The 144,179-nt window shown below is 38.3% G+C and overlaps 1 protein-coding gene across 2 annotated transcripts; it reads right to left on the minus strand.

Moving 5' to 3' along the window:
• Positions 1-4,927: 4,927 nt before the first annotated feature.
• On the minus strand, positions 4,928-103,981 carry ankrd55 (ankyrin repeat domain 55). Of its 2 annotated transcripts, XM_051929580.1 has the most exons (11): positions 103,531-103,980; positions 95,202-95,324; positions 90,276-90,406; positions 79,722-79,831; positions 72,044-72,104; positions 63,835-63,963; positions 54,443-54,627; positions 45,044-45,211; positions 28,892-29,547; positions 14,962-15,063; positions 4,928-5,664 (listed from the first exon to the last, which is right to left on the minus strand). In XM_051929580.1, exons 1-11 carry the CDS (start codon positions 103,568-103,570, stop codon positions 5,375-5,377), a joined length of 1,995 nt encoding a protein of 664 aa, XP_051785540.1. In that variant the 5' UTR covers positions 103,571-103,980; the 3' UTR covers positions 4,928-5,374. The 2 variants fall into 2 exon arrangements, with proteins under 2 accessions (XP_051785540.1, XP_051785541.1); XM_051929581.1 differs by lacking the exon at positions 45,044-45,211 and having other exon boundaries at positions 103,531-103,981.
• Between the last annotated feature and the right edge of the window lie 40,198 nt (positions 103,982-144,179).

The following is a 144,179-nucleotide window of genomic DNA, read 5'->3' on the forward strand; positions in this document are numbered from 1 at the left end:
ATTACTATTTAGACTACAATGTAGGTGCATACAGAAACTGTGATGATGTGTTCACATGTAATAGGAAAGTAAAAAATTACAGTTGTGACTTTCCCACTTCATTCACTTCATTTCATTTTGGTGTTTTGGGAGAGCCAATTGATTACTCTTGACTTTTTTACTCAGCTCACACAAAAAGCAACTAAAAATAAACTGTTATGTATTAATTTTTTTATCAATATTAATTCAGTTGTAATATTTTGACAATACACACTTATCAATACATGAACTGCCTTCACTTAAATACCAGTTTGTGCAGAAGCTGCAGTGTTATTGACGTTCACACATACCCTTACGTTTTCTTTTTGTTTTAAATAACATTAGGAAATGAGAACTAGTAAGTTATAACATACCGTGTCAAATTTAAGAATACATCTTCATTAAATTAAGAATAAACAACAAATAATACATTTAAAATTAATTACAAAAATTACAATTTACTAAATATAGCTGACATGACTGTCCCTTGACATTACCAAGTTCACAGTGTCAGTAACAACAGTTGTTTCTCTAATACTTCCCCTTCTAATTCAGGTATTGATACTAAAAAGGAAGAAGGAAAAAGGGAAAAGAAGAAAAAAAAATTGAAGGTTTAATCTTTCTGGAAGTTTTGCAGTCCTCCCAGATCTCCTGAGAGACACCTTATCTGAACTCTGACCAGATTTGATTTTAGTTTCATCCTTCTGCTGTTTTCTGCTGTGTTAGGTGAGTGTGCTGTTCCTCTGGTGAGTCCTCTTGGTTGCCCTGTAGAACCTCTTCAGAAGTTCTGAGTAACTGTGTGTGATTCCTCCTCACAGCGGCACCTCCCTCTCTTAATACTGTTTAAGATTTTGGAGCCATGTCCTGAAGCACAGTGCACCTATGGTTCCATTCTTCCTGCTCTGTGCTGAACGCTCTGACTTTGTCCATTTGTTTCAGTGGAGGTAAAGATTTTGTTGAGCAGTTATAGTAAATTTTTGATGCTACATTTTGGATATAACAGATGACTGGATTGTGTTACATATTTTTGGATCTAGTGTCTGTTACTGTTGACCCATGAGAAAGGTACTGTTCTATATGCTAATAGTGTCAAACAAGGATCCTTAATATTTTTTACAGCTATTTACTAGGTGTTTCACAGCATTTTTCTGCCTTCTCATTAGCCAGTGGAAAATGTCGACTTACAGTAATATTCTCAAATTTTGTAAAAATCTGTACTGGAATATTGTGAACTATAATCACAAACCACCACACTGGCTATGCTGTGCCAGGCAAAAATTGATTTCATGAGAAATTGTCCCATTGTAGTGGGACTAGTAAGGACTACAGTTTCTGATAACTAAAGAAATAGTCAATCAGTAACAGGTAGTATTTGCCCTCAAATTGAAATAAATCTCTTCTTACCTTCTCCCAGGGCTGTTGTGATGCTTAGTTGTCTTGAAATCTAAATTTCCATGGTGCAGCTTCTGAAGACCTTCTTTTCTCAGTGAGGTTGGAATTATAGTTTGATTAGCTTTCAGCAGCAGTCCTTCTATACCTGCCAATGTTTTCCTAAGGAATAATACTGTGGACAGGCTTGTTTTGGCCAGACACTCTGCATTAGCCCTATGACCTTTTGCAAATAACTGTCTGCAGTGTTTTCTGTTCTTATTCTTTTTCTCTGTGTTTTCCTAACAGGAATGGCCTTCATAACTTTATGAACTTGACTGGTAATTTCTTCCAGCTCTCATGACCCTACTGCTTGTGACCTTCTATTCATTGTTCTCTAGATAGAACAACCAAATACTTCCCAGGTTTATAAGATACTCTGTAACTATAGCATTGTAATCTCGTCATTATTCGCTGTATACATGGTGTAATGTTGTTCAAGTGCTTTTGACTTATAGTGATCTGTGGCTTATGAACAGTTTCTATTTTAATAAAATGTAATCCAAAAACATAGGATTGAAACCTCTCACATCCAAACATAACACTCAAGCAGGGGAAAACAGAACCAGACTGTCTTTGGTATCTCATGTTCTCTGCTTGGGGCAAAGAAAACCATTACCAGCTCAGTAACAAGTCTTTTCATTTTTTCCATTCTTCATCATGTAGCTTTTACCATTACCACACATTTTTTGACTGAAGTTGTTCTGTGAGGGCAGTGGTCTTAGAAGATCGTTTTGCCACAAATATTCCCAGATAATTAACCTTACTTAAAGCTCTCTGTGTGGCTTTCTGAACCTTTGGTACTGGCATGTCTTTGGTTTAGTTATATCTGGCTGTACCACTGCAGGTGTAAGACTGTCGCAAAGGAATGTGATATCCTACTAGCAAGCTAATATTTTTCTCTGTTTATTTTATGACCATGTCGTTGTACTCTTTGAAGAGATTTGCAAACTCTTTTATTCAGCTTTTCTTGGGTCTTTGTGCAGATGATCACATCATAAATATACACCCTCTCTCCTTTCAGATGTTCAGAAATCATTTCCATGGCGCATTGAAAACTCTTAAGTGCCAAACAAATCCCAAATGGGAGGCACTGATATCAGTAAGTCGAATGGGTATATTAAAGTTACAGAGTGCTGCACGTTTGTTTTCAAACTGCAACTGCCAAAGCCACAAGATGCATCTAATTTAGTGAACCACTACACTCCTGTCATCTCACTGAGGATGTTATCCCTATTTGATATTTAATAATGCTCTCTAAGTATAGTTTGATTTTGGTCTTTTGGATCCATACAGACTCTTAGGGCTCCATTTGGTTTTTTAACACTGACCATGGAGTTTAACCATTCAGCCACTCTTTTTATTGATGCATGACTTTCCATTCTATCTAATTCTGTATCTGTATGCTGCAATTCCTGATTAAGATATATGGGTATCTGTTTTACAGCATGAACCACAGGCTTTACTGTATCTTTTCATTTAATAATTTATATGAAAGCTGTAACTCCACTTCTATCAAATATGCCAGGATCTTCCAGTACTGAGGTGTACAATATGTTCCTCATTACCTTCTGGTGTGGACTGCAAGTATTTGTGCTTGCTTTTAGTCTGATCTGAAATAGCTAATACATGTTTCACTAGCCACAGATCCTCACAAGTAATGTTTCTTTTCCTTTTGGTTCTACAACAAATGTCCAAGGTTTTTTTTTATTATTTTTGTATTGTACCTGCAATTTATGTACACATTAGGTGTTAATCATCAGTTAATTTTATGCTACGTTCTTGTTTTCTATCCTTGGCTTATGCAAAAGTGCATGGTAATCCTTTAAAGTTATCACGTTTGTCTTTACACCTGTATTCAGTTTCATATTCAATACAGCACCATTCAGTACAATAGATACCACCCTGTCTCTTGATGGGGTTTCTCTTTCTTTACTATTTTATTGGCAACCTTTACAATAAAAAAATGAATCACTTATGTTTTCATCGTCCACTTCTAACTCCACTATCATGTTAATATTTATTTGTATTTTATCACATAAAGAAAAAGAAACTATAGCAACATGGTTTCTGCTCCTACATTTTGCACAAGTTTTTCCATATGCTGATAATTTCTGGACATTACACCATTACAAACAACAAGTGCAGTCTATAACGTATATGTTCTGATGAGTTTTTTCATCAACGATGAATGTACAAAAATGTCAGGACTGATCTTTCTGCACCCTATCAATGGCTGATATTTCCAACACTGGTGCTTGTGCTGCATTGATGCCCTGCTCAAATATGCACACTTGTATTTATGGTTGTGCCACAGCTCGGCATATTCAGACTGAATCATTCAATGTCAATTTCCCTTCCTTAGTAAACATTCACACACTTTTCCACCATACACTTGAAAAACTCGTCTCTTATAATGGATGGCTGCATCTCTCCATAGTTGCAAGTTTGCCATATCAATCTTAAATCTGTGACAAAAACATCTATTGATTCTCCAAGCTGTTCAACTCTGCAGAGAAAACATGTCTTTCAGACACCTAATTTTTTTGTAGTAAACAGTAAACATCAGACAGCTTAATTACTTTGTCAAAATCATTTCCATCGGTGTCATCCTGAAATTTCAATAGCTTGAGATTCAGCTATGGTCAATAACAAGGCAACTTTCTCCTCACAACTTTTGCTGTTAGTGTCAGCCACTTTCAGATACAATAGAAATGTCTGTTTAAAAATTTCCTATGCACTGTCCACATCACCCTTCAATCTAAATTTCCTTGGTGGTTTAATTAAATCCACCTTGTTTAGTGGTTAGGTGCATGTTTTATGACTTGACCCCACTTCTGGTACCATGTAATAATTTGACAATGCACATGCTTATCAATACAAGAACTGTCTTCATTCATTTCCTGTCTTCACCTACAGTATATATCCCTTTATATGAAAGCCTAGAGTGTCTTTAATGTTCACACATGTCATTACAACATTGTGACCACAAATGTCCATTTCTGGTTGACCTGGCTTCCATATTTTATTTTATATAAACAAATCAGCTGAAAACATTTTGTCACATCTTTTCGAATTTTGTTAAGAAAGTTATCTCTAAATTGTTCCACTGATAGCTACTAGTAGAAAGGGAGCTCACATTAAATTTCCCATTAGAGGGTATGTCCCATATTTCACAGAGAATATGAGCAAAACATAATTTTATCCAGGGTAAGATCATTGTTTCTGATGCTGTCTTTATAGACTTCAACTCATTTGTGACCTTGTTGGATATACTGTAAAACTGCCTTAATATTAGGAAAGCTAGAAGCATAAATTTCAAATTTTACTGTGCCTGCAAATTATAATGAGGCCAGGATTAAAGTGAAAACCTTGTCTTGACTGATTCTACTCTCCACATGATCAAGCTTAAAAGAAGGAACAAGTAATTCACAGGTCTTTCCATTAATACTGAAAAAATAAAAAAAACATTCAGAATAGATAAGCAGATATTTGAAACATTTTATTGATGCAAAAATGCATTCCATGAAGTGCCCAAAATCAGCAATGTTAATGCTAAATAAAGAAATAAAGATGAAATGAATTTTTCCGCTTCAATTAGAAATAGAGGTTCCTGTAACTGGAATCCTCAATGTACAAATATGAAAAAATATTTTGCTCATAACTTTACAAATAAACAAATCAGCAAAATCAGTCTGTTTAAAAATTGTCCTTATGCTCTGGCAGATTATAGAAGTTTAAAAAACATTTATATACTGTACAATGAAAATAGATGATAAATTTAAACTGTGTATTATACACCACTAGTGATTTCTTTATTGAGATATGAATGTCTGAGTGTGCTGCACTGGAATGTATGCTATACGTAAGCTACACAGTGAATTTAGGATTCAAATTGACCTTCCGGATATCTGGCAGAGATCGAGGATTAGGAACTGTGGTCTGAGTCTTTCACAGATGTTAATAGTTCTTCTGTCATCTGTACTGGGATGGGGTTCTTTCGGGATGGAATTGCTGGGAGAACACGGACAGTTCTGATAGAGTCACCGGAAATGCTAGGAAGAAAACTGCACAGTGAGTGGCTATGAGGCATCCCATCTCTATGAGACTGTGAGGTAATAGCAGGAGACAAACTGGCAATATTATTTTGTATAGGATTTAAAGGCAAAGATTTTGATTTCTTCACACCCTGAGAGACGTTATCTAAAGGCAATGAAACTGCAAAAGAAAAGAAAGGGACAACATGATCACTTTTAATATACATATAAGACAGAAATGAATCATTTTTGAAAGTATTTTTTTTAAAAAAAGATGGTAGACAGGAATGCAACATGAACTAAACCAGAAGGTTCTATAAATGTCCTGTTTAAACATCAAATCAATTATGATAGGTGGGAGCTAATCATGTACAGGGCACCCATGTTAAAAAAGTAGCTTATTAATTTAGGCAGCTGTTTAACTGACAAATGGGAATGGCTACCCATCACTGCTCACTATTCTGAAGGAAGCTTAAGTACTAAAGAAATGATTGGTAGCAGAATAGAACTATATGACCTGAATACAATTATTATTTTGATTTGGTGCCAAGCCAGATAACAGTCTCCATATTGTTGTGTTTACAGAGCCACCTAATTGCAAAAATTAGTTATGAATCCATCCATTTTCCAACCTGCTGAATCCGAACACAGGGTCACGGGGGTCTGCTGGAGCCAATCCCAGCCAACACAGGAATCAATCCCAGGCCGGGTGCCAACCCACCGCAGGACACATACAAACACACCTACACACCAAGCACACACTAGGGCCAATTCAGAATCGCCAATCCACTTAACCTGCATGTCTTTGGACTGTGGGAGGAAACCCACGCAGACACGGGGAGAACATGCAAACTCCACGCAGGGAGGACCCGGGAAGCGAACCCAGGTCCCCAGGTCTCCCAACTGCAAGGCAGCAGCGCTACCCACTGCGCCACCATGCCACCCTAGTTATGAATCACGTTTAATTTAATTATAGCTTCTTCTTATTTCAGTAAAAGAACTGTTAATATTTCTTGTTGAAAATCACCATTTTAATTGTGATCAGTAGAGGTCAAACTGAGCATTTTTCATTATTTACTAGAAGAACAAACTAGACAGAGATGCAGAAAGTCAGCTGCCTCCCACCTGCATTCCTGAGGAACACTTATTTTGAGTGGTTGAGTTCTGTAGCTCAACATTTGCTCAGCTTGCTTACTGAATTTCATAGATGAACTGACATCTCTGTTTTGTTTATCAAGACTAACAAGACACTAAAAGGACACTCATCTTAACCTTGTAACTGCAACCTGAACTCTTGTTTATGCTGATGAACACACTTAGGCCTCAATAAGCAGGAATTGACCTTCACCTGGAAGTTGACTTCAGATTCAATCAGAAGAAGCTACACCATTCCTTAAAAATTAGTTGCATTTGTCTCTTTGTTTGCTTTGGAGACAAGAACCCTATGTTTGGGGGACCTAGAAGATCACCTTTTCTTTGGATATGTAGAGGTCTTGGAGCTACAGTAAACTCTTTGGAATCCTTCTGAAATCTTGGGGTATAACTAAGATGCCCTCCTCCAACTAGAGTGCCCTCAAAGTCAAACTAGGAGAATGGCATTTCTTAAAACAAAGGGATATCAGGCATCTAAATACTTGTCATAGTGGGGTCCCTAGAAATATTCATGTTTTCTCTGCAAAGAGCAGAGAAAGACTATGTCACACTACAGTACACACATAGACAAAGGACCAACTTGGCAGAAACAGTGAGTGCACTCCACTAAAACAATGACCACACAACTTCTTAGAGGACTGGTATTGTAAAACAGCATTTGCGGTGTAAAGATAAATTAGAATTGTAAAGAAAAAGTAACCAGCCAGCCAAAAAGCTGCTTTCTTAGGTTTAACTGTTACTGAGTAGCAACCCCATGAGTAATGCTGCCCGGTAAACTTCTGGCTTTTACAAGACTTTGACGAAATTGGCAACAAGACAGCTTTTAGCTGGAGTGTAACTGTTTAGCTCTCTCTCAACCATGGCTGTGCATTAGAGCGAAGGCAAGCTGACAATGAGGTCACAGTAAAATTCCAAAAGAGAAATACAAGAAGTGAAAGCTTACAAAATCAAGAAATTCCAATAGACCTCCAAATGAACTAAGAACAGCTTCTTCTCTGTTATATATTTGTCTTTTAGATTTAGCACTAGAATTACCAGAGCCTACAAAAAAACTTGTAGATCCGGCCCACCTTAAATTGCTTCTTAAAACCATTCTCACCTCTCCGCCAGTGTCTTTTGTCCTTCTAAATGTGCTGATAAAGACAAGCTTCTAGCAGCCGGCTATTCCATCCCCCCACCGACTTAGAACGTGCACGAACTTCTCCCAGCTCATGCCTTGATTGATTATCTGGGAGTGAAGTGGAGTTTTAGAGTGGAAATAATAGATCGTTATTTGGAACACACGCATTTCATGTGTGTTCCGTTTCTACAGTAATCTGTGTACAGTAATCCCTCCTCCATCGCGGGGGTTGCGTTCCAGAGCCACCCGCGAAATAAGAAAATCTGCGAAGTAGAAACCATATGTTTATATGGTTATTTTTATATTGTCATGCTTGGGTCACAGATTTGCGCAGAAACACAGGAGGTTGTAGAGAGACAGGAACGTTATTCAAACACTGCAAACAAACATTTGTCTCTTTTTCAAAAGTTTAAACTGTGCTCCATGACGAGACAGAGATGACAGTTCCGCCTCACAATTAAAAGAATGCAAACATATCTTCCTTTTCAAAGGAGTGCGTGTCAGGAGCACAGAATGTCACATAGATAGAGAAAACAATCTCTGGCAAACAAATCAATAGGGCTGTTTGGCTTAAGTATGCGAAGCACCGCGGCACAAAGCTGTTGAAGGCGGCAGCTCACACCCCCTCTGTCAGGAGCAGACAAAGAGAGATAGAGAGAGACAGAGTTTGTTTTTCAAGCAAAAATCAATACGTGCCCTTCGAGCTTTTAAGTATGCGAAGCACCGTGCAGCTGCACAAAAGATAGCAACGTGAAGATAATCTTTCAGCATTTTTAAACGAGCGTCCATATCGTCTAGGTGTGCGAACAGCCCCCCTGCTCAATCCCCCTATGTCAGGATCACAGAAAGTCAGCGCAAGAGAAAGAGAAAAGTAAGCTGGGTAGCTTCTCAGCCATCTGCCAATAGCGTCCCTTGTATGAAATCAACTGGGCAAACCAACTGAGGAAGCATGTACCAGAAATTAAAAGACCCATTGTCCGCAGAAACCCGCGAAGCAGCGAAAAATCCGCGATATATATTTAAATATGCTTACATATAAAATCCGCGATGGAGTGAAGCCGCGAAAGGCGAAGCGCGATATAGCGAGGGATTACTGTAAACACATTGTTAAAACAGAAACTTTTTCATATTTTAGTAATAAATGTTACAAAATGTAGGCATAAACTATAGAATGTGTAAAGCCTGAGTTCCAAAGATCAAATAAACACTTTCACAAAAGGCTCAAGGATTTATAACAGTTTCCGTGGCGTAGTGCACTAAGATTTGCTTCTCAGAATGCAGCAGCTTTGCCGTGCCTCACAGACCTGAGTTTGATTCCCCGCTGGGGATAAAGTGTTACTTTTTTTTTTCTTTTTTTCCTCAAACGGACATAAAATTTATAAATTGGTATGCACTGTCAGTTAATGAGATCGTTATATTTTCATGTGGGATGCTCCTTTTAAAATATTTTTTTAACAATTGAGACTGCAATTAACATGAACAACTGTCCTTAAAACTGTTATTTTTAAGATCCATAACACACAGACAGACAGAGCACTGCGTAATAGAGAGACAGACAGGCAAAAAAGTCAATAGATATATAAATAAACAGGGAAGGCACATGTACTGAAAGAAAAAAAAGATCAACCTGTGCACATGTTCCAAATAACAATCTATTATTTCCACTCTAAAACTCCACTTCACTCCCAGATAATCAATCAAGACATGAGCTGGGAGAAGTTCGTGCACATTCTAAGTCAGTGGGGGGATGGAATAGCCAGCTGCTGGAAGCTTGTCTTTATCAGCACATTTAGAGGACAAAAGACGCTGGCGGAGAGGTGTGAACGGATTGAAGAAGCGATTTAAGGTGGTCCGGATCTACGAGTTTTTTCGTAGGCTCTAGTAATTCTAGTGTTAATCTGGTCTCCCATTATACAGTACATGCTCGGCTCTATACCAGACACATCTCCACTGGTGCCTGCTCAGTCAGCTGCAGTGTCATCAGCTGGGAACTGCCATTCCTTGGTGTTTTACCTATTATCCCAGAACATCTCCTGGTGTTGGAGCAGTGAATAGGCACATCTTCTTGACACCACCCAGTGGCTAACCATTCCTGAGGTAGATTTACTTGCTCTCCAAGCTCTGTCTTTCTCCTCAGTCACAACCTAAAGCTTCCCTTCTCTGTTTCTTTCAACAATTCCCTGGTTGCCTTCTGTAATATACCTCCCTATAAACCCAGTTTCTTGACCTGGCGTGTTGTATATGGGCACTCAAACCCTCTGGCTCCCACCTCAACTGGGCAGGGCCTCACACACCATCCAGCTTCCCTGGACTCTGTGGTCTGTTCTGAGCTCTTCCTGTCATGCACTGCCTCTGTCCTTTCTTCCCATAGTACTGTCAGCACAACCAGCAGTACAGATTTTATAGCTGCAACCCACAGCATTATGTCTGGCTGCAATGAAGAGCTACAGATCTCCTCTGTGAAGTGGAGTTTTCTGCCCAAGGTCCACCTTCTGGAGTCAGAAGTTAAGGTGCTGGTCTTCTGCTGGAGCTCTCTGTGAACTCACCCTGTTTGAGAAAAGAAATCTGCTAGTTTGCTGCTTGCCTCTCGTGGGTGACTTCAAGCCATCCTTTTGCCACCATTTCTGCCAGCTTCCTGAGCACCTGGTCATGCTGCTATCTGCACCTACCTTGTGCCAGAGAGATTTTATATTCTGACAGCATGTGTTAGAGGGTGGCATTGGTGATCACACATAGGTCACAGGCTGGCTCTATGCCAAACCACTGCTGGAGATTCTGAGGGCTTTGTATTGTGTTGTAGGTAGCTCTGATTAGGAAACTGAGCTAAGTTTGTGGCAGCTCCCATCTTTTATATATAATCAACTATTCTATTTCTGTTATCCTTTGCTTTAGTAATAAACTACAGTTAGGTCCATAAATATTTGGACAGAGACAACTTTTTTCTAATTTTGGTTCTGTACATTACCACAATGAATTTTAAATGAAACAACTCAGATGCAGTTGAAGTGCAGACTTTCAGCTTTAATTCAGTGGGGTGAACAAAACGATTGCATAAAAATGTGAGGCAACTAAAGAATTTTTTTAACACATTCCCTTCATTTCAGGGGCTCAAAAGTAATTGGACAATTGACTCAAAGACTATTTCATAGGCAGGTGTGGGCAAGTCTGTCGTTATGTCATTATCAATTAAGCAGATAAAAGGCCTGGAGTTGATTTGAGGTGTAGTGCTTGCATGTGGAAGATTCTGCTGTGAACAGACAACATGCGGTCAAAGGAGCTCTCCATGCAGGTGAAAGAAGCCATCCTTAAGCTGTGAAAACAGAAAAAACCCATCCGAGAAATTGCTACAATATTACGAGTAGCAAAATCTACCGTTTGGTACATCCTGAGAAAGAAAGCAAGCACTGGTGAACTCAGCAATGCAAAAAGACCTGGACGTCCACGGTAGACAACAGTGGTGGATGATCGCAGAACCATTTCCATGGTGAAGAGAAACCCCTTCACAACAGCCAACCAAGTGAACAACACTCTCCAGGGGATAGGCGTATCGATATCCAGGTCTACCATAAAGAGAAGACTGCATGAAAGTAAATACAGAGGGTGCACTGCAAGGTGCAAGCCACTCATAAGCCTCAAGAATAGAAAGGCTAGATTGGACTTTGCTAAAGAACATCTAAAAAAGCCAGCACAGTTCTGGAAAAACATTCTTTGGACAGATGAACCCAAGATCAACCTCTACCAGAATGATGGCAAGAAAAAAGTATGGAGAAGGCGTGGAACAGCTCATTATCCAAAGCATACCACATCATCTGTAAAACACGGTGGAGGTAGTGTGATGGCTTGGGCATGCATGGCTGCCAGTGGCACTGGGACACTAGTGTTTATTGATGATGTGACACAGGACAGAAGCAGCCGAATGAATTCTGAGGTGTTCAGAGACATACTGTCTGCTCAAATCCAGCTAAATGCAGTCAAATTGATTGGGCGGCGTTTCATGATACAGATGGACAATGACCCAAAACATACAGCCAAAGCAACCCAGGAGTTTATTAAAGCAAAGAAGTGGAAAATTCTTGAATGGCCAAGTCAGTCACCTGATCTTAACCCAATTGAGCATGCATTTCACTTGTTGAAGACTAAACTTCAGACAGAAAGGCCCACAAACAAACAGCAACTGAAAGCCGCTGCAGTAAAGGCCTGGCAGAGCATTAAAAAGGAGGAAACCCAGCATCTGGTGATGTCCATGACTTCAAGACTTCAGGCTGTCATTGCCAGCAAAGGGTTTTCAACCAAGTATTAGAAATGAACATTTTATTTCCAGTTATTTAATTTGTCCAATTACTTTTGAGCCCCTGAAATGAAGGGATTGTGTTAAAAAAATGCTTTAGTTGCCTCACATTTGCATGCAATCGTTTTGTTCACCCCACTGAATTAAAGCTGAAAGTCTGCGCTTCAACTGCATCTGAGTTGTTTCATTTAAAATTCATTGTGGTAATGTACAGAACCAAAATTAGAAAAAAGTTGTCTCTGTCCAAATATTTATGGACCTAACTATATATTATACAATTTCTTTAAACAAGTGTGCATAAGTTAGCTTGATAACCAGTAACTGTACAATTTAGAGAAAAAGGTAAGGAAAATAAATTGGGAGCCTTACTGAAATTTAAAAGCAAAGAAGCTAATTAATTAATTGACTGATTAACATAAATTGATTCATTCTTTTTCCTGACATCGATAAAGAGCTGACTTAATTTTTTTCTAGAATTCCCTCCTTTAAAATGTCAGAATTAATGATCTAGAGCTGAGTGGTAGCCTCAGTCATTTTATAGGTAAAAATTCATAAATAGATAAATAGTCCCTATCATTGTGTGCTTGGCACCTAAGGAAGCTCAAGGGTTACACTAAGAAAATGGAAGCTATCATTGTGCAGCTCTCCACAAATCATTTTGTACTCTTCATGAGCAACTCACTGAGTTGGAACTTACTTCTTCCACCTCTATCCTACAGGACCTCAGCGTATCCTAACTGGCTGACATAGACATGGAAGACAAGGCTTAATTTTACTCTTTGTGAACCCCAGAAAGATTTATTTTCTTCCGGAGTGATGCAAAGTGGAGGTTTTCAACATTGTTATCTAGTCAAATATTTTCTAAGCAAGCTTTCATATATATGTTAAACAAAAATGTTATTCTCTGTATTATTTATTTAACTAAATACAGTATGTATGGTATTCTTGCATATAAAAGTTTTGAATGCTTTACTGTTACAGTATTACATTTATAAATTTTCAACTTAAAGTTGGTGAAGAATGCTATGTAAATTAAGATGAACTGAATTGAATAAAGGGCGGCACGGTGGCACAGAGGTAGCGCTGCTGCCTCGCAGTAAGGAGACCAGGGTTTGCTTTGCATGTTCTCCCCGTGTCTGCGTGGGTTTCCTCCGGGTGCTCCGGTTTCCTCCCACAGTCCAAAGACATGCAGGTTAGGTGCATTGGCGATCCTAAATGGTCCCTAGTGTGTGCTTGATGTGTGTGTGCGCCCTGCCCAGGATTTGTTCCTGCCTTGTGCCCTGTGTTGGCTGGGATTGACTCCAGCAGACTCCCATGACCCTGTGTTAGGATATAGCGGGTTGGAAAATGACTGACTGACTAACTAAATTGAATAAATTCCTAATGGGGTGTATTTGGCTTGAAAAACTCAAATAACAAATAGTCAGGTGTTAAAAGAATGCAATGTCTGTCGTTTGGTGTCTGTCATGGAGAGTGCATAAAGTACTGTGAATGCTTGGAATTTTAGAGTAAACTGGAGCACCCAAACAAAATCCGTATGAACAAAATCAGAAATGGTCAGAGGATAGTAAGTGAATGCAAAACTCTGCCCTGTGATAAACTGGCTTCTTATTTATAGTTGGTGTTCTGATTTGCACCCTATACTACTAGTTAATCGTATAAAGATGAAGACAAAATAGTGCTGTGATAGACTCTGACTCACCGGAACCCAGAATTATAGATAGTAGTGTGATAGATGGATGGATAGATTAAAAGACAACAAATATTAAAATCCTAAATTTAATGTTAATTTTACTCATTTTACGCTCTATCTTGTTTGATCTGCAGATGCTAGCATGCCTGAAGACATGTAATTTTTTGTACTCTACACCACCGCCTTTAAAGTGCCTGTTAGTCTTTGTAACTATAACTAGTTTGAGAAAGCTCAGGTCAGGTTGGGGAGCATGCACTGGTACAGCATGTTACCGCACCCAACACATGACGAAACAGATCAGGATCCTGGTTGGCAACCCCCCAGACAGACACGCAGTCCAGTCCCATCCTCTGGAAATGACCATATATCTGTTGCAGTCAGGTGTTACGTGGGAATCCTCCTGTCACTGGTCCAGCCACTCAGGTCCTCAACAAAGGGGATCCTATGAGCTGGATCACCCTTGGGGAATCGTGCCACATGGCCGTAGTGCCGCAACTGACGCTCCCTCACAATGCAGGTAATGAGCCTCATTTGGGACTCCGTGGGCATCCGCTCATTCGACACAAAGTCAAACCAGCAGTACTCAAGGATTCTCCGAAGAGACACAGTACCGAAGGAGTCCAGTCTTTGTCTCAGGTCACTGGATAGTGTCCATGTCTCGCAACCATATACCAAAACATGAAGCACCAGGACTCTAAAGATTTGGACCTTCGTTCTTTGGCATAGATTTTGGGAGTGCCACACATCCCTTTCCAGTGACCTCATGACCTCCCATGCTCTCCCAATCCATCTACTGACTTCATAGGAAGAGTCACCAGAGATATGAATGTCGCTGCCGAGGTAAGTAAACCTCTCAACAAGGTCAACACTCTCTTCACAAACAGTCACACTGCTGATGTGGTTGTGCCTAAGAGGACCTCTTTAATGACTTCTTAGGCACAGCCATCAGAGTGAGAAAACTATCAAGTACAATTGCTTATGAGTTATTTATATGACACAAAAAATGTTTATTTTCACATGAAAAACAAACAGATATTTTCTAAAGACTGGCAACTGTCTGCTCAAATGATTTCCAGAATAGTTTAAACATCAGCACAAGCATAATAGCTTACAGATGACTGGAGCACATTCAGGTTAAGTGACTCGCTCAGGGTCACGATGAGTTTTGTTAGTGGGATTTGTGTGTGAGTTATTCACTCCCAACACTCTGCATTGTCATACTTACATCTGTGCGTGAAGTGATCAGGTAGGGGCGCTAAGAAGCTTCGGGTAAGTGCCACCTCTTTCACTTTTAGCTTGTCTGTGGACAAATGATGTGAATTCTGTCCTAAAATAACAGATAAAAGACAAAATAGATATGATGGCCTGACTTACTTTTTAAATAAAAAGCAAAACAGAAATTCTGCTACAAGAGGCATTCTGTTTTTTGGAGTTTTACTTAAAATACACCTTTATTAAATTCTTAACATAATAATTTCTTTCTCAGGTGCATTTGCATCAACCTTGGCAATGTGTATTTACAAAATTAAAAAAAACACCAATATTTTCTTATAATGTTGAAAAATGAAACAACCTTCATAAAAACAGTGTATAGTAATATTTTTTAATGAATTGATAGATAGATAGATAGATAGATAGATAGATAGATAGATAGATAGATAGATAGATAGATAGATAGATAGATAGATAGATAGATAGATAGATAGATAGATAGATAGATAGATAGAATTCTTTATTGTCATTATGCATACACATAATGAAACTTTTTGTTGGTAGGACTCGGCTTCAAGACAGAATACTTAAATACACAATACACTATAAATAATAAAATAAATCATAATAAGTGTAAAAGACAGCAGCAATAAAACATCATCAAGTCCAGAATTTTCCTGAGGTAGTACGCCTGCAGAGACCAGTGATCTATGTGTGTGGGTCTGCAGGGGAGGAATACAAGTGTGTGTGTTTGATTATGAGGGAAAATGCGTGTGCATGTCTACGGGGGGCAGGTTAGGGGTAGATGTATGTGTGTGTATCAGCAGGGGCATATGGACTTCACAACTCTGGGGAAAAAGCTGTCTTTCAGTCTGCTGGTACGTGTTTTTATGTTTCTGTACCACTTTCTCAAAGGCAGTGGTACAAACAGTCCATTTCCCAGATGGGTGAGATCCGCAGCTATACATATGGCCCTCTTCTGCACCCTTCCAGCATATACAGAGTCCAGGTCTAGGAGAGAACTTCCCACAATCCCCTGTGCTGTTCTCACTACCCGTGCCAAGTCCTTCCTGTCCTGTGCTGTGCAGCTGCTGTACCACACTTTCATACTGTGACAGAGAATGCTTCACAACCATATTTGTAGCATGAATGGCAGAGCAATTATGCGTAAATAATGTGAAGAGTGCTGGGCTGCCCAGATTATGAAGCTTTTGTACCAGCTTGTCCGGGATTACGGTGTTAAACGCTGAACTAAAATCGACGAATGTCATCCTAACATAAGTGTTAGGGCACTGCAGATAAGTCAGGGCTGTGTGAAGTACTATTGAGACGACATCCTCTGTAGATCTGTTCCACCTGTAGGTGAACTGTTGGTTGTCAAATCCAGCAGGGATGGCATCCTTGATGTACTTTAGGAGGATACTCTCAAAGCACTTCATTATTACTGGGATCAGAGCCACAGGGCAGTAATCATTAAGGTAGGTGACCGCTGATTTTTTAGGAATGTGCTTGTAATTAAAATATGTTATAAACAAGAACAAATGAGACATCCAGTAACATAAACAAATTAAATCATTTTTGTGATTCCAGAGAAAAACATAAAGATTGTAGCAAAATAGTAAGCATTAATTAGGACTGCCGTCTCACAAATCTAGCATGTCTTGCTGCTGAAGTAATTGTGTGGAGTTTCCATATTCTCCCGTGTTTTCATTGGCTGTTCTCCCACATCTCCAAATACATGCCTGTGTTAGGGAAAATAGTGAATCTAAACTAGAGTGGACCTCTGCTGGACTAGTGCTCATCCAACTTATACTGTCATGATAAACTCCAGCCCACTCTGACCATAAATTAGATTCTAAACATATTAAAATATAACTATTTGTTATTGCATAATACTGCAGATTAACTTTTAAAACCAAACAAAAAGCCAAATATGTTATATGTATAGTGCAATGAAAAAGCACCTCTGTCAGATTAACTGCAATTCTGTATAGTTTTCACTGCAAATTTGATAAGAACTTTTTTGTGGCTGGTAGTGACAAGTAGAGAAGTACAGAAGAGTCAGAAAGAGAAAAGTCACTCACACTAAGAGGTTACAGAGGTAATTTAGAATTGAAAAGAAAAAGAAACATCTCAGTAGAGCAGCCTGTTCCCAGAGTTCATATCAGCCAGTCTTCAGTTTAACATCTGATTAGTTTTGGGAACCCCCTTGTCACAACTCTAAATGTCTCAATAGTATATGTTTAAACATAGTGTACTATTGTTGCAATTTATGTGTATTTATTTTTTCATTTGCATTTTATTTATAGCCACCTTTTCTGAATATACATTGATTTACTCATTTCTGTTTCTACAATGAAAATTAACTCTGTCTCAATATATTGATATAGTGATCTGCTATGTTTTTTTTTGACTAGAAAGCAGGCACTCTGAGGCTTTGCTAAACTTGGTAGTTAAGCAGTGTACTGTAATAATAAAAAATATATTATGGTAAGACAGAGCAGCTTATGACAGGAAGCTGTCAATCAATAAAAAGTGATAATATCTTCATTGTTTTCTTTAAATTTGACAGCTGCGTCAAATGTCAAAGTGTTAAAAAAGTAACCTGCTTCACATAGCAAAAACAACCTGGTTACACTACTTTAGAATGATAAATGCATTTAAGCTATAAAAAAAAACACCTACGCACACCACAGTGTTACCAGTATATTTTGCAACTGTCACTTTAGAGTTTGATTTGGAGGTTGTAAGGGGTGACATTGAAGTGCAGCAGGCAGTATTGCAGCCACTAAGTGCCTCAATCATTTATTGTAAATGTAAAATAGTTAATTATATAAAGATGAAGAAGAAATGCAGCACATGCACTTATTTATGCACTCTACAATATTACAGGGGTTGCACAAAAAGTGATGAACATATGTGGCTTACCAAGAAATGTGCCCGGAAAAGCTGATAAATTTGGCATCATAAATGACAATTCTATCAGTTATCTTGCACTGGAATGAAAACTTACATGTAGCAAGCTTACTGAGTGTAATGATATACCCCAGTTATAACATGTCCTGTTTTTATTTTGCTGCTTTTCTATGGTTTCTGCAGAATTCACTTACGTTCTTACTATTTAAATAATAGTTAAGTATGTTGATTTTGTTTTACAGTGGTGTGAAAAACTATTTGCCCCCTTCCTGATTTCTTATTCTTTTGCATGTTTGTCACACAAAATGTTTCTGATCATCAAACACATTTAACCATTAGTCAAATATAACACAAGTAAACACAAAATGCAGTTTGTAAATGATGGTGTTTATTATTTAGGGAGAAAAAAAATCCAAACCTACATGGCCCTGTGTGAAAAAGTAATTGCCCCCTTGTTAAAAAATAACCTAACTGTGGTGTATCACACCTGAGTTCAATTTCCGTAGCCACCCCCAGGCCTGATTACTGCCACACCTGTTTCAATCAAGAAATCACTTAAATAGGAGCTGCCTGACACAGAGAAGTAGACCAAAAGCACCTCAAAAGCTAGACATCATGCCAAGATCCAAAGAAATTCAGGAACAAATGAGAACAGAAGTAATTGAGATCTATCAGTCTCATAAAGGTTATAAAGCCATTTCTAAAGCTTTGGGACTCCAGCGAACCACAGTGAGAGCCATTATCCACAAATGGCAAAAACATGGAACAGTGGTGAACCTTCCCAGGAGTGGCCGGCCGACCAAAATTACCCCAAGAGCGCAGAGACGACTCATCCAGGAGGTCACAAAAGACCCCAGGACAATGTCTAAAGAACTGCAGGCCTCACTTGCCTCAATTAAGGTCAGTGTTCACGACTCCACCATAAGAAAGAGACTGGGCAAAAACGGCCTGCATCGCAGATTTCCAAGACGCAAACCACTGTTAAGCAAAAAGAACATTAGGGCTCGTCTCAATTTTGCTAAGAAACATCTCAATGATTGCCAAGACTTTTGGGAAAATACCTTGTGGACTGATGAGTCAAAAGTTGAACTTTTTGGAAGGCAAATGTCCCGTTACATCTGGCGTAAAAGGAACACAGCATTTCAGAAAAAGAACATCATACCAACAGTAAAATATGGTGGTGGTAGTGTGATGGTCTGGGGTTGTTTTGCTGCTTCAGGACCTGGAAGGCTTGCTGTGATAGATGGAACCATGAATTCTACTGTCTACCAAAAAATCCTGAAGGAGAATGTCCGGCCATCTGTTCGTCAACTCAAGCTGAAACGATCTTGGGTGCTGCAACAGGACAATGACCCAAAACACACCAGCAAATCCACCTCTGAATGGCTGAAGAAAAACAAAATGAAGACTTTGGAGTGGCCTAGTCAAAGTCCTGACCTGAATCCAATTGAGATGCTATGGCATGACCTTAAAAAGGCGGTTCATGCTAGAAAACCCTCAAATAAAGCTGAATTACAACAATTTTGCAAAGATGAGTGGGCCAAAATTCCTCCAGAGTGCTGTAAAAGACTCATTGCAAGTTATCGCAAATGCTTGATTGCAGTTATTGCTGCTAAGGGTGGCCCAACCAGTTATTAGGTTCAGGGGGCAATTACTTTTTCACACAGGGCCATGTAGGTTTGGATTTTTTTTTCTCCCTAAATAATAAAAAACACCATTTACAAACTGCATTTTGTGTTTACTTGTGTTATATTTGATTAATGGTTAAATGTGTTTGATGATCAGAAACATTTTGTGTGACAAACATGCAAAAGAATAAGAAATCAGGAAGGGGGCAAATAGTTTTTCACACCACTGTATGTCTTTTTCCAGGACATTGGGATCATTAGACTCTGTTGCCTGGATGCAACAATAGATAGCTAAGGAGCTTATCTTGGAAGTCGTGTATTATGATATCTTTAGCTTGAAGCTTTAAATACTGGCACAACAGCTCCATACCTATATGAATTTGTGTATAAATCATAACAAATCTCTCAGTTACTATGCATTTTTTTGTTTAGGATTCTCTAATTAAAGTTATTTTCTGCATGTTTTACAATTGATTTTTGGATTCTCTTGTTCAAATTCAGATGAAAGATAGGATGGATTTCCAGGTTTTGGAAATTGACATTGGCCTCAACTGACATTTCTTCTCCTGGTCGCTGTATTACAATTAGTCTGTCAGATGTGGCAGCACAACAATGAGAAAGTGGCTGTCAAAGACATGTAGTTTAGTCCACATGCTCTGATTAAATCTCTGCAGCTAACATTCATGCATAAGTTCAATATCCATATAGACTTTCACTTGCAATGTCAGACGATGGGTAAAGCACTTTAAAGATGGGAACACATGTTTTGCCAATTGGCTACAGAGAGCATGAATTGAAAAAATAACAGTGAACTGACGAATGACAACAAGAGGAAAAGCATTGGAGACTGGAATAGAGCACCATGGTGTTCAATTGATGGAAGATCTTGAAACTGCTAGAAGGGTAACATTACAAAAGAACATAATTAAAGTTTTGACAGAACATCCTATTCAGGCTAACCTAGACTTTCAGCCCCTGTTTACTGCTTCTGAAAACCCTTCAAGACTGCTATTTACTGCATTGCTTGGTAATTTACTCTGTTAATATCTAGTTCTCTGTATGAAGAAACTATTTGACCACCATCCACCTGTATCCCCGTATGTTTGTTGAAATACTTGATATAAATAACAGCTGATATCTACCAAATAATTCATTTTGTTGATTGTGGTGAGGGATTTATGCGGTAGTAAACAAATGTACCTTGATATGACTGCTACAAAACTTTGTATACCTTTATTGAATAATTAAATTATTATGCTCACTCTTTGAAGCAAAAATTGGAATACTAAAATATAAAGAAATGTGCAATTATGCTCTAAAAGGAAGTGGGGACAGAGAGCTTTTTAAAAACTGTAGATTTGATTCCAGCCATACATTTTATAAACCAACATTATCCATTCTTGGACTATTGGCGACCAAAGTTTATTCCAGTAGCACTGCATGTAAGGTAGGATACAATCCTATATTGAATGTCAGGCAGTTAGGTTAGGTGAATTAGATTTTATTATCCCAGAGGGAAATTTGTTTGCAGCAGGAAAGTACAAAAACATAAGGCATTATATTGCACACATCCAATAAAATAAACAAAGCTGCAATGACTGACAACCAATGTTATTGTACTGTATATACACTCACCAACCGCATTTTGTTCAACTGCTTGTTAACACAAATATCTACTCAGCCAATCACATGGCAGTAAGTCAATGCATTTAGGCATGTAGATATTGTCAAGACAACCTGCAAGTTCAAACTGAGCATCAGAATGGGGAAAAAAGGTGATTTAAATGACTTTGAACATGGCATGGTAGTTCGTGCCACACAGAGTGGTCAGAGTATTTCGGAAAGTGCTGATCTACAGGGATATTCACACACAACCATCTGTAGGTCCGAAAAAGGGAAAGTATCCAGTGAGTGGCTATTCTCTGGACAAAAATGCCTTGTTGATGCCAGTGGTCAGAGGAGAATGGCCAGACTGGTTCCAGATGATAGAAAGGCAACAGTAACTTAAGTAGCTCAAATCACCACTTGTTACAACTGAGGTATGCAGAAGAGAATCTCTGAATGCACAACACCTCAAACTTCGAAGCAGATGGGCTACAGCAGCAGGAGACCACATTGGGTGCCACTCCTGTCAGCTCAGAACAGGCAACTGAGGCTACAATTTGCTCAGGCTCACCAAAATTGAACAATAGAAGATTAGAAAAATGTTGCCTGGTCTGATGAATCTCGATTTCTGCTGCGGCATTCAGATGTTAGGTTTAGAATTTGGCATCAACAACATGAAAGCATGGATCCATCCGGCCTTGTATCAACAGTTCAGGCTAGTGATGGTGGTGTAATGTTGTGGGGGATATTCCCTTGGCACACTTTGGGCCTCTTAGTACAATTTGAGCATTGGTTAAATGCCACAGCCTACCTGAGTATTGTTGTTGACTCTGTCCATCCCTCTATGACTGCAGTGCACCCATCTTCTGATGGCTACTTCCAGCAGGATAACATGCCATGTCACAAAGCTCAAATCATTTCAAACTGGTTTCTTGAACATGACAATGGATTTACTCTACTTAAATGGCTTTCACAGTCACCAAATCTCAATCCAATAGAGCACCTTTGGGATATTTGTAATGTGAAAGAAAGTTTCAATAAAAGAAGCTGGTGAACATAAGAAGAACATTAAAACTTCAAATAGTGATGAGATTGATGGAAATGTGTGGCTGCAGTGCTAAGTGCTCAGCTACCGAACCATTCTGGAAATTTTATTGATAAAAGTAAATATTATAAATAAATGATAATGAATACTGTATTGGCACTCTGCCCAGAGTCATCTGGTCAGTGCACATGGAATTGACACTGACATCCTATGACCTTGCTTTGAAATAAGTGAACTCAATAAATTAATTCATTGTACAAAGTTAAATATGGCACAAGTTAAAGCAACTTAATCCTATTGTAAGTGAAGCTTATAGGAGTGCATATGTTGCAAAAGCTAACACAAAAAAAAATTATAATATCTGACTAGAGCAATTATTACCCAATTAAAACATTTTTTTAAATACGTGCAAGATCTTCATTGAATAAAAATATTAACTTCATAAATGAAGCCTTTGACCATTTTCAAATATTGCAAATTAGAAACTTCACAGTTTAATGAATCATTACCCTTAAAGCACTGTGAAGGACTGGCACCCTCTTCACCGTTTGTTCCTTCCTTGCACCCTATGCTAGCTGGGATAGATAGATAGATAGATAGATAGATAGATAGATAGATAGATAGATAGATAGATAGATAGATAGATAGATAGATAGATAGATAGATAGATAGATAGATAGATAGATAGATAGATAGATAGATAGATAGATAGATAGATAGATAGATACTTTATAGTCTCCAGTCTCCCCCATGGCCCTGTTCGGGACAACGTGTTTTAAAAAATGACTAACTACCCTTAAAGCACATCTTCAATAATTGTTCTGTCAACGTTAAGGAATTGAATGAATGGCTGTCTTTATTGTTTTTTTTGCAATCCTTTAAACTTCCTAAACCACATATTTAAATTCATGCATACACTAGATTTATCACAAATTAACCACATGTAACATGATCAGTCTCTGAGAAAAAAACCCTTCCACTACATTATTATTAGAATTTGACATTTTCCAAAATTGCCAGTTTTACTGGTTTCCCCTGTCCTAATTTGTCTTTGAAAAATAAGATTGTTATGCCAATATGTAACGCATTCAGAAAGAATCCAGACCCCTTCACTTTTTACACATTTTGCTATGCATCCTTAGGCTAAAATTGACCCCAAAGTGTCAAAGCAACAACAGGATTTTGCTCGTTTTAAATGTGTTTTACATGTATTAAAAATAAAAAGAGTAAAATATCATTTGACACGAGTATTCAGATGCATTGCTTTGACACTTGGAATTGAACTCAGTTGCATCCCATTCTATTGATCATTACAGAGATGTTTCTACACCTAATTTGGAGTCTACCTGTGGACAACTCAATTTATTAGACATTAGTATTAAATGCTCACATCCAAAGCCAGATGAAGACTTCCACAGGTCCCTGGGTGAATTAATGAACAGAGCTTCTTAGCAGAGAATTTATCATACTTTCAACAATGCAGCATGTGGACACCCAGCCTGCGTAGACTCAAGTGGTGAAGAAGGGCAGTGGTGGGGTTCTCCCATGATGATTTCAGCACATGGATACCCGATTGTTTCATTGACAAAGATGATGTGGTCCACCTTGGTGTTTTCACTGCACAGCGGTAGACTGTGACTGGTGAAAAGGCCCCTTCCATCATGGCATCATGGACGTGCACCCAGAATGGCTGATGGTAGATTCGCCCAAGCATAGACTTGTCCATACGAGGCCCCACATTGGAAGATATGTATCAGAGGAAAAACCAAGCCATTAGGTTGAAGGAATTATCTGCAGAGGTTTGAGACAGGTTGATGTTGAGGCACAGATCTGCGGAAGGCTACAAAAAATTATGCAACTTTAAAGGTTCCCAAGAGCACAGTGGAACCCATTGTTCTTAAATGTGTTATTATGTTTGGAGCAACCATGACTCTTTCTAGAGCTTTCTACCTAGCCAAACTGAGCAATCAGGGGAGAAGGTCCTTGGAAAGACAGGTGGCAATAACCTGACAGTCACTCTGGCTGAGCTCAAGTTAAACTGTGTGCAGATGGGAGAAACTTACAAAAGAACAACCATTACTGCAACATTCCACCGATCTAGGCTTTATGGCAGACTGGGCAGATGGAAACTTCTCCTTAGTAAAAACATATGAAAACCCATTTGGAGTTTGCAACAAGGCACCTAAAGGGCTCTCAGATTGAGAAAAACAGCATTATCTGGTCTAATGACACTAAGGCTGTTTGATCTCAGTTCTAAGTGTCATGTTTTGAAAAAAAAACAGGCATTGTTCATTACCTGCGCATGATATGGGGTTGCTCTTCAGTGGCAGAAACTGGAAGTCTAGTCAGGGTTGATGGAAAGCCAGTAGGAGTAAAGTAAAGAGATAAACTTAATTGAAACCTGCTTCAGTGTACTTTGGATCTCATATGTGGCTGAAGGTTTGTCTTCTAACAGTACAATGACCATAAGCACAAAGCAAAGGCAACACAGAAATGGCTTATGGACAACTCAGTAAATGTCCTTGAGTGGCACAGCCAAAGCCCAAACTCAAATCAAATTGAAAATCTCTGGAGAGACCTAAAAATAACTGCCAACCAATGGTCTCCATCCAACCTAACATAGCTTTAGAGGATCTGCAGAGATGAATGGTAGAAAATCCCCCAATCCAAGAGTGTGAAACCTGTCGCCTCAAACCCAAGAAGACTCCAGGCTGGAATTTCTGCCAAAGGTGCTTCAACTAAGTACCGAGTAACGACTACTTGTATCAGTGTGATATTTCCGTTTTTTATGTTTAATAAATCCCTTGTTTTGCTTTGTTATTCTGGAGCATGGAGTGTTGCTTGATAAGGCATAAAATAAGTTTAAATTATATTAACATTAGGCTGCAATATAAAAAAAATGTAAAAAAGTGAAGGGGCTTGAATACATGCTGAAGGCACTGTAGAGTTAATGCATTGCTTTAAATATTGCATAGTTGTCTGAAATTAGAAATTCCAGATTGTGAGAGGCATTTAAGAAATCATAAATAAAAGGCACATTGCTACCTCACAGCTCCAGGAGACTTGATTACATCCCAAAGATGTACACATTATATTGACTGATGACCGTAACTTGGTCTTTTATCAATACATGAGCATTGACATGTGCAGAGGTGGTCTTTCCCATTGCACCTGAGGACAACAAGATGGACAACTCTGCATTGGATTGTGGGTTCAGGAAATCAGTGAAAGATAATAATTCAAATAAAGTCTTAGTATTGGGACCAGGACAAGTAGTATATGCTTCAGAAAGAGAGTTAGGTTAATAGTGAACACTCCTGCATCTGCAACAAAGGAGTAAGAACATTTTTAAATTAGCTTGATTTCTTTCCTGGATCTATGTGTTGATACTGAAGTCACTTATAATTAAACTTGCCATGGTGGCACCTGTAGGTATCAATCAGGATCCTGAACGAATATAATCCGACTATAAAATTTAGGAAGATATTTTTAAGTCAACACTGCATTCAAATTCCAAGTCAAAAAGCACACTTAAGTACCTGTGCAAACATTAATTCCACCTCCCACTCCTTATTTCAAAATAATGTTAAAGTTGTAGTTCCTTAGTACATACAATGGAGCAACATGTTATGGACTGGTGTCTAAGGAGCCGGACGTTAAGCAGAAGGACTGCTGGATCAATCAATACCTCTGTCTAACTCATCTTGTGACACTGAGCAGGTCACTTAACCTTCCCCACCTCCAGTTATTGCATATAAAAAGAATCAAATATGCTATTACTCTGCAACTTTTTAATTATCTTAGGAAGACACTATATAAAGTTTAAAAGGGGTTTTAGATGTTTGTTATTCTCCTCCTAGAGGACCACCACTCAGGATCCAATATCGATGAAATACACTTTTCTGTGACCTAAGAGGAAGCACAACAGTAGCTACACATCAATACATCTGTTTTCTCTGACCCAGATTCTAAACATTTCCTTAGTCTAAAGCAAATCCCTTGCTCTTTTGGCAAGAATATCACATGCTGAGTGCTCATACTGCCATCTAGGTGGGCAACTATATGAAAGAAAGACATACAGTATACACAAACATTTTCTTTAGAAATGAATACGAGCAGATGCAAGTGTCCAGTTTATTTGCATCTTTATTATTAGTCTGGCTAAAGAAGCTTATTATTCTTGTAACCCTTTCATATTTTTATATTGTGTTTTTTCATTATTTCCTCCTACCTGAGAGACTGCTTCATAAAATGCAGAAATTCTTTGAATTAACAATTTAAAGTGAAATAAATGGTCATTTAAGTCACTTGTATCTAGTTTGAAAGTCAAAGGCGTGCTCTAGCAAATTGCTATGCATAGCCTGGTAAGCTGTATGCTCGCATTTACTTTTTCGGCAGAACCCCCATACTGTGGCATACTGTCTGAAATGTTGCAATTACTGTAAATGTGTGCATTTAGTGTATGTATTACATTCTTAATCAAAGATCATCAGATTGTTATCTGATTTAAAGCTGACTTAGTCTTTTATATCACAACAAGGCACACAGATATGTTTGTAGAATTTGGATAATTCATAGCAGTAATTTTGCTGATATTCTAGTTTAGGCTTTATTTGCTTTGGTGTACAGTGTGTCATGTTTTTTCTGTTTGTTGCAGTATGTAAGTAGTACCATTAGATAAAAGTAAAATTGTTCCACCAAAGGATTGTTGTGAAAAAGTATTTCTAGCTCTATAATGTAGTAATCAGTCTCACAAAAAAATCATGCATCTGTTTGATTGGCAACATGGTGGTAATGTGTTGTATTATATTATATTATATTATATTATATTATATTATATTATATTATATTATATTATATTATATTATATTATATAGTGTTCATCCAATTTTCTGAAAGTGCTTCTTCATTACAACATAACCTTGAGACAAAACCTAGCAGTATAAGTTAAAAGGGGGGAAACCAAACCTAAACATGGTCCAGTCCATCACAGGGCATGATCATGATTCACCAATTTAGAGTTACCCAGAAAATTAACATTCTAAATTTTGAATTGTGGGGGAAATTACAGAACTCAGATTAAACAAACATGAACATTAAAAGAAAGTACAATCATTAAACAAACATGAATAAAAGAAAATATAAACTCCACCCTGTGTTGACTTGAGCCCAGTTCTCTGGATCACTATGCCATCATGAAACCACTATTAGATGAGAGAATAACTGAAAATATTTTTTTGTAATGATGGGCATCCATAAACTTAGGAAAATGGGAAAATATACCATAAATTAATTAAAATAAATAAAAATGAAATATTTCCTGGCTGGGAAGCATGGTGGCACAGTGGGTAGCGCTGCTGCCTCGCAGTTAGTAGACCCGGGTTCTCTTCCCAGGTCCTCCCTGTGTGGAGTTTGCATGTTCTCCCTGTGTCTGTGTGGGTTTCCTCTGGGGTTCCTCCCACAATCCAAAGACATTCAGGTAAGGTGCATTGGCGATTCTAAATTGTCCCTAGTGCATGGTGTATATATGTGTGCATGCACGCCCTGCGGTGGGCTGGTGCCCTGCCCGGGGTTTGTTTCCTGCCTTGAGTCCTGTGTTGGCTGGGATTGGCTCCAGCAGACCCCCATGACCCTGTAGTTAGGATATAACGGGTTGGATGATGGAGGGATGGATGGATATTTACTTGCAATGCTAATTGAGCCATTCTTGACAGCAGTCAGCCTATCTTGTGGTGGTGGCCCACATGGTTAGGTTCTCTTTCTTACCTTTACTCATTAATTTTTCAAGATGCCTTAATCTTTAGCAATAAACATTTGTCCTATGCTTGTTGCCAATTTTTGCTCTTTGTGGCCAAAAACTATAGGCAGTAATTAAGAACATGAATGAATGTAAAAGTAACTGTAACGTTATTCATCCATCTATTATCAAATTCATCTACCCCAACTCAAGATTGAAGGGCCAAGAGTCAGTTCAGGAAGAATATGACATAAGGGAAGGACAAAGCCTGGACAAAGGACCACTCCCAGAAACAGACCCATAGTCATTTACACTGGGCCGATGTAGAGTTGCCAATTCACTTAACATGTATGGCTTTGGTATATCAGAGGAAAACAGGAGTAACTGGAAGAAAACCTCATGTAGACCCAGAGAGAACATACAAAACAAGGCAAAGGTTCAAACTCAGAACTCTGGAGCAATGAGGCAGACATACTAATCACTTTAGCAATCAATTTATCCATTAGATGTTTTACTGTCTAGGGTGTTTCCTTAATCTTAAATTCTATTCAACAATTGAAAAGCTCCAGATAGTGGAATTGAAATCTCAAAGCTGACTATGGAACACAGCACATAAAATAGGGGCACCAATTTGTACCTCATGACCATGTGGCCATGATCAGCCTTTTCGTATATCATATCTGTCAATTTCGATAGCAAGACAAGCTTACCTGGCCTACTGCTGAAACCCACTACAAACTTGCATTATATTTAGAGAAATAAATCTCAGTAGATGTTAAAGGTAAGTCATAAAGAGAAAGTGTAAAATCATGCTAGTCCGCCCACCTTTTTAGAGCAAACCATAACAGACAAAGCTTTAAGAGAGTGTGTTGGCGTTATTTTATGTTTCATTGACTTCCATAATAAACAATTAAGCAGCAGGTCTGGATCTAGTCTGTTTATTTTTTTAGCAAGCACCCTTTACCTAGCTTTAGTTAATTTCCCAACTCACTCAGACCTTTAGGAAACTTACCCTGCCCATTCTTCTGCAAATGTGGAAGATGTGGAGGATATAACAGCTCCAGATGATTGGATCGGTCTTGAAGAAATCCATCCAGGAGCTTCATAGATGGTGAAGCAGTCCAGGCTTTATGCTCTGGTTTCCAAGTACTGTCCAATGTTGCCTGGCCGTTGATTCTGTTATCATATAAATCATGTTCACTCCTGCTTTTCTGAGATCTGTGTGCAAAATGATAGGGGATTTGGTTACATGAGGAGAAGGAAACAGTGCTTTGGGTATTGACCTGTGAGGAATTGCAAAGTGTAATTGGTGGCAGGCTTTGAGTTCGGATAGGAGGAAGTCCTTTGAATTCTTTGGGTGGCTTTTTTTCTGGGAGCAGACACTTTTGGCCTTCAGTGCTACTCTTTCTGGAGTCACTGCTGTTTAATGTCTCTTCAAAAGATTTCTTGGCTGATGTATCCATAACACAATCAAAAGTTGTAATTATATCATCCACTTCTGAGGTTTCTTCCTGTAAATGCTTGTCTCTGGTCTTGTCCTTATGAGCAGTCTTTTGGTCAGCCTTTTTCTTCTTACATGAAAATATTTGATTTAGAACACTAAATCTACCTTCCTTTTTTTGTGACTGGCTGTAGTTCTTAGATGCAATCTGCTTTGTAGTTTCAGGCCTGAAAAATTAAAACAAAAAGAAAGAAAGAAAGAAAAGAATTCAAGAACTAACCACAATCATTTTAGAAGATAATTGGCAACCACAAAAAAGGTTGTGTGGACTGAGTGTTTCTATTCAGTGCAGAGGATATCAGTGAAATGTCACACTGCAATGACACCCCATCCCATCCATATCCAGGATGTGGTCCCAAACACTACCAAGAAGTGAAATTAAAAACCTGCCTGAGTGTATGTGTAATAGGCTGAGAACATAACAGGACAGGGTTCCATAACAAAGGAAAGCTGGAGGACTTGGAGAAAGCAGATCTGAGTCCTCCAGATGAGCAGATAGTAGCAGATCTCAACATCCACAAGTATGCCTGGGATTTGCAGTTTCGACAGGCAACTCTGGCAGAATTGAAAACAGGAGACTCATGAAGGGGACTGACTAGTGGCCTCAGCTTTTTATGAACTTCCACCTGACCTAGAAGTGCTTCTCAGCAATGCAGATATTACACAAGATGTATTACTTACTATTCTAGCTTTTAAAAGGGTGTCCAAAGCCTTTTGCAGATGAGTCTAGAGTTGGGAGATGAATAGTGACATCTTGCAGGGTGAAGAAGGAGGAAGAAGAAGGTCAGAGGTGAGAAAGGAGTGTGTGGAGCTTAGGAGCTAGTTTGGGCTACCTTGTTCTCTATAGTGAGGCCTAATGGTAGACATCATTTCTTTTGCAATACCCCATGCTGCATCTTCTTTTGATATCCTCCTTATATTTAATTTTGGTTAGAATAAAACTCTTATGTTTGGAAATGCTCTCATCTAATATATAGTCTGTGTAAAGAGGCTTTTCATGAGCACCCCCACCTTATCACATTACATACACCTCAAAGACATGCATGTTAGGCTAACTGAAAATTCTAAACTGGTCCCATAAGAGTTAATCATATTAGATTGGATAATCTGTCATGCAAGGAACTGATATCCTGTCTAGGGTTGGTTCTGGAATGCACTTCTGTCCTCCACAACCCTGAACTAGATTAATGTTTGATTCTTTCTAATTATCACATTCAGCCCCCATCAGTACAATGTGATCTGCTTCCCTGAAGATCTAATTTTTACATAGCATTCATCAGCTCAAAATGAACAATATATTTAAGACGAACCTTCACCTACTGATTCAGTTCCTGAATTCACTTATTCCCATTCTAGCCAGTAACATGAACAGGAGGGTCAGTCCTTCATAGGGCAGACTCATACACACAGTCACATTGCATATATTTATATTTCTCAGATATCTGCGTTCTGTATGACATGATGCCATGATGCACAACAAGGTACATGACCACCAATTGGTATTTTACCCATTACTAAAGATGCTAATGTATAGATATCTTCTTAATCTGCTTTTTTGCTCCTTGTTTTTGATTTTTTTTTTCATTCACATCATTACTTTTTTTGTTTTCTCTTTTTGCTTCTTTTTATTCAAAAGTGGACTTCTCCTTTTTAGAGAAATTATTTTTTTGACATTGAGTAAATACAAAAATGTCCCTTTCTAAAAAATCTAAAGTTGCCTTACTTTGAATAATTATAAAGTTTTTTTGCACCATCGAGTCTGCTGGTTCTAAGGGTCTTCATGTGTTTTATATTTTGCCACATGCTTCAACATGAATTTGAGCACTGATGGCCCAGCATGTGAATTTGTTTTTAAGTCAAGATAAAGGTTGTATTAACCAACAGAGAAGAAGAAAATGTTAAGTGTTCTGCCAGGTGGAAATGGCAGGCCAAAAAAATGGCAGCAAGGTGCTGAACCAGAAAAAGAAAAAGTGATCAAAAACTAGTAATCAGAGTAGCAGTAAACACATAGAATAACAAAAGATAAACAATCATCAAAAATGCTATGGTTTGACTAAATAAATTAAGGTCAAAAACTTGTGAAAAAACTCTATCTAAATCTATCAGCAATAAATAACACATTTAGTTTTTTTATTTTAAAGAACAATCTAGAATCTTGGACACTGACAATAGTATGCCACCATCTTAAATAGTGGAGACTTAATGAAGTCATACAATGTAACTCTGAGGTAGCAACAGGGTGCTGTCATTAACAAGACAGCTGCGGCTGTCCAAAAACCTACACATCCTTGCCAACATCAATAAGCAAAATTTCAAAATAAATTTATAAAATAAATTTAAAACAACTAACTGCTGATGGAACTGCTGTAGAACATAAAAACAAAATTTAAAAAAATATATGCATATGTTTTATATTCAAACCACAGTAAAAACAACATACTACATAAACACTAAAGTAATCCTCGAATCTCCCCAAAAAGGACATTCCCATCCCCGTGACAGACATATTGAGCATATAAATTATACTACATCCCCAAAAGCCAGAGTAAAAATTGGAATTTTCCGTGTCAGTAAGGTGGAAATGGTCCTGACATCTAGAGGTGGTACATTCCAAGGTTTTGGGGCAGTCACTGAAAATGCTTGATTTCCACTCCGTATGTGGCAAGAGTGTGGTGCACACAAAAGAGATTAAAAAGAAGATAATAGTTTCTTGGAGGTGGAATACTCAAAAGAAAGATCTTAAATATAGGAGCCAACACAAACACATGCATCTTAAACTCAATCCTATACTTAACCAGAGTCAACAAAGAAAGGCCAAAGGACTGTTAACAATCTTTTCTCTGCATTTTGAACCAGAAACAGACAAGCTAAAGAGGACTGAATGACACCAAAGTACAATGAGTTGCAGTAGTCCAGTCAATCTATACTAATAAAAGGCAAAGCCCTCACTCACTCACTCACTCACTCACTCACTCACTCACTCACTCACTCACTCACTCACTCACTCACTCACTCACTCACTCACTCACTCACTCACTCACTCACTCACTCACTCACTCACTCACTCACTCACTCACTCACTAATTCTCCAACTTCCCGTGTAGGTGGAAGGCTGAAATTTGGCAGGCTCATTCCTTACAGCTTACTTACAAAAGTTAGGCAGGTTTCATTTCGAGATTGTACACGTAATGGTCAAAACTGGAACCTCTTTTTTGTTCATATACTGTAATGGAGTGCGTCATCACGCCTCCTACGTAATCACGTGAACTGAAAACAAGGAACAGCCACAAAGAACGCTGAAGAAAACATTCATTACACAATTGACAAGGCAGCGAAACAATAAGAAGTGAGTGAGTGACGCATATGTAAACCGTAAGTTTAAATTAAGTTTATAGAAACACTCCCCCTGCCGTTTGCAATACCATATTCGCGAGATACAAGTTTAATGAGAAGACACGAGGTATAAACGAGACTTTGGATCACTTTGAAACAGAGTTAAAATTGCTGTAGCGAGAAGCTTTTAAGTTCCGGGTCATTAAATAAAGCCGTGGACATCGCAACATCACACAAGAGAGTGGCTCACGTGAACTGACTGAACACAGCACGAGTGATCACTTCAATGAATCAAACCTGTTCAAAAAACACATTACACAATTGATAAGGTACGAAAAGAATATGAAGCGACTGACGCATACAGGCATAAATTAAGTTCATAGACCTACAAAAGATTGCCATTTTTCTCCTGTACAACTATACGTTGCATTCTCAACATTATGCTTCCACGACTTGGCCATATTCCAACCGGAGTGCTCAACTGACAACGTGGTATACAAAGACAACTATAACAATCGTAATAAACAAACAATGAAACAACGGAGAACCCGTGCATTAAATAAAAAGGCTGCTGCCTTGGCAAAGCAAGGAAAAAGGATGGCCTTATATGGCGTTCGTTTATAAAAACAATCGTAATAGACGAACAATAAACCACTACAGAACCGCGAAGCAAGCAGAAAGGACGGAGAAGCTGTGTAAAGACAGCTTCACAAAAAAACAGATCCTTAACACATTGTTATTGGTATATTTTCCCTCAGTTTAAAAAGGTTTTCTTTTCTTCTTAATAAAAATTTAAAAGCAGTACTTCGCCGCTGCAAAGCGCGGGGATTTAGAAATATATATGTGTATATATATATATATATATATATATATATATATATATATATATATATATATATATACAGTAATCCCTCGCTATATCGCACTTCGCCTTTCACGGCTTCACTCTATCGCGGATTTTATATGTAAGCATATTTAAATATATATCGCGGATTTTTTACTGGTTCGCGGATTTCTGCGGACAATGGGTCTTTTAATTTCTGGTACATGCTTCCTCAGTTGGTTTGCCCAGCTGATTTCATACAAGGGACGCTATTGGCAGATGGCTGAGAAGCTACCCAACTTACTTTTCTTTCTCTCTCTCTTGCGCTGACATTCTCTGATCCTGACGTAGGGGGATTGAGCAGGGGGGCTGTTTGCACACCTAGACGATACGGACACTCGTCTAAAAATGCTGAAAGGTTATCTTCATGTTGCTCCCTTCTGTGCAGCTGCTTCGTGAAGCGACATGCTGCACGGTGCTTCGCATACTTAAAAGCTTGAAGGTCACGTATTGATTTTTGATTGTTTGTTTTTCTCTGTCTCTCTCTCTCTTTCTCTGCTCCTGACGGAGGGGGTGTGAGTTGCTGCCTTCAACAACTTTGTGCCGCGGTGCTTCGCATACTTAAAAGCCAAACAGCCCTATTGATTTGTTTGCTTTTCTCTCCCTTTCTGACATTCTCTGATCCTGACACGCACTCCTTTGAAGAGGAAGATATGTTTGCATTCTTTTAATTGTGAGACAGAACTGTCATCTCTGTCTTGTCATGGAGCACAGTTTAAACTTTTGAAAAAGAGATAAATGTTTGTTTGCAGTGTTTGAATAACGTTCCTGTCTCTCTACAACTTCCTGTGTTTCTGTGCAAATCTGTGACCCAAGCATGACAATATAAAAATAACCATATAAACATATGGTTTCTACTTCGCGGATTTTCACCTTTCGCGGGGGGTTCTGGAACGCAACCCCCGTGATGGAGGAGGGATTACTGTATATATGGAGATATGTGTGTATATATATATATATATATATATATATATGTGAATGTTTATATGTACTGTATATATGTATGTCTATATATATATATATATGTAGATATGTATATATATGTGTATATATATGTAGATATGTATATATATGTGTAGATATGTAAATATATATATGTATATATATGTGTCTGTGTGTGTGTGTATATATATGTATGTGTATGTATGAATGTGTATATGTATATATGTATATGTATGTGTGTGTATGTGTGTATACCTGTATGTATGTGTATATATATATTGATATGTGTATATATATATGTATATATATGTGTATGTGTATCTGTATATATATATATATGTGTATATACGTGTATATGTAGATATGTGTATATGTAGATATGTATATATGTATATGTATATATATGTTTATGTGTGTCTGTGTATGTATATATATATATATATATATATATATATATATATATATATATATATATATATATATATATATATATATATATATATATATATGACAGCAAAACTCATAACAATGACAACACAATTACATTGACAATCATGTTATGTTATTTTTAAAATGTTTCCTTTTCTTTTTCATAACCTCTTTAACACTCTACTTCTCCGCTGCAAAGCGCGGGTATTTTGCTAGTTAAAAATAAAAGTGTGGATAACCATTTCTAGATTTTTAGCTGAAAGGAAATGTTTAATTTTAGCTATATTTCTAAGATGGAAAAAACAACCCTTGCCCATTGTATTCATCTCTCTGTAAAAACAGAAGGTGGAATCAAAAAACACCCCCAAACCCTAATTTTGAATGTGCAATAACTATTAAAATGATGATAATATATGTTACTAGAAAAGAAGAAAAATAAATTATGCATAGTTCCAAAAATATAAATTATAACATTAAGCAATATAAGACCTATTATGTTTTTAAAAGGTTCAGCTGATTTGTTGAGGGTGCACTGCTTGCACGAGACGAGAGCAGTTTTGAGGGAGAATGGATTTAGAAGATGGCACAGAGATGTCAGGATACACACAGGAGTAGTTACAATGAAGACTATGATTAAATTAAGAAAGGATATGCAGCCAGAATTGCAGTCAAAGAACACAGCCAGGAAACGCAATGCATAAATTGTAATCAGAGGGAAGAAAAAAACAGTCGTAACCAGTAAATTTAAAAATTATAAAATGACACAGAGGTTTTATTTTCTTTTGGTAATCCAATCTTGGATGACCAGGAACTTTTAAAATGTTATGCTAGTGAGGTCATGATGTGTGACTTCTGGGGTCAGCATCCCACCAACAGGGTGTTGCATCCAACATCATGGCATCAATAAAGAAAACAAGATGTCACCCATGGGAGAATGTAAATCATATTTAACAATCTTAAAAACACAAGGAAACAAGTAAATGAATATAACCACTAGATTCCTTCAGGTGAGAAACAGAAGGCACTATTCTTAAATAATTTTTAGAAGCCAAGGAACAGTTAGAAAAAAATAAAATCATAAGCCAGATCATGTCAGAGTTCTCTGAGGGAAGTGCTGTTGCAACAGTTCTCATAAGTGGGAACAGTGAGACACAAATGGTAAGACTTGACATAGAAAGGAAGGAAACTCAAAGTTATTGCCTTGTCAGTTTCAGCTCCTGAGGAAGTGAGACAGAAAGAAAAAAGAATCAGAATCATTTGAACACACCTTGAAAAATGGTGGACAACAATAATTCCCACCATAAAAGTGCATGAGTGTGGAATGTCTTTTTACAAGAAATATTGTTAACAATTATTTATTTGCTTCAGTATAAAATTATAACGTATTCTCAGAGTCTTGCAGAACTACCTGTTATGGTCAGGTAGGTACTGCATTGATGTGGTACTATGGCACCATGGTGCTGCCTCAAAGCTTCACTGTCTAGGGGTCAGATCTCAGGCAAGTAATTTTCTGCAATTTTCATGTTATCTCCTTGATACAGATTTTTCACCATGCACTGCAGTTTTTCTCTCAAACCCCCCACTCAAATGTATTAATTAACTGGTCCTTTCACTACCTTAAACTGGTAACATGTAAGTGAGTGTGGATGCGTATATGAGTGTATCATGCAGTGGTCTGGTACCCCATAAAGGACACTGGCAGAATAAGCTTTGATTCCCTGTTACCCTGAAATAGATGAGTTATATTTGATAACTGATGGATGAGTGAAGTCGGTTAACTGGGCTGGGAAACTTTAAGCTAAGTATGATAAAACGTCACTCTCCTAATTAACTTTCAATTAATTTTGTTCCCTAATGTGAAAAATACAGCCATAAACAAACAGTTGAAAATAATGGTCATATTTAATATGACAAACAATTGGTATATATTCTAAAATGCAGACATACACATGCTTACTAGTGCATATTAACTCCCTATGATGAATGCAACATTTTTGATATATATAAAGTAAGCAGTGCAATACGGTTTCATATCTAATCATATCTTATTTCCTGTGATTTTACAAAGTTTTAGCGTTTTCTGTGCTGAATTTATTTCCAGTATTTAAAGTTATTTAAACATGTGTCTCAGTCTAACAGCTCTTCCAGGTTCACTTTGCACATTTTTTCATTTCATTCCACTTTATGTAAAAAGTGGGATTGTAAAATAAATGAATGAACGGACAAATGAATGAATGACTTTTAGGTGCATTTGCATAAAATGCACAAAGCACCTACTGTGATAGCCATTTTCTGTCACATTGTGCTGTACAAAGATTTGAAATTTCAAAATCCCCCTTTGAAAAGCATTCTTCAAGTTTGGCGATTCTGCAAACTTGTCTGTCCTAAAACGGAGAAACATTCTGAACAACAGAGGTTACACCAACTTGTATATTGATTCAATATTTTGTATAGTTTCCTCTTTTACTCCTCCAACAGCCGCTTGGATGCCCAGTGCAAGTGAGTAAGATGCTGGGGAGACAAACAGCGCAAACAGTTCATACAGCAGTAACCTTCCCTTGCCACTATAGGTAAGTTAACCATAAAATTACAACAAAAAAAGTCTCTTCTCTGCAAATGAATGGAAGAGAAAAAACAATTATGTAAGCATATATAAGACTGAATTGACTGAAATATAATCTGACAATTATTATTGTAAAGATGACAATATCAACCAGCAGCTAAAAGGTGTTTCAACTAATTCATTACACTAGAAAGCTGCAAATTTTCCAAGTGATATAAACATAACATAGGTTTAGAAAGGGAGCTGCATCTAATCTCCGGGCAGAAGACTGAAAACACTGGGCATGCAGCAAGGACTGTACTGTGGCTGTTTGTGCTGTAAATATGATTGGTAAGCGGAGCTTGCACCATGCCAAATTAGTTGTTTTATGGTACGATGTACAAAACACAGAGCTGGGCTTATAGTTTTTCTGAGCTGATTTTGTTTCTGTGTATCTACAGAATGGAGTTAAAAGCTTTAAAATTAGTGTCATCCTTGGTATTCCAGATATACAATAAATCAGTTCCTTTCCAACTTCTTAGCTATTTATATAATTTTAATGAACTGATCAGAGATATAATATTAATGGCTAGATCGGGAATGTGTGTTCTTTTGATAATTATTAGGTACTATTGTATTAGTGATAGTTTAAAAAATTTTATGTATAGGAAAACTGAACATCAGATAGCCACAGACCGCCTCAACCAGTAATACACATCAATCAATGCCATTTTACTGTACATTACTTGAATTGGACTCTGCTACAAACCTATTTAGGCTACATCGAGCCACTACAAACATATTTAGGCTACATTTGTAACTACATGACATTGTAAAGTGCTGTTAAAAAGCACATTCAATATAGTCTACTTATCTCTGTTATTTTTAAATGTGACTCCACACCCTTTTACTTCACCATGTTAAGGAAAGTTTCAAAGGCCCATTATGTGAATGTATACACATTTTGATGCATTGTGTGTAGGTTTTGCATCCAGCCATCACTGAACATCCTTACATTGTTAATGCAAAGCAGAGATTACTTTAATCTTCTGTAGTGTCTAAGATTCAGTGTTCTGACTGGTATTTTTGGTATTGTTATTACTGAGAACAGTTAGGATTGAAAAAAACACACAAGCAACTTCTGTGTTTTGCTTGACACTCGTTTCTCTTCTTTTTCTCCTTGCTATGTCACTTAGTTTTGCGGACACTTTGCCTCAATAAACACATGATCACACTCTGTGCTCCTATGACAGTACAAAATTTTATATAGTGTGTGAGAGGCAGCCGGCAGCTTATCCTGGCCAACACATCTAGACCGCTAGATGGAGTCCTCCCTGCAGCATGGAGGTGCCCCAGATTCCCGCAGGGCATCATGGGAGATGGAGTTCGACTTCACAGACCTGCTGGGTGCCGTGGTTGCCATCAGGAGACGCAGGGATTTTTATTTTCCCTATAGCCCGGAAGTACTCCCAAGTCAAAGGGATGGAAGAACAGAAGTACTTCCGGGCTGAAGAGATATATAAGGCTTCATCTGACCCGGAAGTGCTATTGTATCACATGGACTGAAGGACAGGAGCACTTCTGGGTCAATGACTGTTTAAAGGACTGGTAGAGACCCAGCAAGCTGAGCCGGAGTTGGGAGGGAGTGTGTCGGAGCTACTGGGAGTGGAGGATTGGTTTATTGTAGTGTATTGGTATAGTGATTATTGATTTATGGTGGTGGAGATGCTTTGGGGCACTTTGAAGAAGAAAATGAAAATACTTCTGTGTGCTTTTAAACCAGTGTCTGCAACGGTCTGTTGGGTTTCACGGCAATAGTTCCCTCAAGCATCCACATACTTACAAGCGATAATCTAATCAACCCATTTCTAAGATTTACACAAGATGTTTATCATTTAGTCTTAATGTAATATGGATAGGTATATTTTCAAGTCACAGACATGGAAGTGTAAAACGGTGTGTCATCCAGGTGACCCATGGCCACAGATTTTTATATTATGCATATAAACCTGTATAATTCTATATGCATGTCATAAAGTATACTGAAGGCATTTTAACAGATGTTTTACAATATACAGTAATATGGTAACAATGTCACATTGATACCACTTGTATATTTTTTTGTTATTTTTTTATTTCATAGTTTATTTAAAAAAATATTTTCATTTTTTGTTTAGGTTTTACGTCTTCAAGGTAACTTTTTATTAATGTTGCTCACTTCCTAGGGTGGTTGGCACATAAGAAGCTGCTAGTGCTGAATTCAAATGCACTTGTGTTATCAGAGCAATCATTATATTTGAAATATTTGTTACATAATCTGATCTTTGAAATATGTAGAAAGATAAGACTACTTTTTATAGAAATAAAATAAATTAGATGAAATGAATTAAATGAAATTGCAGGTGTTTAACTAGGAAAAACATTTAACCACAAGTGTTGGCTTCAAATATTATATTGGTTTCTGACTTTTCCTGAAAAATTACAATTAGGCTTAGCATGTTAAGCTCTTGTAGTGAAGTGATTTAAAAAAAAAAAACTAGGGTAGGATGAGGGGTCCAAAGAGTAGTTACAAAATGGAAAAAGTTCAAAAAAATAGAGAACATTAAAAAATGAAGTGCCAAAGCCCAAACTGTTGAAACCAAAGCAAGATCTAATAACCCTTTTCACAAACTTAGTGGATAGAGTTTTTTGTAGTGAATCCAAAATATTTTATACCATGAAGAACAATACGTAAACATAACAGTAAAATGTTACATTACAACTAATAAATGACCAAAACTGTGCAAAAAAAGGAATACAAATCAGTTGTGAAACACATTGACCTAAAATAAACTAGTTTCTTCTTTCAGTTCCTCCACAAGTCATAATGTATTTTATTACATGTAGTGGCTCATATATATTCAAGTTAAACATAAAAATAATTGTTTTATTGAAAAAATAAAAATACATGAAAAATACAAAAAGGAAATAATACATGGTTATTTAGTGATTATTTATTTCAATGTTATTTTGTTTTGCATATTGGCACCACCATGTTATCATTCCTGCTACTGGTACGTTGCTTCTGTTTGCGAAGCAATGTGGTTTCAGAAGGTGCTGTGTCTTATATTATCAGCGTGACCCCTTAAATTCCGACATGATGATTAATTTGAATCAGTGATTTGGATAAAGAACTCTGATGAACATTGTGTGAATCTCTCTCTCTTTCTCTGTCTCGAATTTCTGATTTCTAAACGTTTGGTTTTCCCTTTGTCTTTAAGTTTCTGATTAGCAAATAGCCTTTGATGCAATGGTTTTGACTACATTTCATCTCCTCATCCTCTTCCAGTGTTTGGGCAGAAAAGACACATAAGTAGCTTCGGTGTTTTGCTTGACACTCAGAAGATGTCGTTGTTCTTCTTTTTCTCCCTGCTATGTCACATAGTTTTGCGATCACTTTGCCTCAATAAACACATGACCACAGGTCACTTTACTGAGGTTGCTATTATGTAACATGTTTAGAATTTCCAGAATGTAAAGCTTTTGATTAAGACCAAGATCAAGGTTCAAGTCCAAGTAGGTCATGAGTAACTGTGCAACAGAAGGAAAGATCAAAAACAGAGTTTACAATATCTGTTTATTGGAACTGATGGATTACACATTAAAATAATATTAAAAACATGGAAATCCTGCTATGTTGGCTTGGAACTCTATTGAACTCTGCATTCATATTTTTACTTTTAATCATTTTTTAAACATCTTTTAATGTCCTAAGCTTTGTAAAGTCATATACTTTATGGTGAAAGTTACTATATATAATAGGCATTGACAGGATCTCCAGGGACTTAAAATAATAAAAATAACCAGAGGAGCATCATAAAACTCAGATTATTGACCAGTTATCTTGTGAAGCTATTACTTAGTTTTGAATTTTGTTTTAATCATCTTTCTTCTCCGTCCTTTTATGCAAATAGGCTTCCTGCTAAATCAATACACAGCACTGTAAAAGAAAATATAAGACTAAAAAGAGCTGAATGACTGGGTTGTGAGTCTTAAATGACTGGATTGTGGTCCCTTTTAGCAGATTACATAAATTTGTAGTGAATAGGTTAGTGCTTTTATCCCAAAAACTTTATAAAAAACCACCTCTGACAGTCCTCTCATTTAGTTATTGTAATCATGGACGTTTCAGTTAAAAAATTTGACATACAAAGGCAGATGAAAGCTATTCATAACATGCAGCCCCAATCCTCATTGATTAATTCTCATCTGGCATGTGGTGAAGAAATGTTCTGCATATAAGAGACTGTTGTGCTAAATATCAACCCTATTTTCAGTGCAGTTTACCAGTCACGATGACATCCATCCATCTGTCCATTACACCTATACCTTTATTCCATTATAGGGTCATAGGAAGCCAACAATAATTAAACAACATCAGTTACAGGGCCAAAAGCTGTTCATGGGTGGAAGTTAAGGTCATGACCCAGTTATGGGCAGAATGAGTGAACCAAATCTAACATGTAGGAGGGTGCCAATGTGGGAGAATATAGGAGAAAATCCATACAGACACAGAGAGGACGAGCAAATCATATGCTGACAATGACTGGGATTTGAACTCACGTCACTGGAGATATATACCCTTCTCAGCCTGCATAATAAATTACTCTACTTTCAACTAAAAAGATAACAGTGGTATGTCTTTCATTTCCTAGGAACATCTGAGTACTGGGGTGTTTTCCAAACAAAGATTTTTAGTGAAGCAGTATTTAGTTGGATGAAATTAAATCAAATGTGAAAAACTGACTGTGCAAAAATTTGGGTCCCCTTGTAATTTTGCTGATTTGAATGCATTTAACTGTTCAATACTGATTACTTGCAACAACAAATTGGTTGGATTAGCTCGTTAAGCCTTGAACTTCATAGGCAGGTGTGTCCCATCATGACAAAAGGTATTTAAGGTGGTCAATTGCAAATTGTGCTTCCCTTTGACTCTCCTCTGAAGAGTGACAGCATGGGATCCTCAAAGCAACTCTCAGAAGATCTGAAAACAAAGATTGTTCAGTATCATGGTTTAGGGGAAGGCTACAAAAAGCTATCTCAGCTGTCAGTTTCAACTGTAAGGAATGTAATCAGGAAATGGAAGGCCACAGGCACAGTTGCTGTTAAACCCAGGTCTAGCAGGCCAAGAAAAATACAGGAGCGACATACACGTAGGATTGTGCGAATGGTTACAGACAACCCACGGATCACCTCCAAAGACCTGCAAGAACATCTTGCTGCAGATGGTGTATGTGTACATCGTTCTACAATTCAGCGCAATTTGCACAAAGAACATCTGTAAGGCAGGGTGATGAGAAAGACGCCCTTTCTGCACTCACGCCACAAACAGAGTATGCAAATGCTCATTTAGACAAGCCAGATTCATTTTGGAACAAAGTGCTTTGGACTGATGAGACAAAAATTGAGTTATTTGGTCATAACAAAAAGCACTTAGCATGGTGGAAGAAGAACACCACATTCCAAGAAAAACACCTGCTACCTACTGTCAAATTTGGTGGAGGTTCCATCATGCTGTGGGGCTGTGTGGCTAGTTCAGGGACTGGGGCCCTTGTTAAAGTCGAGGGTCGGATGAATTCAAACCAATATCAACAAATTCTTCAGGATAATGTTCAAGCATCAGTTACAAAGTTGAAGTTACGCAGGGGTTGGATATTCCAACAAGACAATGACCCAAAACACAGTTCAAAATCTACAAAGGCATTTATGCAGAGGGAGAAGTACAATGTTCTGGAATGGCTGACTTGAATATCATCGAAAATCTATGGGATGATTTGAAGCAGGCTGTCCATGTTCGGCAGCCATCAAATTTAACTGAACTGGAGAGATTCTGTATGGAAGAATGGTCAAAAATACTTCCATCCAGAACCCAGACACTCATCAAAGGCTATAGAAAGCGTCTAGAGGCTGTTATATTTGCAAAAGGAGGCTCAACTAAGTATTGATGTAATATCTCTGTTGGGGTGTCCAAATTTATGCACCTGTCTAATTTTCTTATGATACATGTTGCATATTTTCTGTTAATCCAATAAACTTAATGTCACTGCTGAAATACTACTGTTTCCATAAGGCATGTCATATATTAAAAGGAAGTTGCTACTTTGAAAGCTCAGCCAATGATACACAAAAATCCAAAGAATTAAGAGGGGATCTCAAATTTTTTCATATGACTGTATAAGACAGACGCACTAAAACTGTGCCACCATGCCACCCAGTTAAGTTCGCACAGAGAAATATAGGCTAGCAATGCCATTTAACAAAGAAACAGGTTTCATCTGTTGTGGTGTTCCCAGGTTGGTGTAGATTCTACATGTGCTGCTCATTCACTACCCACCAGGAGGTACACAGAAGCAGGCTATGGTAGGTTCCTGGGTTTTTTTTTCACTTATTTTAAATTACATTTTCTGAAACCATGTATCAAATTTCTCAGAATACAGTAGTTAGTCCCTGGCCTGTATGTGGAACCTGTGCTGGTCAGTTAACTCTTCATTGAAGCTATGATCTTTGCATCAACATACAGATATCAAGCCAGTACCTTAAGCTTTATATCTATATCAGCTATTTTTAAAACTTGTTATTGTTTGGATTAGTATTGTTCTGTGTACTAAATGATTTTTTATTAAAACAAAGTGCAAAGACTTACTGACAATGTTCAATGAGATTTGGAAACTTTAGTTTGAATATAGACAGACATGTTGCCAGAAACAAGTACACTTCCCAGCCTAAAACATTAACAGGAAAATACTCAAGTAAAAAATTGAAATGAGCAATGGATAAATTGGTTCAATGTGGGTAAAAACTCAAATTCATGTTGCTTACATTTAATGTAATTGATCAACAGGTACCACCTGCTTTAGAGTTCTTGCTTGCTTGTGATGCTTAAACACATGAAACCCGGCCATCAGCCTTGTCTCTATTTCTTGGTGTTTCCTGGTGTTAGTAGAAACACATCCATACAAACAAGGAACGGAAAAATGAAGGATCCAGGAACGTTTAGAAGCAGTGGGGTCAATGTTATGACTCTAAATTGTTGAGTAAGCCTAGGTATGCAATGGATTAGCCCTGCGATGGACTGGTGCTATATAAAGGAATGGATACTGCATTGCATCCTATGCTGCTAGAATATAATCTGGCTTTGTACTCTGAATTGGATAACTTGGTACACAAAATGGATAAAATGAAATGGAGTGACATTTAAAAATGGTACATTACAGGACTGTACTTGTTGGAGTCTGCATTATGTTCCTCCCTGACAAGTTATTCTGTCTTTCCAGCCCCTACACTGGTGGTTGAATGATTCAAGATTAGAGGACTACTTCACGTATGAGGGCAGATTATCACACCTCAGTACAAGTAATAAGAAAGGGGATTTTTGCAAGCCTTTAAATGACTTGATAAGTTAAAAAAGGGTGATGTTAAAAAGAGACTTCCTGCCTTTCTGACAGCCACTGTTCATCACCCTGTGAGACTGATTAACAGCTTTTTAACTGCCTACCTGTTTTCTGGGGAGAGCAGCTTGATGCATGCTGTGTGTCCGCAGTACATTGCATATGTCAGTGGGGTGTTTTCATTGATGTCCCGAGGGCTGTGCTCGACCCCAAGTTGGAGTAGTGCTTGCACACAGTCAGACTTCCCTGATGCAGCGGCCCAGTGCAATGGAGTTCTAGAGAAAAAGTAACACATTAGTACTGATTTTAAGGGGGGCAGGTGTGCCCAACTGAATGCAATCATGATTCTTTGGATCCCAGTGACTTCTGAGAAATCCTTAAATTGCTGCTCTGGCTCCCATTTTAATCCTTATTGCTTCACCTCAAGTAAAATGTCAAAGCCCACTGTGCCACTTGCTTTCAGAAAAGCTTTCATTGTGGAACAAATGCAGTCAATCAACTATTATCACATGAGGTGACTCTGTCTGGAGACTTGGGTGAACTAATCTGTGTGCAAGCTTCCAATTTTCCATTAGCATGCTGTCACTGTTAGTTTCTTTTTCTTTTTGCCAGAATGCAATGCGATAACTCCAGATGGGAGTGTGGGTTTAATTGGCACAGCCACTGTAAAACAGCAGACTGGGTGACAAGGAGCAGAAATCTGGGTCAGGCACCTTAAAAACATGACTGCTCAAATGAACTGCACTGAATTGATGAGCAAAGAAAATAATTGACTGTGAGCTTGAGAGGAGATGGGAGAGTCAAACAGTAACTCTATAATAAAAAGCATTAAAGATCTGACACAAAAGAACTAAGACAACAAATTATGACACATCTTATATGTTAATACACAAGTCTAACATGAAAGAATATCTATCTATCTATCTATCTATCTATCTATCTATCTATCTATCTATCTATCTATCTATCTATCTATCTATCTATCTATCTATCTATCTATCTATCTATCTATCTATCTATCTATCTATCTATCTATCTATCTATCTATCTATCTATCTATCTAGAACAGGCTAATGTTCTAATGTTTTAAAATTGCTTTCAAAATGTCATCTGATTGAGATTTCTCTGGATGCTCTGGGAGGCTGCCCCACAAATGGACACCATAAAAATGAAAGGTTACCTCCCCTATAAAGTTTTAGTTCTCATTCTTGGAACAGGTAAAAGGTCCAAGCCTTAACCTGAAAAGCATGTCTGAAATACAAACAGATGTAGGATCATTTAAATACGCAAAATAATACTAAGGGTTTTATATATTCACATACATGTTACGCCTACTGTATATTTGATCAACCCCCCAAAACACCCAGTTTTATCGAAGCCAGACATTGGATTGTTTTTAATTTCTTTGACAGAGAGTTTCTAGCACAATTGGTGAACATTACTGGAATATGAGTGTGTTCATTTATATTACAGCAGAAACTGTTATAGCCTGACAACTTTTTAGTTGTCTTTCTTTTTATTATTTTTTGTGTGTATTTGTTGTAATATTTATATATTTATTTATTGAACTTCTGTAAAAAGCCAAATTTCCCCTTGGGACAAATAATGTTTCTATCTATCTATCTATCTATCTATCTATCTATCTATCTATCTATCTATCTATCTATCTATCTATCTATCTATCTATCTATCTATCTATCTATCTATCTATCTATCTGCAGAGTATCACACATGTCTACATTAGACAGCCATGTACTTCTGATAAAGCATCCACCACAAAAGAGGTTGCAACTTCTGCTAAGTTAGTAGCACATCTCCTATTTTCATGTAAGGCTGAAAATGTCTAGAGAGTTGAACTATGTTAAAAGGTATCCTTGAAAACAAAGTGATCACCACAAATTTCTAAATCTTCAAGCTCCATCACAGAATAAAACTTTTAAGATTTTATCTTGTCCCACTTTGTTGAAGGAAGGCTTAACTTGACAGGATTCTCTTTTATAGGATATCACATAGGCTGTGCTGTAGACTGGCTACTGATACTTCTTCTTCTTCTTCTTTTAGCTGCTCCCATTAGGGGTTGCCACAGCGGATCATCTTCTTCCATATCTTTCTGTCCTCTGCATCTTGCTCTTTTACACCCATCACCTGCATGTCCTCTCTCACCACATCCATAAACCTTCTCTTAGGCCTTCCTGTTTTCCTCTTCCCTGGCAGCTCTATCCTTAGCATCCTTCTCCCAATATACTCAGCATCTCTCCTCTGCACATGTCCAAACCAACACAATCTCGCATCTCTTTGTCTCCCAACCGTCCAACTTGAGCTGACTCTCTGATATACTAATTTCTATTCCTATCCATCCTCGTCACACCCAGTGTAAATATTAGCATCTTTAACTCTGCTACCTCCCGCTCTGTCTCCTGCTTTCTGGTCAGTGCCACCGTCTCCAACCCATTTAACATAGCTGGTCTCACTACCGTCCTGTAGACCTTCCCTTTCACTCTTGCTGATATTCGTCTGTCACAAATCACTCCTGACACTCTTCTCCACCCATTCCACCCTGCCTACACTCTCTTTTTCACCTCTCTTCCACAATCCCCATTACTCTGTACTGTTGATTCCAAGTATTTAAACTCATCCACTTTCGACAACTCTACTCCCTGCATCCTCATCATTCCACTGACCTCCCATTCATTTACACACATGTATTCTGTTTTGTTCCTACTAACCTTCATTCCTCTCCTCTCTAGAGTATATCTCCACCTCTCCAGGGTCTCCTCAACCTGCTCCCTACTATTGCTACAGATCACAATGTCATCAGCAAACATCATAGTCCACGGGGACTCCTGTCTAATCTCGTCTGTCAACCTATCCATCACCATTGCAAATAAGAAGGGCTCAGAGCCAATCCCTGATGTAATCCCACCTCCAGCTTGAATGCATCCGTCACTCCTACCACAGACCTCACCACTGTCACACTTCCCTCGTACATATCCTGTACAACTCTTACGTACTTCTCTGCCACTCCCGACTTCCTCATACAATACCACAGCTCCTCTCGAGGCACCCTGTCATATGCTTTTTCCAGGACCACAAAGACGCAAAGCAACTCCTTCTGGGCTTCTCTAAACTTCTCCATCAACATCCTCAGAGCAAACATTGCATCTGTGGTGCTCTTTGTTGGCATGAAACCATACTGCTGCTCACTAATCATCACCTCACTTCTTAACCTAGCTTCCACTACTCTGTCCCATAACTTCATGCTGTGGCTCATCAATTTTATTCCTCAGTAGTTACTGCAGTCCTGCACATCCCCTTATTCTTAAATATCAGCACCAGTACACTTCTCCACTCCTCAGGCATCCTCTCACTTTCCAAGATTCCATTAAACAATCTGGTTAAAAACTCCACTGCCATGTCTCCTAAACACCTCCATGCTTTCACAGGTATGTCATCTGGACCAACTGCCTTTCCATTTTTCATCCTCTTCATAGCTGTCCTTACTTCCTCCTTGCTAATCCGTTGCACTTCCTGATTCACTCTCTCCACATCATCCAATCTCTTTTCTCTCTCGTTCTCTTCATTCATCAGCCTCTCAAAGTACTCTTTCCATCTGTTCAACACACTCTCCTCGCTTGTGAGTATGTTTCCATCTTTATCCTTTATCACCCTAACCTGCTGCACATCTTTCCCAGCTTGGTCCCTCTGTCTAGCCAATCGGTACAGGTCCTTTTCTCCCTCCTTAGTGTCCAGCCTCTCATACAACTCATCATACGCCTTTTCTTTAGCCTTCGTCACCTCTCTCTTCACCTTGCGCCTTATCTCCTTGTACTCTTGTCTACTTTCTGCATCTCTCTGACTATCCCAATTCTTCTTTGCCATCCTCTTCCTCTGTATACTCTCCTGTATTTCCTCATTCCACCACCAGGTTTCCTTTTCCTCCTTCCTCTTTCCAGATGTCACACCAAGCACCCTTCTTGCTGTCACCCTTACTACATCTGCTGTAGTTTCCCAGCTGTCTGGTAACTCTTCAATGCCACCCAGTGCCTAGCTAACCTCCTCCCTAAACTCAACCTTGCAGTCTTCCTTTTTCAACTTCCACCATTCCACCATTGGCTACTGATACTTAAGAAGACAAATAAATTGTACAAAACAAAAATTATAAACCTAAAAGGTATCTGAAATAATTGCTGCCATCTAAAAAACTGATGGTGAATATTCAAAAATATCCCACTACTGAGCTCTACAAAGAAGAATTGCATTGCAAACAGAATTCAACTTAAAAGCCAGAGGAGTAACAAAGCAACTAATTCTTTAGTCACAAAATTCATATTGTAAGTTTGAAATGCATTTACAGAACTGATCATGGGTTGCCACCATTGGGTCACATAAAATTGTGAGGTTCTGTTGTATTTAATAGGAATAATGTCACGTATGTTTTATGAAGTGTGTCATGGTCGGTCGCTGCGGGTTGATACAGAAATATTGTTCTGCCCCCTGGTTCTGATGATGGTGACAACACTAACAAGGGCAACATTGAGTTGCAAGAAAAAAAAATGAAGAAACCCTTTATTAAAGGAATACTGTATGATGATATACACATCTGAATGTCTTGAAAGTGGAGCTTTTATCAAAAACATTTTTTAGGTGTATTCACATAAAATGTGATTAGCAATTACTTTGAAATTTTAGAATCTCCCACTGAAAGGCATTGGTAAAACCATCTCGTCTGTCTTAAAACAGAGTAACATTCTGTGTGACTTCAATTACAGATTAGTTTACTGTTACACATTTAATTGACTAATATTTTGTATATTACTTATTCACATCTTAAAATTACAGTTTTCATCAGAAAATTATGTGGTTTTCTTGCGCAGTTTAGAGCTCTTGATGGGTATATCCTAGCAAAGACATAACAATTCAGAACAAGAGCTTTCTGATATATCCATCCTTAATGGCTAAACCTACAGTATATACAATGATAACTTCTGAAAAACCTGACCTGTCTTCTTCAAACAAGTTGTCTTATGTTTGATATGTTATAGACTCCATATGTATTGTTTTTGGTCCAGTTTGGTCAAGTATTTGTCCCCATGTCCTTCAAAAAGCAGTTTGACCTATGTATTTTGATAACTGCAATAGAAATTGTTTAATTTAACTAAGATTGTTGCAGTTTGCTCTGTTTAATCATGTTACCAGGCCTATTGATTTGCAAATGTTTTGCACAATGTTTGAGATGCATAACTTATTTAAACATACATGTACACATACTCAAGCATACATGCTTACACACACACACTCAAGTAAAGATAGCTGACAGTTTTTTTCCCCTATGAGAGCATTTGCCAGGTGATGAAGAGAAAGAAATGAACACACAAACACAAATACATACACACACACACACATACATACACCTCGATCTGTAAAGGTCAATGTGGTATTAAGCCACCCCTGTACTGGTCTATCTTTGCAGCTTGTTTGATTAATTTACTCCAATGTGTTTAGTTCCAAATGAAATAATATAAAACCTGTTTACAAGATTCAATTTACTGTTCATTTTACTCTACATTTACAGTATCTATGTACTAAATAAATATTTAATATGTTAATATACTTGATTCTATATTATTGTACAAAATATTTGTTTGTATTGTATTGTAAAATCTACTGTTAAGTGATTTCCTGTAGTATCACTTAAATCTAACTCTATAGACTACATTCCATACCAATTTTTTCCTCTTTTACAGGTAGTTCCTGATAGCAAAACAGCTTCCCAATTTAAATTAGTCAAATGCAGAGAGGGGTCCACATGCAAACCGTACCTCTAGCCTGCTCACTTCCCCTGTTGCCTGATGAATGTTAACCGTAAAAGAAAAAAAAATCATTTAACTAAGGCCCCGAAAGCTCCTGAAGGCTACATCATGTAGATTCCACACTTAATTCCACACAGCTTGACATACTGTATATGCTCGCTTTTAAGTTCTCCCGCAGATAAGTCGAGGCTTGATTTTACCATATTATTTCTGGTATTTTATAATGTTGGTCATATAAGTCGATTGTGGAAAACTCACGCTATCGGTCCAAGAGATTATGATATACTAACGCCCACCTGAGTGAGTAACCACGGAGCACACTGCTTTTTTTTTATATATTGTGCCTATGTGACCACACGGTAATACTCGAACTATTCCAAAGCGATGTTGGCACTGTTTTGTGTTTTGTGTATCTCATACCCTCATACACCTTTATCATAAGAGCAACCCATATCTATGATGGAGCATTTGATCAGAAGAAAATATGAAGCTGGTTTTAAATTAAAAGTCATTGAAGTGGCGAAAGAAATTGGTAACTGCACTGCTGCAACAAAATTCTATGTCTGATAAATTGGTGTGAGATTGGAGGAAGCAAGAAAATGTAAAAAAAAAAAAATGTAAGTGTCGTATTTTTGAACAGGCGTATAAGTCGGGGTCTGATTTTATGATCGATTTTTTGGGTCTCAAGACCCGACTTATACGCGAGTATATACGGTACCTTGCATACAGAAGATGGTTAGACCTCTGAGCCTTCCAGAGGTTCAAGATGCTATCAGAACCTTACAAAGGGGGGAAGACCAAGGCTCAGATCTAATTAATCAAGATTGTTCATGCTATATGTTCATGGAGGGGAAAGAAAAGATTCTCCTAACTGAAACATTTCAATATCTTTCAAAAAAAATCCACCTGAATGCACATTCTGCTGACCAGCTTATTGCACTCATCAGAGAAAGAGACAGAGAGAACAGATGTGTGAAGGCAATATAAAAAAATGACAAGGAGAAGGACAAGGTAAATCCTCATTTTGGGAACAGGCTTAGGTCAAAAGAAAAACTGATCATTATACCCAAAAATGTCAAGACATAAATCAAAGTCAAACCCAGCTCTTTTAACTTTTTTGTTAATTTTTCCATGTTTCAAATAATTTCAATTGGAGACTTATTTTTTACTAGGGGTTTGAAGTTCCATTGTTATTTTGTGTAAACACTTCAGATGTATCATGATTTCCCATCACTATATTGTTTTCTATACTGACACTACCTATTCATCGCTCGGTTGTTTAGATGTAGGTATCCATTGCTATGCTACATGTCCTCAAAGTCACGCTGCATGATATTATCAGTGTGACACTATTTAAACCAAAGCCACATATCCAAGTATATGGATACGATTCTAAAAAATCTTTAACAAGCGCCCTACTTTTTGACATTCTGACTTTTAGCTTTCTGGTAAGGATTCTTGACATTGAGCTTTGTTTCATGTAATAGTTTGGTTGCATGGCCTTCACTGGCATTTTGTGACTTGTTCATCTCCTGGTCCTTTTCACATTGCTTTAGATACCTGCCAATTTTTCAGCTGTGATAGAACACCTTTAGCTTTGCTCTAACTAATTGCTAACAAAGGGTTTATCTTGAAGAGTTTTTTTAAAAATGAAAAACTTAGACAACAGGATTGCTGTGCCACCAAATTAAATACTAATATAATAATGACATTGAGTATAGTGGTGTTGGTCCCATGTGATTGGCAACAGATGTTATTGTTATAAGCAATATAGCTGTGGACATAAAACAACCCAACAAATTTTCAATATCCACTCGAAAAAAAAAAACAAAATTGCATAATGATGCTATTATCAAAATAATGGTAAAATATCATAACTATAAGAAATATGTACCAAAAGATAACAAAATCAGTAGACTGAATCTTCTTGCCCCCGAACTAGGAATCACCAATTTTATTATGGGATTTATTAAAGGATGATGAAACCATAGATGAATATTCAATGTGATGCATTCTTTTGTAGCCACTTTGTTTCCTGAAGTCATGCTCTTCTTATATAAAAATAGTTTGCTTCAGAACGTTGAACAAGAGAAGCCTCTCCTCTGTCTCTAACGTTATTTGCTATTGCTACTAAACCTCTCCCTGTCACATTCATAAACAAGCAGATGTGAAAAAGGGGACTTACAAATTAATTCTGATTCTGGAAATCAGACATTTCACTAAAAAAATACTTGCCAGGCTCCCCTTACCTGTCTTAAAAATCAGTAATAGAAAATATAATGTCAAGCAATATATATGTGCAGTATTATTATTATTTCTACACTCCACCTGTAATGACCAGGGCTGAATTTTACAGTCCTATTGCTATTCTCTCTATTAGATGCTATGTTTCTAGGGGCATGGTTTCTGAAGTCATGACCTCAAGTGCACAATGGGAAAAAAAGGTCTGCATATGCACCAAGCTTTATCCGATCTGCAGATAAATCCTTAAAGAAGAAAACAAAAAACTCTCTTTGCTAATCGATCTTCGATTCTTGCCTGATTTTTGACTTTTATTCTTGCCACTTGTTTGGGTTTTGATCGCTTCATTTATATTTTATAATTTCCTTTTGCGGGCGGCATGATGGTGCAGTGGTAGCGCTGCTGCCCCGCAGTTAGGAGACTTGGATTCACTTCCCGGCTCCTTCCTGCGTGGAGTTGGCATGTTCTCCCCATGTCTGCGTGGGTTTCCTCTGGGTATTCCGGTTTCCTCCCACAGTCCAAAGACATGCAGGTTAGGTGCATTGGTGATCCTAAATTGTCCCTAGTGTGTGTGCCCTGTGGTGGGCTGGTGCCCTGCCCAGGTTTTGTTTTCTGCCTTGCGCCCTGTGTTGGCTGGGATTGGCTCCTGCAGACCCCCTGACCCTGTAGTTAGGATATAGCGGGTTGGATAATGGATGGATATTTTCCTTTTGCCTTTATCATGCATCTCCAGGATCGCCTCAAAAATTAGTTATCTGTTTCCTACTGAGCCTGGACACTGCCACTCTCTTTCAAAACATCGAGCATTAGATGAATTAAGGCAGCAATGAGAAAGGGACCTTTCAATCAGAATTTCAGCTAAAAGAGTGGAATATAGCCATTGACAAGATGTTCCTCTTCATAAATTTGTGCCATCTATGGTGTAACTCTACTAAAATTGTATACCACCCACAACATATGTGGTGAGAATCAGAGAATAGGTTGTTTACATGTATCCAGACCAAGATCTTTAATGTGAGCAAGATTGTCAGTTACCTACCTCACTCCGCCACATGTTTTGGGACTGCCTCACACTCAAGTTATATTAGGAAAAAGCTTTGTCTAACTGTCAGATGGTGTTTGAAGCATCTGCTCATCTACAGCATTTGCATTTAACATCACCAAATATGATAACACATAGTTACAGTATCTTATATTACATTATTCTCTCATCACCTTATCTTATTCAACTGGAAAAAATCCAATCCACCTATCCTGCAGGGTTAGAGTACAAATTAAACTCATATGCATATCTTTTCCATGAGGGAGGAAGACCCACATAGACAATGTCATAGAGATGTGAGGTACCAATGCTAACCACTGTTCCAATGTGCATCCCCATAACAGTTTCAGAATGACCTTCAATGAAAATAGCAAAATAATTACATTTTTCCATTTTTACTTTACTTTGTTTACCTGTCATCCACATCAAGTGCCTGTAAATTCGTCTCTGGGATTCTAGCAAGTTCATAAATGATGTCACTATACCCAGCAGCAGCTGCGATGTGCATGCACGTCTTTCCATTTTCATCGTCATAGTTAATTACTGATGAACCCAGCTGGTGGTCCAGGATCAATGAGCACATGTATCTGTTCCCACTCTAAGATATAGAAAAGACAACAATCTATAGACAGTGCTCGGTGACATGTATTAAACATTGCTACAAACCTTTATTATTATTTTTTTATTTGACAGACAACTTTATTCAGGGTAACCTACAAAGCAAGTTATAAAACATACAAGAATAAAGGTGCAAGCATCAAAGCAACAGAGACTAAGATAAAAAAGTGTGTACAAGGGAGTAAATCTACGACATAATTATACCTACAACTAGACTAAGGCAAAAATCAGCATCCTAAACTCTTTGTCAATACACCAGCGCCTATCCAAGAGGAGAGAAACTAAGCAGATCCAAAATAAGTATTTACTCATAAAAATTAATAAAATTAAGTAATTACTCATAAACATTATTTAGGTCATTCCTTTCTGATTTCCAATATATCCAATTATAGGGTACAGAGAGTCTTTATTATTATGGGTAAATAGTACTAGTAAGTACTTGTGAGGGCGGCACGGTGGCGCAGTGGGTAGCGCTGCTGCCTCGCAGTTGGGAGATCTGGGGACCTGGGTTCGATTCCCGGGTCCTCCCTGTGTGGAGTTTGCATGTTCTCCCCGTGTCTGCGTGGGTTTCCTCCGGGCGCTCCGGTTTCATTCCAAAGACATGCAGGTTAGGTGGATTGGTGATTCTAAATTGGCCCTAGTGTGTGCTTGGTGTGTGGGTGTGTTTGTGTGTGTCCTGCGGTGGGTTGGCACCCTGCCCAGGATTGTTTCCTGCCTTGTGCCCTGTGTTGGCTGGGATTGGCTCCAGCAGACCCCCGTGACCCTGTGTTCGGATTCAGCGGGTTGGAAAATGGATGGATGGAAGTACTTGTGAGAACTACTAATTTCTATAATTGTAGGTTCTTGATTTCTTGTCCTAAAAATATAAAAGCACTGGTTTCATTGATTAATCACTAATTTTTAAATTCAATATTTAGTGAATAGTTAATAACATTATTATTTCCATTAATTGTATATTTGCCTAATTTATTACAAAATCAATTACATACTTTTGTTGCAGTTGTAAAATAACTTTTGCATAAAGGATTGAAGTGGAAGTCTTGTGGTTCAAGGTCCAGTATCTTACCACACTGTTAATTCTCCTCCAACTAACTCACTTTATTAAGTCCACTGACATAAAGCCAGTCGTGTACATGAAGCTGACACATGATACCTTTGAAAAATGATTTTGATGACAATATTTAGGTCTGGTCTCAGTCCTACTTGATGCTGCCAAAATAGGCTTCTGACTACTGTACTTTTTAAACAGGTTCAAAACAAGCTGGCTGGACCATTCAGCTAACCATCTCTCCATGTAAAACCCTTATTTTTTAGAATTATGTGTTCAATTAAAAAACAATCAAACATCATCCATTTTTAAACCAATAAAGGAACATGAGAAACTGAAATATACCCAGGCAGCAATAAACACAAGGTGATGGAATGGCACAGGAGAATGATTTAGAAGTGCTACTCAGCTAGACTGTGTGACTACAGCACCCTAACTGCGAATCAAAGTGGGGTCACCCAAAACCACCTAACCCATTTGAAAAAGAATCAACCAAATAAATGAATAAATGTACAATTGTTAACCTACCACAGCACAGTCGATGATGTGAACAAGCATGTCATCCAGTGCAAAAACATTTGTTTTTTTTTCATGAATCATTTGTAACACAATTTCAAATCAAACATTTTTTAATGTTTTCCAAAAAGAAAGAAAATGACAGTGCTCAGGAATAATAGGCATACACTCATAACAATGTCATGTACTTTATTCAGAATTAGTCAGTTTATAAATATTAAGAACAATGAATAAATCTTTCAAAGACACCATTGTATAGCTCAGACAATACAGCTTAGCACAGCTATTATGTCTTATCTTATGAATGAAGCAGATGTTGCATGCAACTTGCTAAAGAAACATCAAAATTGAAGTATTTGAGTCTTATTATGTCAATTAAACTGTCAAACTTTAGACTGCCATTACTCCCACGTAGTGTACTTACACATACAGTACTTGGGTTGTACAAACCACATTCTTCATATTTTGAATTGTATAGTCATCATTTTTATTTGTTTTGTTCTGCTTACCTAATAAAATGTTATAGCTTAAGCACACCCACACTTTTCAGTGTGGACAAACTGTATTGTAAACAGCTCTCATTCCTGGAATCAGAACAGGGATTGAAAGACGTGGCCGCACCTGATAATGAGGCAAACAATGCTGTCAGGCCGTAGTTATTTGTATTAATGACATGAGAGTAAAGGAAAAACTCACTTTGTGTTAGCACTGTGTCTGGGGTTGGTTCCTGTCTTGTGCCTAAATGTTGGCACCCTCAACTTGATAAAGGAGTTTTGATCATAAATAGATACTGTATGTAGATACAAAGCAAAAGTTTAAGGTCAAGAGACATGAGGTGGGGGAAACTAGACTAGAGGTCTGGTAGATAAGAATGGAGGAATGAAGAGTGCTAAACAGAGGTGGTACCTGCCTACAGATCCATTTGAGTAGCTGAGCGTTAACAAACACTTTTACCAAAAAAGTAGTTCAGTTTTATGCAAAAGTAATCATTAATACATTTGTTATTTGTTAAAAAATGTGTTTCATTCTGAAAAGTATATACAGTATAAATATATCATGCTAGTGTTCACTCCTACATCCAAATCAAAACATGTCCAGCTTAACACTGCCTACAAAAGTTAATTATTGTCATATGGAAGGACTTTTTGCAAAGCTCTGAACAACACAGGTACCTTTTTATTTACATGCTTTTGAGGTCCCTCTTTATTTATGTTAGTGCTTCTCCTCACATTATATGTTTTGCAATGCTAAAAAACACACTTCATTTATAGCAAAATATACAGTATATAAAGCTGAGACGCCCCTGTCATGGGTCATCTCATTCTGTTTATTTTGGTAACATTGTTATTTAATAAAAGAGGTGACCTGGTTGGTATCCTAACTTTACATTCTGTGGATTGTTTGTTCCCTTGGTTGATAATCTCAGTAAATGAAAGTTCAGGCAAAATTTATACAGTATGTTTATAGGGTCATTATTGTCACCTGCACAGAGTACAATGCAATTGTACTTGCACATGCTAATCAATATGCAACATATCATCACTCTTCATTCACTTTTATAGTAATGGAAGAAAAAAACAAACATACCACAGGGGTTGGGGAAAAAATGACTTTATGGAGCAGCACAGCTTCTGGGAACTGTAGCCCTTGCTTGCCAGAGGCTGAATGGCAGCAAGAATGACAGAAGGAAGGTCCACAGTGAATTCCTCAGTATTTATGAACATATCTTGAACTGAATTCTTTATTTGATGTTTTGTTGCCACGTTCATTTTAAACTTTAGAGTTTCTCCTTTTGCCATTGATTTATTTGATCCGCCATAGTAACAACAATAATTTGGACTATCACATGACTAGTGTTTTTAATGTAACTAAATACTGCAAAACAAATATTTGAACTTTTTAAATAGTAGATTTATTTTGCGAAAGGTCACGCAAGGTAGTGCACACATTAAGAATTTCACATTTACAACATTCACTATGTTGAGATCTATAGTACAAACTATTTTTAATAGAAATTGAGTGAATTCACAACAGTGAAAATTAGTAAATTAATTTATTTGGTCACTAATACTTGGCACCCCACAGATTACTTTAGTGCATTTAATGACCAAAATCAAGTATAAAAGCTGTGCAAGGCATAAAGAAGTATCATGTGCAATGCTGACCCCTGCTGTATAGCAAAGTATTTTCTTCAAAACTCCTTCTTGAATTATTTGGGCTGAAGTTCAAAACAGACAATTAAAGGCTGTGACCATAGTTATTATAATTATAATGCATTAAAATGATAAAATAATGTTGCAATTAGAGCAGTCTTGCCTTCATAGTAATACATGGCCAGTTGTGAGTCAACAATTAACCTAATACTCAAGACTCTGGGATAATAAAGAAGAAGAACCCACGCAGATACAGGGAGACCATGCAGACTCCACACAGGTAAGAGACCAGACTGGGATGATAAGCTGTATTTCACAATACTGCCCACTAGTGAAAAAAAGGGTGCTGCTAATAAAAAATTAAATTGTCTAATTTATTGTTTATCTTAATGGTCAATAATATGATTTGTATTTTCAGAAATTAAATTGATCCACCTTCTTGAAAAGTTAAGTGTGCACTGTGTAGTAATTAAACCATTTTATATTCGTATTTTTGAGAGACTAATGAATGAAGAGAATGAGAGAGAGAGAAGGTTTGATTGATATGGAGATAGTGAATGAGGAGGTGCAATGGATTAGCAAGGAGGAAGTAAAGACAGCTATGAAGAGGATGAAAAATGGAAAGGCCGTTGGTCCAGATGACATATCTGTGAAAGCATGGAGGTGTTTAGGAGAGATGGCAGTGGAGTTTTTAACCAGATTATTTAATGGAATCTTGGAAAGTGAGACGATGCCTGAGGAGTGGAGAAGAAGTGTACTGCTGCCGATTTTTAAAAATAAGGCTGATGTGCAGAGCTGTAGTAACTACGGAGGGATAAAATTAATCAGTCACAGCATGAAGTTATGGGTAAAAATAGTGGAAGCTAAGTTAAGAAGGGAGGTGATGACTAGTGAGCAGCAGTATGGTTACATGCCAGGAAAGAACACCACAGAAGCAATGTTTGCTCTGAGGGTGTTAATGGAGAAGTATAGAGAAGGCCAGAAGGAGTTGCATTGCATTTTTTTGGACCTGAAGAAAGCATATGACAGGATGCCTCGAGAGGAGCTGTGGTATTGTATGAAGAAGTCGGGAGTGGCAGAGAAGTACATAAGAGTTGTACAGGATATGTACGAGGGAAGTGTGACAGTGGTGAGGTCTGTGGTAGGAGTGATGGATGCATTCAAGGTGGAGGTGGGATTACATCAGGGATCGACTCTGAGCCCTTTCTTATTTGTGATGGTGATGGTCAGGTTGACAGACGAGATTAGACAGGAGTCCCCGTGGACTATGATGTTTGTTGATGACATTGTGATCTGTAGCGATAGTAGGGAGCAGGCTGAGGAGACCCTGGAGAGGTGGAGATATGTTCTAGAGAGGAGAGGAATGAAGGTCAGTAGGAACAAGGCAGAATACATGTGTATAAATGAGAGGGAGGTCAGTGGAATGGTGAGGATGCAAGGAGTAGAGTTGGCGAAGGTGGAGGAGTTTAAATACTTGGGATCAACTGTACAGAGTAATGGGGATTGTGGAAGAGAGGTGAAAAAGAGAGTGCAGGCAGGGTGGAATGAGTGGAGAAGAGTGTCAGGAGTGATTTGTGACAGACGGGTATCAGCAAGAGTGAAAGGGAAGGACGACAGGACAGTAGTGAGACCAGCTATATTATATGGGTTGGAGGCGGTGGCACTGACCAGAAAGCAGGAGACAGAGCGGGAGGTAGCAGAGGTGTGACAAGGATGGATAGGATTAGAAATGAGTATATCAGAGGGACAGCACATGTTGGACGGTTGGGAGACAAAGTCAGAGATGCGAGATTGCGTTGGTTTGGACATGTGCAGAGGAGAGATGCTGGGTATATTGGGAAAAGGATGTTAAGGATAGTGCTACCAGGGAAGAGGAAAAGAGGAAGGCCTAAGAGGAGGTTTATGGATAGTGGTGAGAGAGGACATGCAGGTGATGGGTGTAACAGAACAAGTTGCAGAGGACAGAAGAATATGGAAAAGATGGTCCGCTGTGGCAAACCCTAACGGGAGCAGCTGAAAGAAGAAAAAGAAGATATTGAAGCTTATTTTGAGTTTTTGTTTAATCGTTTGACTTATTTTTAACAATGCTTATTTTGTTCCTGTTTCATTCTTAGCATTCATATTGGCATATTAGGATGTGTCACATGGTTGTGACTGTCATATCAGTTATGTTATGAGATGTGACAGTATAAATATGGCAGTGGTTCTGTTACACATTATCACTCGGTTGAATAAACTTTCTAAAAAATCTAGTGGTAATTAGGTTTTCAAGAAGTAGGCCATAGCATCAGGTTTTGTTTCAGTATTTTGAACCTCTTTCTGTCTTTGACTTCTGATTCTTGATTTGCCTGTACTTTGGTTGCTTGACTGCTTATTCTTTTTAGCTTTGAACCCAGTTTCTTTATTACTTCAAATCTTGCACCAGTTTATCATCTCCTAGTTATTTTTACCTTTCTCAAAACAATCCTCTGTGTTATGATCAGTTTTCTTTATTTTTTTCTGCATCTTCAAAGTACCTGTGTTTGTTTATGTGTCTATGCCCATTTTGACATTATTGTTTTCTTTTAAAATGTCCTTGAAGAGTTTACAATTATTAAACATTTACCACAAAGCTACTTTGATTTTCCTGTAGGTGTTGCTATTTTCTGACATTTGTGTTCTGGGTTTTCATTGTTATATTCCTAGGATATTATGGGTCTTTGTCATGTGTGACATATTTAATGCGAATGTATAAAGGTCAGAAAGTTTACTTTTGGATTATCTGATACTGGATAAAAACTGTGTGTGGGTTGTGATCGATCTTGTTGGTTTATTTTCTGGCTTAAATACTTAATTTCTTCCTTTCTGATTCTTGTTTTGTTCCTTGATTTGTTGAAAGATCTGCTTAATTCCCGGTTAATGAACTTAGTGTGTCTCTTGGCCCTTACTGAAAATCTGTTCTGTTTCTCTGAAGCAGAATACTCTGAGACATGGTGTCCTACAACAAAGGGCATCTATCAAGTTATACATTTTGTAAAACCAGTTTTGCCTTGCAAGGGTTGCGAACTGCTTGAACCCCGGTTGAGATAAGACAAAAATTTGTCCACGCCTCTGTACCTACACATTACAAGGGAAATTCAATAATTTAGCTACCTGAGTATCATGTATTTGTGATACAAATCTGACCTTGTCACTGGAGATGTCTTGTCATGCCACATGTGCAGTTTGAGGTCATTTCATAGCAAGCACACAGAGAGAGAGGATGGCAAACACATCCATCTACAAGTCTAAGAGAAAACTGACAGATTGAGAGCATTCTTCTGTTATTAAATTCCTTATAAAGGAAGGGAAGAAGCCAAAGGAAATCCATGAGAGGTTGAATACTGTGTATGATGATGATTCACCTTTCTACTATAGGGTGAAATTTTCGGCCAAGCAATTTAAATGGGGATGGGTGTCAATTGAAGATGGCCCCACACTGGCCATCCTTTGGAGGCAACTTCACAAGAAATGTGACAAGGAGGAAGCTATGATTATGACAGATCGTCATTTTAAGATGGATTGGTTAATATTATAGCCCAGGAACCTGGCATTTCAGCCCACACAGTTTCTGCAATCATCCACACTCATTTGATGATGTCAAAAGGTCAGTTTCCAATACGTTCCACAAATGCTAGCACAGGATGAGGAAGCATGTCACCAGGAATTCAGTCATCACAACTTGGACCTTTTCAGGGAAAATTTCACTGACTTGTTCTCACAGATTATTTTTGAGGATGAAATGTGGGTTAAACACCGTTACCTTGAAACCAAACAAGAGTCCATGCAATGGAAGCATAAAGAATCCCCAACCCGCAAGAAATTTTGCGTGCAGCAGTCAGATGGAAATGTCAGACTGACAGTTTTCTGCTATTGAAATTAATACCACACAAGTCAACCATCACTGGAGAAACAAGTGCTTCCACAATGAAGTCATTAGATGAGGCAATCAAACAGAAACATCATTAGAAACTGTCAGCAGGCATGTTGCTGCTTCACAACAACGCACCATCCCACAAATCCCAAAAACTGAAGGCTGCTATCACAGAATGCGGCTTCATAGAGCTTAACCATTCATTGTACAGTCCAGACCTAGACCCCAGTAATTATGTTCTCTTTTGAAACCTGAATAACTTTCTATGAATACGATGATGTCCCAATGATAATGACCTCAAGGAGGTGGTAATGAGCTCCGAAGGGACTAAATCATCAGAAGTAAAGTGGACCAAGTGTGTTAAAGTCAAGAGACAGATTATTAAAAACTAATGAGGTAAGTTTGACCATCAGATTTTATTTTAACTCTCTGGTTCATAATTCTTGAGCACCCCTTATAACAGTAGGTTAATTTATTGACTCCAGCAAATCTAACGACATGTCTTTTGCCTGTGATGAAAAACATATCATAATACCAGGAAGCAGCCCAGCATTTTAATGATGTCTCCTGATCAAATCATAATTAAAGAATCAAAATGAATTAAATATTCACTCCTGGCTAAATATCTATCTATCTATCTATCTATCTATCTATCTATCTATCTATCTATCTATCTATCTATCTATCTATCTATCTATCTATCTATCTATCTATCTATCTATCTATCTATCTATCTATCTATCTATCTATCTATCTATCTATATCTGACTCTGTATTTTAATCTTGCTTGCTTGTTTGTTTGACAAGCATTATCTATCTAATAATAATAATAAACCTCAAAACTGCACGGAGAAATACAAATGTGGAACATTTATACAGATTAAAAGTCTCCTGGCACTTTTTATCTTGTAGGACACTAATATTGCTTCTTCACTGATAACCAGTCCTTTTATGTTAAGCTTAAACCCCCTTCTGTGGCAAAAGGGTCTTAGGCAGTTTGCTTTGAAATCATGTGTTTTGGATGATGTTTTGTCTAGCATTGTTTTCTCTGGATTTCTGAAAATGTGATCCCCACACAGCATGAAAAATAAGCACCAATCCAATGGGTGAAAGGGACTAAACAGCAGCCCAAAAGGTGACTAATATCTTTCACTGCAAGGCAATAATTTCAGCTCATGAGATCAGAGTGGCTTAGACCTTGAGACCATAGTGTTAGGGTGGTTCAACCCTTGCTTCTGACTCACACCTTGTTTATAAGTATTACCCATCTACATCACTTGTAAAAGTTAAACCATGGATTTACACCTGGATAGTGCCTTGAGATTAAACTCACTACAGAATATAAAGGAACTAATAAGCCTAATAATAATAATAATAATAAACTGTGCCCTAAACAGCATATCATAAAAGGAACAATGAATACTTACTTGTATATACTGACAATTCTGCAGCACACACAGTTTATGATTTTAAATAGTAATAAGAACTCTTCATTGCCAATGCTTGCTTTTTACCTTCATAATGATTTAATGTAATATTCCTAATATAAATATCAGTGCCTTTTCCAAAACATTTTACCTGCACAGCCCAGTGGAGAGCTGTCTTGAAGTCCTTGTCCACCAAAGTTGGATCAGCTCCTTTTTGTAATAAGGCCTGCACATGCGAAGGCCGGTTGTGGAAAGCTGCCCAGTGTAGAGGGGTCATTCCCTAACAATAAGAAACAAAACAATTGATTTAGCTCGATTTCCATTAATCTGACTCCTTTGAATAACATGAAACAACATTGAGTTTGTAAGCAAGACTGTGCAAAATATTTTCTATTTTTTTCTTTCTTGTATATGAAGTGTAGGGAAAGTATTGTAATCGTCCAAAAATTCGATTTCGAGATTTTGATGAATCTCAACATTTTAGACCTCCCTGAGTCCAAAAATACCTTTTTTACCAGGCACAAAATGTAGATCTCTATCAACTTTTGGGCTATTTCTGCTAACTGGAAGTGTTGCTTTTTTATTCCTGCAGCTGCAGAGTCTGATTTATTTTTTCTTTAGAATATATCAAAATAATTCATTGCATCTTTTGTTAGCTGTACAAGTAAAAAATGTCAGGAGAAAGAATCTCCAGGAATTTAAGAGAGAATTGAAAAGCCTGATACTGTGGTGGGTGTAGGGGCCACAGACTAAGAGAGAGCTCTGCCTGCAACCATCCATGGTGGACAGGAGGTTCTCCTGCTGCTCTTCAGGACAAAACCTTCTTTGTGCCTTTGCAACCCAAAGGTAGCTGATTTGTGTCACAGAGTGCATCTTCTCAGAGTGCATTAGGGTTATAAAGAGTATAACACCTTAAGAAAGTTACCCTATCATAAAAAAAAAGTTATCATATTTCATGGATGCTACCTGCCCATCTGTGTGAGGTGCAATAGGGTTCCCAAAATGTGAACATTTTACACCATTTTTCCATATTGAATTTTCCATACTGAACTCCTGCAAATTGGGACTATTATGCAACTTAATAAAATGAGCTCCTTCCCAGTCCATCTTGGCAGTGATCTCATCAGACCTGCCTCTACTGTAAAAAATCTTGGTGTCATTTTTGATTCCTCCCTCACTTATTCCACCCACATAAATCACATTAAAAAACTTTCTTACTCTCACCTCCGTAACATATCCCGTGTTCGCTCCTTCCTCTCCTTCTCTAATGCTGAGAAACTTGTCCATGCTTTTATCACATCCCGCATCGATTATTGTAATTCCCTACTGGCAGGTGCCCCTTCTAGTCTTATATCACAGCTCCAGCTTATTCAAAACTCAGCTGCAAGAGTCCTTACTCGAACCAGCAGCAGCGAGCACATCACACCCATCCTGCTCCGTCTTCACTGGCTCCCTGTGTCCTACAGAATCGAATATAAAATCCTACTAATAACCTACAAAGCTTTAAATAACCTCGCACCAAACTACATCAGTGACCTTCTCCATCACTATGTGCCTGCCCACCCACTAAGGTCCTCTGATTCTGGTAATCTTGTTGTGCCCCTCACTAATCTACACTCCATGGGTGACAGAGCCTTCAGCTGTATAGCGCCCAGACTCTGGAATGACCTACAGAAATTAATCAGGTCAGCTGACTCCATGAATTCTTTTAAAAAACAACTCAAAACTCATCTGTTCAGGAAGGCTTTTAGCTCTACTTGACTTTATTACCTTTCTCTCAGTTTACTTCTCTGTCAAGATGCCAATGTAACCTGTATGTGTATGCGAGACCATCAATTATGTTGTCTGTTTTTTTTTTTTTCAGAATTTACTGTCTTAATCTTCTTTATTTATTTATCTGGTTTGTACAATGCTATATACTCTATATTCTGCCGTTCTTTATTATATTATGTAAGTGCCTTGAGCATGGGAAAGGCGCTATATAAATAAAATGTATTATTATTATTATTATTAACAGTTAGATGTAGAAGGACTGGCAGGATTTCAGTTCTCACTCTTTGGCGTTTTAGATGATAGTAAAAGGTTTTAAACTGCAAGAATGTTAAAGATATCTTTAGAAAGACTGGTAACCGAAGAGCTGCCATTAAGATGCAGAACATTAATGCTGCTCAGGAGTCATGTGTGCAAGGACACTGAAGAGACAGTACAAGAACCTCTATATAGATTAATTTTTAGTAAAAGAAGTGCTGTTGATTATTTAGGTGTCAACCCATCTTAGTCGGGTAGCATAGCTAGTTATTGTTTTTTTTTTCTTTGATATCACTTTAACACCATTTTGTTTATGAATACTTTGTCATCACTGCTACAGTGGGGTTGTTTTTCATGGCCATGGCCATGTTTTTTTATGTCAATGATGGCCATAGCCAGTCATAAGTGTGTAGTGTGTGATATTACATGGGTGTGCTCTGCTACAGTCACATGCCACAGTTATAAAAGATGTCTGCTGGTAGCATTTGACAAGATTTGCAATTGTATGTTCAAAAACTGAAGTTGCTTTTCTTTGCATTCGTTAAGAAAATTTTTTTCAGGTGCAGTTCGGAGCTTTAATTTTGTTTTTGATCTTGTATTACTGGATATCATTTTGTCACTAGCTTTCCTTCTGCCTTTTTAGCTCCAGATTGTTGTCTGAATTTTTTAACAGCTCTTTTTCTCACCCTACCATACTTTAGTATTTTTTTTCTCCTCATCCTGTTGCTCATCTTATTTAGATCTTTTGAACTGCTTTGCTTCTCCAAAGACAGAACGATTTCCTAGTCTAGAGGCACAGTCTAGTGACATCTGCCAGTTCTTGATAATCATCTTGACTGTGCTTCAAGTTATACTTACGGTTTTTGAACTTATTGACACTGTTTCTTGGAATTAAGTCTATCAAAAACTTTGTTCTTGGTTTCTTTGAAATGAATTACTTAGCAGAACAGGAAGTGCAGTATTTATCCTGAAATCCTGTATTACAGTACAACTTGCCACAAGAGGCCAATTACTGAAACTTAATGTGTTATTCTGAAGACAAATAGCAGGTTCTATCAGTTTTATGAGGGGGATGGGCACTTTTTAAAATAATCTGTTCTTTTTTTTATTAGTTGGAAGTCCTGGAGATAAATCTGTGGAATATCCTAAAATACTGTTTTGATCAGTTGATAAACCAAAAGGACATACAGTATTCTACTAGGTATGGATAATAACACCAGAAATTCCAACATATATAAAAATGATTAAATAAATTCATAGGAAGGACTAACAAAGAGAGAACATAAAAGTAAAAGCAAAATCATCTACGAGTCTGACTCTTTGGGTGTTAGTGTCTGTCTCAAACGTTTACTGTGAAAATGCGCTCCTTTCGCTCACACCAGTCATTCCCATTTTCTTTGCATAACCTCTATCATCCTAAGAGGAAAATGACAATATTCTAAATTGACATAAGTTGTACCTACTGCAAATCTACTGTATGTACTCAAGTACCACAAGAATGTAATTCTGAGTTTTGTGTTTTGACACTTCAAAGTTTGCTGGCAGTGCCTTGCCTCAAATGTGAACAAGCAGTCTTTGGAATATAAAGATAGAATCACGAGCCACTGACATTTATTTGATCAACAGAATTCCTTGACCCAGTGTAATAGCAGTGGCCTTTAAGTGCATCTTTATCACTCAAAGTTTGGTGGTTTGCATCCCAGGTGAGGTGCTAACAGTGACCACCACAGAGCAAATTGCCAGACAACTGATGCCATGACCCTGATTAGCTTTGTTATGGGGGTGGTATAACTTACTGGCAGCATGTGTTTAGAAGAGGGATGCTGGGAAGAGAGACCAGCCTGACATCCCAAACGGCTCAAGAGATGCGGCCATCCATGACGAATTTTGAAGAATTATTGTGGTTTTAAAGAGACGGTAGTAGCTTGTGTGATTGTCTTTATAATCTAAACATTCTAAACATGTACTTCCCAGGCAAGGCACTAATAGTGACTGCCTTCGAGGGAACTCCTGAACTGAAAAGTAGGGATTATTTTTTCATGATTATTTACTTCTTAGAATTGTACTCTCTTAGCATTGACATCTTTAGAGTTTTATTGATGTCACCGTGACACTATTTTGGGTTTCTTTTGTGTCCATCACAGTATTGTTATTAGCAACAATGTCTTTCTTGGTCATTTGGCTTGATTGCAGTGTTACAGGTAATGGCTCCAAGTATATGATTAAAACTTACAAAAGGTAATGAATTTTGCTTAGTTAGAAAGGAAAGGTATCTTAATTCAGTCATTAGATTTTTGCAAAATGTTTTAATCATGATTCTCTGCTCTCTGAATTTTGATACTTTGTTTAAAGTGGGGTTGAAGCCTTGAAACACAAGACATCTACCTAATGGCTCCCAAATATATCTGACCATACACTATTATGAAGTGCGTTTCACTGGTTTTATAAAAAGTGGCCCTTTTGTGCCCATTTTATTCACACCTTACTTTTCACAAGATATGTTGGAAACCGGGCAGCACGGTGGCGCAGTGGGTAGCGCTGCTGCCTCACAGTTAGGAGACCCGGGTTTGCTTCCCGGGTCTTTCCTGTGTGGAGTTTGCGTGTTCTCCCCATGTCTGCGTGGGTTTCCACCCACAGTCCAAAGACATGCAGGTTAGGTGCATTGGCGATCCTAAATTGTCCCTAGTGTGTGCTTGGTGTGTAGGTGTGTGTGTATGTGCGCCCTGCGGTGGGCTGGCGCCCTGCCCGGGGTTTGTTTCCTGCCTTGCGCCCTGTGTTGGCTGGGATTGGCTCCAGCAGACCCCCGTGATCCTGTAGTTAGGATGTTGGAAACCTGTGTTATCTACCTGTTACAGTCGTTCTTCCCTCCCACCCCCTTGGTGGAGGTTGAGGGTAAACGAGGTTCTAAAAAGTTTATATTATATGTCAGGTTGCTTGGGTTTATTATCTAGTCCAGAGGAACAGTTACAGTCCTTAGGGTCGTTCTTAGGTTCCAGCTAAAGATATTTATGCTTAATGCTAGATCTGTTAGTTTCAATTACGTCATCATAATAAGCTGAATAAGCCCATCTGGAGCCTGTGCCTTATGAAGGAGGCTCTGTTGTAAATCTAAATCAAAAAATCTAAATTTTGTTTCCATGATTATCTGTTTGCTGGAAATTTTTTCTTATTGTTTATACATTTTTAGCATTTTGTTGATGACATCATTGTGGCACCATTTTTGGCTTCTTCTGTGTTCTTCTTGGTATTGTTGGTCTCAGGGATGGGGGCACATGGGCATGGTCATGTGATTTTGCAATAGTTACATATGGTCAATGGGTCAACTTTAAAAACAGTTGCCGTCAAAACACCCTTATAAGTTAGTTCTGTGGAAAAAAACAGAATTGCTATGTATTCAGATTGAAGATTTCAGTGATAAAATATGTCACTTTATACTTATTAGCAGTGCCTTTCTGAAAATACTATGATGGCGTTCACTTTAGTTTACACAAGTTTTGGGGATAAAAATTGGACAATTAAATTTCAGTCAAAGTAAGATACATGTTAAGGATCTATGATTTTTCAAAGCAAGAAAGCAGTCCAGTAGAGTCAGTAGAGCTGCGTTATGATCATGGCCTCAGGTATTTATTTCTTTGATAAAGTTAATCTTCTTGCCATCAGTTACATTTACAGGACGTAGTGTTTTTAATTCCTAGCGGCTTTCTCAATAAAAAGAGTCAATGTCTTATTACCATATTACCAGTTAAATCAGTGTACTTAGGTCACTGTGACATTACATTTTGTTACCAATGCTATTTGATGACAGCATACTGTACGTCTTAGTAAGAAAAATATTTATCAAGCAAATTTCATTTTTAAGAAAATGTATCAGGTATTAAAGTGTGAAAGAACTTAAATATTCCTGTATGTAAGAAAATTGCAAGTTAATGTATCAGAGAAAACAGGGGAATATTAAATAAATGTCTTTATCTTAGTGGGCCTGCGGTGGGTTGGCACCCTGCCCGGTATTGGTTCTTGCCTTGTGCCCTGTGTTGGCTGGGATTGGCTCCAGCAGACCCCCATGACCCTGTGTTCGGATTAAGCGGGTTGGAAAATGGATGGATGGTTATCTTAGTGGGCAGTAGAAAGGTCACTAATTTGCTTAAATCAAGCAAATAAAAAGTACTCAAAATTAAATATTTTATTAATTATATCTTTCCCAGCATCTCAACCAGGGGTGGTTTCAGCTTTGGTCCAAAGCTCCCAGGATACACACTAGCCTCCATAGCTGTGAACAGGATTAAGCTGGCTATATAGTAGATGGGGGTGGCACGGTGGCGCAGTGGGTAGCGCTGCTGCCTCACAGTTAGGAGACCCGAGTTCACTTCCCGGGTCCGCCCTGTGTGGAGTTTGCATGTTCTCCCCGTGTCTGAGTGGGTTTCCTCTGGGTGCTCACGGTTTCCTCCCACAATCCAAAGACATGCATGTTAGGTGCATTGGCGATTCTAAATTGTCCCTAGTGTGTGCTTGGCGTTTGTGTGTGTGTGATGGATGGGATTATAATGAATTACAGACTGGAGATTTCTGATCTGATTTCTGAGAATACAAACTGCTGTTACTCTAAACATTTTTTCTCAATTTTATAATATTGGATTATTTATCAGTGGGTAGCGCTGTTGCATCGCAGCTGGGAGACCTGGGGACCTGGGTTCGCTTCCCGGGTCCTCCCTGCGTGGAGTTTGCATGTTCTCCCCGTGTCTGCGTGGGTTTCCTCCGGGCGCTCCGGTTTCCTCCCACAGTCCAAAGACATGCAGGTTAGGTGGATTGGCGATTCTAAATTGGCCCTAGTGTGTGCTTGGTGTGTGGGTGTGTTTGTGTGTGTCCTGCGGTGGGTTGGCACCCTGCCCGGGATGGGTTCCTGCCTTGTGCCCTGTGTTGGCTGGGATTGGCTCCAGCAGACCCCCGTGACCCTATGTTCGGATTCAGCGGGTTAGATAATGGATGGATGGATGGATGGATTATTTATTGAAGGTCGACATACATAGATAGATGGGGTTTTCCAGAGGCATACATGTTAGGTTAATTAGCCACACTCTAAACTGGACCTGTAAGCAGGGACATCTTAACAGCATTATAGGCCCCCGGGCAAAGCAGTGCACTGGGGCCCCTACCTACACAACCACTCAGCAAGTTACAACATACATAGATTAGAATGGGGCCCTATATGCTCATGGGGCCACCGGGCAACTGCCCAGTGTGCCCATGCATTAAGACGACCCTGCCTGTAAGTGTGGGTATGTGTGTGAGTGTCTTCTAGACATGGGCGGTAATATTACCCAGCCACTATGTCACCCTAGAACAAGGCTTTTTTAGGGTTTAGTTGTTCATAGTTTTATGTTGCCATGCAAGATATCAAAGAGATACACTGCCATTAGATGGGTTGCTGTTACTTGTAATATAGGAGAAGTGAATAAGGGACAACCCAAGGTATGGGTCAGGTGGTGAAGCAAGATGTTTTGAGAATAAAGGAATCCCTACTTGGACTCTAAAGCTCCCCAGCTCAACTTTATAAAGGAAAAAGGTATCCACTGATCATATATAGGACAAAGAATGAGAACTTAACCAAAAAACATCAGTAGTGGGAGATTCACTTACTCTAGTGCAGGACTTGAGCTTTCTCTACCTTCTTTAGGAATAAAGAAGCAACTAACTATGAATGATGTGCCAGTCCACTGGAGTGCACACTTTTGCATACATCTGCACTCATTCATACAAAACCATTTTATAGCTGTATCTCTCTCAGCCAAGAATCCCACGTGAGTACAGTAGCACCGCAAAATTTTAAACAGATAGCAAACAGTTGACCTGAAATGATTAACTGCATGAGAGAGGGAGGGAGTGAGCGGTCCCCGTGTGGGATTAATCATCCATTAAAGATTAGTAAAAATGTTGGTCATGATGCTGATGAGATGGGCCCTGACTCTTCACAACCATATACTTACTGGTTTAAAGGAATCTTCATCTTAGTGTTAAAGCTCCACAGTTATAGCTAAACGATTGGATGGTGGGTCAAGTACTACTCCATATTCTACCTCTAGTTTCACATTAAAAGTGGATTCATACTTAGCCAAATGGATTCCAAATGCTTATAATCTACTAACATAAAATGCTCGTAAAAATTTATTGTATTAGGCAGTAAGAAAAGAAATCAAATCAAATCATATTAATTTCTTAAGCTACAAATTTAATTGAATTATTTCAGGAGCGTGACAAAATGACAGATGGTAATGTTGCTGTAGCAGTGAAAGCAGGTTAATAAGTTACATGCTGATGTGTTTTGGCTCATTACTTACTTCATTATCCTGATGGTTTATTTCACACAAGGTAGACTGTTGCAGCAGGACAGAAATCAGTCTAGAGAAAGAAAAATAAAACATGAGCTGTAGCTTCATTAATATATAAAGAACTTTATCCATCTGTGTCTTACACCATTTTCATATAGTTTTGAGTATTGTTGTATTGTGAGCTTGTATCTGTTTTCATTCCTCAGATCTTTTGTTAGCTGTGGTACTTTACTTTTGCTTGTTGTTTTAGGAGCTAGCTTACTTTAGGCAGGCACCCACATCTGCCCACATAGGAAAAGGAGAGTATAGCAACCCCAATACGACTTCATATATGGTATAAGATTTTTAATTTTTTACCTCATTTTCTCATGATAGTGTAAGAGTTCATTAAGGTTTTTTATAACACGTTTTTTTTCTTTTTATCTCTCTTTTGGCTGCTAAAATTCTGTATATGATTTACCTTGAAGAAGTATGCAAGACTAAGCAACAATTCACCCTAGCTCTACCTATCTTTGTGTTAACATGGTCTCCCTATTGTTCTTATATTATTATGTTTAACAATGAATCCAAAAAAAAGTACCAATTACCCAGGGATAATATTTTTAGATAACACATAAAAGTTTTTTGCTGGATCCACAGGAAGTAAGTTTAGTTTATTTGTAGCAGATACATAAGCATACATTTTATGTACATTAGAACAAGGTTGCATACAGAAAGTGGTAAAAAATATTTAAAGATATCCAGTACAATTCATGTTTGAAGGCATGAGACATACAAAATGTTCTGCCTACTGCAAGCTATGCAGAAAATTTTTTTGAAATGGGCCAGAAGAGAAAGCATAGTCAGAGAAACACAGAGTTTACTAACCAGAAGGCAATCCTAGCACTTGTAAAAACAATAAGAGAAAACTGGAACCACGGTCAAAAGTTAGAAACAATTGACAAGGTGTTCATGGGTTTTATTCATCTGGGACAAAACATGACACCGTTGTAGATGAGACAGTAATTAACTGATGTCATTGTAGTGCTAGAGCTCCAGTCCTTGCTGTTTCTTTTTTTTTCTTTTTTTGATTTTCCTCTCTTTAAGTTTTGTTTCATTGTAAATTGGTTTTCCACTGATTCAATGAAGAACTGAACCGAGGTTTGGGCAGGGTGTTCAATTTCTGCCAATTCTTCAGGTGCTGCTGCCCACCTGAAATGTAATAAACAGGTGATCTCAACCCTGAACTGTTTGCTGAGGCATTGTGTGGGTTCTGCGTGTAGCCAGCAGCCATCCTCTAAGAGTTTAATATTGTTCTAGCTTTCAGGTTGCGTTCCTGGTTTTTAAAAATGTTTCATGATATTGGTCTGTTAAGTGATTTTGATAAAGTTCTATCATAACTATAATGTTTATATTATAGTTTAAATACTATTTGCTCTGACAGTCCCATTATTTATGTATTGCCATTTTTGTTGTCATTTTTTCTTTGTAGGTTTCCCCTTAGGTATATTTGGTGAATTTTCTTTAATCATTTCTTTACTCTTATTCCTTTATACTTGGCAATCTTTAAATATTTCTCAGGTAATAAAGTTTAATAATTAATTTGATAATTGAAATTATTCCTTACAATTAACTGGGGAAGTTTATTAATGATTGTCTCTTGTAATTAGGGCATCACTTATCCAAATAATGGAGAGTGCTTAGGAAGCTGTTTCTAACAACTGAGGATATTCAGTATGTACACACTGTGAAATTTGATCTTCAGCTGTAAAGGACTGTATTTTAATGCCATATTGTGGCTAATCCTTAAATCATCTTTTGAATGTCATGCTAAAAAAATATCGTATTGAACACCTTAAGTGTGATCATAAAAGCCAAGGCTAGTGCCCTGTATGTTCATCTAACAGGCTTTTCTTTTAGACTAATCAGCGTGATGTAAAGAAACAGAGCAGCTGTCACGTTCTCGTGGGGTGCAAAGGTTTCTAGTCACTATGGAGACCATGGAAACCCTCCAAATGATCTGGTACTGCTGTTACAGCAAATTACCTTTCAGCTTATTGGTATTACTATGCTTGCTTTTCACTTTGGTCCATAAAATTGACTAATTGTATTCTTTTATATTTTTTGAGACATCATTGCATCTTTAGCTTTAGCCTGTTGTATAGTATATTGTATGAAAAGCTAATGATGTTCAGAAGGAAAGAAAAAATTCAATAGATATAGAAGCATGTAGTAGACACGTTTTTTCTGTGCTCCACTATAAAGAAAGTTGCCTATTAATAGTTTTATGATATTACAAAATATGGGAAAAGATTCAATGGGACATAAAGTCAATCAAACCTGATCAATCAAAGATTCTCATTTGAGGTTGACCTTAATTAGTGTGAATTTTTTCAGATTAAATAAACACAAAGTTTTTGTCTGCAATATTATCTAATAATTTTAGCTTAAGTATCGGGTATAGACCCTAATTCAGCGTTAACACAAGTTGAAGAATGTGAGGGACATTTTTAATTTAAATGTAAACACATCTAAACCTTTTTTCCTTTTTTTTTGGTTTGTTTTTTTTTATTTTAACCCCAGCTCCAGCACTCTAGGTATGTTTTTGTTCTCGGAAGTCCATTGCAAGCTACAAGACTTAGAGAAACTTGAGTATTTTTAATTGTTTTTTTGTCTGTACATTTTAATGACCCTGTTAATATATAAAGCATAATTTTCAATAAGGTGCATTGGAAACACTACTTTGATTTCTTACAACTGATACTAAGTGCAGGATTTCACATGTAATGTGTGTGTATATGTTACGGCCAAAACCCGAAGTTCAGCCAGTTCCCGAATTGACCGGCCATTTCGCATTTTGGCCGCGAGGTGTGGCCAAAGTCCGAAGTACTAGAAATGACCAGCATATATGCTACTTTGGCCAGCCATTTCGCGAAGTGGCGAGAACTCCCTGGTCAAAATCCGATATGCTGATGTAAGACTGTCCCCTCAAGGTGCGAAGATGCTTAAAAATTTTCAGATGCAGATTCAGAAGTGAGTTTTCCATTCTGCACGAGAAACTGCTCAAGGCGGGTCTTGTTCAGCAAAGCGGACGCCACTTGAGACGGCCGTACCCTCGCCCAAACACTAACCTTAAGGTCAATAAAATATGTCCCTGATGTTAAGTCACTATTTTATTGCTAAAATGATAACAGAAATGTGAAATCTACTTATATACCTGATCTTAATTATTGTGAAACAACCAAGTGGCGTCCGCTTTCTGAACATGAGCCGCCAAGGCTACACTCAACGCAATTGCACTACTAAGTGCGCAACAAATCGCTGCTCATGCCTTTTTCCTTCCGACTTTGGACGATCGCCCCATGCCATTTCGCAAACTGGCTGGCCAAATCCCGAAATCGAGGAAAAGATCGGACATTGGCCGGTCAATTTACAGTGACATCGGCCATTTCCCGATTTGGCCAATTTCGGGTTTTGGCCGTAACATATATATAAAATAACTAGCTATGTAGGCCCATGCTGTAAAAAACCTGGGCTTCTAGAAACCATGGACTCTGGCACTTCAATCAATCAATCGCATCGGTTGTGCATTAGTGGCTAAGTGAGGTTCTGTTTCCTCGGCAGTTTGGTTTTGTCGACATGGTCGCCTCCATTGACTATCAGCAGCTAAGCAAGTTTCTCTCTCCTCGGTGGTTTCGTTTTGCTGACGTGCTCACCTCGCATGTGTATTAGCAGCTGAGCGAGTTTCTCTTTTCTCAGCAGTTTCACTTTGGCAACAGAGTTGCTTTCTTTGAGCTTCATGCTGTAGCCTCGCACTTTCGGGCTGGACACACAGACACACACACTTCCACACGTAGATGTTTATATATAAGATTTTCTATGTACATTAAATTTTATTTATCAGTAAACTATTACAGGACTAGGGAGTTGGAGACTATCTATGTTCATGGAATGACCACCGATAGCTAGGGGGTCTGTTCATTATAGGGCAAGCCCATTCTGTCACTAGTACAGGTCCAATTTACAAGCTTGAATTATCCAAATAATCACATATTTGGGATGTCGAAAGAGAAAAAAGAGACAAATGTGGGAAGCATGTGCTAACAAACATAGAAAACTGCCAAGTTGGAAAGCAAATTCACTTCTTTGGAGCTGTAAGGCATCAATACTAATCACAGTACAAATGTGTAGCCCATAATAAATTCCAAAAAGAGCAATTTTGTTTCTTTCTTATGAAATAATGCTGTTGGCAGAGATAAATAAAGCAATTTGTAAATCCTGAGTGAAATTCAAAAAAATCAATCAGCCTTTATCTTGTTGCACACCCTTATAACATACACCATCACAAAGTCCTCTACAGAGCTAGCAAGATTACAATACATTATCAAATTTAACTATTCATGAAAATGTAAAAAAAGGACAAAAAACACATAGTACATTTGAGAAATTCACAACAAGTGGGAATTAGAAGGATACTTGAAACTTTTCAAATAGCAAATGTCAATAAACTATATAAATCTAAAGCAGTAATAGTGTAAAATTACAACACACTGGAACCAAGCAATACTGACAGACAAAAGTAACACAAGGAGCTATATAGATCAAGTGAATTAACAGAATGAAACTGTACAAAGGGAACAAAGTAATAGAACAGGGTTAGCCAAAACATTTTAAGTAGTGTTTTTCAAGGCTAGCAAATGAAGCTAACAACTGCCAGTATTTGAATGTGTGGGTGTGAAGGCAAATCTATTGTTTGCTGCTTCTTTTTTATGTGTGCAAGATGTCCCCCTGAAAGCATGGCTGTATCCAAAATACTTCTTTACTGCTTAAATTGACTTTTCTAATTGATCCAATTGCTATTACATTAATCAATCAATCCATTTCCTTTTCCAATATAAAATCATTTGGAGATGAACAGAACAAATCACCAGCAGTTACAAATGACGAATTCATCAAATGTTGCTTAACTGATATTCCCTTATCCTAAGAACACAAGTGGAGGCCCAAAGTAAGATCTTTATTTCCATGTTAAGGCATTTTCTTTCACATAGTATGATTTATAGTGAGTTAACCTCAGGGGCTTTTGAATTAGACACTATGTAGCGCCCGAATCGGCACAGACTGACACAGAGGCACGTATAAAAAACACAAACTTTTATTTTCTTCACCCGTAAACCCCACAGACAATACACAATCCCAACAAGCACTTTGAAAGCACCACAACACTCCCGTTTTGCACCACCACTCATCCTTGGCAACCTTGTCCTCTTCCTCCCGATTCTGGCCCCTGAGTGGTGGTGGATGGCCCCTTTTACAGTCCACCTGGAAGTGTTCCAGGTGCTTGACCACCTGGCCCCAATTGCACTTCTGGGTGGAGCTGAAGATTTGTCCAGCCAGGCTGTGGAATCCAAGCAGCACCCCGTAGCGGCCACCCCAGCTCCCAACCAGGCTGTGGAGGACTCCATCTCCCATGGAGCCCTGAGGGAAGTTGGGGAATCAACATCGGCCAGGGAGGCTGTCACCAAGCGTCCCGGGGGAGGTATTGAGCTGCCAATGGTTGCTCCCCTGGAACATATGCAGCAGGGCCGTCCCGACTGGGCATGAGACCCGGCCGCCCGTCACAGGCTGAAGGAGTTATCGAAGACAGAGACATCATATGCAATCCAGCAACATGTTGAAACATCTTATACAGGCAGAATTCTTTAAAAAGAAGATATTTTTCTAATTATCAAGGTATCATACTGTTCAGCCTCCCTGGAAAAGCATCAGCTGGGACACTTGAAGAGAGAATCTGAGAGAGGACACTCAGATTCAGAAGGAACAATATGAATTCTGTCCTGATGCTCCTCTTACCAAATGAAGCAGACCATCACAGTGGTCCTGCAGCTAAATGATGTGCTACAAAACATGAAACCTGGTGTGCAAGGCTTATAATGAAGAAAAATGGTACGTAGTCCGGCAATGAAGAACTGAATACGGAAAGTTTGCCACACAAAATTAACAATTACACTCCAAATTTAGTGTCTCCCATCAACACAATTTTTCCACTGTCTCCAGATTAGAAACTTTGCTCAATAAAATCTACTTATTTCTATTCCAGAAAAGATACTGATGAGTTTTGAAGACTCAGACAGCATTTCTATAATATACGAAACCATTTTAAAGTCCCTTCCTTTTAAAGATCCCAGAGTACAGTGGGAAAAGACTCTCTTACTCAACATTTCAGAAACGGAGTGGAAGGCAGGGATGCACAGAATTCACTCTAGCTTTATATGGGCAAAACTTTTAATTTCAATTATTAACTGAACTGAATTAACTTTCAGTCATTCAACTCAAAATCTTTTATTGAGCACATTTACCTCGCTTAAAATTGTCCAAAATGTTTCTAGGGCAAGATACAACCAGCGAACATTGCAGTCGAGCTCCAGCTTCACATGTTTTGGGTGTGTACCAAATTAACATCATTCTGGACAAACATTTTTAAATGCCTATCAGGTAGCCTTAGTGTCACAATCCCTCCTAATCCACTAACAGCTGTCTTTGGTGGACTTCCAGATGGGTTTAAAGTGGAGAAGGACAAACAAACTGTAATTGCCTTTAATTCACTATTGGCACGTAGACTTATCTTGCTCAACTGGAAGTATCCTAACCCACCTGTTTTAAGTCAGTGAGTAACTGATGTTATATTTGAAATTGGAAAAAAATCTAATTCTCACTTAAAAGATCTATTCAAAACTTTTAAAAACCTGTCAGGACCTAATCAAAAATATTTTAGAATAAGCATTTATATTGGGAGAAAAGATTCATTTCTCTCTTTACTACTCTCAATTGTTTTACTCTGGCTATTGGCCTTCCTCTCTTTCTCATGGGTGGACGTTAATTTGAATTTAGTTTTCTTAAGTTTTTACTTGATTTTATGGAATGTTATATGTTTTTAATAAATTCAATAAAAGATCAAAAACAATTGACTGTACTTACACCAGCCTGCTTTAATAGGAAACTGATAAAGGACAGGCCTAGGATTTTTGAGCGTTGTACAGAGCTAGTTAATATAGATGCTATGTTGTCTACATAATACTGTACCTATTCCCACAATCACCAAGCTGAGGAGACAGAAATGAGTTATTTGCCGTGTGAATACTAGAAGCCACTGGGATGCTGGATGTTCTGCTAACAGAGCAAATTTCATCCTGTTAGATAGTTAATGGAGCCATCAAGCAATTAGGCTGATGCAGCAGTGGTTGCTTCCTCCTCAACCCACCACTGAAGCTTCTTGTCACGCAATCAGTCAGTCAGTCTTCTGCTTGAGAAAGGCCTCCTGCATCCATAGTGGCACAAGCCAAAATATCTAGTTTTGTTGTTATCTGTTAATCTTCTATACTTCTGAATATACATGCCCTCAGTTTATATGATACTAGCTCTACTGATTTGTGAAGCTATGACGTTGCAAACACTACTAGTCTAAGAACAGACAGCTATTAGTTTGACAAAGCACAATGTAATTGATCAAAAAAGTAACCTTGTTACATTTTTCTTGAGATTTTTTAAAGTGTTCATTTCTCTTTGGGGGCAAATAAAGTATTACCTAGACAATATAGAATCTGACTGATTCAGAAGATGTAAAGTAGGTTTGTAACTTATATAATATAAAGCATAAAAAAAAAATTGGATTATATATTTGGCTGGCACATTGTTACGATTGTAGTACCTGACATCAGGCTCAGCAGTAGCTGCATGCAGAGGCAGTCGACCATTTTTGTCTGGAATATTCTGTTTGGCTCCATTTCTAAGCAAGCTCACACAGCCTTCCAGCCATCCCTTAGAATAAAAAAAATATTGATTAATATTTTTACAATATAATAAAATAACAGATTGCATCTAAATTTAATTATACCAATAGTAAACTAGAATGTTATTAAAGGACTTCTGTTTCTAGCAAAAACACATTAGAAATGACAGTTTGCCATTCATCTTTGCATTAAGCTGTCATAATTCTGAGTGTTACTTTTTTAATAATGTTAGGCTCCTGTTTTACTCAAGGATGACACCATGTTCTTTAGTGTTGTCATGGGTGCAGTCATCTTATTTACTGATGCTCTCATGTTCTGACATGTTTTTCATTTTAATAGTCTTCCTCGGCCTTTAAAAATCACTAAGGCATTGTTCTGGGGGTTTGGGAGCCCAATGAATTCAGTGGTTACAGATTTATTATAACGGTGCTGACAAGTTGCATCAACTAGGGATGAGTCATTATTAGTATGAGCTGGCATTCCATCACCAGGGGTAGGCACGCTTATGAAAACAGCAAGCCTGAACAGTCATAAAAACAGATTTCCATTTAGTACAGCAATGGTGAACAGTCCTTTTAAGGATACAATGCACCTAAAAGAGGAATGTAAGAAGCAAAGGATCCATCCATTTTCCAACCCGCTGAATCCGAATACCGGGTCACGGGGGTCTGCCAGAGCCAATCCCAGCCAACACAGGGCACAAGGCAGGAACCAATCCCGGGCAGGGTGCCAACCCACCGCAGGACACACACAAACACACCAAGCACACACTAGGGCCAATTTAGAATCACCAATCCACCTAACCAGCATGTCTTTGGACTGTGGGAGGAAACCGGAGCGCCCGGAGGAAACCCACGCAGACACGGGGAGAACATGCAAACTCCACTCAGGGAGGACCCGGGAAGCGAACCCAGGTCCCCAGGTCTCCCAACTGCAAGGCAGCAGCGCTACCCACTGCGCCACTGTGCCGCCCCCTCAAAGGATCCATTCTGGCTATTTATTTAGTGACATTTTTAACAATGTTTACAACAAAATACATTCTTCCACTGCACCATTTTGTTTTAAATATGAGCACTGTCATTTTGAGTGCTTCGTTTGGTCTTTTCACCATGCTGTTGCTTGGTAAGGTCAACTAGAAGCAGGGTTTGAAGTGGACTAGTACTCCTCCATTATTCATAGCTGTATACTGACCAGCATGCATCCCACCTGTCATGGTGCTTCATGATCAAATGATAGCATATATCTGTGCTACAAACTACAAGGCCCACCGCCCAAAGTGCTATCCCACCAACACGCACTCTAATATCAATTCTAATTGAAAAAGAAAGCACCAGCCCTTATATGTCTCCATTTAAGCCACTGAATAGAAGAATGCAGTGGTTTACATCAGCACAACATGTCGTGGTTGTGAAAGTTTGTGGATAGATCAAAGAAACAATTCTAATTCTAACGCTAACATTCCTTGATTGACTTTTCCAAATATTGTGGCTATGAATTTCCTTTCATTTTTGCCTGTAATCGTGTCTTTCATTTTTAACATAAGGTGTTACTGCCATCTGACCCTTCTCCCTTAATATATTTAGCTTGTTTGAAGTATAATTTGTCTCTTAAGTATTGACCTTAGCATGTTTCTGACTTTGACTCCATCTCCCTATTTGAATATTTAACTCTTTGAGGGCTGAATATTTTCTGGAAAGCACACAAAGCAATGGTTTCACACATAAAATCAACACAAAACATCTTTTGCTGTCTTCGCCCAGCAGTAGCAGTCACATTGTGACGCAATCTGGTTTGTACCTCTTGTCATCATAAGTGGCAGTCCTCTTGGGTGAACGTTGGCATAGGTGCATCAGCTACACGATTCTACATGTTCAGCACCACGATCAGCTGGGGACCAATCAGGTGACGCACGTACCACACTTTCATTTTCGATCTCCAGATCACTTTCATCAAAATCTGACAACTCAGAGTCCGATTCAGTGATCATACGCAAAACATCATCCACAGAGTGTTTTGCTTTGTGCATTCATTTTTTGCCAGAGATTGATGCCATTTTAGAGGTTGTTTGCTCTTTGCTACTCATGCACGCACATGGAAATCTCAGTCAGATCAGTGAAGCTAACTTTCCTTCTAGTTTAGTTGAACTAAAACATAACGGTGAGTTTTGTCACAGTTTACAACTGATTACCGTCCTCAACCGATGAATTTTGACAAAAGTTGACATCTGCTCTGAAAGAGTTAATATTAAAATACTTTCATCTTGTGCAGTCAGTTTAGATGCTATAACCATCATTGGTCATGTGGCACTATGATGTCACTTAGTCTTCTATACAGTATAAGATGACTTCAGACAGTTTGCAGTGTCCTAGTTTTGATTAACATTACTTTTATGACCTCTCTCCCTTTTTCCTTTCTTATTTAGAGGTAATGGCTAAAGGGAGCTACCAATAAAATCCAGTGGTAGGACTTTATGACATTTTTCTGACCTTGTTTCTGGTCTTGGTTTTTACAGTGCCTGGATTGCCAAGTTTTCCCTGCAAGATGGAGAACCAGTTGGATGCAGTTTAACATCATACTCAGGACCAGTTCTGGCTTTGATGATTATTTTTGGTTGTTTTTCTGGTTTTCTGACTCCTGCTTGTCTATTGTCCACAATTTTGTCTTACACGATAGAGCTTTTTAGTTCATCCTCTGACCATTTATTGCCTGTTTAATTCTTGGGCATTTCCTAACGTAAACATAATGGGAGTCCTATACTAAAGGATGGCAGTCAACCAGTCTTTACATACATAGATAGGTTTATAGGGTCATTATTGTCACAAGCATAGTAAAATTCTTACTAGCATGTGCTTTATTAGGCATGTTCTATTCATAGGTACGACAGGCTGAAATGCTCTTTCTAAATATGAATGACTTTAATTCAAACCTGCGCCACAATCTGAGGAGGACTGACCTCTTGATATTGCCACCTACAAGCCTCTTACTGACTACAGCAGCTCTCTATTATCTGAGCCAAAAGTTTTTATGAGTGTTTGGTGGGAATGTTGTTTGTTTTCATTATATTTTTCGAAGTTTCTGTAAAGTCTTAATTTCTCCTTTGGAACAAATAATTTATTGTCTAATCTAATCTAATCTAATCTAATCAACATGATGCCATAATCAGTGAGTATAACTACCATACTCATTGTAGTACAGCCTGGGTCTCATCTCTGGCACACATGTGTTTTTTTATTTAATAATTTTGTTGACTTTTAAATATTATTTTGTATATTGTGTTGTTGGTAATGTTTTTTTCTTTCTGTATTTTATTAATTGCATATTGTGGGTTTTTTGTTGGCATTTCTGTATTTGTTAGTAATGTACTGTATATTTTAACCTTCCATGTTTTCTGCCCTATCCTCTTTATGTTGAAGCTCAACATGTGTCTCAGCCTTTCTTGCCCAGCACTTACCCTTTCTGCCTAATCAGACCAAAGCCAAAGTGTTCAACCAGAGTGTTCGAAAGGACTGAACACACACACAACACATACGCTAACCGTAGCATTTTTTTTTTGTATGTTATATGTTTAAATAGGCTAAAGTCTATTTATCAGATGAGTGAAAAACCTATATTGGTTTTTAGGCTTCAGATGAGCCTGCAGCTAAATTTAGGAGGCCAAACCTTATTATGAGTTTGGGAGCTTGGCCTGATAGACCGGTACATTTTTATTTATACATACTGCATTATTTGGGCAGCATGGTGGTGCAATGGTGGCACTGCTGCCTCACAATAAGGAGACCTGGGTTTGCTTCCCAGGTCCTCCCTGCGTGGAGTTTGCATGTTCTCCCCGTGTCTGCGTGGGTTTCCTCCGGGCACTCCGGTTTCCTCCCACAGTCCAAAGACATGCAGGTTGGGTGCATTGGCAATTCTAAATTGTCCCTAGTGTGGGTGTGTGTGTGTGTGTGTGCGTGTGTGTGTGTGTGTGTGTGCCCTGCTTTGGGCTGGTGCCCTGCCCGGGATTTGTTCCTGCCTTGCGGCCTTTGCTGGCTGAGATTGGCTTGAGCAGACCCCCATGACCCTGTGTTAGGATATAGCGGGTTGGACACTGACTATCTGACCGCATTATTCATAATATTTAGATTTTTAACTGTTTTAATTATCAGCTTAGAGTAAGCAGGTCAGAGTGCCGAATAATAAACAAATTAATTCTGGGAAGAAAAACAAAAGTAAGTCAGAACCAAAATGGCGAATGTTGTTTTACAGTAAATAAATTTGATCATTTGAGAAAAAATTCTCAGTGTCTACTGTACTTTATTGTGTGGAATACATTTCTATAAAAAAGGTTTACAAAGACAGCTTAGTCATCGACACCCAATTGAATGGAGGAAGAAACTGTAAGGCAAGAAGGTTATGTACTCATTCAAACTGTGGGGCGGAGAGGTGGCTCTGAGGCTAAGGATCTGTGCTGGTATCCAGAAGGTTGCTGGTTCGAATCCCCGTCACTGCCAAAAGAAATCCTATTCCGCTGGGCCCTTGAGCAAGACCCTTAACCTGTAATTGCTCCAGGGGCGCTGTACAATGGCTGGCCCCAAGGGGTATGCGAAAACTAACAAATTCCTAATACAAGAAACTGTATAAGGCGAAATAAAGAACAACAACAACAAAAAAAAACTGCATTGAAACCATATTGAGAGAAAGAACGAGAATGTCCTCATCTGCAGTACATTATACAATCCTTTGGACACTATTCAAAGAATATTTGAAATGACCTGTCAGAAATGTAAAGTGATTGAAGGAGGTAAAGTCTCTTTGTTGTATTGGTATCCTGGCCCATTCAAACACCAGTGACCCTCCCTTTAATTTCAGTAAACCACATGTGGTAAGACGATATTTAAACAGACTTTAGAAAACCATAACTGGGAACTGCAAGCTTCTTCTAGGATAGATCCAAAGGATAGTCAAAAACAGCCTGGGGTCTTAGGCATGTTTATCAGAAGACCAAACTACCTAATCCAAGATGCTAACCAACCAAACAAAATTCTTTTCCTAACAACTTTTTCCTAATAGTTAGTAAAACATAATAACTTTAATTAATTTAGTTAATAAGGCTACAGTATACAGACATTTACAATGGAAGAATTGTTCAATCTTTAGGTATTGTGAAAAGATCTAAAACTAATAAATAAAAAATTTGTATAATAATGATAAAGCATTAAATAAATTGTATAAAGTTTGTTAATATTACGATTTTGGTTTCATTTTAATTTAAATATGACTTTTTCTTATGCTTTTTTTCATAATTTTTAGAGTTTTTACTTTGATTTCTGTTTAGATTTGTTTTTGGCTTACATTTACATTTCTTTTTTCTGTAGCTTTTGTTTATTCAAAACTCAGTTTTCTATCATTTTTGATACTATTGGTCTGTTTATTTATTATTTCTCTAATTATATATTTTTTTGTTTACCTTACACTATTCAGTTCTTACGTACTTTCTATGTATGTTATGCTGTTTCCTATTGTTCCCTGAATTTTGCAGATAGATCCCCAAAAGGTGGGGCTGCCATTCATTACTATTAATAGACCACTTGAGCCAATAAAGCCGGGCTGAGAAATGAAGTCCCTTTGCGGTTCTGGTGGAGGTTAGTTATCTTTGTGAGTATTGTTTTATTCTTTGTACTAGCTATGCTACTCATCTAAAACAGGGTGGAAATCTAAGTTATCAATACAGACCTCGGTGTTAACATTTGCAGTGCATCATTCAATTCATATGTCTCTGTTATATGGCATTTGGTACCGATTCATAAAGGTAGGGAAAATGTTTGTAATGCACAATCTGTTAGAATAACAGAGACATAGCAACTGGCCAGACACACAGACACTTTTTCAAAGGGATTTTTGTTGGTTTTACAACTAACTTGCTATTTATTTAAGGATTATCATTAAGGATTGTGTTTTTGGACTTGCTGCTTTCAGATTGCCTTTTGGCAACTCCTTTTTTGAACATTTAAACCCTTTTTTCTTGTTAAATAAACAAGGGATTGAACTCAAGGGAAAGACTTTTCAGGGTTTTTACCTTTGCCTGGAGACACTTTAAATTATAGAGATTTCAAATCATACTTTTGAACTTTTGAAGTTAAAGAATATTTTGGCCTACGGAATGCTGAAACTGACCAATATATATTAGGAGCTTTGATTGCCTTGGTGTGTCCAATTTCTGGGCAGATTGGTGGGGATTATACTTATTTCTGTAAGCCTCATGCCACATTGGCCATTTTGGATGAGTAATCACAAGAAACAGTTAGTATGGACCTTTGATTATATAATTTTAGGTTTTGTTTTTAAGGTGAGTGTTTAATTTTGTGGTTGCTACAATTTTGAAAACCTTGTCCTTTGTGACAGTGTAATAGTTGAAGTCTTATTAATGAATGTTATCATAAAGTATGACTGCTGCGGAAAATACTTGAGAGTCTTGCGACATTATTATATATGAAATCTAAACACAGACAACAGCTGATGGAGCCCCATCGTGCTTTGTTCAAAGCATCATGGCAGACTGAAGAAATCCAACAGAAAGCTTCTTTTAATCAGTTAGGTTAATTCAAATATAATGACTACAAAGCATTTCAAACACACTAATCAGCATACAAATAATCAAGAAACACTGTTTGTAATGCATTCCATTTTAAAACAAGTAATTATATAACATATTTTGTTACTTTTTTGCAAGTAATGAGAACTGCAGCTAAGTTGCTTTTAAAAGTAACAATCAAAACTGCATAAGTCAGAATCTTCATCTCATAATTCATGCATCTAATTTCAATCTTAGTTAATCCAATTCAGTGTCATGAAAACAGAAGCCTATCCTGACAGTACTGAGTGTAAGACAGGAGCCAGTTCTGGGGAAGTAATGAGCCTGATAAGGACAAACTCAGCAAGAAGTAGAGATACAAAAAAATTAGGATCAGGTCAAAATGAGATTCTCCAGTTCTGTTCAGCCTATATACATCGGACTTCCAATACAACGCGGAGTACTACCATGTGCAAAAGTTCACTGACGACACTGCTATCGTGGGCTGCATCAGGAGTGGGCAGGAGGAGGAGTACAGGAACCTCATCAAGGACTTTGTTAAATGGTGCGACTCAAACCACCTACACCTGAACACCAGCAAAACCAAGGAGCTGGTGTTGGATTTTAGGAGGCCCAGACCCCTCCTGGATCCCGTGATCATCAGAGGTGAACTGTGTGCAGAGAGTACAGACCTATAAATACCTGGAAGTGCAGCTAGATGATAAATTGGACTGGACTGCCAATACTGATTCTCTGTGCAAGAGAGGACAGAGCCGACTATACTTCCTTAAAAGGCTGGCGTCCTTCAACATCTGCAATAAGATGCTGCAGATGTTCTATCAGACGGTTGTGGCGAGTGCCTTCTTCTACGCGGTGGTGTGCTTGGGAGGCAGCATAAAGATAGAGGGACGCCTCACTCCTGGACAAACTGGTGAGGAAGGCAGGCTGTATTGTTGGCATGGAGCTGGACAGTTTGACATCCGTGGCAGAGTGACGGGCACTCAACAGGCTCCTATCAATTATAGAGAATCCACTGCGTCCACTAAACAATATCATCTCCAGACAGAAGAGTAGCTTCAGCGACAGACTGCTGTCATTGTCCTGCTCCACTGACAGACTGAGGAGATCGTTCCTCCCCCAAACTATGCGAGTCTTCAATTCCACCCGGGGGGGTAAACGTTAACATAATTCAAAGTTATTGTCTTTTTTTACTTGCATTTTTATTACTCTTTAATTTAATATTGTTTTTGTATCAGTATGCTGCTGCTGCAGTATGTGAATTTCCCCTTGGGATTAATAAAGTATCTATCTATCTAAAAATATACAAATAACAATAGAAGGAAAAAAGAAAAGAATCAATTAAAGAACATTTTAGTCACTCTTTTACTGAAGTACAAAAAACGTTACAAACTTAAGTGTGCTTTTGAGATTTTCAAATGATTATTCAGCAGTAGCGTAGCGTGGGTGTCAGCCACCCGGGGCGGAGGAAAATTCCGCCGCCCCCTTATTTAGGTATGGTTCAAATTTTTACAAGATATTATTATTATTTATTGTGAAATTTTGCCGCCCCCTAAAAGTGCCGCCCGGGATGGGCCGCCCCAGCCGCCCCCACTACACTACGCCACTGTTATTCAGGTTTTCAGTGATGCTCAATGATTTATTGTAATCACCACCATTTCACCCTTTAATGCATAAATCAGTGCTCTGTCTGTGTTATTGTGGAAGTACATATTGAAAAACTATTCCCGGGGGATGTATTTAAAAAAAAAAGATAAAAGCTGGGAATGAAAAAGTTAAAACCCAACCACCAAAAATGTATCAAATTCATGTATTCATCACAAATAGGGTGATGATTGCATTTACATGTATTAATATGATAAATAGTCATGAACCATGTAGTATTAATAATGTGTTTCTTCTGTCTATGTGAACTCTAAGCTTGAGATATCTCAGTTTTGTCCTTTAAATCATTCATAAGATGAAGTGACTAAATGCATTCAGCAGGCTGTGTGAAAATGAAAAAGTTCCACCAATCTATTAAATATTCATTATCTGAAATCAGGGCCACAGGGAACTGCAGCACTTGGTACAAGCGGAAGCCAGCTCTGGAAGTGATGCCAGTCCATAACTAGGCACATTATTCCCACAGACTGATACAGAGTTTTTAATATAAGATACTAGGGGGCTTTGCCCCCTGCTCGCTTCGTTAGCCAACCCCTGAGCCAGCGCTACACGCTAGCCACTTCGTGGATCGGCCGCTCATGTATGGGGAAGTGGATGTACAATTTAAATAGATTGTTATTTTAATGGAAATTGTTACATACAGTATGCATAATAGAATTAACTATTTTACATTACAGAGAGTAATTAACCATAGTAAAAAAATAGTAAAACATAATAAATTGAAAGAAAATTATGTTTCATGTTGCATTAGAGGTATTCATTGCGTTATACATTTTCGTTCTGTTTGGCTTTGAAATTAACACACAGATACTTTTTAAACTTACACTTTTACTGTAAAACGTCAGTAAAAACAATTTTTGAATTACCTTTTCGTCAATATCACATTGAATTTTGATTCTGTGTTTGGACTTGCATCGTGACAACGCAACTTATAACTGCCCATAAGTGAATATCGTTTTGTTCTCTCTAATAAATAAACCGACCTTTTTAAATGTTTGTCCCTGTGATTTGTTAATTGTCATAGCAAAAGGTAGTCTAATGGAAAACTGTAAACGTTTTAATACGAATCGCATATCAAGATCTCCTTTGGTGTCTAATGTTATCTGCAGAACATGTACTACATTACCTTTCTTGTTGATCAATTTTGAATACAACTAATCTTGTTCTATTGCATAGCCCATGCCTCTGACATAAATTACGCAATAACATTTCGATACATCCTTCTTTCAACAGTAATTCAGCTGGTGGAAGACCAGATGGTGATAACGGTTGTAGATATTCTACGGGATATTGCAAGTTGATGTTTTTATCTTCTGCACTGTCACCACCAACTGTTTCAGCAAAGTCTATTGATACGCATTTAACCAATCTGACGTGTAACCGATCAACAATTTTTGCGTTAATTCATTTGACTTCATCGTTTCTCGGTTCTAGGATTGCCTGTGTACTCATTTCTTCTGTTGATAACTCTTCAGTATGAAATTCTTCAATAAGATTTGGACATGGGCGGCACGGTGGCGCAGTGGGTAGTGCTGCTGCCTCGCAGTTGGGGGATCTGGGGACCTGGGTTCGCTTCCCGGGTCCTCCCTGCGTGGAGTTTGCATGTTCTCCCCGTGTCTGCGTGGGTTTCCTCCGGGCGCTCCGGTTTCCTCCCACAGTCCAAAGACATGCAGGTTAGGTGGATTGGCGATTCTAAATTGGCCCTAGTGTGTGCTTGGTGTGTGGGTGTGTTTGTGTGTGTCCTGCGGTGGGTTGGCACCCTGCCCAGGATTGGTTCCTGCCTTGTGCCCTGTGTTGGCTGGGATAGGCTCCAGCAGACCCCCGTGACCCTGTGTTCGGATTTGGCGGGTTGGAAAATGGATGGATGGATGGATTTGGACATAATAAGTCTTTTTTTATTGGGAACTTAAAGTGAGGAAAATATAAAAATTTATAAGAGCTGAGAATGCAGGAACTGTGTCTGACAAAAGCATTCACATGAATGAGAGATGAGAGGAGGGCGGGACTTGAAAAAAATCTCTTGGCAATAGTCTCGTCTCAAGATTTTCTTTTATAATAGAGAGACATAATGTTCACATTTTTACAAAGAAAACCTATCAAACCAGAGAAAATCCAAGACAAACACGGGAAGAGCATGCAAACCCAATCTTCCGAAAATAAGCAATTATGAACAGTTAGTTAAACTTGTGGAAGAAGTCTATTTGAAGATCTATGAGCAACAAAATCAAAAATGGTTACTCACCAAATATGTTGCTAAGGACAAAGAGGTCCTTCCACAGGTATCCTGAGTATTTATAGAAGCACCCATTTTTAATAAAAGTTTCACTGTGTCAACCTGCCGTCCTGAAATAGCATGCATCAAAGGAGTGGATCCTGAAAGAAGAAAAAGTGACAGTTTCTGAAGATTTACTATTCAATACTATTTATAGTCTTACTTAGAAATTTTACTATTAGTTTATTGTCACACCTAATTTAAAATAAATTAGGTTGTGCCTTGGAGAAGGCCTTGACATTTTTTCCCAATTTAAAAACCATGGAGGAGGCATTCTTGAAAGTCAAGAAAGTAAATGTTGTTGCAGGTGGCTGGGGGAGGCGACCCGGCCGTAACGCCCCTGAGGACCGGAAGAGGGTTTACGCCTTCCCTGGACCACGTGGGGGCAACCACCATGGTACCTATGGGGTACAGAGCTTTGAAGCTCAACCCTGTAGGGGCCCGTGGTCACCACCAGGGGGCACTCCAGTGCCTTTGGAGCCCTGGACCTCAGCACTTCTGCCACACCCGTAAGTGCTGGGGGGAAGAGAAGCGGGACACCTGGAGTGCTTCCGGGTGCGCAGCCAGCACTTCCACCACACTGGGGAGTACCGGTGGAAGATTGTCGGGAGGCACCTGGAGCACATCCGGGTGATTATAAAAGGGGGCACCTCCCTCCGTTCGTTGGCTTGAGTCAGGAGTGGAGAAGGACGGAACTCGGGAGGAGAGGCAAGGAGGTGGCCTGAAGACTAAGGCATTCAAGTTGTGGCCTGGACTTTGGGGACTTTTGGGGGTTTGAGGTGCACTGAACTGTAAATATGATTGTAAATAAGCGTGTGTTGGGTGAACCATCAGTGTCTGCCTGTCTGTGTCCGGGCTGGCCTCCACAATGTGAAGAAAGTTTAAAAATAAAAGTATTGGGACTATACAAGCTAAAAAATATCAAAAATAAGGAAATTGTCATTTAGAAAGTTGCTCCCTGGCTCTTTATATCCCTTTTCAATTTGATACTCAGTCATACTTATGTATTTTAGTCAGGTATGGCTTGACCTTTCAGTTTCCCCTAACAATGCCAACACCTGTGAGCAAGGTGGTAAGGTATAATAAATTATGTGGTGGCTAAAATGGACTGAAAGGCACACACTGATGGATGATTACTTTGTTTGAAGCACTGCAGGGTAATAGCTGATGATGCTTTTTAATGTGTGCAAACAATTGAGGAAGCACAAAATCATTGCACGCTGCAGTCTTGTGCTCATCGAGTAACAGGTGATCGGAGGCTGACCTTCCATCTGTGAAGAGGCTTTGAGGCGAGGTGTCTGCCAACTCCTACAACTGAGAATTCACTGCGCAGTATGATTGCAATGAAAGCTGGGCTGCAGATGGCAGCGTGGGTAATGGCAACTAGCAATAGTGACAGTGGCACATGGCAAGTTGTCTGTTGGCAGCATGTCAAGCCAGCACAAGATGCTGTAGGCAGTGAGCTTGGCCAGCTCCAAGGAATGAAAATGTAAGCTATGTAGATTTATTGCTATAAAATATCTCAGTATAAAATAATGAAACATAAAATATATATATTTCTAAACAATCTATTGTTGTCTATAACATCAACATTTATTTATATAACATATTTTCACATAGAAGTATAGCTTAATGTTCTTTACGAATGATAAAAGACAATTTAAAATAGAAGGAAAAAGTCTGTAATGGTTATAGTGGCAAAAGTCGGAGATTGACCTGAAAATCTAAGAGAGATAGTAGGGGAGCATGCACTGATAGCAGGTTCCCCCGTCCACCACACGACAAACCACCTTGATTGGGACTACTTGAAGAAATACCCAGGGAGCAGAAGGAAACAAAATCACCCACCAACATGGATGCTGGAGAAACTAAACCTCTAGGGGTTCCAAGGCTAATAGACTACTTCATTCAGCCTTCCTCCCTGAGTATTCGTCATTATTTAACTGTTACAAAGTCATTCACTATTATCAAGATATGATGCTGTCTCCTTGAAGAATTGATGCAGTTGATATTCAAATGGTAAATTAAAAACTGTCAGTATTCTTTTTAAAAGAAGACTATCCATTAGTATACTCAAATGGCAGAGTGCATCACTCTTTCTAAAGTTATCTCATTGAGACTGGGTGCCCAGTTGGGCACCACTAGGATGACACAGCATACCAGAGTGCAGAAGGAATCACATGGGTGTCAACAGGAGTATGGTGTGCCCTGTTGCATTTACAGTGATCCCTCGCTATATCGCGCTTCGCCTTTCGCGGCTTCACTCCATCGCGGATTTTATATGTAAGCATATTTAAATATATATCGCGGATTTTTTGCTGGTTCGCGGATTTCTGAGGACAATGTGTCTTTTAATTTCTGGTACATGCTTCCTCAGTTGGTTTGCCCAGTTGATTTCATACAAGGGACGCTATTGGCAGATGGCTGAGAAGCTAGATTACTTACTTTTCTCTCTCTCTTGCGCTGACTATCTGTGATCCTGACGTATGGGGATTGAGCAGGGGAGCTGTTCGCACACCTAGACAATACGGACGCTCGTCTAAAAATGCTGAAAGATTATCTTCACGTTGCTATCTTTTGTGCAGCTGCTTCCTGAAACGACATGCTGCACGGTGCTTCGCATACTTAAAAGCTCGAAGGGCACGTATTGATTTTTGACTGAAAAACAAACTCTGTCTCTCTCTCTCTCTCTCTCTCTCTCTCTCTCTCTCTCTCTCTCTCCCTGCTCCTGACGGAGGGGGTGTGAGCTGCTGCCTTCAACAGCTTTGTGCCGCGGTGCTTCGCATACTTAAAAGCCAAACAGCCCTATTGATTTGTTTGCTAGAGATTGTTTTCTCTATCTATGTGATATTCTGTGCTCCTGACACGCACTCCTTTGAAGAGGAAGATATGTTTGCATTCTTTTAATTGTGAGACAGAACTGTCATCTCTGTCTTGTCATGGAGCACAGTTTAAACTTTTGAAAAAGAGACAAATGTTTGTTTGCAGTGTTTGAATAAAGTTCCTGTCTCTCTACAACCTCCTGTGTTTCTGCGCAAATCTGTGACCCAAGCATGACAATATAAAAATAACCATATAAACATATGGTTTCTACTTCGCGGATTTTCTTATTTCGCGGGTGGCTCTGGAACGCAACCCCCGCGATGGAGGAGGGATTACTGTATATTTACATTTATTTGCTTAATAGACACCTTTATTCAAAGTGACTAACAAACACAGTCAATATCAGTTAGGGTCTGTTTTAAAATGTTACAAGATTAATATAGAAATCAGCCAAAACAAGTAAAAGGTGCTATAAACCATATTAATAACTAACCATTAAACCAGTTCACGCACAGGACTAGTTAACCTTGCCATATCGATATAAGAACCTGTCATCAGAACCATTAGAAGTTAGGTAGGACTTCACAGAACAGGGTAAATTTCAAATGCTTCTTAAACAAACTGATGGAGTCAGTGGTTCAGATGAATGTGGGCACCCATTCCACCAAACAGGACCCACAGTACATATCAAAAAAGTCTGGATTGAAATTTGATGGGAGGTAAAGGTGATATGATCAGATGCCGCTCATTAGTAGACATGTGATGGGTAGGAAGGGGCACAGGATCTAATGAGATACTGTATGTAGGAGCTGAACAACTGACTGCTCTTTATGTAAGCATCAATGACTTGAACTTTTGTTTGCTGCAACTAAGAGATGTACCTAAGAAAGGGAAAGACATTTGCCCATCTCAGCTGTTTGAATACAACACATGTCATTGCATTTCGGAGTATCTGGAATGGCTTGACAGTACATAGAGGTACCTTTGCCAGTAAGGAGTTGCAGTAGTAAAGACACAATGTGACTAGTGCATGGACAATAAAATTGTGCTGCATACTCCATCAGGTACTATTTAATCTTGTAGATTTTATACCGAGTGAATCTGCTTAAACGGGAGGTTATCGCAATGTGATCAACAAAGGAAAGCTGCTCATTGATCATTACCCCAAGGTTATATACTGGCTTGGTAGGTGCTAATTGTAACGGGCCAAGCTTTTCAGAAGCACTATGTTGAAGAGAAGGGGTGGCTGACAAGATAAGGAGCTTAGTCTTCAATAGGCTGAGTTGAAGATGGTGTTCCATCATCTAAGCTGAAATGTCACTGAAACATGCTGAGATTCTAGCCGTGATTCCCAAGACTGTGTTGTCCTCAAGAAGATACAGCCAAATATTGTCATAGCAGTGATATGAGAAGTTGTGGGGTTGGATAATGTGATCAAGTAAGGAGGTGTATAAGGAGAAGAAGAGTGGGCCCAACACATCTATTTTTTGATCACTCCTTTCCTTACTTGAAGCAGCTTTGACACCTACCACCCAATAGGATCTGCCCAAGAGGTACAACTAAAAATATCTGAGAGCACTTCAAACCTGTATTTGTGCTGTGGGCCTTTGAAGAGCAGTAGGCAAGGGCACCAGTGCAAGATCAAGGAGAAGAATCCTGGATTGAAGTATGTAATGTTGCCCCAGAATGCTAGAGGACAGGCAACTCAGCATACACCAGGGGTGCCTAGTCCACGCCTTAGAGAGCGAGACAGACAAGCCAGGGAGGGAAGTTAAACTTCCCTTTAACTTTAACTGCCGCCATGACAATAGGTAAATTTTCTTCTGATGTCATTGTAAAGTCATTGTGTTATTGAAATATACTAATTAAGTGTAATTTGTTATTGAGCAAACTAACTCTTAGTTGCCACAATGAACAGAAAATTCTCATAGGTACTCAACTTGTTAAGCGAGTGGCTAAAGAGCTTAATAACAAAAAATGATTAACAAAAAAATGACTAATCAAGTAGAGATTGAGAACAAATGGAACTGAGAGATAAAGGAAACATTAAGAAAATGAATATATGCTGCTTACCCTCACTGTCACAGCACTCTAAGATCGAAGGGTCCTCACGAATGACTGCTGTCAAGGTGTTAACATCCCCATTAGCTGCTGCCTGGTACACAACACTCAGATCAATGTCCTCCGCGGTGTCTCCTTTTAGAAATTGAAATATAGGTTAGAAAGCATGAGAGAAAAGTGTCAATTTGTTGTACTTGATAAATATGTATGATTAGGAAAGGCAAAACTTTTTCTCACCCAAACTTATACTATTAAGGTTATGACAAATCATCAGTCAAGATTTCTTTGGTGTTGCAATACTTTCAATATTATACTGTTATGTAGCACATCACATAATATTCTAAAACTCAGTTGAATTCTCAGTGGAGTGCAGAACATATCCCAGCAATACTGTGAGCTAGACAGGAACCAGTCCTGGACAGTGATCTAGTGCATCACAGGCACACTCCACACTGGGCCAACTGGGAATTTCCAATTAACCTTTGAGAGTGGTCTTTGGAGAGGGCAACCCAATGAAGAGTTAACAAAAGCCATAGAGACTTCGTAAACTGCATATGCACAATGACCAGGCATGGGATTTGAACCTAGAATTTGTTAGTCAGCAGTGACAACTACTGCACTCCAATAGGATTATTATTATTATTAATATTATTGTCACTGCGGTGGGTTGGCACCCTGCCCGGGATTGGTTCATGCCTTGTGCCCTGTGTTGGCTGGGATTGGCTCCAGCAGACCCCCGTGACCCTGTGTTTGGATTCAGTGGGTTGGAAAATGGATGGATGGATTATTGTCATATGTACAGAATGCATTGATATTCTTATTTGCATGTGCTAATCAACATACACATCTTTTTTCCATCTTCCCAACCATCTGAACTATATCATCATACTCATCTTTAGAGAATCCATCCATCCATCATCCAACCCGCTATATCCTAACTACAGGGTCATGGGGGTCTGCTGAAGCCAATCCCAGCCAACACAGGGCGTAAGGCAGGAAACAAACCCCGGGCAGGGCGCCAGCCCACCGCAGGGCGCACACACACGCACACACCATGCACACACTAGGGACAATTTAGAATCGCCAATGCACCTAACCTGCATGTCTTTGGACTGTGGGAAGAAACCCACACAGACACGGGGAGAACATGCAGACTCCACGCAGGGAAACGAACCCAGGTCTCCTAACTGCCAGGCAGCAGCGCTACTCACTGCACCACCGTGCCGCCCTCTTTAGAGAATCATAATATAATATATATATTTATTTTATGTAAGCCTGTATTGGTTTATTTTCTGTTACATACTCATATTTTTTCTTTCCTAATTTGTTTTTCTTTTCTTCTATTTCTTTGACATTTTGTAAAGCACTTTGATCTACTTCCTATGTATGAAAATGTGCTATAGAAATTAATGTTGTTTATGGCTTCAATCTGCAATGTCATGATTAATGAGTATAACTACCTTGCCTTGGAACGTCTTTTTTTCCATACCTTATAAATCCCATTGCATATTTGTCAATATTGTATTTAATTAAAATGATGAGCTAACATCACTTAGGTTCTACTAAACTGTCAATGAAGTTTTGCTTTACGGTGGGGTGCAGTGGTGTGGCTGTGGAGTGGTGGCTCTGATGCTAAGGATCTGTGCTGGTATCTGGAAGGATGCCAGTTCATATCCCATTACTGCCAGAAGGGATTCTACTCTGCTGGGCCCATGGGTGAGGCCCTTAACCTGAAATTTGGTCCAGGGGCACTGTACAATGGCTGACCCTGCACTCTGACTTCTAAAGGTCATGCGAAAAGACAATTTCCTCTGGGGGATTAATAAAGTATATCAAATCAAAAAAAAAATGTTGTTGCCTTACATCTCCTGGGCTGCTGGTGCAATACTCAGTCCAAATGCTATCTATGTGGTGTTTTCTCTTTCTTCTTGTGTCAGTGTGGGTTTACTCTCAGTTTGTCTCACAATCCATGGCTGTGTAAGTTAGATTAACTGGTAACATTAAACACCCTGAGCCTGATAAAGCATTGAAGTGTATGTGATGAACTGACATTCTGCCAGAGTTTAATCTTGCCGCCATGAGTCTGTAATGAAAAAAAAAATGCACAGATGGTTGAGGGAATAGTGTGGATGTATGCATTAATGTGCCCCATGCAGGCAAATTGATTTTTGCCCTGTGCCCAGTGCTACCAGAATACGCTCCCCCTTGCAATAGTGGGGGTCAGGAAATGAATGGATGAATGAATAATATAATGCTATCAGTTCTTTGCTTAGTCATCAGTCACCCACTGGCAACAATGAGTCACCTCTCTAATACTTTGGTTCAGACAGCAGGATAAAAGTTCAGTACGTCTTATGTTTTCAGTGAAGTGGGCAATGTAAGGATAATAACATTTATACATCATTCAGAAACTCAAAAGAACGAACACCTCTGGTCTGCTCTGGCAGGTTTAATTCCATTCAAGTGACGTGGCTCAGCAACTGCCCAGCACAAAATATTTACTTACAAGACCTTCTCAAATGTGCTTAATCCAATTCAGGATCAGAAGAATATCCTAACAGTATTCAGTGCATGTCAAAATAGGTAGAAGGCACTGCAGGGCCCACAAAATGGTTGCCCCTTATAAAGTATGACTGTCATCCTAGAGAGGGTATTTGGATATGTAGGGATGGCAACTAAATAGCAACAAAGCTAAAACTTTACTGATTTATCACTGGGGGAGCAGGCATCCCTTTTGGGTGGGCACTGACCATCCCCTGCCACACCCCTATTTTAAAGTACCATCCCTGTTCCTCTGTTTTGAATTGTGTCATGATGTTTTTCTAGGCTATGAGCTTTCATCCATCCATTCATTTTCTTAGCTTTTCCAGGTGAAGCTGGAGCCTATCGCAGCAAGCATCGGGTGCAAAGCATGAACAATCTCTAGACAGGACGCCAGTCTATTGCAGGGTAAGCACACACGCTCTGGCACCATCTAACTCAAATTACTTGAAACTAACTAAAGTAATGATATGTTGCCCAGTTTACTTCCAGTTATGAGGTCATAAGAGTATCTTGTAAGTCAAATAAAAATAACAAAGGAGCACATCGCCTTCACCATACCCACAAAAAGCTCACCTAGCAAGCATAGGCACAGAACTGTTATGTGAATAAAGTTATTTTGAATTAGGTTTTTATGCGAAATGAGAAAGATAAACAAACACTGCAGGGACACTTCAAGTCTACTTGGACCCTAAATAAGAAGTCAGCTAAAGTGGGAATTTGGCCTGCTACTTACAAATGGGATTAATGGACACCTACACTGAGGTTGTCCTGACAAGAGTTTGATATCCAGATAATCCATCCATCCATTTTCCAACCCGCTGAATCCGAACACAGGGTCACGGGGGTCTGCTGGAGCCAATCCCAGCCAACACAGGGCACAAGGCAGGAACCAATCTCAGGCAGGGTGCCAACCCACCGCAGGACACACACAAACACACCCACACACCAAGCACACACTAGGGCCAATTTAGAATCGCCAATCCACCTAACCTGCATGTCTTTGGACTGTGGGAGGAAACCGGAGTGCCCGGAGGAAACCCACGCAGACACGGGGAGAACATGCAAACTCCACACAGGGAGGACCCGGGAAGCGAACCCAGGTCCCCAGATCTCCCAACTGCGAGGCAGCAGCGCTACCCAATGCGCCCGTACAAAAGAAAAATCTTATACCAACTGATAGGTGAGAATTTTACAGACATTGCCTTTATTGCACTTCCTGAAGCCTTCATACCCACAAATCTGCTTTGACATACCTAGCATCATTTTAAAGGGATTTTTTTTTTACTTATGAGTTTTGTTAGCATGGATACCCAGTAGGTAGTGCAGCTGCTTCACAGCTCCAGCTTTCTCTGTGGAGTCTGCTAGTTCTCTTTATGTCTGTTATAATTTTTCCAGCTACTCCATTTATCCTCCATAAATGAAGTGTGTTAATGTTGACAATTGTGAATTTCTATGGTGTGAATGTGAATGGACTGCTGTCATCTCCACGGTCAGTTCCTGCCCAATGCCACCAGAACAAGTCCTGAAATGTCACCGTAAAATGGATTAAGGTTAGGAGCACACGCTGATACAGCGAATTGCCGCACCCACCACACGACAAACCAACTCAGGATCCAGATTAGGACCTGAGTGCAGCCATGCAATGGGTGATACCTCAGCACCACAGTAGTTCAGATGGAGTGGAACAGTGTGGGGTTTTTTATGTAGGCTGTTGTGCCAATTCTGCCACCAAAACTCCAAGTTTTTCCTTGCAGGTTGGAGGGCCTACATGCAGGGATGGATGCAGATTAATGTCATACGCAGGACAGAACAATTGCAGGTTAAGGGCCTTGCTCAAGGGCCCAACAGAGCAGAGTCCCTTTTGGCATTTATGGGATTCAAACCGGCAACCTTCCGATTGCCAGTGCAGATCCCTATTCTCAGAATTGCAAGTTCTCTTCATGTCTGTTATAATTTTTCCAGGTACTCCAGTTTTCCTCCAAAAATGAAGCGTATTAAGGTTGACAATTCTGAATTTCTACGGTGTGAATGTGAATGGACTGGAGTCCCATCCACGGTCAGTTCCTGCCCAATGCTACCAGAACAGGTCCTGAAATGTCACCATAAAATGGATTAAGACAGTTGGAAAATGCTATATTATAAACAGATACATGGTTGGCACTTTATGTCAGATATTGTAATATTTACTCTACATGGGATAGCATTCCCTTTTTGCTTCACCAATAGTGGATTCATCTTTCAATGCTGGTCCCAAAAAATTATCTCACATTGATTTTTTTCCTTCTAGCCTTGACTTTATACATAACAGGTTCAGAAAAAAATGCTTAAAAGCCAGTTTTATGTCTCCAAGCTTGGAAAATAAATCTCTGCCTAGAAGATCTACCACAGTGAAAGTGTTACATTTTTTAATAAGGTTAATAATATTAAAGTATGCATACATGAATAATATTTCAGATTTATTTCACTGTGGGTTTACACAATGCAATATTCTTAGCTACTGTGTAACAGTTATACCTTATTAGTTTGTGGTTATTGCCCCGTGTAAATACAATTATGTAGGTGCTCCTTTTTATTTGACTTAGCTGGATTGACACAATAATATATCCATTTTCTGAACTCACTGCATTCATTACAGGGATGCAACATCACATACAATACAGGGACAAACTCTGGATACCAATTCTTTCATTCTCTTCCTTCACAGAGATCATTCTCACACACCGGCACACTCAACACATTTGAGTTCAGTTCAGAATCGTGAAGTAACCTAAGCAATTGGGTAAGACATGAGACGGTGGCTGAATGAGGAACTGAATGATTAATACAGTGTATCAAATACCAAACAATCAGAGAAGATTTCATGTTATCACTCATAGGTTCTCATTAGTTTTTTTCCCCCTCATCCCAAAGGTGTTTGTTAGGTTGATTAGCAATTCTAAATTGGCCCAGTGTGATTAAACGTGTGGGTGTGCGTGAATGGCTGCTGCTGTAGGCAGGGTTGAGTCCTGCTTCACGTGTAGTCCTGCCAAGATAGGCTGCAGCTCAGCTTGACCCTGTATTGGGTTAATTGGGTTTGAGAATGTTATATTATGCTAAATTCCTCAGTATGGAAGGAATCAAACAACCTAAATATTTTCCAAAGTTTAAGTTAGATACCGTAAATCAGCCAATAATACTAGAATAATAAACAATCTTGTGCATGGACTAAAAGATTAAAATATTAGTTCTGTATAATGGATGGACTGGTATCCTGACTGGAATGGAGGGTGTGTTGGGAGACCACTATGAAAGGACAGTGCAGATGGATGTGCTTTCAATATCGGATGGGTCCTATTCCCTTTACCAGTTGAGGTGAAAAAATAATGGGTGGACTAGGGGAAGCTGCCCACTAGGAACAGTTCATTCCTCAGAATCAGAGGTGGCAGTGTTTCTTTGACATGGATCCAGTTTGGACGCCTGCAGGGCTGCCTGAAAACCCTGTTTGGGTCCTTGGGTAACACCAAATGGTGCCACTAGAAGAAGACCACATTTTGGTGGAGCTTCCACATGACCCAGAAGTACTCCCTTGTCCACTATTAAAGAGACCATGTCACCTTGATCTTGGAGTTGGAGTCAGAAGGAGGTAGATTACCCTCGCTTGAAAGGAATGGAGGAGGAGAATAAAATAAGGATTGGAACTGTGATTGCGATGTGCAAAAGATCCTGTGAGAAGGTATTTTGCATTTTAAACATGCGGATTTGAACAAGTGACTGTTGCCTGCATGGTTGTGTCTGAAGTGTGCAGGTCATGGTGCCCCCTAGTGGCCACATGAGTAATAGCAATTTTTCTAATAAATGATATCAAATGTTCACTTACAACAGACTTCTATCATCCCTGTGCTTGACTCTGGCAATTTGTCAATTACAAATAATTAAAAACAATAACTTTAAAGACGCTAGTTTGAAAGAAGGCTGCAGTTTGTCCAGCAATTCATTTTCCCCATTCATCTAAGGAAAAGCAAGGTGACAAGCAGGCTGCCCACAAGCACAACTTTTGTATCCCAAGCAGTAGGAAAAACACAACCCTCTAATAAATGAAGAATGGGTTGCAATGGCTGAATTTAGTGTTAGAGGGTCTGGAATATTGAAACCTATCCTGGCAGCATTAGCTGTAAGTCAAAACCCAACCCTGAATGAGACACTAGAGGGCACACAACGGACTCAACACCAAGTTGCCACACGCATCTGTTAAATATGTGAAGGTATCATACTGCATTATGTTCTTTCTTTCTTTCTTTCTTTTTAAAATGTATTTTTAATTAAATGCAACATTCTTTGCACAGTCTGCACAGCTTTATGACCTCTCTCATCATGAGCAGTCTTCCAACTGAGCATTTTTAGGGTCATTGAATTATAAATTGCACAGCTTTTAAACACTTCATTATGGCAGCATGACTTTTACATTACAAAATATTACAAATCAATCATCAGTCTGTTCCAGTTGAAGGCTGCAGAGAGTCAGTGCCAACTTCAATAGCATTGGTTATAAGATGGGAAGCAATGCTAGAAAGCGTGTCAGTCCATCACAGGGCATAATCATGCACCCACACACACATCCACACACTCGGCCAGTTTAGAGTCTCTAGTTAACTTAAGGCACATGCCTTTAATATGCTTGAGGGGGAAAAAACAGAGTACTTGGGACACAAATATATGCAGACACCAAGAGGAACATACAGATCTTACCCAGGCAGTGCCTAAGCCCAAGATATGAATCCAAAGTTATATAGTTTTGTTTTTTATTTTTGTGCCTTTCCTAGTGCAGGGTGGCACACGTGTCACTTCATGGATTAAGAAACCAGAGTTTGAATCCCTTGCCAGGTCTTGATCTATGTGAAGTTTGCATGTCCTCCCTGTGTCTGCATGATTTCTCCTCTGGGCACTCCATTCTTCGAATTACATCCCAAAAGACAAGCAGGTTAGGTTAATTAGCGACTCTGAATGGCCCCGTTTGGCATTTCATTAGTTGGCTGTCATAGACTGATGTCCTTCCCAGCACGACATCCTGCCTTGTGCCCGATGCTGCCAGGGTTAGCTCTTACTCCTGAAGCCCTTCCCTTGTGCCCATTACTGTAGAGTGCTTTACATAGTGAGTTACTACATTACTGAAAGAGTTTTTATTAATGAAAGTATTTATTAGTCATTTGACTTCTTAATATTTTATTCCTTGCCTATCCTTTCTGCGATAAAGCTCAGTATCAAAGATCCTTGTTAGGATGTGATCAAAACAGGCACAGATTCTAGTGGGAATATGCATTATTTACATCCTGAGCGCTGGTGATGCCAGCTGATAAATGACCTATCATCATCAATCGTAAGAAAGGTTTCAATACGGAAATTTGTGTCAAGAAGATTTTTTTTCAAGCCTGTGCACACTATACCATGATCCTTTTATCAGTATTAGAATATATAGCACTTTGTTTCTGACATGAATTTAATCACACTCTTAATCAGCACAATCTTTCTATGTGGTGCATGTTGCTAAAATATTTTATATTTATAAAGCGATATGAAGCCGACCGGTTTCTAAATAGAATGGAATTGACTTTGTGCCAAGATTATTGAAACACCCATAAAGACAATAAATCAAAAAGGCATTGAGTGCAGCATAAATGAAACAGAAGACAATAAATTCTTTAGAGGAAATAATGAGTATTGTCAGCCATTACCATGGAAACGTTAATAGCTACCTTTTTTTTTTTATTATATTTTACGCTTTACGGTTGCCTGTTATCATAGCCCTGATTTAACAGCTTACCTTTCTGTTGGTCAAATACAGAAGAAGAGCTGAATTCCATGATTCTTCTTTTTACATTATGCACTGCTGCTAATAGGAATCCAGTTGTCCAGAGCTGTGACCAAACGGAATAAAGCAGACCACTCTTTAAATGTGCTGTTTCCACCAATGCCCAGCGTTTCTCTTTCTCTTTGAGATCTGAAAAACACTATGTGGTTGTCATGAAGAAATGATACAAAACATCCAGCCATCAGTGGCAATATTTGCTACTTAACAGAAGCGATGTAGACATCATTTCAAGTGAAAATTCACAGCACTGGGTTGGATCTCCTCTTTAAAGCTCGAGAGCTCAAATAGAAATGAGTGAATGAAGGAGGGCACTCTCTAGGGAGCAACAGTTGAAAGAGATGCAGATCCAAGCAAGCAGTCTGAGCTGTTGTGCTCATGTGAAAAACAGCAGCATCAGTCTATGAATGGGGATTTTTTTTTTCTGTGTGCCATACTGAGCATGTGCAGATGTACAGTGCAGTTAGGCTGTCGGCGTATATATCAAACAGGCAGAGACAGCCATTAACATGCACCTTAAGCACTTGCTGGCTACCCATTCAGGTTCTGTTTTAAGGCTTTATCAACATTACCTTTTGGGTATTTATAATGCATTTCTTAGCATTCCAGATTTCAAAAATACAATACTCAGGGACAATTAACATTTATTGACTTCAATGAATAAGGCAGCAGGAGGGCACGTTCAGATGGTCGGTGGTCTCTCCACACATGCCAGGTGGTCCTTATCAGAGCGTTTTAGTCCATTTGTGATTTGTTGACAGTGAAGATTAAACACTGCACCAGATCACTCATTTCAGCTGTTTGAACAATAAGAAGAGGTACAGTTTATCAAAGCAGCACCCACCTTGGTTTTCATTAGTGCTTCAAATAAGATTTTATTGATAGGTTTCTGGGTTTATTGTGAAGGTGATCATAACAGTGCTCCCATTAAACTCAAAATAGGGATGCAGGGTGGCACAGTGGTTAACCCTGCTGACTCACAAATCCAGCATTCTTGGTCCAATTCCCATTTCTGATTATTATATGTGTGAAGACTTAAGTTTTATCTTTGTCTGCATGTTTTTTTTTTGGTTTATTGTAGTTTTTGGTTGTTTTTAAATGTCCTTAAAAAATTGCTTTGCTTTGCTCTAGGCACCCTAGATTTGAATATTAGGTGAACTGATGACTCTAAATTTGCCCTGTATGTGTGTGTGAGTGAGTCCTGATGAACTGACACCCCATCCAGGATGGGTTCCTACAGTACTTTGTGCTTGATTCAAATGGGCTGTGGCCCCCCCCATGACCTTGACTTGTATTAATCAGCTTTGAGAATATAATCCATCCATCCATCCATCCATTTTTTAACCTGCTAAATCCTGACTACAGGGTCAAGGGGGTCTGCTAGAGCCAATCCCAGTCAACACAGGGCGCAAGGCAGGAAACAAACCCTGGGCAGGGCGTCAGCCCACCGCAGTGAGAATGTAATGTTACATTTAAAACTAAGCCGTCAAGTATGGTTTGTGAAGCAATATTGGCTCAGTGTGTGCAAAACTATTAATCCATTATCCATCCATTCAAGATCGGATTAACACCCTTGCAGACCCCATGGTGTAGAAACTCAAAGGCTCCCCATCTCACTACCCCTGCCATACACACACACACACATACTCACACATTATGAAAATTACATATGTCAATGATAAATTAGGTAGGGGCATTAAAGTAGAACAGAATAAAGCAGAAGTGAACTAGAAGATCACAATAAATAATTGATGAGTGCAACATCACATCAGCAGGAAATCACAAAGATAACAAATATTGAAATAAACATTTTTAAAAAGCCTTTGAGCACTTTGTAAAAAAAAAAAGATAACATGTAACTTTGGTTCACATTTTTGCAAAATTAAAGTCCATACAGGGAATCCTTCATTTGGGTTTGTGTTGTTTGGTGCATCTTATCTGCTGCAGTGGTCTTGCCATCTTCCACATAGTTGCTCACATCTATGTCAGTGCTGTCAGTACACATTCTTGCTAAAGCTGCTAGAAGATGAGGTGTTGGCCATTTTCTGAGTATCTGTAAGATCAGGCTGAATAGTATCAACTAGGTTATGTACAGCTTGTTTAAATCATCATTTTGGTTCATTTAATGATTGATTAATAATAATAGTAATGATAATTCTTTACATTTCTATAGCACTTTTCTCCCTACTCAGATTGGTTTACATAGTGAGTGGGGAGCCACTTCAACCACCACCAATGTACAGTATCCACCCGGATGATTTGTTGGCAGCCATTTTGTGTTTGTACACTCACCACACATGGGCAGTTTAGCTAGGACATCAGGATACACCCTACTCTTTACAAAGGATGGCCAGAGATCTTTTATGACCACCTCAGTTTTATATCTCATCTGAAGGGCCACACCATTTTTACAGCACAGTGTCCTCGTCACTGCACTGAGGCATTGGGATCCTTAATCAAACCACAGGGTAAGCACCCTCTGCTAGCCTCAGCAAAACCTCTTCCAGCAGTAACCCAAGGTTTTTCTGGTTGATCTCCCATCCAAGTACTGGGAGGGCCCAAACACACTCAGTTTTAGGTGGATGACCTGAATTGAAGTGCATTGACTGATCTTTCTTTCTTTCTTTCTTTCTTTCTTTCTTTCTTTCTTTTTCATTTGGCAATGTCAGGTACAATTTATGGATACACCGCCTCTTTTACTCCCCCTTTTATTTTTTTTTTCTCTATATTAATTAGTCCTCATTTAGAACAACCATCCATTTTGTATTTTTCTCTTTTGCAGCATGGCAACACATCAAATATATAATCTCATAAAAGTGGCCTATTAGATACCTGTTCTGATCATGCCCCATCTACACGTGCGGTTTTCTATTAAACTGTTTCAGTAACATTTTGATGGATAGGTTTAAAATTATGAGAATCAAAGTGGGAGAGGTATGGTTATATGATGTTGCTGTGAGTGCTTTTCAGTGACAACATGGACGTTTCGTGTTATTATGGCTTTTTGAGAGGAGGGCTCTAAGGTGTGGTAGCAAGTTACCCTGATGACAGATCTGGCCATGCCTTCATCTAATTTTCAAACCACTTATGTCCAATTTAGGATTAGGAAAGGTATGGTCTGTCTCACTGACCTTGTGCTTCTGGGAAGGTCACCTATCAATTGCAGGACACACTCAAATACATATCCACCCACATTCACTTAGTAAACCTAACATGCATGTCTAGGTATGTAGGAGGAAAAGTACTGGAAACCTGTAAGTGCTAAAGGAAAACTAAAGAGACCTTGAGGTCTTCCATAATCGCTTAAATCCTTTTCTGGTCACTATCTGTTGGGAGTCCACATATTCAATAAGTGTCTGCATCATTTTTTTCACATACAGTTAGAATATTTGAACTTCATACAGGATTCACGCTTCAAACTAAGGAATCTGTTATGTAGTAGCACTTATTAATATGTTAGAATGCTCCCTCAAAAATGCAGAAATATTCACTTCATAAAAATAATACAATGATGCATAATAAGAGCTCATCATTTAAGAGAATTTCAGAGTATAAAATGCTCAATACTGATAAAGCTTTGCAAAATGCTAATGTATTCTTTTGAAAAAGTCCTGCTTCATTTGATGTTTTAGAGTATACATAGAGCATGACATTGTGTAATATGTTTAGAAAATCATGCATAATAAAATATACACACTAATCCATCAATTTTCTGAAACTTTTCTATCTTTTAAAAGGTGGAAACAGTGTGCAACAAGATGGATCTGGATCTGGATGGATATAACCATTACCCATACAACCTTGACTAATGCACAGCCAATTGGAAATTGTTAATTAACTGAAGTATTTACAAGAAACTTGGAGCATGTCAAGGAACCAATGCAGAAACTTGGAAAACATGCAGACTACAAAAGTCAGTGACCAGAATAATATTAGAATAGGACCTCCCTGATGTTATGTCTGGGAATGTATGACAGGCAGGTAGTGCAAGTTAAAGGTAACAGAAATTTACAAGAGCATTTCAGAACACACAACAGATTTGTGTTGCAAGTCAGGAAATTTTTAAATATTTTACTTTTGTAATAATGTTTTGTCTTGGACTGAAACAGCTGTAACCTTATTTGACTGTTATCTTTTCACTAGAGAAATTATGAATGTTTTTAACATGATATTTTTTCTTTTATTTTCTAGTGGGTGCCACCATTTTGAAGTTTCGTTACTAGGTTTCCCAAAGTAACATGGCATTATGTCAACAGCATTAAGTTTTAAAAGCCAGTGCCACGTGTGTTGTGGTGTCCAAAATTATGGATTGCTACTAAAAAACTTTTGCAAATTAAAATCTTTGTACTAGAACCCATGTTCAGGAGATATATGATAACATTTCCTTCCTCTGCAATGATGTGCCTACCCTATAGAAGAACTACATGAAATGGAAGAAACTATCTCTAAAAAGAATGAAAAAGTCAGAAATGTGTTCTGAAAAAAGTAAAGAAAACCTGCCTGTTTGGAAAGATGCTCACTCAAGAAGTCAAGAAAACCCTATTAAGACCTCCAGATTATAGAAAGGCAGAAACATTGGGAGTGCACCAGAGCATCAGAGCAGTCTTGACAGGTTCAGCCCAAAAAAGCTTTCCAATCCTATTCACCAAGATTCCTCAAAATAACATTGAGGTGAGGGACAGTTACACTGGCATCAGACACACACAGGGGCTTCTAGGTGGGTGTATGCCATGTACATGAGCTAATTGTCCTAAAATGGCGATATGTAGGATACCAAAATAAGTCAAATAAAGATATGAACCAGAAGAAAGCATGCCACATTGCCTCACAATGCTAAGTGTGCAGGCAAATTTGAAATTTAAAGGAGATGAATCTCTGTTAGCAGACAGAGTAAGGATAGGGTAGGCAGCAAGACTGGAGTGCATCTTATCTGATAGGTGGTGATTTGAGGTCAAGAAGTGCAAAATATTGGCCTGAACTTTCCATTTTCATGTAACAGAGGGCTCAGCTTTAATAGCTTTCTACTCTTGTAATACCATTTTCTGCCACTGCAATGCAGCAGATTGGTATTTTTACTTTATTTTAAAATACACAGATAATGTTCTTAGAGAAGGAAACTCTACAGTGCAATTAAAATTTGTCTTTGATGATTGAAAATACTAACAAGAGAGAGAGAGGTTAGGAGCTTGCGCTGAAAGTGCATTGCCGCATCCACCACAAAACAAGCCACCTGGATTGGGGCAGCAGGTGACATCTCAGCACCATACTAGAACAGAGTGATGTTTTTTATGGTGGTTGGAGTGTCAATTACAAGTTTTCCCTGTAAGTTGGAAGACCTGCTTGCAGGGCTGGATGCTGATTAACATCATAACTAGGACAAGCAATTGCAGGTTAAGGGCCTTGCTCAAGGGCCCAACGGAGTAGAGTCACTTTTTGGCATTTATGGTATACAAAACGGCAACCTTCCAATTGCCTGCACAGATCCCTAGCCTCAGAGCCACCACTCTGCCCAAGATTCATTACCAGCAGGACTGAGTTCTGATTATAAAACTGGCTGGAATGAAAACCTGTAGCCGCTGCAGTCCTTCAGGACTGTGATTGAGGACCCCAGTTATAGTTAGAACATTGTCAGCTGACCTTTTCAGAACAGTTCAAGCATTTGGGAGTTACAGTTAAAAGATACATTTTAATATCTTTTTAAAATCAGTTTCTTCAGCCTGATGGAAATATCTATGCAAAATCTCAATAGGCAGTAAACTCTTCAGCTAATGTTATAAATTCTACTAGTGTGCATTTCCATATTTGCCCATAAGATGGCACTCTTTCCTTGTTTTATATGCTCCCTTTAGCTAATACCTGCACACATAGCTCACTTTTTTAGTTCCTTTAGTTTGTCATTTATTCCCTGAATCGACTTTGTCTGTTTCAGGGTCTTATTCAGTAAGTATTGTGCTTTTTGTTTTTATTTGTTTTAATTGTGTTGATTTTTTCTACTGCTTAGTAGAATGTGAATGTGAATTTTCTGTGAATTTCCCCTTGCGATTAATAAAGTATCTATCTATCTATCTATCTATCTATCTATCTATCTATCTATCTATCTATCTATCTATCTATCTATCTATCTATCTATCTAGTGTGTATCTGGCTCTGTATTTTAATCTTGCTTGCTTGTTTGTTTGTTATGACTACTTACCTTCAACCTTGAACGAAACATGAAGGTTGGATGAATGAATTAGTGAACAAAGGTTTATTTGAATGAGTGAAAACATTAATTTATTTAACATATATAAAGATGTGTTTATTAAACACTGCTTAAGGTGATTGCTTTTAGAAATGATCATTTGTAGTAATATAACCACACAAAGCCTTTTCATTGACATTATAGATGCTTTTTGAGTATAAAATATAACAACTGACTATGTTCAGTCCACTTGTTATTACTGCATCTGTTACATATTCTTTTTTAATCTCTAATTTGCTTTACTTGGTCTTTAGGCACCGCAGAAATAAAATCATGTAACAGATCACTTTTTGACATTAAACACACATTTTCCTGTTTAAAAGTTTATTATTATAGTAGATGTAATATAGAAATTGTGCAGAGATGTTTTCAAGTCCAGATAAGAACATAAGACTTTGACAAACGAAAGGCGACCATTTAGTCCACCAAGCTCGTTTTTTATTAGCTAATAGGTAAGCCGTTCAGGTTGCACTGGTTGTAACACTTTTGTCACTATTAAGGCTGCTCAGATGAATTGTCTGGGAGAGCCATTCTGATTGTGAGCAGACTACCATTTTTCTTCCTGTGAAATTATAGTTTGCATGTTTAGTTTGTTTCCTTCCATTGTTTGGAAAGATGATATGCGGATGTTCAATTTTGGTCTAATGAAAAAGCAGGATCATAGCTAGATGATTAGTTATTTTTATAAGTGCTTTAGATTATAATGCAGTGTTATTAATGATAATTATTTTTTGTCCATAGAACATTTACTTTTCTGTGTTATATAATGTTAATCTTGCCTATTACTTGTGTCTGGTTAATTAAATCAATATGACCAGCATGCAATTTGTTTGCCTAAGATTTGCATATCCTCTCTAACTTATCTTATATTTTCTAAAGCCAGTACTACCAGTGCTAAGTTCATTCTGCACCCAGGGGTGCAATGGGCAGCAATATTGGCTCTCCATTGGTCTCGGTTCATTGCCATGATCTTTGCCTCGTCCCAGGGCGAGCCTATGTCCTTCAGGTCAATTATTACAGTCCTTCTCCACGTCATAGCTGATTGTCCACTTTTTCTTTTTCCTCCTGGTGTAACTTGGGGTATCTTCCTTCTGGCATTATCAAGGTGTGATCCAGCATTCTAAGTAGCCTTTCTTTTACCATATCACTTAGACATTGTTGTTCTGTTCCTCGCAATATTGACTCATTGGCAACTCTTTATCGCCAGGTGACTCCCATCACCCTTTGTAAGCATCTCTGATGGAACCCATCTAGTTTAGGAGCAATGCCTCTTGCCTTCAGATTTCACTAAATAAATTGCAATGGGTATGACTAGGGAATTAAACAGTTGCATTTTGCTCTTGAGGCTAATTTTTGTTGATGATCAGATCTTGTGCATTGTTGGAATACTGAAGCTACCTTACCTTGCCTGTCCAGTTCTCCCTTTTTACAAATGTTGCTCCCAATATAAATAAAACTTTGCCCCTCTTCTACCATCAGTCACATGTATATGTGTAGCTCCTGTTTCCTTCACTGACATCATCTTGGTCCCCCAGATTATTCGGCATACTGACCAAGAACCCACTAATCCAGATGTGCTGAGTGGCCTGCCAACCCTAGACTCTGGTAGAAATAATGATATACAGTTATTTGAACTTAACATAAGTACTTCTCAAAATGTTTCATTATTATTATGTTAACATTACAGAAGACTTTTCTTGAATAGCAACAAATTGGCCAGGCACATAGTGGACTCTGAAAAACTATTTATTCAGTTTTTGACCTCGGTGGAGAGGCAGTTGTATTCAAAATAAGTGCTTTTTTGGGGTGGGGGCCCAACCTCCGCAACTGCTAAGAGGACCATGAATTTAGCGCTATGCCAGTGACTCACACATATTGTACAATGCCCACTCAAACATACAAAAGGGCAGTTTAGACTCACTAACTAATCTAGCTGCATCTCTTGGGAGCCATGGAACCATGGGAGGTGAAATCAGATAAACACAAAAAGAACATGCAATCTATAGAAGGGCTGGCACTTGCTGATCCAAGATTTGAACTCGGGGCTTATAGAGCAGCAAAAGTGCAGTACCACCCCACGCCACCCTTTCACTCAAAGTTTAAGCAGCTAAATTTGGATTGTTGTGAAAGACTTTTATATGTTTATTAGCATTCATTTTATATTGTATTTTTATGCAGTGAATGCAGTCTCAAGCTGCTTTGCAAGTAGAAGATGTCATCATTTATTGGGTCTGCTTAATTCGATTTTCAGAGTTGTGGGGAATAATGTCAGATGTAATTCTGGAGTCACCTTAAAAGTTTTTGGGATACTGGAAAAAACCAAAACCTCAGGAAAAGGAAATCTTGTAAAGAAAGGACAGAATGTGTAAACTCAACACAGAGTGACAGAGACAGGATTTGAACCAAGTCACTTGGACCCAGCTTATGCACTAACGTTTCAACGCAGTTTCTTTTATTTTATTTGAAACCTTTCCTGGAATGTAATGCACAAAATGCCATTTCCCCTTGTCTCCTGGTGGTGTAAGTTGGTGGTGTACCCTTACGTATTTTTTGTCAAAACTGCTGCTTAGTGAGTCAGACTCACACAGTCAGTCACAGGAGGGCTGAATAGGCAACCTTGTCCTTTAAAATTCACCGCACCACACTATGTGATTTGAGTATTTTACATGAACACGTACCTTATCATGCTATTTTTTTACATTAGTAACATAAAGACACCACAATTATTGAGCATGATGACTCACGCTGCCTGATGCGTAAAACAAAGCAAATACTTTTTTTTTAATATCTAGTTTATTATTTTTCATTTTTGATTGTAACCCTTGTCAAAAGTGGTGCACATTGTCTTTAAAAGTTGTTAAGAAAATAATCATGGCATTGAAAAAAAATTTAGAAAGGAAGGTACTAAATTAAAGCAAATATCCCCATGTCCCACTAATGTGGGAAAGCAATAAAACATTGTCCTGAGAAAATGTCAAAGTGTACATAGTAAACACAGAAAGTCTGGGACAAAATTATGCCTTTGGAAGACCTCTGATATATTTTCATATCTCTCTGCCAATATTATGTGTTAATCGTGTGCCAACTCTCACTAGCTGGGCTTTCTTCACACTGTGTCTTTCCAGCACTGAAGTCATTGCTGATTTTTATTGCAGACTAATTTGTTTACTTAAGAAGAAATCTGCCAAAAGCCTGGAGTGTCACCTTGCCAATGAGGATGAAGGAAATGAGAACAAGCAAAGAAAAAAACATGACATAGTATCAGCTATAGTGGTAAATTATGCTAAAATAAATATATATGTTAACAACCATTTGATTGTTTCAAATTACATTTATTTTCGTCATTTGTTCTGTCTAACAAACTACTTGTTGAGAGTGAACTAAATTTGGCAGATATGTACAGTATATCCCAGTGAGATAAACATTATCTACAAAAATGAGATTACGGTTTAGTTGCAAATTTGATTAGGCTATTTAGCATATTATCTGCAACTAAAGTGGACAGACACAGTATGGTTAATTTTATGTCACTATTTCACATATAAAGAGTTGAGTCGAATGCCAGATGAATTTAGTTTAAGAAAAAATTAATATGATTCTAGGCTCAAGTGAAGACCAGTGGTTTGAAATGTGCAGACCATTAGAACATGTCCTTTTCATTATACTGTAAAAAATTTTAAGAAAATATTTATGAGTTGTGTCTGTCCAGTGACCACAATGTTTCCAATGAACTATAGGAAAATTCTCAGCATTTTATTCTGTTGGGACTGTGTTAAGTGGACTTCCTTTCTATCAGATTCTAATTTCTTTCATGGCATTACAAGCTGTTATTCGTGTTAGTGTATCTGAGTTTTCAAAAATGCTGCATGTGGTAATTCTGCAGTATACAAATATATATAATATATAAATTTATAAATATATATATAAATTTTCCGTCCCTCACCCCCAGGCCGCCAGGTGGAGCTCTCCCGACAGCATGGATGTTCCCCGAATTCCAGCAGGGCCTCATAGACTTTGTAGTTTGTATGCACAGCCCTGCTGGATACCATGGGGGCCACCAGGAGTCGCTGTAGGGAGACTGTCGGACTCTTATGTGCCCTATAACCTGGAAGTACGTCCTGGTCACATGAACAGGAGAAACGACGTGCTTCCAGGTTGAAGAGAAGGACTTTTACCCTGACCCGGAAGGAATGGGGACTTGTGGATTATGGGACAGGAACCACTTCTGGGTCAAGGGGTATAAAAGGACGCTGGGAAAGCCCAGAGATTGAGCTGAGCTGGAAGGTAGGGTGGCGAAGTGTCTGGGATAGGAGGAGTGATTATTGTGTTTATAGAGAAGAGAATTGATTATTGTATGAGTAGTGTGGAGTGGAGAGTGCTTTGTGCACAGTATTATTATTTAATAAATAATAATTGGTCTTTTACCTGGTGTTTGGCGTGGTACCTGAGGGTTGAAGAGGTCGATAAAAGCCTCTACTGCTAACACTGGCGTAGTCGGCAGGATTCTCTGGCCGTCTGTTGGCAGAGGACCTGTATTTAAAACAAATATTGTTTGGGCAGAGAACCCTAAGAAGGTCACGCTTGAATGCACGGAGGTGCAAACACTATCCTCTACGGAGAGTGCTGTGACTGTGAGCCTTGCTAGACTTCGGACCGCGATGGGAAAGAAATCCGGCAAAAAGAATGGGAGTCGCCCAAAAGAGCACACCCTAACGGACGCCGAACGAGTGTGGACCTACCTAACGGGCAGTGAGGAAGACCAGGCACTGTTTAAGGCCGAGCAAGCCTGAGCGGGGCGACAGCAGGGACGCTGTCAGATTTCGGATGCACAGGACTACCTCAATGCACTGGGGATAAATCATCTAAGTCCCGAGGTATGTGCCATTAAAACGCCCGAGACACCTGGGATTTTATATTCTTATTTTGCAGAGGCAGGTCCACCGATAACAGACAGGCAGGCAGACGCCTGCCTCACACCTAGGCAAGATGGCCGCAACTCTGAGAAGGCGAGCCATTCTAGGAGTCGACAAGTTCGACAAGGACGGTCATGTGGACTTTCCTGGTGCAGGGTAGGTATACCGTCATCAAAACACGGAGTCACCTGACCAGGAAGAGACCTCCTTATTCGCAGAAACGGGTCTCATGATTTCGCCTGAAGGATGTCGGAAGGAAGGTCAACAGCAGTCCGTCAGTGAGTTCGGTTATTCCCCGACGAATCCGAGCTCCCTGAAAGGGAAGGGGGGGGGCGAGCGAAGCAGCGCCGACATTAAAAAAAGGTAAACAGGAGCGGGAGGTGACTGAACAGTCCTCCGACAAATTAAATAAGGAGGATTGCAGTCAGCCGGTAGCGGCCCCCCGATCCTCTACGGAGTCCAAGTCCCAAGAGCCTTTGCGCGACCCAACCAAGCACGTGCCAGGAGCAGACGTGCTCATTGGCTCCCGGCCGGCAGGTAAGGAGAAGGGGGAAGCAACTTTACCTCCGGCTGAAGTAAATGACTTTGTTGGACTACGGGATCTCGAGAGATTGCTCGAGCCCGTAATTAGTTTCTTCCAGGGTTTAGAAGAAATAAAGAAGCGAGTGGAGGAGCTGGGGGCAACGGCCGAGGCGGCGCTGAGAGGATTAACGAAATACCTACGGCGACTGGGTCAGGAGGCTCCAGTCCTGATTGATTCGGCAGTACAAGTAAGCCAAAACCGTACCATACAATATACAGGGACACAGTGTGATCCGGCGCCACGATTAATAAGTAGCGGGTGCCAAAGCACGGTGTGCCCGACAATAGAATGTGGAACGGTAACCGAGTGGTCGGGGGAAGAACCGATCAAGCTGAGGCAACCGTACGAGGTGGCTTCTCGGAATGATGCGGACCTTAAGACCCCGATGCACGCTATAAGGAGGTTGTCCTTGGTAACAGAAGGGGCGGGGGAAGTGCCGATCGAACCGGTGCAGCTGAAAAGTGCTGTCACCCGGAGCGATGCGGTGCTGATGACGCTGCCTCAGAATAAACGTAGGTCAACGGGCGTGCAGACAGCCAAGAGGCTCTCTTTTTCCAATAGAGAGACTCAAGCTGTACACAACCCCCAGAATAAGCAGGAGATCCCCAAAATAAAATGCGGGTCTCCTGACAAGATGGAGAAACAGGCTGAGAGCAGCGAGGCGGCCGTAAAACCTTCCTTGGCGGAGACGGAACTGACAGAATTCCCGAGGTTTTTCCGGTCTCGTGGAGAAAGACAATCGGGAGGATGATGGCTCTGTTACAATTGTCATTGGCCGGGCCACGTTTGGCGAAGTTGTCCTCGGAGGACAGGGAAGCGGAGGAACAGCCGATACACCATTCCTCCTAGGTTCTCTGGGGGGTCTAGACAACACAGCCAAGGCCCGACTGACGTGTCCTCCTGGAAGAGGACGTCCCTCGCGGGGCTTGACGCTCTGCCCCAGTTGGCTTCGCTAAGGGGGGGGAACTGTGGTGGATGGCCGGCTAAATATTCCGGCCCTCACTCCCAGGCCGCCAGGTGGAGCTCTCCCGACAGCATGGATGTTCCCCAAATTCCAGCAGGGCCTCATGGACTTTGTAGTTTGTATGCACAGCCCTGCTGGATACCATGGGGGCCACCAGGAGTCGCTGTAGGGAGGCTGTCGGACTCTTATGTGCCCTATAACCTGGAAGTACGTCCTGGTCACATGAACAGGAGAAATGACGTACTTCCAGGTTGAAGAGAAGGACTTTTATCCTGACCCGGAAGGAATGAGGACTTGTGGATTATGGGACAGGAACCACTTCCGGGTCAGGGGGTATAAAAGGATGCTGGGAAAGCCCAGAGATTGAGCTGAGCTGGGAGGTAGGGTGGCGAAGTGTCTGGGAGAGGAGGATTGATTATTGTGTTTATAGAGAAGAGAATTGATTATTGTATGAGTAGTGTGGAGTGGAGGGTGCTTTGTGCACAGTATTATTATTTAATAAATAATAATTGGTCTTTTACCTGGTGTTTGGCATGGTACCTGAGGGTTGAAGAGGTCGATAAAAGCCTCTACTGCTACAATATATATATATATATATATATATATATATATATATATATATATATATATTAAAAAACCCAGTAAAAAGTTATGTCTGAAAAGGAAAGAAGGTTAACAACTCAATGCTTGAGCTGTATAACCTTCATCAGGATTGCAACTGAAACAGAAAGAGCAGATAACATATACAGTAACATATATAGTATAGGAGGGGAAAAGGCCATGATGAAAGGAGGTGTGAAAAAGCTGCCATTAGAGAAGGGAGAAATTAAAAAGGTCATTAAGACCTGGAGAAATTTTTGATCCCAGGCTGAGAATAAGTTTAGCTTCTTCTGTTTTTGTTTGAAAAGTGTCCTTGCAGTCCTGTGAAAGAACACAGAGAGATCAGTGTGCTTACGGATGTGAAATGTTCTACAGTAGGCTTTGTAAGGTCTTACATTTCAGACACACTGCCTGAAATGCTTTGTCAGTTATCTCCCCATGTCACTTATGTAAATGCCTTGATAGTCCTACAAGAAATGCAGTAAATAAGATTTTTAGACTGGCAAGAGACCCATTGTTTAATTTTGCATTTATGAGAGGGACCAGATACAAGACAATTGCTGGCGACATACAGTATTTACAAGTGACATATTGTGGACAGGGTCCTCAATCAAGTCAGGACTAGACCTTGTGACAGCCACTCTAAGAGAAACCCCTGTAATGAAACCCACATCCCGCTGTCCCTAACACCCAATCTCCCCCAAGGGTCATCTTACAAATGTTCAATTTTGAAGACTGCTCCTTCCAAAAGAGTCTTTTTTTCCTAACCCTCCCTTGATCTTCTTCCTTCGACCACCTAAACTATGTAAACTTCTCAGCCACTGCTCACTTCATAGAGGAGAAACACATTCCTCACCAGGCACTTAGGAGTCACTGAGTCATATGTTACGTTTCAGGGACCAGTTTGTAATGCAGGGGCACCCCCTCCCCCTGAAATATTTTAAAAACTCTACTTAAGTAGGTAATGTGAAATAATTCTTATTTGCACAACGTGCCTGTTGTGAGCGCATGTCAACATCCGTTAAATATTGGTTCCGAAAAAAAAAATTCTGTGTGATTACCTATGTTTCCAGAGTGAAGGACGCCAACCAAATGAGAGCCTGTGTAAGTCCTTGATCTTTTGGCAAGCAGGTGACCTGTGGCTGCCCTTTAATTGGTTGCTTTCAGATTTTTCTGGAGATGCAGCCCCAGACACTCCTACATTTATTGGCAGCAAATTATTATTCTTTTAGGTTTTTTTAATCTAATGTGATTGGACAATTGTCGATGCACTATGTCATGTTGACATCAATGTTTCACAGTTCACACCCACTTTTAACATTTTGTTAACTACAGATGAGTGAGTGTCACTTTGATGGCAACTTCAAGTGGAACTTCAGAAATGAAAGAAAATTTGGTTATTTCTTTAACAAAACACCCCTTCATAAATTGTTCACTTGAAGAAAAAGAAGATAAAAGAGCTTGGACCGGACTGACCTGACTTAAATATTTGAGGATGAGTTTACACACTGACTTTTTCTAGCTCTTGTTATAACAAATGGAGTTGGCTAACTGGGTGCGGTGTAAATAATGCCTTTTTTGCTTTCCATGTTTGCAGTTTTAGATTTTTGATACCAAAGCACTGTGAACTATGACGGGGGTATGAGAGCTAAAAAAATAATTTCTGAGAAATGAAAGCAGCATAAAAGTAGCTGCAGTCATTTAGACATGTCTCTAGGCAAGATGCTACATCTTTTGGCAGGCTTAGTATTGGTGAAAAGCTAAATGAAGGCTACAGGATTAGCATTAGAAGGCACAGCAAAGAGGTGGCAAAAAATCAAAACATCCTGTCCAGAGTAATAGATGAGATATATGTTATCACACACGTGCGCTTGGGAGTCAACTGAGGGGACCAGAAAATGCCAATCCCACACCCAGGGCCGGATTTATATGAAAAGAGGCCCTAGGCTATTCCACTTATGAGGCCCCTTCACCTTCCATTTTTAAGTTTGTAAATTACATGAGAGATAATAAAATACGTAATACGCGTTGATCTTAACCAATACATTTTTATGTTTGTTTATTAGTCATATGCGTAGAATTTCTCCTTATTTTCGGTTCAGTGTTTTAGTGTTCACTGTTTTTAGAATAGTGTAATTTTAATTTTGCTAACAATTTGAATGTAGGCCCCTCTTGATCTTGAGGCCCTAGGCTGAAGCCTAGTTAGCCTATAGGAAAATCCGGCCCTGCCCACACCAGGCCGGGGTGCGGCAGGTTGCACTAAACCTCTCTATTTTCTCTCAGCAGACCAAATACGAGAAATCTTTCCTGTCCCGGCCCCAAGGACATCACTTCCTGGGAACAGACTATAAAATCTCATCATCTTTCATATCTAATCAGTTCTACTTTGGATTCGAACCTGTACACATTGTACTCAATTAAAAGCCTTTTTCAGCTAGGGAAACTATATGGGTGGTTGCCCCAAACCTTTGTTGTGTGTCCACTGCTGGGATAGGCATTTCATTCCCATGATCCTAACTGTGTACGTGGTTCAGAAAATTATTGAATGGAAGGCAGTGGGACATAGTTAAAGTGGATAAGTATGTTAAAAAGAATATAAATGATGTAATATCCTTGCAATCAAAAGCTCTGATAGTCACTTAGATTAACGTGAGTATTGGCTCAATTGGCAATGAAATTTGTTTTTTGTTACTCTGAGGAAGACAGCAAACAATCTCCAGGACATGAATTTGCATTGCAGACGGGGAGCATGCTTGCAGTGGTGAAGTGCAAGCTCTACTGTAGTCTGATACAAGGCACCTGTACAAATTAAGACATTTCCTAACTACAACCTAACCATTCACTTCACTTGATCTTTGTGTGCTCTTTCATAGTATATTCTAAAATTAGTTCATCCCATGCTGCTAGCCTGGCAGCATTGAGTCCAATCCTTCTCAATGGTTTAGTCCTTCTCGGGGTATGCTTACTTAGAATATTCAAGACATTTCCAGAAAATGCAAATTCCACAAAGGTAGAGTTTGCTCTGGCAGCCGAACTCTGATCTCTGGACATCAGAGGAACCACTGTGCAATCCTTCTGAAAGAAATATTCAAGATGTTATTTTACTATGCTTCTGTTTATTGCATCATTCCATATAATACATTTTTACACCTATAACAATATTTCACCAAGTAAGCAAAAAAAAAATGAAATGTTGCTGAAAATAAAATTCACATATTTCGTATAAATTACACATAGGCACAAAAAATAATGTATATTGAGTGACACAATAAATAGAAGCTTAGTAAAATAACAACTTGCTCAATTAAACTGAAGACATAATATGTTAAAAAATCATTTGTAATGTAAACCATCTGTCACTCTGCTACTATATGACTGAACTGTTTCAGAACTGCTCTACTTAATAAACAGTTAGGTTCTCTTATGTCCTGGTTATACATGTATAAAAACAGAATGATATACACAACTGACAGACAATGAAAGGAGGTCCATGTTCATTTCCGTACTCACAGACCTGGACTACTAATATAACTAACATACTGTACAACAATGTAGAGCGGCCTAATGAAACACATTATAACTCAGACAAAATATTACTTATCATATGGTTTGCACATGGTACAGAATGAAAATGAAATCAGAACACAAAGAAATTCAATAGAAGTCTTGCAAGATTATTTATCTATTGAACTGTTGCTGTTGTCACTCCTTAGATGTCACTCATCTGGCCCTGGATTCCTCTCTGGCTGCAATAGCTTATGATATGTTGAGCACAATGATTGGCTGTGCCACAATCACACTCCAGGAAATGAACTCTCACCCACTTATGTAGAGCATCAACACACTAGAGATTCCTGGGAAGATCAAAAACTGGGGTTGTCTTGCTTATCGGGCTCATGATATGAAGATTTAACATTGTAAGTGCTACTCAGGATTTTTTCCACTAAGCCAGTATGTTGAAATTTGTTTGTCTCAGGTTCCTTGCAGTTTTGATTTGAGGTCTTGTTATTTTAAGTTTGTCAATCAAGAAAGGAATATCATTGTAGAAAGAAAGTGCGGGATTCACCCAGATCTTGTTGTACTCGCACAAGCTCTGTGTACAGCAGGTATGGAGGTGGGAAATCACCGAACAATGGAAGCCAGCAAGATGTTTCAGTCTAATTGTTCCAGTAGTAAGATTCAAAGTATTGTGTATGCTGAGAGCTAAGGAATTTGACATACAAACTGTTTATGCAAACTGGAGCACTGTGAAAACAGGCCAAGGGCTAAGCATCGCTACTCTCCAAGTTACCCCACATAGCCAATTCTAAGAAAATCACTTAGAATAAGGATGTCTATCCAAAGTCCAAGCGGGCTTCCATTACAACCAACTTCTTAATTTCATGTTTGTCCTTTGTAGTTAATATCTCTTTGTTTCATTAAATGTCTCATCACAACTCTTAAATTAATAATAAAGGGACATCTCTTTCAAATTCAAAAAAATGCCTTTTATTCGCTTTTAGTGCACAGGATTCAGTTTAGAATTGATATGTCTGGCTTCATTTGAATTTACTTATTATCCATCCATCCATTTTCCAACCCGCTGAATCCGAACACAGGGTCACGGGGGTCTGCTGTTGTATTTATTTCCTTATTCTCAACCAGCAACAAATTAACAATAAATTTTAAATAACAAGTTAATCGGCTAATAACTACAATATCACTCTGGGTGTGGCAGCTGCCTTTTTTTATCTCCTTCTGCTTATGGGCTTCATTGATAGTGTGAAACATTTTCTAGAAAGAAATAGCTACCGTATATACTTACATATAAGTCAGGGAAAAATCGGTCATAAAATCAGACCCTGACTTATATGCCCGTTCAAAAATGCAAGACTTAATTTTTTTTTTTTTACATCTTCTTGCCTCCTCCAATCTCGCATCAGTCTCTCAGGCGGATCGAATTTTGTTGCAGCAGTGCAGTTACCAATTTCTTTCGCTACTACAATGACGTTTAATTTAAAACCAGCTTAATATTTTCTTCTGATTGAACACTCTATCGTAGATAAGGGATGCTCTTACGATAAAGGTGTATGAGGGTGTGAGATACAAAAAACACAAAACAGTGCAAACATCACTTCAGAATAGTTTGGGTATTACCGTGTTGTCATGTAGGCACAATACATAGAAAAAAAAAGGCAATGTGCTCCATGGTTACTCTCTCAGGTGGGCGTTAGCATATCATAATCTGTTGGACCAATAGCGTCAGTTTTGCGCATTTGACTTATATGACCGACATTATAAAATACCAGAAATTATACGGTAAAATCAGCTACCGACTTATCTGCGGTAGAACTTATCCGTGAGTGCATACGGTATATATCTTATCAACTTTGAAAGAATTTGCTAACAATTTATGTATCTGTTTTAACTTTTCATGGTTAAAGAATGTATTAAGTTTGAAATAAATGCATGCTTAAGTTTTCCAATTTGTGAGTGAATAAACATGATTTCCTGTTTTTTATATTTTTAAGGAAATAAGAATCAAGTAAAGAAACAATAAGTTCAAAGCTGAAGACAAGCTGGTTCAGAAGAAAGAGATACAGAATTCTTACACAAGGGGGTTTGGTCTCGTCCATTGCGGGAGATGAACGTCTGAAGCTGAGCTCCATTAGCAGTGGTGTTATTATTTCTTATTTTCCCAAGGGATCCTGTATTTATCCAACCCGAGAGTTCTATTACAGTAAATGCAAGCATATATAAACATGGTCGGCAAGAAAGGAGGTCAGAAAGAAATGGAAAAGAAACCTAAAGTTACATCCAAGCCTAGGCAGGCTAGTCCAAGTTCAAGTTCAAGGTACGGCCCGTCAGAGACTGACCTGGAACCGACAGACGAAAGCCCAGACTCCTCTAGACCACAGTCTGCTGCATCGTCTCCAGTTGAGAGCAACAATGCGAGCGAATGCGCAAGTGACGCAGGTCGCGATAGCTCGCCGATTGGAGAAAATCACTTGAAACTGGAAAAGGTCTTGCAGTCTGCGCTTTCACCTACTCCACACGAGCCAGGAACATTGGCTGTAATAGTGCCCGCCGCTTCACCTACGGTGCACGAGAGCAGAAATGATCTGTCCAAACTAAAGGTGATGATCGCTGAACTCAAGCAAGAGATAAAGAATGATATAAAGAAAGAAATAAATAGTTTGCTCAAGACAAATGAGAGGATAAGCGAGAAGGCAAGTGAGAAGCTGTGGCGGGAGCTGCAAGAGCTGCCAGCAGGATGATAAAGACTCGAAAAAACTTGTATATAAATGATTTGAGGTAGCCTTTAAATGTATGCTGGAAAAAACTGAGGAGTACATTCATGAAAAAGCGTTTAAACTGAGCACATTTGCCGATCAGCTGGAGGATGTTAAGCAGACATTCACGACTCGAATTGAAACAGCCGAACATTTAGCATCCACCGCTGATGGGAGAGCAACAGCCGTGAATTCCGAATGCAAAAAACTCTGAGACAGACTTGCTGCTCTGGAAGGTGGATGCAGAAAGAATAATATTAGAATTGAATGTCTACCTGAGAATCGCAAAAGTCCAAACCCAGTGAAATTCGTAGCTGAACTATTCTCCAAAATAATTGGAGAGGACTTTAAATCAGACACCGAGATAGCTGCAGCTTATCGCATATGGCGATCGGACAACTCTAAGAATAGGACTTTTATTGTGCGCTTCGAGAAGTTACAATCTAAGTTAAATGTAATGTCACTTCTTAGAAAGAAACAAGAGATTATGTTTGAAAATAACCTAATTCTTATTTTCTCTGACTTCTCACCCTCAACAGCTGTTAAGCGAGCATCATTTTATAATATTAAACAGCGCTTATGAAAAACCAATATCAGATAGAGCCTCTTGTATCCTGCCAAACTGAAATAAAGACCGTGAGTTGCACCCTGTCATGGCATCGTAAAGAAGATATCACCGGCTGTCTGATCCACTTGCAATGACACTAGTACCATAATTATACATCGTTTTCCCTTCTCGGTCACTATCTGTTTTTATTTTAATTACAATTATACATGTTTATGTATTTTTGTGTGGAAGAAATTAAATTAGTAACACTTTCTTTTTTTTTTTTTTTAACTATTCTAAAGGACACTGTTTAACACCATTCCATGGGTTTACTATCTTAACATTTCAAGAATGTTGAAGATTTTCTTTTTTTTTTTTTGTTATGCTTATAGAATTTAGACTGCATTGGCAATAGATATCTCTATTTTAATTTACATACACCGCTGCTGGGGGCTTGTTTTTGTTTTGGACGTGCTCTGTCTCTAGGTATGTCAGAGGACTGTGACTTTGTGAAGTGTGGTTCAGCCTCACGTTTGAAGGCAAAGCAGGGTGGGGGGACCAGGGAGGGGGAGAAAGAGAGCAAGCTGTCTCTAATCTATTCTTTTAATCCTTATAATTATAATTATCAACGTTACAACAGACTGCATGGCAATAATCTGTGGGAAAATTTGAAATTAAGGTCAAAGCATTCTCACTTTTGGTTAAGACTACAAAATGACATCAAAAATTCAGAATCAATGTCTCCAAGACGGGACAGTTAAGTTTGTGAGCTGGAATGTTAAAGGTCTGAATTATGAATTAAAGAGAAAGAAAGTATTCTCTCACCTAACAGGTCTAAACGCTAAAATAGTATTTTTACAGGAGACCCATTTATTAAGTAAGGATCAGTTCCGGCTGCAAAAAGACTGGACTGGCCAAATGTTCCATTCCAGCTTTACAAAAAAAAACTACAGGTGTGGGAATTCTCATACATAGAACAGTCTCATTTGTAGGATCAGATGTTGTATCTGATCCTGAAGGGAGATACATAATTGTTATGGGTAATTTATTTAATTGTAAAGTGATTTTGATAAATGTTTATGCACCCAATGTGGACGATAAGGAATTCATCCAAAATGTATTTGCATCTATCTATCCATTCCCAATGTGAACACTCATAAAATTATAATGGGTGGGGATTTTAATTGTGTCTTAAATCCAGACCTAGATAGGTCTCCTGCCACAGGGGCGATGACATCAAACACTGCAAAGACAATTACACAGTTTGTAACTGACCACAACTTATCAGACCCCTGGAGATTTCTAAACCCAAATTCAAGAACATATTCCTTCTACTCACCAGTGCATCATTGTTACTCAAGAATTGATTAATTTTTTTGTAGATAACCATTTCTTGCCTACGATTAAATCCTACAAGTACGACGCTATTGTTATTTCCGACCATGCCCCTCTGATCCTGAAGATAAAATCATTATGCCCCATATACTCATCTTGCAGATGGCATCTTAACCCACTTTTATTAGCAGACGAGAACTTTACAGAATTTATATCAAAACAAATCAGTTTTTTTCTAGAGACAAATATATCCTCAGAGGTCTCTGCAGGGATACTTTGGGAAACCCTGAAAGCCTTCTTAAGAGGACAGATTATCTCATGTCTTTCCCACAGAAATAAACTGGACAGCAAGCAGGTGTCCAAGTGAGGCTCTTCATAGGAAAAGGCAGGCTATGTATTCAGAGCTCAACCTCTTAACAACTAAAGAAACTGAACAACTCATTTTTAAATCAAGACATCATTACTATGAACATGGAGAGAAAGCTAAGCTTTTAGCTCAACAAATCCACAAGCAAGAAGTTCGCAATGCAATCCCAGCAAATACCAACACAAACAGAGACATAATCATTGACCATAAAAATATAATGCACATGTTTAGAGACTACTATAAATCCTTATATTCTGCTGAGTTTAAAGAAGACAAGACACAATTTAATGCATTTCTGGATGCATTAGATATACCACAAATAGATACTCTTAGTTCAGAGGAATTGGATAAACCTCTGGCACTACCAGAATTACTAGATGCTATAAAGTTACTTCAGAGTGGGAAAACAGCAGGCCCCTATGGCTACCCTGCCGAATTTTATAAGAAGTTCTCCACTCAGCTAGCTCCCCTCCTATTAGCAACATTCACAGAAGCTAGAGACAATAAAATTCTACCTCAAACTTTTCGTCAAGCATTAATCACCGTCTTTCCTAAACAAAATAAGGACGTATTACAATGTGCATCATACAGACCAATTTCACTTCTGAATAATGATGTTAAGATATTGTCCAAAGTCCTAGCTAGAAGGATGGAGAAAGTGCTGCCTTCAGTAATACCACAAGATCAAACTGGATTTATTAAAGGCCGGCATTTAGCGTCCAATCTCTGACACCTGTTTAATGTAATATACTCACCACCTGCAAAGTCAAACATCCCAGAGATTTTATTATTCTTGGATGCAGAAAAGGCATTTGATATGATTAAATGGAACTACCTTTTCACTACATTGGAGAAATTTGGGTTTGGCCCGAACATTTGTGCATGGATCAAACTACTGTATACCAATCCAGAAGCTTCAGTTTGTATTAACAACATTAATTTTGGACTACTTTAAACTAGAACGTGGTACCAGAAAAGGATGCCCCTTGTCACCACTACTTTTTGCAATCACCATTGAGCCACTGGCAGTTCACTTTCGAAATGCTTATGAGATAAAGGAGATTATCAGAGAAGGACTTGAACACAAAATTTCTCTATTTGCAGATGATGGTACTGTATATATCAGATCCACAAAATACTGTGCCTGCAGTCCTAACAGCACTAGCAGAATTTCAAGAGATTTCTGGTCTCAGAATTAACTTGTGCTCTTTCCAGTGAATTCTAAAGCACACAATATTAGATTGGACACCTTCCCTTTTATCATCGCAGATCAGTTTAAATATCTAGGAGTAAACATCACAAGTAAACATAAAGCTCTTTATCAACAAAATTTTGCTGACTGTATGGAAAAAATCAAGCAAGACTTGCATAGATGGTCAACCCATCATCTCACTTTAGCTGGAAGAATTAACATTGTTAAGATGAATATCCTCCCTAAGCTTCTCCTTTCATTTCAGAATATTCCAATATACATCAATAAATTGTTCTTTAAGAAATTAGATTCAACCATAACCTCATTTATTTGGAATTCAAAACATCCACGTATCCAAAGAGCGACCCTACAAAGGCCAAAGGCAGACGGTGGCATGGCTCTACCTAACTTTCAATTTTTCTACTGGGCAGCAAACATATAACATATTAAAACCTGGACATTGACATAAATAAATGAACATATGCAGGCTTGGTCTGTAATAGAAATAGAATCCTGCAGTTCATCCTTATATTCTTTGCTTTGCGCCCCAATAAATGAAAGTTATCGTCAATATACTAACAACCCAGTTGTGCTTCTCTCACTCAGAATATGGCACCAATGTAGGAAGCATCTTAAGATAGAGAAGCTTTTACCTGTGGCACCTCTGCACGAGAACCACCTTTTTCAACCCTTGCAAACATATCCAGTTTTTAATGTCTGGAAAACATTTGGGATTAAATCACTTAGAGATCTGGGGGGGTATTTTTCGTACGTGGATTAGTCGTTTAGCCGGATGTAATTGTTGACGATTTGGCCTGATCCTGGATCTGTCGGTTTTTCGAAACTCTTGCTGGAAGTGTTGTCATAGCAACACATCATAATCCTCAAACCTGCTGGTTTGTTCTATGTAAACAAGGATTAGTTTATACACGTAATCAGTGATGGTGCATGGAAGTCTTCCAGTCATGGCTTTGCCGTTCATGAATGAGCGACCAATAGACATTGGTGCACAAATTATACAAATAAAAGGTCTTGCGCCGCGTGTGTGAAAAAAAATGCGCCTGTTCTTTCGTCATTTTGTTACAGCCTATTAAAGACTTGCTGATCATGTTTTCTAGACTCAATATATATGGACTTTTCAATCAGCGCGGGCGCATGCATTCATCTCGTATGATCAGATTCAGCTAAACTAATCTAATACACGGCTGCATTTGAAAAACTGACCTATCCCGGATGAATGTCACCGGCATTAACTTATCCAAGATGAGGCACCTGATCTTGGATGATTTAAGCGACGTACGAAAAATACCCCCCTGCACATAGACAATGTCTTTGCATCATACAAACAATTGCATTCTAAATTTAACTTTCCAGCAACACATTTCTTTCACTATCTTCAAATTAGAAACTTTGTTAAATAGAGCCTGCCCAATTTTCCTCATCTCCCACCTTCCTCTATGCTGGAAAAAAATATTGCTCATTTTCGAGGACTCAGACAGCACTTCTGCAATATATAAAATAATTTTACAGTCTCTCCCTTTCAAAGATCCAAGAGGACAATGGTAAAAGGATCTCTCCTTCAACATATCAGAAAAGGAGTGGAAGGTAGCAATGCAGAGAATTCACTTGCAGAGTGGTGGCTCTGAGGCTAGAGAACTGCACTGGTAATCGGAAGGTTGCAGGTTCGAATCTCATAAATGCCAATAGGGACTCTGCTCTGTTGGGCCCTTGAGCAAGGCCCTGAACCTGCAGTTACTGAGCGCTTTGAGTAGTGAGAAAAGTGCTATATAAATGCAAAGAATTATTACTCGAGTTCCATATGTGCAAAGCATACAATTATTCAACTAAAAATTATATATCGAGCACATCTGTCTCACTTAAAATTGTCCAAAATGTTTCCAGAGCAAGATCCAACCTGCGAATGCTGCTATCAAGTTCCAGCCTTACTTGGTCACATGTTTTGGGCCTGCACCAAATCGACATCATTTTGGACCAAGATTTTTAAATGCCTTTCAGACAGCCTTGGTGTCACAATCCCTCCTAATCCACTAACAGCTGTGTTTGGTGTTCTTCCAGATGGGCTTAAAGTGGAGAAGGACAAACAAACTGTAATTGCCTTTACTACACTATTGGCACTGAGACTTATTTTGCTCAACTGGAAGAATCCTAACTCTCCTTTTTTAAGTCAGTTTGTAAATGATGTTATTTACTGTTTGAAATTGGAAAAAATAAAATTCTCACTTAGAGGATATGTGCAGAAATTTGTCCAAACCTGGAAGGATCTAATCAATAACATTTTAGAATAAGCTTTTAAAGCACTGAGGAAGCAGATTCTCTCCTTATTCTCTTTTTTTTTCTTTTACGTATCCATTTATCTATATTCACTTATTAATCTATTCTATTTGCTTATTTTTACTAGGTTTAAGTTTTATTCTGCTGCCCATGCTCTCTTTCTCAGGGGTGGGGGTTATTTCGTCTTCAATCCTATTCTTGTAAAATTGATCTATTTGTATAGAATGTTGTGTGATTTCAATAAAATCAATACAAATTAAAAAAATAAATAAAGAATTCCTCTGAATTTTGAAATATACTTGAGTAGCATATTATGAATTCTGATAAGACTAAAGAAGAAATGTTCATGATTCATGTACTGCCACTGCACATACAGTTCTTTTTATTTTCTTTAAATATTTTTCAATATTAACATAACTGTGGTAAGAAAAATAGTTTGTGAGCCTGCTGGATGAGAATGTCTTTTCTTACTGTATTTTTATGGAATCATTAAGCACAGTATTTGAATACCTCTTCCCCAGAACTATCCCACTATGGGAATGATTTTATTCTGCTGCAACTGTTATATCTTTAAATGTAATTAAGTTTAAGAAATTGTAAATTAGGCTCTTACATACTTTTGTATTACAAAACTCAAAAAACAAAACTTGAAATTCAATTATTATAAATAACTCTTATGTGTACTAACAGCAAAGGGTGGCAGCAGCTTTGAGATGAATTGAAATCTGTTGTTTCTTCAAAATTTTCAAGCCAATGGTCAGAACCTGAAAGATGAAAAGTCAAGCAAACAGTGCTCAGGGAATGGATCAAGAGGTGCAGTCAGAAACATTTCCAAATCTAATATTTCAAATATCTGACCCAGCTATTGTTGATTGTTATTAACTCATGAATAAATCATTATATTTCCTATTAACTTTTTAATTTTTAAAATTATTAGAAATTAGAAAAATGAAGTCTTAATAATTTTTGAGAACAAGGAGATGTTATAAAAATTTGAATCTAAAGCCTAATCATGACATTATGGATCTGTGCTGTCTCCATCTCTGGCCCTACCTTTTTCCCTTTCTTCATTTTGTCCTTTTCTCATTTTCAAATGAACTGCTCCCCTATGACTTGTCTTCCTGTTTAGTTTACTTAATGAGGGGTCAGGGCTTCTAGTTAGTCAGTTTTCCTCAGATGCTGTCTCATTTAGAAGCACAGTCACCTGAGGAGCCTTTAAGTTCCTTGCCTTGGCTGCAGCTCTTTGCTTTGTGATCTCATTGCCTTTGGCTTCTTTCCCCTGACCAAATTCCAAGTAAATTTAAAAGTACTTTGTTTGGTCAGCATTTTCTGTTTTTGACGTTAGCTTGTTGCTTAACAATGTATTGCTAACTTCATTTGAATATTGTTGGTTAACAATTTAAAGGTTATTAATATTTCTTTTTTTTCCAGATTCTAGCTTTAACATATTGTCCCTTCCTTTTTAATAGTTTTGGTAGCATGTTCATTTGTCTCTTTTTATTCATTTTTTATCCATAACCTGTCACTGTCTTTTTGTTATATTACAGCTAAGATTTGTTTTCTGGCTTACATTTATTGCCCTTTTTGGTGCCTTCTATGTGTATTTTAAAGAATTATTTTTATGTGTCTATTGTAATTATGTATATTTTGTTAATTTTTTCTTTCTATTTATTATTTACTATCTAAAGTATTTTTTGTGTTATGATTGTAATCTGTTAATTTTCTCAGGTTTTTCTGAAAACAGAAACATTTTGGCATAATTTTGTGTTATTTTTATTGTTTTTCAAATAAATCTAATTCTGTAATCATTTTGATATCTATAATTTTTTACAGTCTGACGTCATTTTGGAGTCACCTGCTTCCATGAAAATCTTTCCCATGATCCACCAGGTCAGTGCCACTTATGATGTCATCAGGTACAGCAGCATAAAGATCCCCCAAGCAGTCATTCAGGATCCAAGATTGTATCAAATATATACTGAATTTCCTTTTAACTATTTAATCTTTTAAACAAGTTCTTTTTTGATTTTGATTTTTGATTTGTGTTTTGCCTCAGGCGGGAGCAGATCCTGCAGTGATTCCTTCAGTTATAAATGAGTGCACAAAAACAGATAAAGGGTGAGAGGCATCCCTCAAAACCAGCCCATGACCTTCCTTAGCCTGCCTAGAATCGGCCTCATCCCAGGCTGCCTGACCTCCAAAATCCACAGGCAGGCTTTGGGTCATGTTTAAGTTAGGGTTCCTATCCTGGATGGGGCTCAAAGTCTTGCTTATGATTTTTTTGTTTATTCTTGTGCCATTTATTAATGATAATATTGATTTGGTTGAGCGTGTGTATTATTCTTTGTATTTGATCTTATATATACGCTGCCTCAGCTGTGTCCCACGTGTTTCGTTGGTGATCCCCAAAGAGGTAGGGCCACCTGTCAATCACCACCAGGAACACCCTTCCCCCTATATAATTGGAGGGTCTTCCACAATTTCCCATGGTTCAATTCAATATAAACGCATTAGGAAGTTTTGGTGAGTTCTGTGTTTTTGCTGTGTTTTGTGCTTATTGTAATTTATTGGATTTTTTTCACTTTCTGATCTCTTTTTTGACTTTCCTTGGATTTCTGTGTGTGGACTTTGAATTTTTAGACACTTCCTTTGTGCCATTGTACTGTTCAGATCTTCACTATATTACAGAGTATTTTTGCAAAGAATAGAACTTATATAGAATTTATTTAGCCGGGATTTGGTAGTATATCATTGGAACTGCTTTTACAACTTTTTATGATTTACATGCTTTGGAACTCCTTGTCATATCATTGGGACTGTCCATGCCCCAAAAACGGCGATGAGGTTTTTAAAATTCATAATGCCCCAAAATAGATCAAAATTTCTCTCAAGGGTAAAAAAAAAACAAGCTACAACTTGAGAAATACATCCAAAAAGGAATCTTTATTAAAGAAGAATTAAAATATGTAATTAAAAAAACACAAAAAAGCAAAATAAGGCAAGTGGACTTGCCTAAAAGGCAAAGTGAACATCTCTAAATTCATAAAACAAGAGTAAAATCCAAGACCAGAGGCAATAATTCCAAGAAACTAAAAGCAATCAATACTCACAAGAAACATACAACATTGCAAATGTTTATGAATCACTAAAGCATCCTTCTTCTTCTTCTTTTTCTTCTTTTCTGTTTTGTGGCGTGGGATGACCAGCTTTAAGGTGCACTAGTACAATATACTGGACTAAAGAGGGGATAGTGAAAGGACCCTGTTATTTATAACACCCATCTTAAATTATACCTTACAAACCTGCTTAATTCCTTTTAAGAATACACAGACTTGTAGTTGCCAACTATAATGTGGAGAAATAAGAGACACCCAAAGCGTGATGCTATAATACATATGGCTGTATTGTTGGGTGGGGTGGGGGAGTGTTTCCATTGGGTTTTTCAAGCGAGTCATTAAAAGCACAATGTGTATGAATACGTATATGGACCATACTGTGCTGCGTATCAGTGCAATCCAGAACATGTCTTTTACTTTCCAATTACGGGACGATTTCAAATTGTCCGGGACAGTTGGCAGCCTTACACAGACTTTCCTATGATATTGTTTACATCCTTGTTCATTTCTTAATAAAATGTTCATTGTGTTGTTATTCTGTCCTCTTTCTCATATACTTTATACTTTAATAATATGTGTTCTACAGTTTCCTAATGCCAGTGATGTCTGTGCGTCCCTGTACTATGTTTACTAATCTGATTAACAGTATAATTTAGTCCAGTATAGCCAAGCATGAGTCTTGATATTATAACTTCCTCCTTCCTATTTCTTCATTCTACTTAATCATTTGTTTTTTTTCTTTTGAATACCATATAAGTGTCTTCCTTTTATTCCAAATTTCTTGCCAGATTAAACATATAGTCTGTTTGATCACTGAAGGATCTCCTGCTATCTTCAGAATATTAAGGCTGAGGTTGGTCCTTCAGCATTAACATCAGGGTGGTCCTGCTCCTTGCAGAACACAAGAAAAAGAAAACAGAGAAGCACAAGACTTAGATACTGAATCATAGTGTAAATAAAAAGAACAATACTGACATAAAATACATAATTACAATAGATGCATGAAATATAATACTTTAAAATAAACAAAGAAGGCACAAAAAAGGAAAATAAACATAAACCAGGGAACAAACCCTGGCTGTAACATAACAGTTTTGTTTAATGTATCAGTTATTTATCATAGTAGGTCTTTAATTATTGTTGAATAAATATTTTCCATTAAATATATGTTTAAGTGGTTGTGTTTTAAGGAAGGTTTTAGAGTTTTCCTTGGCGTAAAATCCTAACAACAGAAGTTTTCTAATACACAGCAGGTACATATACAGTACATTATGATAGGGGGGCTCCTGACAACAATCTTCACTCAAAATTCATGAGCAGGCCAAAGTATACAAAAACATTTATCTTTATCATAAATAAATCTAAGGGGTCTGTCTCCTCTGTCTATTTTGGTTCACTCACTTGTCTACTTTAAAGCACTCTAATAATTCTCTGTCCTGTTCCAAATATCAATAACGCACATAGTGTTCATCTCTGCCCCTCCGAAACATTAAATATGGCAATATTAAATGTCAGAGCTTTAACTGACAAGACATTTTTTTAGCAATGATCTTATTAGTGATAGAAAAATAGATTTTATTGCACTAAGTGAAACGTGGCTTAGCTCAGATGGCGCAGCTGTTTTAATCGAATCTGCGCCTCTGGATTAAAGTTTTACTCGTGCGGATCGCCAAGGAAAGAGAGATGGTGGCTTGACAAACATTTACTCAAGCCGGTTAAAGTGTAAAGATGTCAGTTTTGGTAAATTGAAGTCCTTTGAGTATCTCGCCGTTGTTATCCATGGAGATTCTCACGTTCTAGTATAATCTGTGTATAGACCTCCTAAATTCACCGCGTCTTTCTTTGAGGAATTCTCTGACTTAATGTCAATTTTAATTACGAACTATGACACACTCTTAATAGTCGGCGACTTTAATTTTCATATAGATAATCAGTGTGACCAAAAAGTAAAAGAATTTATGAACCTCCCGGACTCTCTTGATTTGAGACAGCTCGTTAATCAGTCTACACATAAAGCAGGTCATACTTTAGACTTAGTAATTACTAAAGGACTAAAAGTTGATGTAAAGCAGGTCATTGATATTGGTCTATCAGACTATTTTCTTCTACTTTATAATATAGAAATAATGATAGAAAACACTCATGAGAAGCATATTGTTAAAAAACGCATCTTTGACTCATCAGCAGCTTTAAAACTTACAAACATTCTAAGCAACCAGTCCGTTTATAGTGCCAACTATAATAGCGAGGAGAATGTAAATAGTAAGGTGGAAAGATTTAATACTAAAGTGAGAGCTGCTGTTGACATAGTTGCACCTGAAAAGACAGTTAAAAAATCTTCTAGCATTGTTATACCATGGAAGACCCAAAGAGTGTCTGATTTAAAGAGAACATGCCGTAGAGCTGAGCGTAAATGGAGGAAGACTAAACTAACTATCCACTATGAAATATTAAAAGTTGAAATAACAGTATACAATAACACAGTCCGTCTTGAGAGGAGCTGCTATTTCTCTAAGATTATAAATAACAATGCTAGTAATCCCAGAGTCTTATTTTCGACGATTGATCGTCTGCTAAACTCAGGTAACTCAAAGGAATGCCTCCTAAGTACTTCCAGTAAAACCTGTGAGGCTATATTTCAATCAAAAAATTACTGATATTAGAAATAACATAGTATATCTCCCCAACAATAAGGATCCTCCTAAACCCCAGCATTCCATTATAAACAAATTAAACTCTTTCACTAGGATAGATTTACCTGATTTACATAAAATAATTTCTCAACTGAAACCCTCCACTTGTGTCCTTGACCCAATACCAACAAATTTTTTCAAAGAAGTATCGGGTGTGCTAATTGATAATATTCTTGACATAGTAAATTCGTCATTAGATACGGGGGTCTTCCCAGACTGTCTTAAGACTGCGGTAGTTAAACCCCTACTTAAGAAAAATAATCTCGACCCCTCTGCTCTTGAAATTTTTAGACCCATCTCTAACCTGCCTTTCTTAAGTATAATTCTAGAGAAGGCAGTCATTATGCAGTTAAATGAGCACCTCAATAAACATGCTATTCTTGATAAATTTCAGTCAGGTTTTAGAACAAATCACAGCACAGAAACTGCACTCATTAAAGTAGTAAATGACTTGCGGGTAAATGCAGACAGAGGCCATTTATCTGTTCTCATCCTCTTAGATCTGAGTGCCGCACTTGACACCATTGATCATAATATTCTTAGAAATCGCCTTAGTCAATGGGTGGGCCTCTTTGGCACTGTCTTAAATTGGTTTGAATCCTACCTGGCAGGGAGAAAATTCTTTGTTAGTTGTGGTAATTACAACTCAAAGACACATCATATCCTATATGGTGTTCCACAAGGCTCTATCCTGGGTCCACTGCTCTTCTCAATCTACATGCTTCCGTTAGGTTAAATTATCTCAGGGCACAACGTGAGCTACCACAGCTATGCTGATGACACACAACTGTATTTATCAATAGCACATGATGACCCTGATTCTCTTGATTCACTAACACAATGTTTAACTTGTATTTCAGAATGGATGAATAGTAACTTTCTCAAGCTAAATAAAGAGAAAACTGATTGGCAATAATGGATACAATGAGGCTATTAGAAACAAACTGGATATATTAGGATTAAAATTCAAGATGGAGGTAAAAAGCTTAGGGGTAACTGTTGACTGTAATCTGAATTTTAAATCGCATATTAGCAGATCACTAGGACAGCATTTTTTCACTTAAGAAACATAGCTCTTATATCATTGAAAGATGCTGAGAAATTAGTTCACGTGTTTGTTTTCAGTCGGCTAGATTACTGTAACGCAATCCTCTCAGGGCTACCCAAAAAAGAAATAAATCGTTTGCAACTAGTGCAGAATACAACTGCTAGAATCCTAACCAGGAAAAGAAAATCCGAGCACATTTCTCCAGTTTTGATGTCACTACGCTGGGTACCTGTGTCATTCAGGATTGACTTTAAAATTCTGCTTATGGTTTATAAAGCCTTAAATAATCGCGCCCCATCTTATATATCGGAATGTCTGACACCTTATATTCCAAATCGTAACCTCAGATCCTCAAATGAGTGTCTCCTTAGAATTCCAAGAGCAAAATTTAAAAGAAGTGGTGAGGCGGCCTTCTGCTATTATGCACCTAAAATCTGGAATAGCCTGCCAATAGGAATTCGCCAGGCTAATACAGTGGAGCACTTTAAAAAACTGCTGAAAACACATTATTTTAGCATGGCCTTCTCATAACTTCACTGTAATTTAATCTTGATACCCTGTATATCCAATTCATTATAATAACTATTCATGGTGGCTCTAAAATCTGTACTAACCCCTACTCTCTCTTCTGTTTCCTTTTCCGGTGTCCTTTTGGTGGTGGCTTGCACCACCACCATCTACTCAAAGCACCGTGATGTTCCAGCATTGATGGATTAAAAGCCAGAAGTCTGCATGACCATCATCATCAAGTCCTTCCGTGAGAACCCTAATTACAAAGAGGACTATTTCATTTATGTTAGGTAGAATGCCCAGAGGGGACTGGGCGGTCTCGTGGCCTGAAAACCCTGCAGATTTTATTTTTTTCTCCAGCCGTCTGGAGTTTTTTTTTTGTTTTTTCTGTCCCCCCTGGCCATCGGACCTTACTCTTTTTCTATGTTAACTAATGTTGTCTTATTTTAATTTCTTATTTTGTCATTTATTTTTCTTTTCTTCAATATGTAAAGCACTTTGAGCTACTTTTTGTATGAAAATGTGCTATATAAATAAATATTGCTGTTGTTGTTATCTGTCCTTGCCTTCTTTCCTTATTGATAATTCTAAGAAATATGCTGTACAATGGCTGAGAAAAAATACAATGAACAGAATACATTTTTCTGTTCGTTATGTTGGGTGGTGTTGTTTGACAGAACTACAGAATATCTAAGTCCTAAAACCAATAGGCACCTGGTCATACAAGGCGATAACACTACTTAAGTAATGTGTTTTCTGAAAAATGTATCTAAAAGTACTTTGTGTAACAAAAGCTTTTGAAGAAACATAAAGGGTTTCTGTGTGTGGGAAGTTATTTTAAAATAATTGACATAATATAGAAAATGTGATTAAAAAGAAAGTCAGGCTTGTAAGAACTAGGCAACAGGCCAATCCAAACTTAAAATTTTCGCCAAGTGGGAGAAGAGTTAGATTAGTCTTGTAGATGTGGCTAAACTAACACAGAACTTTTGACAACATATCAAGATGTGCAAGTTATAAGAATATGACTCTTTGAACTTACCTTTAACATGTGCAGAAAAACACTTGTGTGATTGAAAAGCTTTAAGAAACTTTGCAAAACATATACAAATTACTAAATACTGAATAAGTATGCAAAAAATACAGATTTGTTAAAACACCATAGAAAACAAAATAAACACTGATTAACCTAAATGAAAACCAACAGTATCTGTCCATTAATTAATTGATGAACAACTGTCAGTTGACAATGGAGGAGATTAAAATTGTAAAATAGAAGCAAAAGACAAAGTCAGACACAGTCACAGTCCTGGAGACCCCCAATCCCCAGCCATAACACACCCCACCCCACCCCCGTTCTGTGCTGGCTGTACAATCTGATGAGAAAATCTTTCCATCTGATGCTTCCAATGCTCCTTAATCTGAGATGACTTTCATTATGTGTGAGGGAAGCTTATCAGTAAAGCACATCATGATACCAAGTTCTACTCAGAAAAGAGAAGTGTTAGTAACAGTTTATAAATATTGTATTAATATTTATGTACAAATGACTAACAAACATATGCACAGCTAATCAGTAGCTCTAGTCAGGGTATGCATGACTAAAGTTGTGAATCTTCAACCTAAATTTAAAAACTGAGATTGAAGGGGTTCATATTCATGTTTTATGTCCCAGGATTTAATTCATTTTTTATTCATTGATTTATGATGATTATGTTCATGTTACTTTTGTTGATTATGTGCATTGTTCTTTGTTTTTGGTTTCATTTATGTATGCAAGCTGCCTATGTTATGTTTTATGTATTTTGTGGGTGGCCCCCCAAGAGGAGTGGCCACTTGCCCTATAAAATCTGGAGGGGCTCACACGGTTACTGTCAGTTCATTTCAAACATGCCTAGGAGTGGGGAGTTTACTTGTGTTATTCTACAGTTATTTGATTATGGATTTTTTGACTTTTTACTCTGGTTTTTACTTCGCTTTTGGATTGTGTTTTTGGAACATTATTCACCAGGAATTACCTTGCTGGAAACTAATTTATGCCTTTTGTGCATTTTGGAGATACTTAGTATGATAGAGCATTTTAGAGATAATAAAACTTTTAATTTATAAAGACTCTGTGTTTGTATTTATTATTTGATTTGATGGTGATATTCCCCTCTAGTAGGCATTTTTGGAAGTACATTTAAAACTTATTGGAACTTATGTGTTTTGGGACTTCCAGGCCACGATAATCTCTTATTTTAGCAGGCAGACCATTACCCTGCTTTGGGGCCCTGTTACTAAAAGCTTGACCTCCCACTGTTATTTTATTAATTCTTGTAATTTTAAGTAGGCCAGTATCTTGAGATCTCAGTGTTCACTCTGGTTTGTAAGTAAAGTTCAGATAAGTAAGCAGGGCCTTAGCCATTTAAAGCTTTGTATGTTAAAAGGAGGATTTTAAATTCAGCCCTAAGCTTAACTGGGAGCCAGTGCAAGGACTTCAGAACTGGATTTGCGTGTCTGTACTTTCTAGTTCATTCACTTCTTGCCACAGCATTTTGAATGAACTGAAAGCTGCATAAAGAGCAATTTGAACAGCCAGTGAAAAACACATTGCAGTAGTCATTCCTACTAGAAATAAATGCATGAATTAATTTCTCAGTATCCTGCTTATTTAGAAAATATCTTAGTTTTCCTACATTTTTAGAATGAAAAAAAAAAGTTTTGAATAGTTTTGTGATGTATATTTTAAATGACATTCTAGTGTCAAACACCTAAATTGCATGCTGATTCTGTAAAACTAATGGTGATTCTGAGTTAAAAAATTACAGAATGAACATCATTCCTTCCAATAAACAATTCTCATCCATTTACTCCTTTAACTCAATGACACAACTAATAAAGAATAGCATTGGAGAAACATCATTTGATCTAAGATTATATGAGGTTAGATTAGATAAAGAGAAAGGCATAAGTGTCATCTACATATTCTTCTTCTTTCGGCTTCTTCCATTAGGGTTTGCCACAGCGGATCATCTTCTTCCATATCTTTAATGTTATGGTTTTTGATGATAGTTCCCAATGGAAGCATATGAAGCAAAAACAGTAAAAGTCCCAGTACTGAGCCCTGCAGGACACCATATTTAACTTCTGAGTAGAATGATGGAGTACTGTCAGCACATTTCTGTACATACTAGAATCAATTTGATAAATAAGAACTAAACCAGGCAAGAACAGTGCCTGTGAGTGCGGTGTAATTTTTCAACCTGCATAGTAAAATAGAACGGTCAATGATATCAAATGCTGTACTTAAATCTAACAACATAATTGTGGTGAAATTTTGTTCCTCACATGATATTAGAATTTCGTTTACAACACGGGTTAGCGCTGTTTCTGTACTTTGACTGGTGCGAAAGCCAGACTGGAATTTCTCAAAATAAATTTTGCTGTGTAAGGTAAGACTGAAGGTGAATATGAACTACTTTTTCAAGTATTTTAGAAAGAAATCTAAATTTGAAATGTGTCTGTAATTATTAAGCATATGTGGGTCTATCTCTGGCTATTTAAGTAATAGTCTCATAATTGACACTTTTAGTGTTTCAAGAACTGCACCATTCAATAATGAACTATTAATAGCACAAAAGAATTAGCGCTCCTAGAATATTTATTGGGCTTTTTATTACTTTATTTGGACTGGGTCTTGGGAACAAGTAGTATGTTTCATTTTAGAAATTAAAATTATGACTTCTTGTTCTGTTACCATATTAATAATTGCCAGTGTGGTGTGCGTAAGATGAGACAGGGTTTGCAAATCTAGTATAAGTTCATAAGATGATGCTGATATCTAGGATCTTACACTGTCAATTTTCTCATTAATGAAGTTCATAACATTTGCATTGATATTATCCATAGGTATTTTGCATTTTTCAGAATTGCCATTTGTTAGATTAGATAATTTTCAAAACTGTACATAAGGATTATTACTGTTATTATCTATTAATTTAGAATAGTTGGCTTTAAAGAGAGCCTTTTTTACACTTTCTAATACTCTTTGTTGATGTAATTCGGAAGACCTGCAGCTTTGTTACTCTCCATCTACGCTCCAGTTTTAGACACTCTAAATGAAGAACTCGAGTGCTCTCATTAAACCAGGGTGAGTTTCTATGCACTTTAATCATTTTTTAATGAGAGCTACTGCATCCAAAGCCTCTCTCAAAGTCATATTATAATTTGATTTTGGATGATCCAAATTATTTTCCACAAATGTGCTTGAGTTTCTCAAAATATTTACAAAGTTTGATGCACAGTTAAACTCTAGTTTTCACATTGTCCTTTTTTTAATCTGTGAATGTGCTGGTAAGGGCAGAGCCATGCCGAAAGTAATTAAGTAGTGATCAGAAACACAGTAAGTTTACTTAAAAGTGTAATAGTTCATATTTTGGATCTAAGCTCTGTAAGTAATGTGTGGTTATGACTATGAGCACTGGCAATCTGGCAAAACTTTACTGAGTTTAACAAATAAGTAAAGCATTTGCTTAAAGTGTCAGTTTTCACATCAGTGTGTATATTATAATCTCCCATCAACACTATATGATCATAATTTATGGCTAAATCAAATAAAAGGCAGCCAAATTCAGAACTTCCTTATTTTTCCAACTATTAAATACATTATAGCAAATCATTACTACTATAAGTGTAAACCATTTTTTCACAGAACCCTACAGTAAAAATGAGTACAAAACCAGTTAAAGAACTTCTAATCTTGCCACACATTAAGTAGAACTGCAAATTATAATTATAGGCCAATCTAGCAGTAGAACACCTTTTTTTCTCCTCTAGCTGCCCAATTTGGTTAGGGGGATTACAGTAATAAGCTTTTCCTGGAACTCAGCATGTAGTCAATTAAAATCAGACAAAACAGACTTTTGTTTAAATTGCTAGGCTTTTATTTTTCCTGTGTTATAAAATAGTTAAAGCTGAGAAGAATATCTGTCTATCTTGATAAGTTTTAATGCAATTAGGAAATAAGTGGAATCCTCACAGAACAGTAGGCTAGTGTTTTCTGATTCAGTGAATGAGGTGTACTGACTTTTTCTTACTGACACGTTTCCTAGATATGACGATAAATGCTATGTCTGCCTCTTGGTATCAACTGTAAAACTGTGTAATAAGACACTTTAATGAAAGTATAATTAAAAAAATACCTAATATGTTCATCTCTTACCAGTACTTGATGCTACATTACAGTCCTCTTATGCACCCATATGATTCTATATATGTGGCCCAAGCTCTCTAATAGTTACTTCCTGAAAGTTAAAAATGACAGATTTCAAACCTAAGCATGTGGGTTAGTGTTTTACATTATTTCAAGGTCAGTGATTATGAATATGATGTTATTTTTGACTTCTGATAATTTAATGTGGATCCTCCATATACCTAAAGTATAAGTTAACAGAAAATATATGAGGTTCCATCAAGCTACTATAGGGTAGTCAGTCCAGAAGGTTCTATAGGTACCTGGCTCTCCTTGTGGCATTTTAAGATGGGTAAGCCACCATGGTAGACAGGGATCAGTACTTATGTTGGAAGATCCTTGAGTACCACAGTAGCCCCCTTTCTAATGAATCAGTTATTGCTGCTAATGGAACCTAGTTCTTGTTTTTTAATTAACTTGTTTTTTAGTACTCACAACCCTTAACAAATTATTTTTTACTTAACCACCAGCCAAATCATAATAATATGCCAGGCTAGTCAACAGACCAGCTACTTTGATCCCACTCATGAATCTATCACGTAGTATATCTCTCTATTATAAAAGAAAATCTTAAGACGAGACTATTGTCAAGAGATTTTTCAAGTCCTGTCCTCCTCTCAACCATTTTTCAACCACACCCATGGTCCTCTCACCTCTCATTCATGTGAATGCTTTTGTCAGACACAGTTCCTGCGCTCTCAGCACTTATAAATTTTTTTACATTTTCCTAACTCTTAGTTCCCAATAAAAGAAGACTTATTATGTCCAAATCTTTTTGAAGAATTTCATCCTGAAGGGTTAGCAACAGAAGAAATGAGTACAAGGGAAATCCTAGCACCGAGAAATGATGAAGTCAAATGAATTAATGTGAAAATTGTCGATCGGTTACACTGCAAATTGGTTAAATGAGTATCAATAAACTACAATCAGTCTGAAACAGTTGGAGCTGATGGTGCGGAAGATGAAAACATCGACTTACAATATCCCATAGAATATCTACAACTGTTAACATTACTGTTGAGAGAGGGATGTATCGTAATGTTATTGTGTAATTTATGTCTGAGTGATGGGTTATGCAATAGGACAAGATTTGTTGTATTCAAAATTGGTCGAACAATTTTGACATGTAAAATTTTAACAGCCGACAAGAAAGGTAATGTAGTACATCTTCTGCGGATAACATTAGACACCAAAGGAGATCTTGATATCCCATTCGTATTAAAACGTTTACAGTTTCCCATTACATTAGCTTTTGCCATAACAATTAACAAATCACAGAGACAAACATTTGAAAAAGTCGGTTTATTTATTAGAGAGAAAGAAACGATGTTCACTCACGGGCAGTTATACGTTACATTGTCATGACGTAAGACCAAACAAGGAATCAAAATTCTGATACTGATGAAAATGAATTATTATTATTATTAAAGTTAATTCAAAAAAATGTTTTTAATGAAGTTTTACAGTAAAAGTGTAAGTTTAAAAAGTATTTGCATGTTAATTTCAAAGCCAAACAGAACGAAAACATAAAATGCAATGAATACCTCTCACGCAAAATGAAACATAATTTTCTTTCAATTTATTATGTTTTACTATTTTTTACTATGGTTAATGAGTCACTGTAATGTAAAATAGTTAGTTCTTTTATACATATGTAACAATTCCCATGAAAATAATCTGTTTAAATTGTACATCCGCTTCCCCATACATGAGCGGCAGATCCACAAAGTGGCTAGTGCATAGCGCCCGCCCAGCGGTTGGCAAGCGAAACAAGCAGGGGGCAGAGCCCCCTAGTGTTTCAATAAAATATTTGAAAAGAAAAAAGTGAAGGTTAAAAAAATAGTAATTAGTTATGGTACTCTAAACATACGGATGGATCTCTCAGAAAAAAAAGAAAATAAGTAGTTTTTCAAATTCCAGAAAAAGTGGAGGCCTTCCAAGAACATTTTAAAACACCAGAGTTAGATATGTCATATTTGATAGGTTTGCCATAGAAACTAACTGATGTTACCAGTTGTGCTTGAAAATTATGAAGAAAAGGCATTGTTGGTTCTACAATTGCACATATTTATCCTGACACAGAATAGGAGTTACTTGGTGAACAATAGTAATAATAGACTGCAAAAAGATAACAATATACGCCTTTGTAATTATCGGGTATCCAGGGAATGACCTAGACAATTTAGAGTTTAAACATTGGTGGGACCCCCTGAGGCCTCTAAGGTGAATGCTATTAGTGTTACATGTTGTGGCCTGTATGGAGTCTTGCTAGTTATCATTGTTTGACTGACAGTTCTTAACAATTAATGCATCTACATTCTTAATTTGCTTGAACATTTCAAGCCAAAACATCACACCACAGTTTGTTCAAATATCTGTAATTGGCATGAAAGTGCAAAATTATCTCCGTTGTGATGGTAAAGGTAATAAGGATATTCTCATCTCTGAATCTGATGCAGATAATCTGGGACAACTCATCTGAGTTCAGAATTCTTTTATGATCTTAGTTTCTCCCTTTCTCCTCTTTCATGCCATTTGTATTGAATAGTGTTGTCTCATCTTAGGGAACTGTCATTTACATGCAGATTTCTTTTAAAGACATGGATTTACATGTACATGATTTCACCTGGGATCTTGTCTTGGAAAAAAAATAAAATGATGAACAGCATATCTGCAGTAAGAAAGTTCTTTTAATGGT

Source organism: Erpetoichthys calabaricus, chromosome 7 (assembly GCF_900747795.2).
Source record: "Erpetoichthys calabaricus chromosome 7, fErpCal1.3, whole genome shotgun sequence".
Taxonomy (NCBI): domain Eukaryota; kingdom Metazoa; phylum Chordata; class Cladistia; order Polypteriformes; family Polypteridae; genus Erpetoichthys; species Erpetoichthys calabaricus.

Bases quoted from the DNA above. Each gene is read 5' to 3' on its own strand.
- ankrd55 (XM_051929580.1), bottom strand. From the start codon at position 103,570: ATGGAATTCAGCTCTTCTTCTGTATTTGACCAACAGAAAG. The intron at 90,407-95,201 runs GTAAGCAGCATA...TTCTTCTTTCAG, and splicing joins AGAGTGCTGTGACAGTGAGG to GATCCACTCCTTTGATGCAT. The intron at 54,628-63,834 runs GTAAAATGTTTT...TCTATATCTTAG, and splicing joins CTCTCCACTGGGCTGTGCAG to AGTGGGAACAGATACATGTG.